At 46.5% G+C, this 144,179-nt stretch overlaps 1 protein-coding gene across 1 annotated transcript; it reads right to left on the reverse strand.

The window, feature by feature from the left end:
• Positions 1-41,957: 41,957 nt before the first annotated feature.
• On the reverse strand, positions 41,958-95,029 carry LRRC32 (leucine rich repeat containing 32). Its single transcript, XM_073548616.1, has 3 exons — positions 94,879-95,029; positions 53,229-53,322; positions 41,958-44,113 (listed from the first exon to the last, which is right to left on the reverse strand). The coding sequence occupies exons 2-3, from the start codon at positions 53,316-53,318 to the stop codon at positions 42,221-42,223; spliced, it is 1,983 nt and encodes a 660-aa protein (XP_073404717.1). The 5' UTR covers positions 53,319-53,322; positions 94,879-95,029; the 3' UTR covers positions 41,958-42,220.
• Between the last annotated feature and the right edge of the window lie 49,150 nt (positions 95,030-144,179).

Here is a 144,179-nt window from a genome sequence, read left to right on the forward strand (position 1 = left end):
CGTGGATCCAGGATGCTGGCCAACCAGTAGTCGTCATCGTTCATCATTTTGGCAATGCGGGGGTCCCTTTTTAGGATCTGCAAGGCATAATCAGACATGTGGGCCAATGTTCCAGGTGTCAACGATGCACTGCAAGTGCTGGGTGGAGGAGCACTTTCTGGCAAATCAACATCCCTCCAGTCACGCACAAACACTGTACCTGACCTTGCCACGCCAACATTTTTTCTTCCCCCCGAGAAGCATCCTCCTCCCCAAAATAATCATCCCCATCATCCTCCTCCTCTTCCTCTTCTTACTCCACCTCGTCCACAAGACTTCCCTGAGCAGACAATGGCTGACTGTCATCAAGGCCTCCCCCCTCCTCTTCCTCCTCGGCTGCAGACGCCTGCTCCTTAATGTGCGTCAAAGTTTGCATGAGCAGACGCATAAGTGGGATGCTCATGCTTATGATGGCGTCGTCTGCACTTACCAGCCATGTGCATTCCTCAAAACACTGAAGGACTTTACAGAGGTCTTTCAGCTTCGACCACTGCACAACAGACAACTCCATGTCTGCCTGCAAACTGCCTGCCCGTGTATCCTCCCACAAATGAATTACAGCCTGCCTCTGTTCGCACAGCCGCTCAACCATGTGCAGGGTGGAGTTCCACCTTGTTGCAACGTCGATAATTAGGTGGTGCTTGGGAAGGTGGAGCAATCGCTGCAGCTTCTGCATACGACTGGAGTGTACGGGCCAACGGCGGATGTGCGCGCACAGTCTTCGCACCTTATGGAGCAGGGGTGTTAACTCCGGATAATTATTGAGGAAGCACTGCACCACCAGGTTTGGTAATGTGGGCGTTCAAAGCCAGTGTACGCGGATGAGAGGATTAGTACTTTCTTGTCCTACTCAGAGTCTCTGGTAGGGTGAGCTGGACTTGAGAGCTGCATATGGTGGAACTAGCAGTGGACATGGCGGACTGAGAGAGGGTTGATGATGGTGATGGTGATGGTGGTCTTCCTGATGGCCTAAATTCAGTCTTTCGTAGCAATATCATTGTGATTCCTTGACTGATTTGCCCTTGCGACGACACCTCGACATTTGCTGGTGGTGGTGTGCTAACCGGAGGGCTTACAGTGGGGGAAGCAATGTAGCATTGCTGAATACCTTCATTTGGAGCAGGTGCACATGTGGTACATGAGGTTTGGTAGTCCGTCCACGCTTGCAAGTGCATGGTGGTTAAATGTCTAAGCATGAAACTGGTATTCAAATTTCTCAGATTTTTCCCTCGGCTAAAGGTCTTTGCGCACTTCTTACAGATAACTTTTGCCTGATCATTAGGATTTTGTTCAAAAAAGTGCCACACTGCACTCTTCCTACTATGGAAGACATTTTGAGGCCTTGCACGCTGTGCTAATTTGACCGTCTGGCCAAGCTGTCCTGCAACTCTTTTGGTTTTTTGTAACACGTTTTTGGACTGGTATGGTCATGCCAGATAACAGCTGTTGCAATGTCGTTGCCTGCTGCGGATCCTCCTCCTCTTCTGAGCTATTGGCAGCTGCACCCTCTTCCCCCAATGGATGCCAATCTGGGTCAACAACTGGGTCATCCATCACCTCCTCTTCAATTTCATATGCACCTTCCTCTGTGTCACCGTGTAAGATGGTATAGTATGCGGGAAGGGGCACCTGAGTTTCATCAGGCACACTGTAGCGCCATAACATGCAAATATGAAAAATGAATGCAGTAATGCAATTCATTTTTCATTTTTCATATTTGCATGTTATGGCGCTACAGTGTGCTTCCTTTTTTGCTTGCATGTATATGAGTTGGTGACTCTAGGTTAAGCACCTGTTTACACAATGTTTATGCTTGGATGTGACGGTCAGTTTTTGATATTTGAGATTCATCAGGGTCAGATTCTGGCTCAGTACACTGCGAGGACAATGTAGTGCTCTGAGTGAATGTACCAGCAGAAAAATCTAGCAGTGGCTGTGCATCAGTGCACTCCATGTCAGATTCATCTTGGACTGGGGAATTCACGATTTGACTTGATAACCCAGGCATGGTATGTGAAAAGAGCTCCATGGAGTAATCGGTAGTGTGGCCTGCCACATCCTTCACTTTTGGTGTGGGTGAAGGACTCAAGGAAAGGTGTTGATCCTGACGAGGAGCCTACACTGATGACTCAGTGCTTTTATTTTTTGAAACTTCAGAAGAGGAGGCGATAGAGCTGGAGGCTGAGTCAGCAATGTAAGTCAAAACTTGTTCCTGAAGCTCCGGCTTTAAAAGTGGTATATCTACTCCCAGAAAAGAGAGCCTTCGAGGCCTTGTGGAGCCAGACGTTGACGCAGGCTCAACACCTCCTGCCTTAGGTGCTATTGTGCTTTTGCCACTACCAACAGATGCACCACCACCACCACCATCGGGATGAGCTGGCAACCCCTGCCGACTTCCATGGCGTCTTCCACCATACTTCCTCAATTTTGTGAAAATGTGACCAAAATACCACCAGCTATATGGTGCTGTAAAACAAGGTAGAAGGTGTATCTACTATTCGTGAGAATTTGAATCTCACTATAGATTTGAGGATGCTGAACTATTGTCTCAGGCCCAGTAGAAATTACACCTCAATGTAACAGGCTGAAATTGGATGGTGTATGACAAGGTGGAGGGTGTCTATAGGATTGGTGAGAATTTGAATCTCACTATAGATTTGAGGACACTGAACTATTGTCTTTGGCCCAGGAGAGATTACACCTCAATGTAACAGGCTGAAATTGGATGGTGTATGACAAGGTATAGAGTGTCTATAGGATTGGTGAGATTTTGAATCTCACTATAGATTTGAGGACACTGAACTATTGTCTCACGGCCAGGAGAGATTACACCTCAATGTAACAGGCTGAAATTGGATGGTGTATGACAAGGAGTAGGGTGTCTATAGGATTTGTGAGATTTTGAATCTCACTATAGATTTGAGGACGCTGAACTATTGTCTCAGGGCCAGCAGAGATTACACCTCAATGTAACAGGCTGAAATTGGATGGTGTATGACAAGGTGGAGGGTGTCTATAGGATTGGTGAGATTTTGAATCTCACTATAGATTTGAGGATGCTGAACTATTGTCTCAGGCCCAGGAGAGATTACACCTCAATGTAACAGGCTGAAATTGGATGGTGTATGACAAGGTGGAGGCTGTCTATAGGATTGGTGAGATTTTGCATCTCACTATAGATTTGAGGACGCTGAACTATTGTCTCAGGCCCAGGAGAGATTACACCTCAATGTAACAGGCTGAAATTGGATGGTGTATGACAAGATGGAGGGTGTCTATAGGATTGGTGAGAATTTAGATCTCACTAGAGATTTGAGGACGCTGACAATGATGCTCTCAGTCCAAGTATGGCAGCAGGCAGCCTAATAAGCAGGACTGCTGCACACAAAAGGGTGGAAAAATGAACACTTGGTAACTGTGCAGAAAAGAAGAAGAAAAGTATTTTTGCTTTTGAAAAAGCAGTTTGTACAGCAGTGTGCAAACAGCAATGCATCTATCAGGGAGCCTTATAAGGCAGCCTAATAACCAACAGAGCTGATGCACAAAAATAGAGTCTCCCCTGTCACTGCACGCAAAGTGTTGTGTGTTGTAAGTGGAAATCGCTATTAGCAGAAGCAGTATTTTGGTTCTTCTTCCCTGCCTAACGCTCTCCCTTCTTCTGAATCAGCAGCAGCAACCTCTCCCTAATGCTAAGATCGGCAGAAGTAAGATGGCGGTTGGCGTTCGCTCTTTTATAGCCCCTGTGATGCCACACAAAGCCAGCCAATCACTTGCATGCCCTTCTCAAAGATGGTGGTGACTGATGGCCATGTCATCACGTTGCCCACAGCGTGCGTCCTCCATCATTGGCTGAAAAAGGGCGCTGGAAGCATCTTTTGAAACGCGACTTTGGCGCTCTGGTCGCCGACCTCGTGGCCGACCTCACTCTATAGTTGGGTTTCGTTTCATGAAACCCGACTTCAGCGAAAGTCGCCGACTTTTGAATATGACCGACCCGTTTCGCTCAACTCTAGCAGTGTAGTGAGTTTGCTGAAACTCCATGCATTCTGGGTGAGCCAGAAGGCGAGGTTGGAGGTGTCACCATAGCAGAGACACTGTCGAAGGCCCAAAAACAGCAGTGCCGGGAGGTGCTCCAGAAGAACAGGGACCTGTTCTCAGAATTTCTGGGGTGCACAAAAGTCGTAGAACACGCAGTTCTGACCAATAGTCCAGGTCCAAAAGCTGGGTGGGGTATGGAGGTTCTGCAATGACTATTGGAAGCTAAATGAGGTCTCAAAGTTCGACGCATATCACATGCCACGCATCGATGAGCTGATTGAGAGACTTGGGCCCGCACGGTACATAACCACCTTGGATTTAACAAAGGGATATTGACAGATACCCATGGCACAGGGAGCCAAGGAGAAGACTGCATTTTCTATGTCGGATGGATGCTTCCAGTATGTACGGATACCATTTGGACTGCAGAGGGCCCCGACGACCTTCCAGAGAGCTATTGATAGAATCCTGGAACCCCTTAAGCAATATGCCATGGCATATCTGGATGATATTGTTATCTTAATTCCGGACTGGGAGAGTCATCTGGAAAAGGTCCAGGCGGTGTTTGGTGCTCTAAGAAAGGGGGAGTTTCAATAAACCCGAAGAAATGTGCCTTGAGGAAAGAAGAAGCCAAATACCTGGGATATGTAGTGGGTAGAGCCGAGATCCAACCCTAAATTAGTAAAGTGGAGGCTATCCAAACATGGTCGAGACTGCTGCCAAAAATCAAATTAGAGCCTTCCTGGGGATCGTGGGATTCTACAAGAGGTTCATCCTGAACTTCGCCATTATGGCCGCACCCTGACTGACCACCTTAAGGGTGCGAAATTGGTAATGGTCAAATGATCTGAAGAGGCAGAGACGGCCTTTCAAAAAATGAAAGGGGCTCTTTGTAAGCAACCGGTTGTAGTGGCATATGACTTTAAGTAAGAGTTTGTACTCCAAACGGACGCCTCAAATGTCGATTTAAGAACAGTCCTTTCCCAGGAGATACACAGGGAACAGCACCCTGTTCTCTACCTAAGTAGAAAGCTATCCTCATGTGAGAGGAATTATTCAGTCGTGGAGAAGGAGTGCTTGGCTATAAAGTGCGCGGTGGACACATTACGGTTCTATCTGGTAGGACATAAGTTTAGATTGGTATCCTACCATGCCTCACTCAGATGGATGAGGGAAACAAAGGGTAAAGATGCTAGGGTCACCCACTGGTTCTTAGCCCTTCAAGATTTCAACTACTATGTAGTAGCGCATAGAGCAGGGAAGTTACATGCTGATGCCCTCTCGAGAATACCTTGTCAGGTAGTAGAAAGTGCCAAGGCCCACAGCTTTAGGTGGGGGGAAAGTATGTAGTGTGGCTAATGGTCACATAGTGGATGGGAGGTATGTGTCGCAGAGATGGCTTGTCTCTAAGATGTAACCCGGAGAATTTTCTCTAGTGCATGAAAGCACTAAGAAGTTTGTTTTTTGCACCTTTGACCAGGTTATGGGTAGCTGTGAGAGATGGGTGGGTCTGGTTACCCACATACCTCACATCTAGGTGTGGTTAACAGCCTATATAACGAAGGCTGTTGTTTGGCACATGGTCTGTATGTTGGGAGGGAGAAGGCCTCCTGTGTGTGTTTGGCTCCAGACCCCAGCCTGAATACTGGACGCTACCCCAGCCTGTGTGCCCACAGGCCTGGCAGAGCAGAGCTCTGCTATGGACATTTGTATTTTGTTTTCCTGATATGAAGGCTGTTTGTTTTCTGTTTGGCTTCTGAGTTTATGAAGCAATAAACCCATATGAACTTTTAAAGGAACAAGCCTACTGTCTTCCTCCTGATGCACCCATGTTGGTACAACCCCTACAATGTGTATTATCCTTGTACTTTGACATCTTTTAATTTATTATACTTGTGCTGTGACATCACAGTATGTATTATCCCATCACTGTGGCATCACTGTGTGTATTATCCCTGCACTGTGATATCACTTTGCGTATTATTCCTGTACTGTAACATCAATATGTGTATTATTCATGTTCTGCGACATCACTGTGTGTATTTTCCATGTACTGTGACATTACTGTGTATATTATCCCTGTGTGATTTTTTATTGAAACAAATTGTTTCAATAAAAAAATTTTTTGCAAGTCCAAATTAATACTTTGAGCCTCAGGTTTATATATTGCTACTTTATTTGGTTTCCTGACGGCTAGGTTTGCTTTCCCCATTTTTGTCATTATCACTGTGTATTATCCCTGTACTGTGACATTACTGTGTGTGTAGCGCGCCAACCGGCGGGTCCTGTCTCCAAGGTACAAGGAGATGTCTCCTCCGCTCCCTCACTTCCTGGTTGCAGGGGCGTGAGCATAGGCTGCGCTCGCGCTACTGTCAAATCATTTAAAGGGCCAGCGCACCCTTTTTCCTGAATCTCCTCTCAGTCAATCGCTGAGAGACCTGTGTGTATTTAAGGTCCTCACTTCCTTTCGGAGGTGCCTGGGCAATTTTGTGCTTTGTTCTCAGTGGCCGTCCTCAGGTCTCAGACCAGCGCCTGCTCGTGCTGACCTTATTTTTCCGTGCAATAACAGTGTTTTCTCCTAGTGCCGTGTCCTGTCCATCCACTATCCATCTTCGGACTCTGGCAGTATCCTCTGGACCATCTGATACTTCTCCAGTTACCAGGACCTCTCGCTCCTTTTCCCGGTGTGTCACTATACCTCTCGGGTCTGACCCTCTGGTCTTGGAACTGATTCACTTGAGCTTCCTAGGTTGTGTCAGGACAATCCCTGTTAAGGGGTTCGCTTATTGGTGCTCCCTCAGAGGAATTTGGTGTCCAGGGATTTTTTCCTGTGGGTTCTCCTGTTTCAAATCTCAAATAAAGTCTTGCAATTTATCTTACGTCCTTGTCCGGTTGGTTCCTAGGGTTCAACTTCCACAGAGTCCTCTGTGGTCCAGTGGGTTCACTAATCTCATTTTGCCTGCCTTGGCGTGACGTTTTTTGCCCAGTCCATGGACCCCGCTGATACCCGATTCTTCACCCAAAGGGAACTAACCGGTCTTCGACAAAGTCAGGACCAACTGGTGACATTCATGCAGACGCTGGATGCCCGTCTTAGTTCTCTTCAGGCTGCTGAACCCACCAATGCTACCCAACTTGTGGATTTACACCAGGAACTTTACTGGCAATGCGAAATGCAGACCCGGATGCTGAATTTCATGTCTTCGGTGGAAGAACGTCTCACCAGCCTGCAAATAGCTGCTGCTCCTCCTTCTGTTTCGGTTCCAGTGCTCGATCCTGCGGTTGCCGCTGTATCTGCATCTGCCTCTGCAAATCCACTCGGTATTCTGTCGATCCCTTTGCAAGCAGCTGGATGTCTCACTGGATTTCTCCTCGGCCTATCAACCGCAATCCAATGGTCAGGTGGAACAGGTGAATCAGATACTCACCAACTACCTGCGACACTTTGTCAGCGCACACCACAGTGACTGGGTTGCCTTGTTGCCTTGGGAGGAGTTTTCCTACAGTAACAGTCTTCTTCCAATTCCCCATTTTTGTTGTTTATGAGTGCCACCCTAGGACTCCGACTCCCTTGAACACCATTTCAGTAATCCAGCAGCCGAGGATCTGACTAGAGATTTCTCCAGGATCTGGTCAGATACCAAGGCTTCCTTGGAACAGACATCCGTGCAGATGAAAGACCATGCAGATAAGAGAAGTCTGGATTCCCATCCATTCCAACTTGGGGACAAGGTATGGCTCTCTTCTAGGCACATTCGCCTCAATGTTCCTTCCTACAAGTTTGCTCCTCTGTGTATTGGTCCATTTGAAGTGCTTCAGATAATCAATGAGGTATGCTACCGACTGAAGTTGCCTCCCTCTTTGCGAATCCACAACTCTTTTCATGTCTCTCTCCTTAAGCCTGTCATCCTCGGATGCTACTTCCAGGATCCTGGTACCCTTCCTTCTCCTGTCTCTGCTAGCGATGTCTTCGAGGCCAAGGCCATACTTGACATGAAACAGAGAGGGAACAAGACACTGTTTTTGGTAGACTGGAAGGGTTTTGGTCCAGACGAGAGGTCTTGGTAACCGAGAGAGTATATTAATGCTCCCAGTCCCATGCAAAGGTTTCTGACTGGCTTGAAAAGGATGGACGGGGTCCTGTCTCCAAGATACAAGGAGATTGGGTCCCGTCTGCCCGCAGGTATTCCCCTGGTCCCCGCAATCCTTCTCACCCAGTCCATGCTCCTGCGGACGCTCCTTCAGGCGACAGCATCTGCCCATCGTGTCTCCTTCACTCTCCCACTTCCTGGTTGCAGGGGAGCGAGCATAGGGCATGCGCACACCGCTGTCAAATCATTTACAAGGCCAGTGCACCCTTTTTCCTGCATCTCTTCTCAGCCAATTGCTGAGATACCTGTGTGTATTTAAGGTCCTCACTTCCTTTAGGAGGTGCCTGGGTAATTTTGTGCTTTGTTATCAGTTGTTGTCCTCAGGTCTCAGACCAGCGCCTGCTCGTGCTGATCTTGTTTTTCCTTTATTAACACTCAGTGTTTTCTACTAGTGCCGTGTCCTGTCCATCCACCATTCGTCTTTGGACTCTGGCGGTATCCTCTGAACCATCTGATACTCCTCCTCCGGTTCCCAGGACCTCTCGCGCTCTTCCCCGGTGTGTCACTATTCCTCTCGGGTCTAACCCTCTGGTCTTGGAACTGATTCACTCGAGCTTCCTAGGTTGTGTCAGGACAATCCCTGTTAAGGGGTTTGCTCGCCGGTGCTCCCTCAGAGGAATTCGTTTTTTCAGTCCAGGGGATTTTTCCTGTGGATTCTCCTGTTTGAAATCCCAAATAAAGTCTTGCAATTTATCTTAAGTCCTTGTCCAGTTGGTTCCTAGGGTTCAGCTTCCACAGAGTTCTCTGTGGTCCAGTGGGTTCATTAACCTCATTTCGCCTGCCTTGGCGTGACACTGTGTATATTATCCCTGTACTGTGACATCACTGTGCGTATTATCCCTGTACTGTAACATCACTGTGTGTATTATTCCTGTACTGTGACATCACTGTGCGTATTATCCCTGTACTGTAACATCACTGTGTGTATTATCCCTGTACTGTGACATCACTGTGTGTATTATTCCTGTACTGTGACATCACTGTGCGTATTATCCCTGTACTGTAACATCACTGTGTGTATTATCCCTGTACTGTGACATCACTGTGTGTTTTATCCCTGTACTGTGACATCACTGTGTGTATTATCCCTGTACTGTGACATCACTGTGTGTTTTATCCCTGTACTGTGACATCACTGTGTGTATTATCCCTGTACTGTGACATCACTGTGTGTATTATCCCTGTACTGTGACATCACTATGTATTATCTCTGTACGCTGACATCACTGTGTGTATTATCTCTGTAATCTGACATCACTGTGTGTATTATCCCTGTACTGTGACATCACTATGTATTATCTCTGTACTGTGACATCACTGTGTGTATTATCCCTGTACTGTGATATCACTGTATATTATCCCTGTACTCTGACATCACTGTGTGTATTATTCCTGTACTGTGACATCACTGTGTGTATTATCCCTGTACTGTGACATCAATGTGTGTATTATCCCTGTACTGTGACATCACTGTGTATTATCTCTGTAATCTGACATCACTGTGTGTGTATTATCCCTGTACTGTGACATTACTGTGCATATTATCCCTGTACTGTGACATCACTGTGTATTATCTCTGTAATCTGACATCACTGTGTGTGTATTATCCCTGTACTGTGACATTACTGTGCGTATTATCCCTGGACTGTGCATTATCCCTGTACTATGACATCACTGTGTGTATTATTCCTGTAGTGTGACATGACTGTGTGTATTACCCCTGTATATAATGGAGCTGAAATAATCCTACGCTTTTCATATTCTCATCGTGTTGCTGAAGATGGTCTTAGTGGAATGAAGATCCTATTGCATTTTTGGAAATGGGGCCCTGCATTCCCCCCGATACCCTGCAGAGTAATAAGTATAGATGACATTCCCCTTTAAATATATTTGAATACTATTGTATGAGTAATCATCCTTGACAGAAGCCCAATTTGCAAGTTCCCATGCACACCCCTGGCGCAGCTCTGCAGCGCTCAGTAACAGCTGTCAGCTGGTCTGCGTTCCCTGCTGGCCGGACATGTGTCTCGGAGACGTTCCTTGTCATTCCACAAGTTTTACTCAAGTTCTAAACTTTTAGTGCACATGACAGATGTAAGATTTACACATCTCCATTAAGACCCTTGACCTCCTACAACAGCCATTCACCCACTACAGAGACCATTCACCCACTTTTCCTGTAGAGACAGTTCAGTCGTCACCCCCAGAAATGGAAGAAACAGAAAAAGTGAGAAGTTGGGAGAAAGGAAGGAGAAGTCGGCCATATCCAGAAGGAGGGATTGTGTCCACCAGATCATCCCGGTCATTATAGATGTGGGTCATATTACTTCATGGATGGTTATTATTAAATTCTTCCCAAAATACCTTATTCTTGGTGCTGAAATTGGAGACCAATATTTTTTGGGGCAAGATGTTTACAAATTGCTTCTGGACTGGATGGGTCTTTATTATTGGTGGGGCAGACGAGCACAGGCATATAACAGAAGGGTCCAACTGTAAGGGTCGGGCCAGGACCATAGTCATGGCCGAGGATACCTGGGCATTAGTGTCCTGGCCCCCCCTCACAGGAAAATAATGTCCACTAGTCAGCATACCTGTGTCTCCAGGTCCAGCTCCTTTAGGATCTTCCCTATGTCATGGGAGACCCTTTCCAGGTGGATTTACATTAACTGAGACACAGTCCATTTCAACTTTAACAAGAACATCTTTACTGGGTTCGTTACACAGCACATCCAAAGTCTTCTCAGCCTTTACAACAGTCTTCACAAAAGTGTTCCTTCACTACTCTTGTGATCACAAAGTGTGAGCCCCGGTTGGACCGTCCCTGACGATTCCTCAGCATCCTCTTTGCACAGCTTTGCTACGGATATGCATCCCCTGGCCTTTTTCGCCCCAGACGCAAGATCATTATTTCCCGGAGTCAGAAGCCATTGGGAGAGCGGCCTGCCCTTCTGTGCTGTTCCCTGCACTTGCACCACATCCTTTCTGTCCAAACTCACTGCATTTGTAGGTTCTTCCAGCCGTTTCACCCCGGCCCTAAGGGTGTCTGCCCATGTGATGAGTTGCCACATACTGGAACCACTATTGGCTCCCCAACTGTATCTGCCCGCTGCTGTGGTGTCCTGTTGTGTTGGATGACTGGGCTTTACTACTTCATCGTTGCGTGGCTGCTGTGGTGTCCGGGGCCTATAGCCCCTGTGGACTGTTCGGGCATCGCTCACCCTCTGGCCCTAACTCTTCTGTGTCTAGCCTTACCACACAGCAGCCCCTCCTATCTTAACTATTTCCTATCCCTATTCCTATACTGCACACTTTACACTAGCTGAGAGCATTGAACACTAAAATGTTCCCCATCTAGTGGCCACTATTAGGAACTATGCTTACCCTATTGTAAGACAAATAGTAACTTGGCACTCAACTTGAATGATCCTTTTTGAAAGAAAATTTTATTATGTGCAGTCTCAGAAACGTTTCGGCCCACAACAGGCCTTCATCGGTCTGCCGACTGATGTCACAGTGTGGTGACTAAATGCAGGTCCAAAATTTCGTATATATTGATTCCTGCTATCAAGGTTGGTGCAGGTGTACACTGTGCACTCACTTGATACTGTTTGCGTATGGGCTGTTAAACTAGCCAGACTCAATATATATTGATTTTGGTGCGGTATCTAACTCCTTGGATTCAAATTAGGATGATGCACATTGTGAGATGCGTGGCCATGTAAGACAGGCGTTTGATATGAAAAACTAAGTGCTCTTGAACTATAGGTCCATCCAGGACTGTAGCTTGTGGAGGTCAGTTGGGGTATGTAGATCAAAACGCGGTATCCACCGCTTGTATGACAGCCTGCCATACAAGCGGTGGATACCGCGTTTTGATCTACATAATTTGAATCCAAGGAGTTAGATACCGCACCAAAATCAATATATATTGAGTCTGGCTAGTTTACCAGCCCATACGCAAACAGTATCAAGTGAGTGCACAGTGCACACCTGCACCAACCTTGATAGCATGAATCAATATATACGAAATTTTGGACCTGCATTTAGTCACCACACTGTGACATCAGTCGGCAGACCGATGAAGGCCTGTTGTGGGCCGAAACGTTTCTGAGACTGCACATAATAAAATTTTCTTTCAAAAAGGATCATTCAAGTTGAGTGCCAAGTTACTATTTGTTATTCATTTGGGTCTGGGTAACCTACTTGTGCACCCTGCGGTAGTGCCACGCTATACTTACCCTATTGTAAGAACACAATAGCACAACTGTTGTGAGCTCATTTTCGGGTTTGCCTCTGGCTTCTGGTGAGGGTTATGGAGCTGGCTGTGCTGACAGAGGAGTAGTGAGTTCTCTATCTGGACTCCCTCTGTTGGTGAAGGGAGGTAATGGAGCTGATCTAAAAGGCCACCTGAGGAAGAGGACTGCGATTGGACATCAGGAGTTTCTGATTGGATTTAAGGCAGCCGACTCCCTAGTTTCTTGCTGGTGATTTTTCCTGACTGTGGCTCCTGGTTTCCAGTTTTCTCTGCTATTGTTCATATGAGTTTTTGTCTGGTTTACTTAGTTTCTGTGTTCAACCAGCCCTGGCTGGGACTGGGCTGAATCCCCATTTTGTCTCTGATCAGTTGATCTCTTTTGCTCTGTCTTCAGAATATACCTGAGTGCTGATATAGTGATTTGAAGTCTAGCGACTTCAGGGCCTTTTTCTATCAGACGTGCTGGACTTTCTTTTTGGCAGGGTTTTTTGCGTGATTTCAGACAGCAGCTTTTCTTTCCTGTCCTTTCTAGTTAGCGAGGGCCTCATCGTTTGCTCAGCCTATCTTTCTACCTGTGTCTGTGTTTTCATCTTGTTTCACCGACAATACATGTTGGGGGCTGTCTTTTTGCTTTGGGGTCTGCTCTGGGGCAGTTTAGATTTTCCCTTTCTTTCTTTAGGCTTATTTAGTTCTCCGGCCGTGACGAGGCATCTAGAACCACTGTAGGCATGCTCCACGGCTACTGCTAGTTGTTGTGGATAGGATCAGGGGTCTGCAATCCGCTAGTTACCAACCTCTCCGGTTTTCTGGGCTTAGCTTGCTTTTTGTATTTTCCTCCTCGGTGACTCATTTATAACACACATCATTGTACATTATACACAGTTCACATCATGGTAATACACATTAAAGTGTAGCAATACCAATAAAGCATAATGGTAATACACACTTAAGTGTAGTAGTACCAATCAATAGAATAATTAACTTAACAGTAGAAAGAATAAAATAATATACTTATTACACAACAGTACTGGGACGACTGGTGCGTCATGTATAGCACATCCCTACATTCTCCCTTCCCTTAAACTTGGTCGTCCTCGACCAAGTACTGCTATAACTTTAATTATTTTACAAACAATACTCCACACAGGGAGGCAACATGAGGTAGTCCAATTATTACTATAATTTTGGCTCAACGCGAGCAGAGTCTATAAAATGACGCACCACAGTCTGTGCAATAAGAGCATGATCCTGGCAAACAGTCCTCCAGGTGAAGTCCACTAAGTATAGTCCATAGAGTTGAGCGAAACGGGTCGAAAAAATTCAAAAGTCGCCGACTTTTGGCAAAGTCGGGTTTCATGAAACGAAACCCGACCCTAGGATGAGGTCGGCCACGAGGTCGGCGACTTACGCGCCAAAGTCGCGTTTCAAAAGTTTGTTTTGCGCTCTTTTTCAGCCAATCAGGATCCACGGACACTGTGGGCAACGTGATGACATAGGCACGGGTCACCACCATCTTTCAGAAGGGCATGCAAGTGATTGGCTTGCTTTGGTGGGCGTCACAGGGGGTATAAAAGGGCGTGCACGCCGACCGCCATCTTACTTCTGCCGATCTTAGTATAGGGAGAGGTTGCTGCTGATTCTGTAGGGAGAGCGTTAGGCAGGGAAGAAGACAAAAAAACTGCTTCTGCTGCTAGCGATTTGGCCTGCACAACACACAAGTCACTGTGTGTGCAGTGCAAGGGGAGGCTATATTGTGGTGTATCAGTGGTGTTGGTTGTTGAGCTGCCTTCTAAGGCTTCCTGACACGCTGGCATTGCTGTTTACCCACTGCTCCGCAAACTGCTTTTTTAAAAGCAATCCAATCTCCCTTATCCTCTCGTCACTTTGGTCACAGGCAGCTGTGCCATCGAGCGTGTCACATAGCGCTCAGATATCAGTGGGCCGTACACAATCCACAAGTGTCCACTGTCCACAAGTGTATGCAGAGATTCAAAATCTCCATTATCCTCTCGTCACTTTGGTCACAGGCAGCTGTGCCATCGAGCGTGTCACATAGCGCTCAGATATCAGTGGGCCGCACACAATCCACAAGTGTCCAGTGTCCAAAAGTGTACGCAGAGATTCAAAATCTCCATTATCCTCTCGTCACTTTGGTCACAGGCAGCTGTGCCATCGAGCGTGTCACATAGCGCTCAGATATCAGTGGGCCGCACACAATCCACAAGTGTCCAGTGTCCAAAAGTGTACGCAGAGATTCAAAATCTCCATTATCCTCTCGTCACTTTGGTCACAGGCAGCTGTGCCATCGAGCGTGTCACATAGCGCTCAGATATCAGTGGGCCGCACACAATCCACAAGTGTCCACTGTCCACAAGTGTACGCAGAGATTCAAAATCTCCATTATCCTCTCGTCACTTTGGTCACAGGCAGCTGTGCCATCGAGCGTGTCACATAGCGCTCAGATATCAGTGGGCCGCACACAATCCACAAGTGTCCAGTGTCCAAAAGTGTACGCAGAGATTCAAAATCTCCATTATCCTCTCGTCACTTTGGTCACAGGCAGCTGTGCCATCGAGCGTGTCACATAGCGCTCAGATATCAGTGGGCCGCACACAATCCACAAGTGTCCGCTGTCCACAAGTGTACGCAGAGATTCAAAATCTCCATTATCCTCTCGTCACTTTGGTCACAGGCAGCTGTGCCATCGAGCGTGTCACATAGCGCTCAGATATCAGTGGGACGCACACAATCCACAAGTGTCCACTGTTCACAAGTGTGTGCAGAAATTCTAAATCTCCCCTGTCCTATAGACACCTTGTACCTTGTTTTACATTACTATATAGTTTGTTGGATTTTGTCTACATTTCTACCAAAAATGAGGAAGGCTGGTGGAAGAGGCCGTGGAATTGGGCGGGGGTTGGCAGCTGGTAATGATGGTGTTGGTGGTGGATCTGATGGTAGTGGCAAGAGCAAAATAGGACCAAATGCAGGAGGTGCTGACCCTGCGTCATCGTCTGTCTACATAAGGCCTCGAACGCTTAGTTTTCTAGGAGTTGGCAAACCGCTTTTAAAGGCAGAGCATCAGGAAAAAGTTTTGTCTTACATTGCTGACTCAGCCTCCAGCTCTATCGCCTCCTCTTCTTCAGTTGTAAAAAGTAAAAGCACTGAGTCATCATTGGAGGCTCATGTTCATGAACCACACCTTTCCTTGTGTCCTTCACCCCAACCAAGATTGAAGGATGACGCAGGCCATCCTACTGATTACTCCATGGAGCTGTTTTCACATACCATGCCTGGATTATCAAGTCAAATGGTGAATTACCCAGGCCAAGATGAATCTGACATGGAGTGCACTGATGCACAGCCGCTGATGGATGATTCTGCTGGTACATTCACTCAGAGCACTACATTGTCCTCGCAGTGTACAGAGCCAGATTTTGACCCTGATGAGACTCAGGTGCCCCTTCCCGCACACTATACCACCATACACGGTGACACAAAGAAAGGTGCACATGACATAGAAGAGGAGGTGATGGATGACCCAGTTGTTGACCCAGATTGGCATCCATTGGGGGAAGAGGGTGCTGCTTCCAATAGCTCAGATGAGGAGCATCCACAGCAGACATCGACATCGCAACAGCTGTTATCTGGCAGGCCCGGAGCACTCCAAAGACAGGTTCCAAACATCAAAAGAGTTGCTGGACAGCTTGTCCAGAGGGTCAAAAGATCACAGCGTGCTAGGCCGCAAAATGTCTGCCAAAGTAGGAAGAGTGCAGTGTGGCACTTTTTTGAACAAAATCCTCATGATCAGGCCAAGGTTATCTGTAAGAAGTGCGCAAAGACCTTTAGCCGAGGGAAAAATCTGAAAAATTTGAATACCAGTTGCATGCTTAGACATTAAACCAGCATGCACTTGCAAGCGTGGACACAACACCAAACCTCAAGTGCCACATGTGCAACTGATCACAACGAAGGTAGTCAGCAACGCTACATTGTTTCCCCCACTGTAAGCACACCGGTTAGCACAGCAGCAAATGTTGAGGTGTCGTTGCAAGGCCACAGCAGTCAGGGAATCCCACTGTTATATCAACGAAAGACTGATTCTAGGCCATCAGAAAGAACACCAACTCCATCACCATCATCAACCCTCTCTCAGTCCGCCCTGTCCACCGCTACTTCCACCATATGCAGCTCTCAAGTCCAGCTCACCCTCCCAGACACTATGAGTAGGTCAAGAAAGTACTCAGTCTCTCATCCGCGTACACTGGGTTTGAACGCCCACATTGCCAAACTAATCTCGTTTGAGATGATGCCCTTTCGGTTGGTGGAAAGCACAGCTTTCCGCGAACTCATGGCCTATGCAGTACCACGCTATGACCTACCCAGTCGCCACTTCTTCTCTCGCAAAGCCATCCCAGCCCTCCACCATCATGTGAAAGACCGCATTGTCCATGCACTCAAGCAGTCAGTGAGCGGAAAGGTGCACCTCACAACTGATGCATGGTCCAGTCGGCATGGCCAGGGCCGTTACGTGTCCATCACTGCGCACTGGGTTAATGTGGTGGATGCAGGGTCCACAGGGGACAGCGGTGGTGGGACAGTGCTGCCTAGCCCACGGTCTAGGAAACAGTTGGCTGTAGGCGTTCGACCCTCCTCCTCCTCCTCCTCCAGAAGCGACAGCTCGTCCACAGAGCGCAGTCGTACGAGCACTCCATCTGCAGCTGCCACTGTTGCACACGATGTGTCCCCCTATCGAGCAGCTAGTGGAAAGCATCAGCAGGCTGTGTTGCAGATGATGTGTTTGGGCGACAGACACACCGCCGAGGTGCTGGCCGAGTACTTGAAGCGACAAACTGAGTCATGGCTGGGCAGTGTACATCTTGAGGCAGGCAAGGTAGTTAGTGATAACGGCCGTAATTTTATGGCAGCCATAGCCCTTTCAAAACTCAGCCACATACCTTGCTTGGCTCACACCTTGAACCTGGTGGTGCATTGCTTCCTCAAAAATTATCCGGAGTTAACAGCCCTGCTCCAGAAGGTGCGAAGACTGTGCGCGCACATCCGCCGGTCGCCTGTACACTCCGTTCGTATGCAGAAGCTGCAGCGATTGCTCCACCTTCCCAACCACCGCCTCATTATCGACATTGCAACAAGGTGGAACTCCACCCTGCACATGGTGGAGCGGCTGTGCGAGCAGAGGCAGGCCATAATGCATTTGTGGGAGGATACACGGCCAGGCACTTTGAGAGCAGACATGGAGTTGACAGGCGTGCAGTGGTCGAAGCTGAAAGACCTTTGTAAAGTCCTTCAGTGTTTTGAGGAATGCACACGGCTGGTAAGCACAGACGACGCCATCCTAAGCATGAGCATCCCACTTATGCGTCTGCTCATGCAAACTTTGACGCACCTTAAGGAGCAGGCGTCTGCAGCCAATGTTTATGAGGAGGAAGAGGAGGAGGGAATCCTTGATGACATTCAGCCATTGTCTGCTCAGGGACCTCTCCTGGACGAGGTGGAGGAAGAAGAGGAGGAGGAGGATGATGGGGATGATTACTTAGGGGAGGAGGATGCATCTCGTGGGGCAAGTGAAAATGTTGGCGTGGCAAGGTCTGGTACAGGGTTTGTGCGTGACTGGAGGGATGTGGATTTGCCAGAAAGTGCTCCTCCACCCAGCACTCGCAGTGCATCATTGACACCGGGAACATTGGCCCACATGTCAGATTATGCCTTGCGGATCCTAAAAAGGGACCCCCGCATTGCCAAAATGATGAACGATGACGACTACTGGTTGGACAGCATCCTGGATCCACGCTATAAAAGCAAATTACAAAACATCATGCCACAGGAGAACCTTGACCTAATATTGGCTAATAAACAAGCAACTCTGGTAAATCGGTTGCTTGAGGCATTCCCAGCACACAGCAGCGGTGATGGTTCTCACACGAGCCTTACGGGCCGGGGGCAGCTTGGCAGAGGTGTTCGTGGTGCACATAGCAGAAGTGGCGTTGGAGACAGGGGTTTCATGACAATGTTGTGGACTGATTTTTCAAATACCGCTCACACAACTGGTAATACAGCATCGATGGAAAGTGACAGGAGACAGCAGTTGTCAACTATGGTAACAAACTACTTTTCCTCCCATATCGATGTTCTCCCGCACAGGTCATTCCCCTTTGACTATTGGGCCGCTAAACTGGACACCTGGCCTGAATTGGCCCAATATGCCTTACAGGAGCTCGCTTGCCCAGCTGCAAGTGTGCTATCGGAAAGAGTCTTCAGTGCAGCTGGATCAATCCTGACAGAAAAAAGGACCCGTCTGTCAACCCAAAATGTGGATGATCTAACCTTCATTAAAATGAACCACGCATGGGTTTCCAAGGATTTTGTCCCACCTTCCCCTGATGACACATAGGGTGACAGAAAAATGGCTTGCTTTGGTCCACCTCTTCCTGGTACTTCACCTATTTCGCCTTTTGCATCAGTTGAATGTACAACATCAACATATGCCACTTTCTAAAACTCCCTAACTGTGCTGCCTCCCCCCCATGGCCGGGGTCTCCACCTAGCGCACGACACCGTGCGAGTGCCGTTGCCCTGGACAGGTGGGTAGGCCGACTCTTGGGCGCGGGCACTGGCACAGGGTCCCTCATAGTGCAATCAAGTGTCTCTGACGGTGGTGGTGCACACCCGCCGTCAGACACACCGCTGTACTATGAGGGGCCCAGTGCCAGTACCGACGCCCATGAGTGTGCCCCCCTTGCTTGGCCAGGGCCCCAGCATTTGCAATCTTTACCTCTCCCTGCTCCTCCGCTGTGTAATCTGGGCCGTCAAATCCATACTGTGCCTGACACCGTCTGAGCCTGCCTCCTGATGTATAGACATATATTTTGAATGTGTACGCTATCCATACATGTTTTCCAGGGATACGGTACCCTTTCTAACCTTTGTGCAATGACGTGCAATCCATACTGGGCCTAACACCGTCTGAGCCTGCCTCATGCTGTATAGACATATATTTTGAATGTGTACGCTATCCATACATGTTATCCAGGGATACGGTACCCTTTCTAACCTTTGTGCAATGATGTGCAATCCATACTGGGCCTAACACCGTCTGAGCCTGCCTCATGCTGTATAGACATATATTTTGAATGTGTACGCTATCCATACATGTTATCCGGGGATACGGTACCCCTTCTAACCTTTGTGCAATGACGTGCAATCCATACTGGGCCTAACACCGTCTGAGCCTGCCTCATGCTGTATAGACATATATTTTGAATGTGTACGCTATCCATACATATTATCCGGGGATACGGTACCCTTTCTAACCTTTGTGCAATGATGTGCAATCCATACTGGGCCTAACACCGTCTGAGCCTGCCTCATGCTGTATAGACATATATTTTGAATGTGTACGCTATCCATACATGTTATCCAGGGATACGGTACCCTTTCTAACCTTTGTGCAATGACGTGCAATCCATACTGGGCCTAACACCGTCTGAGCCTGCCTCATGCTGTATAGACATATATTTTGAATGTGTACGCTATCCATACATGTTATCCGGGGATACGGTACCCCTTCTAACCTTTGTGCAATGACGTGCAATCCATACTGGGCCTAACACCGTCTGAGCCTGCCTCATGCTGTATAGACATATATTTTGAATGTGTACGCTATCCATACATGTTATCCGGGGATACGGTACCCCTTCTAACCTTTGTGCAATGACGTGCAATCCATACTGGGCCTAACACCGTCTGAGCCTGCCTCATGCTGTATAGACATATATTTTGAATGTGTACGCTATCCATACATGTTATCCGGGGATACGGTACCCTTTCTAACCTTTGTGCAATGACATGCAATCCATACTGGGCCTAACACCGTCTGAGCCTGCCTCATGCTGTATAGACATATATTTTGAATGTGTATGCTATCCATACATGTTATCCGGGGATACGGTACCCCTTCTAACCTTTGTGCAATGACGTGCAATCCATACTGGGCCTAACACCGTCTGAGCCTGCCTCATGCTGTATAGACATATATTTTGAATGTGTACGCTATCCATACATGTTATCCGGGGATACGGTACCCCTTCTAACCTTTGTGCAATGACGTGCAATCCATACTGGGCCTAACACCGTCTGAGCCTGCCTCATGCTGTATAGACATATATTTTGAATGTGTACGCTATCCATGCATGTTATCCAGGGATACGGTACCCTTTCTAACCTTTGTGCAATGACGTGCAATCCATACTGGGCCTAACACCGTCTGAGCCTGCCTCATGCTGTATAGACATATATTTTGAATGTGTACGCTATCCATACATGTTATCCGGGGATACGGTACCCCTTCTAACCTTTGTGCAATGACGTGCAATCCATACTGGGCCTAACACCGTCTGAGCCTGCCTCATGCTGAATAGACATATATTTTGAATGTGTACGCTATCCATACATGTTATCCGGGGATACGGTACCCTTTCTAACCTTTGTGCAATGACGTGCAATCCATACTGGGCCTAACACCGTCTGAGCCTGCCTCATGCTGTATAGACATATATTTTGAATGTGTACGCTATCCATACATGTTATCCGGGGATACGGTACCCCTTCTAACCTTTGTGCAATGACGTGCAATCCATACTGGGCCTAACACCGTCTGAGCCTGCCTCATGCTGTATAGACATATATTTTGAATGTGTACGCTATCCATACATGTTATCCGGGGATACGGTACCCCTTCTAACCTTTGTGCAATGACGTGCAATCCATACTGGGCCTAACACCGTCTGAGCCTGCCTCATGCTGTATAGACATATATTTTGAATGTGTACGCTATCCATACATGTTATCCAGGGATACGGTACCCTTTCTAACCTTTGTGCAATCACGTGCAATCCATACTGGGCGTGAGAACGGCTGGCGAGCTGTTAAGCAAGCTACAGCACCTGTCCAGACAAGTACAGGGATTCCCTAGCGAGGAGACTTATTTGATTGTTTTCTATGTTGGGACAGCAATTTTTGGGGAGCACTATACTCTGGAGAATGATAGATGGGGCCCACCATACACTGGAACATTCCAAAGGTGGACATCAGACACTGGAGCAGCATTTACAGGGCCCATTATACACTAGAGCATTAGAAATGGGGCCCATTATGTTTGGAGCATTATTTGGGCCCATAAGACAGTGGAGCTTCATCCATGGGGACCAACATATACTGTAGCATTATGTGGAGCTCATCATATACTGTTTCAAACATTATATGGGACCAATGATTTTGTATGGAGAAATAGATGGGCCTCGTCATGAGATGTAAAAAGTGAAGTATTTTTCATTGTACTATACCGCTATTTCTCTGCCGTATCGGAGCATCATGAGTTGTGGTATGTGTTAAAGGGGCGCTCTTTCGCCCAGGGCACATGAAAACCTGCAGCCAGCCCTCCCCCCCCACAAATTTAGCCAAATAACCCCCATTTTTCAGTGCGTAACTTGTATTATGAAGTTAATTAAGGTTGACAAGCTTAAGTAAGAAGAATTGATGCTTTTGGCATTCAAATGGGCACTGTAGGTGTGTTTCCTGTCCTCCTCTCACTGCCGACTTTTATTCCCCATTGACTTACATTGGGTTTCGTGTTTCGGGACGACCCCGACTTTTCCCTATAATCGGACGATCTTGCTCGACCCGACTTTTGGAAAAGTCGGGTTTCACGAAACGAAACGCGACCCTAAAAAAGCAAAAGTCGCTCAACTCTAATAGTCCAATTTAGTGCAAAATATTATATATATATAAAAAAGCATATTTTTACAACATGACCCATTAGTGGGGTCCGTAGTCCTCGGGAATAGGCTCCCCATCCCTTGATGAGAGCACGGTACCTCTCTGCTAAGATCAAGACTCTCCTCCATCCAGATAAAGTCCACAGTTGAGAGGTAGCTCCTGCTTTCTAGAAGAAGGGGCACAACAGGTGCAATAAAAAGAAAAATAATAAAATAAAAAAAAGAAGTGATCATTCACTTTGGCCGTCCGGCCATATTACACCCACCTCTTGGGGTTCCATTGCCTGCAGGGATGCAGAACAGTCCCCTTTTTTTAAAGGTGCAAAAAGCACTACTTCAATTTAGCAGCAGAGTTCAAACAAAATCAACAACATGTATCTGATGCCGCTGCAAAATTGTCTGAGTCCCATGCCCGATCCTGGGCTGAAGATGACCTGCGGCTGCAGGGGTCACGGGTGGCCACGAAGCAATGGAAGGTTGATCAGGTCTTACAGCAGACTGGGTTTCAGGTGCTGGTTGAGCCAGCTCCAGGCCCGAACAGTTTTCGGTGTCATCCACCTCCTCAAGGGTAACCGCAATAGCGTAATACACCCGAGGGCAGACCTCTTTGAAGAATGTGACTCGATCACGCTCCCGCAAAGGAATCTCGAATTTCACCGACGCGGCATTGATGTAGATCTTGCCGTCTGTCACATCTTCACGGATAAATCCGTATCCCCTTTCTATATCTGTATAGTCCAATCACCCGCAGGTGCGACGGCCGGCCATAGCGCCCCCTCCAGGCTGGCACAATTCGGCCCACACCTCCTGCTCCCGCTGTTTCTTTCGCTTTATGACGTCCTCTATCCAGGCTGCCTGTCTGGGAATAGGGAAAGGGCCCTCTGCTAATCGGGAAAAATGAGGGGCGCCCAAAGCCATGGCAGCGTTGGAGACGGGTTACGCCTCCGCGGGACAGGATCGGTAAGCAGAGCCCCCTTCCTGAATGCGGGGACGGACTACAATGGGGATAGGGGAAAATATGTGTAGGTGGGTTAAGAGCTGGCTCAGGGATAGGAAACAAAGGGTGGTTATTAATGGAGCACACTCGGACTGGGTCACGGTTAGCAGTGGGGTACCACAGGGGTCAGTTTTGGGCCCGCTTCTTTTTAACATATTTATTAATGACCTTGTAGGGGGCATAGAGAGTAGAATTTCAATATTTGCAGATGACACTAAACTCTGCAGGGTAATTAATACAGAGGAGGACAATTTTATATTACAGGAGGATTTATGTAAACTAGAAGCTTGGGCTGATAAATGGCAAATGAGCTTTAATGGGGATAAATGTAAGGTCATGCACTTGGGTAGAACGAACAAGTTGTATAATTATGTGCTTAATTGTAAAACACTGGGCAAAACAGTCACTGAAAAAGACCTGGGTGTATGGGTGGACGACAAACTCACATTTAGTGGCCAGAGTCAAGCAGCTGCTGCAAAGGCAAATAAAATAATGGGATGCATTAAAAGAGGCATAGATGCTCATGAGGAGAACATAATTTTACCTCTATATAAGTCACTAGTGCGACCACACTTAGAATACTGTGTACAGTTCTGGTCTCCGGTGTATAAGAAAGACATAGCTGAACTGGAGCGGGTGCAGAGAAGAGCGACCAAGGTTATTAGGGAACTAGGGGGTCTGCAATACCAAGACAGGTTATTACACTTGGGGTTATTTAGTTTGGAGAATCGAAGGCTTAGGGGTGATCTTATTACAATGTATAAATATATGTGGGGACAATACAAAGACCTTTCTAATGATCTTTTTACTCTTAGACCTGTGACGGGGACAAGGGGGCATCCTCTACGTCTGGAGGAAAGAAGGTTTAAGCATACTCACAGACGCGGATTCTTTACTGTAAGAGCAGTGAGACTATGGAACTCTCTGCCATATGATGTTGTAATGAGTGATTCACTACTAAAATTTAAGAAGGGACTGGATGCCTTTCTTGAAAAGTATAATATTACAGGGTATATACACTAGTCTCCTTAATATTGTGTTGATCCAGGGAGCTAGTCTGATTGCCGTATGTGGAGTCGGGAAGGAATTTTTTTCCCCAATGTGAAGCTTACTGTTTGCCACATGGGGTTTTTTTGCCTTCCTCTGGATCAACATGTTAGGGCAAGTTAGGACAGGATATGGGTTGAACTAGATGGACTTAAAGTCTCCTTTCAACCTTAATTACTATGTTACTATGTTACTATGTTACTATGTTACTGCCTCTGATACGGGGCCCGTGCCAAGGACCATCCCTCTAGGGTCAAGGGTTGAGGTGCACTCACCCTTTCAGGAGCTGCGCTAGTCCCAGGAACACTGGATTAATCCGCAGGTGCAGCGGAGTACTCTGTGGCTGGAAGATATAGATCCGGCCTGTCCTCGACGTCAGGCAGTGATTCCTCCAGGGTGGTCGCCCCCTTCGGTTCCTGCTGAGTCAAGAAAAAAGGTTCCGGATGACGAGGTTCCTTCTCCTGTGGCCATGAAATGGACTCCACCCGCTGCTTAAGCTCCGCTGGTTCCACATGCTGCTCTGGCTCCGTACGCTGGTGAGTAGGGACCTCCGCGAAGTCCTCCCACGGTATGCTGAGTTGGGTTCTTTCAACCTCCTGCCACCACCTCCCTCCACGTGGCCTATAACTTGGCAGCAACGGGTGCAGGAGTGCTCCATCGCGGCCGGTCCAAGATTATTTACCAATAAAGCATAATGGTAGTACAAATTTAAGTGTAGCAGTACCAATCAATAGAAAAATCAACTTACCAGTAGAAGGAATAACATAATATACTTATTACACAACATTACCGGGACGACGGGTACGTCATGTACAGCTCATCCCTACACAACTCCCAGCACTTTCCTCCAATCCGCGAACTGAAGGGAACGCTTCTTTGTGTGCCAGGCATAGCGCTATATATTCAGTTGTGGCTGCACAATGTACTGCACCTCGATCAGATTTATTTTAATGAGATTCTTTCTCCAAGCTCTAAACACACTTCCAGGCCTTGTAAGCTGGCCCGCATTCAGGCAGATGTGCTAGCTGCTATTGACATGTTTATACAACGGTTTATTCTACTGAACATCCTCACTGTGAACCTCCTGACATGCCCAGGTCTGCTATGCAGCTGGGTTCCGCTACATCTACAGTGAACCACCTAGCACGCTCAACTCTGTTATATCACTTCTGTGAGTCTGCTGGCCTAGTCTACTCTGCTACATTGCCAGGCTCTGCTACATCTACAGTGAGTTACCTGACCAACTCAACTCTGCAATATCACTACAGTGAGACTCCTGACCTACTCCGCACTGCTACATTGCTAGTCTCTCCTACATCTATAGTGAGTTATTTGACCAACTCAACTTTGTAACATCACTGCATTGTCTCCTGACCTACTTTACTCTGCTATATCACTGGGCTCTGCTACATCTATAGTGAGTTATCTAACCAGCTCACTTCTCCTACCTTACTACAGTGAGTTTAAAGACCTACTTTACTCTGCTACATCGCTGGGCTCTGTTAAATCTATAGTGAATCACCTAACCAGCTAGTTTCTGCTACCTCACTGTTTTACTCTGCTTCATCACTCTGTTAACTCTACAGTGAGGTGGCTGATCAACTCAACCTTGAAACATCACTGCAGTGAGTCTCCTGACTTACTCTAGTTTCCGACATTGCTGGGCTTGGTCAGATCTATAGTGAGTCACCTAATCAGCTAATTTCTGCTACCTCATTACTTTACTCTGCTACATGGCTGGGCTCTGTTAAATCTATCGTAAGTTATCTAGCCAGCTCATTTCTGCTACCTCATTGAGTTTAAAGACCTACTTTACTCTGCTACATCGCTGGGCTCTGTTAAATCTATAGTGACTCACCTAATCAGCTAATTTCTGCTACCTCTCTACTTTAGTCTGCTACATCACTGGGCTCTGTTAACTCTACAGAGAGGTGCCTGATCAACTCTACTCTGCTACATCACTGCAATGAGTGTCCTGACCTACTCTAGTGCTACTTCATTACTTGACTCTGCTACATCACTGAGCTCTGTTAAATCTACAGTGAGGTACCTGACCATCTCAACTCTGCTCTATCACTGCAGTGAGTCTCGTGACCTACTCTACTCTGCTACATCTACAGTGAGTCACAGAACCAGCTCAACTTTACTACAACCCTCAGCTCTACTAGATTGAGTCTTCTGACCTACTCAACACTGCTACATCACTGGACTCTGCTACATCGCTACAAAGGGACTATGCTACATTATTCTACATTCATTCATACTCAGGCTTCACTGTGGCCTACTAATCTACTCCCTGATGTTCGTCCGGCCATTACAGTGTCTATAACCTTTCTGTCCATCCTACTGGAACAATGTCTTCTGTTTTTCTGGATCGAGGACTTCAACCATCCACCTCACCTGGTGGGACATGACAGCGGCCAGTCTGAACCCGTGTTTTGCCCAAACGTTGCATGTTATCTTGTTGTCCACATCAGTTCATTCACAGGTCAGCATGATCCAAAAAGAAAGGACGGTGCAGGAGACTCCCACCCATCCTGTTGCCATTACTTACCATTGTTTTCATGGGCACAGAGCGGAGGGCGCCAGACATGATTCCTTTAATGACAAAAATGCAGATTTTGTACAGGAAAAAACTGTTTCCTCATTGCAGCATTTCCTACTTTTCACTGCAGCATTCGCCTGATGTCGAGGTTCGAAGACTCTGTTCCCGAGATGAAAGGTTCATCTAATAGTCAGAGTCTACCCAAGAACAAGGCAAGTTCCCTAATGCACTGCTGTGTGTACCTCCTGCTGATTCGGATTTATTATACTTTATCCACATCCAAAATGATGGCTCTGAGCTCCAGACACTCCTTACTTGTTCAGTGTCTGCAGATGACGCATGGCTCTGAGCTCCAGGCAACCCTTACTTGTTCAGTGTCTGCAGATAACGCATGGCTCTGAGCTCCAGGCACCCCTTACTTGTTCAGTGTCTGCAGATAATGCATTGGCTCTGAGCTCCAGACACCCCTTACTTGTTCAGTGTCTGCAGATAATGCATTGGCTCTGAGCTCCAGACACCCCTTACTTGTTCAGTGTCTGCAGATAACGCATGGCTCTGAGCTCCAGGTAATCCTTACTTGTTCAGTGTCTGCAGATAACGCATGGCTCTGAGCTCCAGGCACCCGTTACTTGTTCAGTGTCTGCAGATAACGCATGGCTCTGAGCTCCAGACACCCCTTACTTGTTCAGTGTCTGCAGATAATGCATGGCTCTGAGCTCCAGGCAACCCTTACTTGTTCAGTGTCTGCAGATAACGTATGGCTCTGAGCTCCAGGCAATCCTTACTTGTTCAGTGTCTGCAGGTAACGCATGGCTCTGAGCTCCAGGCACCCCTTACTTGTTCAGTGTCTGCAGATAACACATGGCTCTGAGCTCCAGACACCCCTTACTTGTTCAGTGTCTGCAGATAACGTATGGCTCTGAGCTCCAGACACCCCTTACTTGTTCAGTGTCTGCAGATAATGCATGGCTCTGAGCTCCAGGCAACCCTTACTTGTTCAGTGTCTGCAGATAACGTATGGCTCTGAGCTCCAGACACCCCTTACTTGTTCAGTGTCTGCAGAGGACGCATGGCTCTGAGCTCCAGACACCCCTTACTTGTTCAGTGTCTGCAGATAACGTATGGCTCTGAGCTCCAGATACCCCTTACTTGTTCAGTGTCTACAGATAACGCATGGCTCTGAGCTCCAGGCAACCCTTTCTTGTTCAGTGTCTGCAGATAACGCATGGCTCTGAGCTCCAGGTAATCCTTACTTGTTCAGTGTCTGCAGATAACGCATGGCTCTGAGCTCCAGGCACCCCTTACTTGTTCAGTGTCTGCAGATAACGCATGGATCTGAGCTCCAGACACCCCTTACTTGTTCAGTGTCTGCAGATAACGTATGGCTCTGAGCTCCAGACACCCCTTACTTGTTCAGTGTCTGCAGATAATGCATGGCTCTGAGCTCCAGGCAACCCTTACTTGTTCAGTGTCTGCAGATAACGTATGGCTCTGAGCTCCAGACACCCCTTACTTGTTCAGTGTCTGCAGAGGATGCATGGCTCTGAGCTCCAGACACCCCTTACTTGTTCAGTGTCTGCAGATAACGCATGGCTCTGAGCTCCAGACACCCCTTACTTGTTCAGTGTCTGCAGATAACGCATGGCTCTGAGCTCCAGGTAATCCTTACTTGTTCAGTGTCTGCAGATAACGCATGGCTCTGAGCTCCAGGCACCCGTTACTTGTTCAGTGTCTGCAGATAACGCATGGCTCTGAGCTCCAGACACCCCTTACTTGTTCAGTGTCTGCAGATAATGCATGGCTCTGAGCTCCAGGCAACCCTTACTTGTTCAGTGTCTGCAGATAACGTATGGCTCTGAGCTCCAGGCAATCCTTACTTGTTCAGTGTCTGCAGGTAACGCATGGCTCTGAGCTCCAGGCACCCCTTACTTGTTCAGTGTCTGCAGATAACACATGGCTCTGAGCTCCAGACACCCCTTACTTGTTCAGTGTCTGCAGATAACGTATGGCTCTGAGCTCCAGACACCCCTTACTTGTTCAGTGTCTGCAGATAATGCATGGCTCTGAGCTCCAGGCAACCCTTACTTGTTCAGTGTCTGCAGATAACGTATGGCTCTGAGCTCCAGACACCCCTTACTTGTTCAGTGTCTGCAGAGGACGCATGGCTCTGAGCTCCAGACACCCCTTACTTGTTCAGTGTCTGCAGATAACGTATGGCTCTGAGCTCCAGACACCCCTTACTTGTTCAGTGTCTACAGATAACGCATGGCTCTGAGCTCCAGGCAACCCTTTCTTGTTCAGTGTCTGCAGATAACGCATGGCTCTGAGCTCCAGGTAATCCTTACTTGTTCAGTGTCTGCAGATAACGCATGGCTCTGAGCTCCAGGCACCCCTTACTTGTTCAGTGTCTGCAGATAACGCATGGATCTGAGCTCCAGACACCCCTTACTTGTTCAGTGTCTGCAGATAACGTATGGCTCTGAGCTCCAGACACCCCTTACTTGTTCAGTGTCTGCAGATAATGCATGGCTCTGAGCTCCAGGCAACCCTTACTTGTTCAGTGTCTGCAGATAACGTATGGCTCTGAGCTCAAGACACCCCTTACTTGTTCAGTGTCTGCAGAGGATGCATGGCTCTGAGCTCCAGACACCCCTTACTTGTTCAGTGTCTGCAGATAACGCATGGCTCTGAGCTCCAGACACCCCTTACTTGTTCAGTGTCTGCAGATAACGCATGGCTCTGAGCTCCAGTAAACCCTTACTTGTTCAGTGTCTGCAGATAACGCATGGCTCTGAGCTCCAGGCACCCCTTACTTGTTCAGTGTCTGCAGATTACGTATGGCTCTGAGCTCCAGACACCCCTTACTTGTTCAGTGTCTGCAGATAACGCATGGCTCTGAGCTCCAGGCACCCCTTATTTGTTCAGTGTCTGCAGATAACGCATAGCTCTGAGCTCCAGGCAACTCTTACTTGTTCAGTGTCAGCAGATAACACATGGCTCTGAGCTCCAGACACCCCTTACTTGTTCAGTGTCTGCAGATAACGTATGGCTCTGAGCTCCAGACACCCCTTACTTGTTCAGTGTCTGCAGATAACGTATAGCTCTGAGCTCCAGGCAACCCTTACTTGTTCAGTGTCTGCAGATAACGTATGGCTCTGAGCTCCAGACACCCCTTATTTGTTCCGTGTCTGCAGATAATGTATGGATCTGAGCTCCAGGCACCCCTTACTTGTTCAGTGTCTGCAGGAAACGCATGGCTCTGAGCTCCAGGCACCCCCTACTTGTTCAGTGTCTGCAGATAACGCATGGCTCTGAGCTCCAGGCACCCCTTACTTGTTCAGTGTCTGCAGATAACGTATGGCTCTGAGCTCCAGGCACCCCTTACTTGTTCAGTGTCTGCAGATAACGTATGGCTCTGAGCTCCAGGCAACCCTTACTTGTTCAGTGTCTGCAGATAACGCATGGCTCTGAGCTCCAGGCACCCCTTACTTGTTCAGTGTCTGCAGATAACGCATGGCTCTGAGCTCCAGGTACCCCTTACTTGTTCAGTGTCTGCAGATAACGCATGGCTCTGAGCTCCAGATACCCCTTACTTGTTCAGTGTCTGCAGATAACGTATGGCTCTGAGCTCCAGGCAACCCTTACTTGTTCAGTGTCTGCAGATAACGCGTGGCTCTGAGCTCCAGGCAACCCTTACTTGTTCAGTGTCTGCAGATAACGCATGGCTCTGAGCTCCAGGTACCCCTTACTTGTTCAGTGTCTGCAGATAACGCATGGCTCTGAGCTCCAGGCAACCCTTACTTGTTCAGTGTCTGCAGATAACGCATGGCTCTGAGCTCCAGGCACCCCTTACTTGTTCAGTGTCTGCAGGAAACGCAAGGCTCTGAGCTCCAGGCGCCCTTACTTGTTCAGTGTCTGCAGATAATGCATGGCTCTGAGCTCCAGGCACCCCCTACTTGTTCAGTGTCTGTAGGAAACGCATGGCTCTGAGCTCCAGGCACCCCTTACTTGTTCAGTGTCTGCAGATAACATATGGCTCTGAGCTCCAGGCACCCCCTACTTGTTCAGTGTCTGCAGATAACGCATGGCTCTGAGCTCCAGACACCCCTTAATTGTTCAGTGTCTGCAGATAACGCATGGCTCTGAGCTCCAGGCACCCCTTACATGTTCAGTGTCTGCAGATAACGCATGGCTCTGAGCTCCAGACACCCCTTACTTGTTCAGTGTCTGCAGATAACGTATGGCTCTGAGCTCCAGGCAATCCTTACTTGTTCAGTGTCTGCAGATAACGCATGGCTCTGAGCTCCAGATACCCCTTACTTGTTCAGTGTCTGCAGATAACGTATGGCTCTGAGCTCCAGACACCCTTTACTTGTTCAATGTCTGCAGATAACGTATACCTCTGAGCTCCAGGCAACCCTTACTTGTTCAGTGTCTGCAGATAACGTATGGCTCTGAGCTCCAGACACCCCTTATTTGTTCCGTGTCTGCAGATAATGTATGGCTCTGAGCTCCAGGCACACCTTACTTGTTCAGTGTCTGCAGATAACGTATGGCTCTGAGCTCCAGACACCCCTTACTTGTTCAGTGTCTGCAGATAACGCATGGCTCTAAGCTCCAGACACCCCTTATTTGTTCAGTGTCTGCAGATAACGTATGGCTCTGAGCTCCAAGCACCCCTTACTTGTTCAGTGTCTGCAGGAAACGCAGGGCTCTGAGCTCCAGGCAACCCTTACTTGTTCAGTGTCTGCAGGAAACGCATGGCTCTGAACTCCAGGCACCCCTTACTTGTTCAGTGTCTGCAGATAACGCATGGCTCTGAGCTCCAGGCACCCCTTACTTGTTCAGTGTCAGCAGGAAACGCATGGCTCTGAGCTCCAGGCACCCCTTACTTGTTCAGTGTCTGCAGATAATGCATGGCTCTGAGCTCCAGGCACCCCTTACTTGTTCAGTGTCTGCAGGAAACGCATGGCTCTGAGCTCCAGGCACCCCTTACTTGTTCAGTGTCTGCAGATAACGCATGGCTCTGAGCTCCAGGCACCCCTTACTTGTTCAGTGTCTGCAGATAACGTATGGCTCTGAGCTCCAGGCAACCCTTACTTGTTCAGTGTCTGCAGATAACGCATGGCTCTGAGCTCCAGGCACCCCTTACTTGTTCAGCGTCTGCAGATAACGCATGGCTCTGAGCTCCAGGTACCCCTTACTTGTTCAGTGTCTGCAGATAACGCATGGCTCTGAGCTCCAGACACCCCTTACTTGTTCAGTGTCTGCAGATAACGTATGGCTCTGAGCTCCAGGTACCCCTTACTTGTTCAGTGTCTGCAGATAACGCATGGCTCTGAGCTCCAGACACCCCTTACTTGTTCAGTGTCTGCAGATAACGCATGGCTCTGAGCTCCAGGCAACCCTTACTTGTTCAGTGTCTGCAGATAACGCGTGGCTCTGAGCTCGAGGCAACCCTTACTTGTTCAGTGTCTGCAGATAACGCATGGCTCTGAGCTCCAGGTACCCCTTACTTGTTCAGTGTCTGCAGATAACGCATGGCTCTGAGCTCCAGGCACCCCTTACTTGTTCAGTGTCTGCAGATAACGCATGGCTCTGAGCTCCAGGCAACCCTTACTTGTTCAGTGTCTGCAGATAACGCATGGCTCTGAGCTCCAGGCACCCCTTACTTGTTCAGTGTCTGCAGATAACGCATGGCTCTGAGCTCCAGACACCCCTTACTTGTTCAGTGTCTGCAGATAACGTATGGCTCTGAGCTCCAGGTACCCCTTACTTGTTCAGTGTCTGCAGATAACGCATCGCTCTGAGCTCCAGACACCCCTTACTTGTTCAGTGTCTGCAGATAACGCATGGCTCTGAGCTCCAGGCAACCCTTACTTGTTCAGTGTCTGCAGATAACGCGTGGCTCTGAGCTCCAGGCAACCCTTACTTGTTCAGTGTCTGCAGATAACGCATGGCTCTGAGCTCCAGGTACCCCTTACTTGTTCAGTGTCTGCAGATAACGCATGGCTCTGAGCTCCAGGCAACCCTTACTTGTTCAGTGTCTGCAGATAACGCATGGCTCTGAGCTCCAGGCACCCCTTACTTGTTCAGTGTCTGCAGGAAACGCAAGGCTCTGAGCTCCAGGCGCCCTTACTTGTTCAGTGTCTGCAGATAATGCATGGCTCTGAGCTCCAGGCACCCCCTACTTGTTCAGTGTCTGTAGGAAACGCATGGCTCTGAGCTCCAGGCACCCCTTACTTGTTCAGTGTCTGCAGATAACATATGGCTCTGAGCTCCAGGCACCCCCTACTTGTTCAGTGTCTGCAGATAACGCATGGCTCTGAGCTCCAAGCACCCCTTAATTGTTCAGTGTCTGCAGATAACGCATGGCTCTGAGCTCCAGGCACCCCTTACATGTTCAGTGTCTGCAGATAACGCATGGCTCTGAGCTCCAGACACCCCTTACTTGTTCAGTGTCTGCAGATAACGTATGGCTCTGAGCTCCAGGCAATCCTTACTTGTTCAGTGTCTGCAGATAACGCATGGCTCTGAGCTCCAGATACCCCTTACTTTTTCAGTGTCTGCAGATAACGTATGGCTCTGAGCTCCAGACACCCTTTACTTGTTCAATGTCTGCATATAACGTATACCTCTGAGCTCCAGGCAACCCTTACTTGTTCAGTGTCTGCAGTTAACGTATGGCTCTGAGCTCCAGACACCCCTTATTTGTTCCGTGTCTGCAGATAATGTATGGCTCTGAGCTCCAGGCACACCTTACTTGTTCAGTGTCTGCAGATAACGTATGGCTCTGAGCTCCAGACACCCCTTACTTGTTCAGTGTCTGCAGATAACGCATGGCTCTAAGCTCCAGACACCCCTTATTTGTTCAGTATCTGCAGATAACGTATGGCTCTGAGCTCCAAGCACCCCTTACTTGTTCAGTGTCTGCAGGAAACGCAGGGCTCTGAGCTCCAGGCAACCCTTACTTGTTCAGTGTCTGCAGGAAACGCATGGCTCTGAACTCCAGGCACCCCTTACTTGTTCAGTGTCTGCAGATAACGCATGGCTCTGAGCTCCAGGCACCCCTTACTTGTTCAGTGTCTGCAGGAAACGCATGGCTCTGAGCTCCAGGCACCCCTTACTTGTTCAGTGTCTGCAGATAATGCATGGCTCTGAGCTCCAGGCACCCCTTACTTGTTCAGTGTCTGCAGGAAACGCATGGCTCTGAGCTCCAGGCACCCCCTACTTGTTCAGTGTCTGCAGATAACGCATGGCTCTGAGCTCCAGGCACCCCTTACTTGTTCAGTGTCTGCAGATAACGCATGGCTCTGAGCTCCAGGCACCCCTTACTTGTTCAGTGTCTGCAGATAACGTATGGCTCTGAGCTCCAGGCAACCCTTACTTGTTCAGTGTCTGCAGATAACTCATGGCTCTGAGCTCCAGGCACCCCTTACTTGTTCAGTGTCTGCAGATAACGCATGGCTCTGAGCTCCAGGTACCCCTTACTTGTTCAGTGTCTGCAGATAATGCATGGCTCTGAGCTCCAGACACCCCTTACTTGTTCAGTGTCTGCAGATAACGTATGGCTCTGAGCTCCAGGTACCCCTTACTTGTTCAGTGTCTGCAGATAACGCATGGCTCTGAGCTCCAGACACCCCTTACTTGTTCAGTGTCTGCAGATAACGCATGGCTCTGAGCTCCAGGCAACCCTTACTTGTTCAGTGTCTGCAGATAACGCGTGGCTCTGAGCTCCAGGCAACCCTTACTTGTTCAGTGTCTGCAGATAACGCATGGCTCTGAGCTCCAGGTACCCCTTACTTGTTCAGTGTCTGCAGATAACGCATGGCTCTGAGCTCCAGGCAACTCTTACTTGTTCAGTGTCTGCAGATAACGTATGGCTCTGAGCTCCAGGTACCCCTTACTTGTTCAGTGTCTGCAGATAACGCATGGCTCTGAGCTCCAGACACCCCTTACATGTTCAGTGTCTACAGATAACGCATGGCTCTGAGCTCCAGGCAACCCTTACTTGTTCAGTGTCTGCAGATAACGCATGGCTCTGAGCTCCAGGCAACCCTTACTTGTTCAGTGTCTGCAGATAACGCATGGCTCTGAGCTCCAGGTACCCCTTACTTGTTCAGTGTCTGCAGATAACGCATGGCTCTGAGCTCCAGATACCCCTTACTTGTTCAGTGTCTACAGATAACGCATGGCTCTGAGCTCCAGGCAACCCTTACTTGTTCAGTGTCTGCAGATAACGTATGGCTCTGAGCTCCAGGTACCCCTTACTTGTTCAGTGTCTGCAGATAACGCATGGCTCTGAGCTCCAGACACCCCTTACTTGTTCAGTGTCTACAGATAACGCATGGCTCTGAGCTCCAGGCAACCCTTACTTGTTCAGTGTCTGCAGATAACGCATGGCTCTGAGCTCCAGGCAACCCTTACTTGTTCAGTGTCTGCAGATAACGCATGGCTCTGAGCTCCAGGTACCCCTTACTTGTTCAGTGTCTGCAGATAACGCATGGCTCTGAGCTCCAGGCAACCCTTACTTGTTCAGTGTCTGCAGATAACGTATGGCTCTGAGCTCCAGGTACCCCTTACTTGTTCAGTGTCTGCAGATAACGCATGGCTCTGAGCTCCAGACACCCCTTACTTGTTCAGTGTCTGCAGATAACGTATGGCTCTGAGCTCCAGGCACCCCTTACTTGTTCAGTGTCTGCAGATAACGCATGGCTCTGAGCTCCAGGCACCCCTTACTTGTTCAGTGTCTGCAGATAACGCATGGCTCTGAGCTCCAGGCACCCCTTACTTGTTCAGTGTCTGCAGATAACGCATGGCTCTGAGCTCCAGGTACCCCTTACTTGTTCAGTGTCTGCAGATAACGCATGGCTCTGAGCTCCAGACACCCCTTACTTGTTCAGTGTCTGCAGATAACGTATTGCTCTGAGCTCCAGGCAACCCTTACTTGTTCAGTGTCTGCAGATAACGCATGGCTCTGAGCTCCAGGCAACCCTTACTTGTTCAGTGTCTGCAGATAACACATGGCTCTGAGCTCCAGGTACCCCTTACTTGTTCAGTGTCTGCAGATAACGCATGGCTCTGAGCTCCAGGCAATCCTTACTTGTTCAGTGTCTGCAGATAACGTATGGCTCTGAGCTCCAGGTACCCCTTACTTGTTCAGTGTCTGCAGATAACGCATGGCTCTGAGCTCCAGACACCCCTTACTTGTTCAGTGTCTGCAGATAACGTATGGCTCTGAGCTCCAGGCACCCCTTACTTGTTCAATGTCTGCAGATAACGCATGGCTCTGAGCTCCAGGCACCTCTTACTTGTTCAGTGTCTGCAGATAACGCATGGCTCTGAGCTCCAGGCAACCCTTACTTGTTCAGTGTCTGCAGGTAACTTATTGAGCCGTTGTTGTGCCCTACCATGAGTCCTGTGTTTGCCAACAATAAGGCATCCTGAGATCATCACCCATCTGTGGGGGCGACTCATCCATGGAGGGATCACTCACAATTTTACCTAATAACACGGCCATGAAATAAAGAATGAGATCTAATCATCCTCCAAGAACAATTTCTCCCATCATCTAGGAGAATGTGATGATGATGCTTTTCCCAGCAGGATGGAAATCACAAGGCAAAAGTGATCACTAAGTGGCTCAGTAAGCAAAACATTGACATTTAGGTCCATGTCCAAAAAACTCCCCAGATCCCAAGCCCAATGAGACCCTCAAAAACGACAAAGAAAAACACAGAAATTGTGATAAATTCGGAGCCCTAATGAGACAAGACTAGGCGACCATTAATGATGAGCGGATAACGTCTTATTCGCGCACTCTCGGGTGTTATCTGAGCAGCTGGGAGTGCTCATATTTTATGTTCGAGTCCCTGCGGCTGCATGATTCGCTGCTGTTAGACAGCATGAACACATGCAGGGATGGCCTGTTTGTTAGAGAATCCCCATATGTGTCCAGGGTGGCTAACAGCCGCAAACCATGCAGCAGCGGGGACTCGGGCATAATGTACGAGCACGCCCAAGATACTCAGATAACACCCGAGGGTGCTCGAGTAAGACGTCTGAGCACGTTCACCCATCACTAGCGGCCATCAGTCAGGATCTGCCCAGAAGCCGATATCCAGCTGCCGGGGCGAAGTGCAGAAGTCTGGAGAAATAAGGGGCAGTGCTGGGAATATTGAGGCGTCACAGAAACTGCATGGAGTTGTTAATAAAAGTGTGAAAACTTATAAAAGGTTTATAACTGGACTTCACTAAGATAGAAAAATGCCACTGAAAGAAGAGAAAACACTGAAGCAGCAAAATATGTCAAACAAAACTCCATCAGCCTCAAAAGTTTTTGCCAGAGCTGTAGATAAAGCAGAATCCACCTTTACAGTAGATTATGTCACAGCTCACCTCCTCCTCCTCCTGTACAATGACTGATATCACCTCTATATACAGTAGATAAAGCAGAATCCACCTTTACAATAGGTGATGTCACAGCTCACCTCTTCTGTACAATGACTGATAACACCTCTATATACAGTAGATAAAGCAGGATCCACCATTCATAATAGGTGATGTCACAGCTCACCTCCTCCTCCTGTACAATGACTGATAACACCATAGAAAGCTGAATAAAATGCTATCTTGATATGTGTGATCTGGTGTCTTATCCCTGAGAAATTCAAGTTTTTATTAAGCTGTTAAGATCTGTGGGCCGGACATAGATCTTCCCAAGAATCTGCCTCCAGAGATTATTGTAAATGAAAGTTACCAGTGTGAGACACGTAGATCAGGAGAGCAGACTGTCAGTCTGTATATGTCTCGCACTGAAAGCCTGCCTAAGCTCTTCAGGAAGATTCTCAGAGATCCATGCCCCGCCCATAGATCTTTACATCCGATCGCAGATATCAAGGTATCATTTTATTCAGCTTCCTATGACCTACATGATCATATAGACGGCTTAGGAGGGTTTATTTTACCGACGGATTCCCTTAAAATAAAGTAAAAGTTTAGTCTCAAAATGAAAAAAAATTGTCCTAATTTATCTCTACTCAGACGGGTGTCAAAATATATGGGAAGAACGATCTATGTTATAGAACTCATTCCGCCACATTTGACAACCGGTCATTCGGAATTAGTACTAGAGATCGGCAGTGACCCCTTCATCGTCCGCAGATCTCCTGGGAAGAATGTTGTATAAAAACATGTCTTTCCCTTCGTGTCTTGGCTCCATGTGGAGGATTCGGGACATCTGTTGTCCATTTTTTTTTTTTTTGCACAATGAAACTGTCCTACTTTATTACGAATCCGCAGATGTATCTTCTGCAATTTTATTTCCACTTCGTTATATTTAGCCGGAGTCGTTTCCCATGAATCACAGATCGTTTGTTGTGACTTTTTCTTTTCTCGTTGCGGCGTCACCGTCGTTGGAGATTTCATGTTTGTCTGTGGGTCGCCACCAAAACAAACACATTTTTAAATCAAAAGTCCTGGAGCTCCTCACAAAGTCTACAACTCATTCATTCCTCTACTCATTTTTTTCCCTGCAGCTCAAAGTTACAAAAAGTTTTACAAAAAGTTACAGGTCAGCAAGGTACTTTAAGCTGCAGGCAGACAGGAAGCGGGGAAGCAGGTAGCAGAAGTACTGACAGCCACAGGCAAACAGGAGACGTCTTGGAGACCGCAGACAGGTAGCAGAGGCACTGGAAGCTGCAGGCAGAAAGTAGACGCCTTGGAGACCACAGACAGCTAGCAGAACTATTGGAAGCTGTAGGCAGACAAAAAATGGGTAAGCAAAAAGCAGAGGTATTGGAAGCCGCACACAGAAAGTAGACATCCTGGAGACTGCAGACAGGTGGCAGAGGTACTGGAACCCATATGCAGACAGTAGACGGAGAAGCAGGTAGCAGAGGTACTGGAAGTTGCGCACATACAGGATATGTACTGGAGACCGCAGACAGGTAGCAGAGGTACGGGAAGCAGCAGGCAGACTTCCTGGAGACTGCAGACAGTTAGTGGTGCTATTGGAAGCTTTAGGCAGGCAGGAAATGGGAAACAGGTAACAGTTACTGGAAGCCGCAGACATACAGGAGACGTCCTCGAGACCGCAGATAGGTAGCAGAGGTACTGGAAGCAGCAGGCAGACTTCCTGGAGACTGAAGACAGCTAGCAGTGCTATTGGAAGCTTTAGGCAGGCAGGAAATGGGGAAGCAGGTAACAGTTACTGGAAGCCGCAGACATACAGGAGACGTCCTGGAGACAGTAGACAGGTAGCAGAGATACCGAAAGCTGTAGTTGAAGCATCCAGAATTTGCAAAGGGTCTACGAAAAGAAAATAAGACAACTTTTTTTATGCAGTGAGATTACCGTAATTTGGAATCTGAGAGCATGGTTGTATATATACTTAGAGAAGCGAACTGGCCTGAATCCAGAAATCCCACATCTCCGCATGTTGCTGTCAGCCATGTATACATTAGGAGGAGGCCACCGCTCTAGTTTATTGCAGAGAACTTTTGTCTTGTGCTTAGAACTTCTCTGAAACCTCAGACATTTCCTTGGATTTTGCCTTTATTGCTCATATACATCTGGATAGTGAAATACACAAGGGATGCCACATTGGAGTTATCGGAGATAAGGTCTGTGATCGGCGTCATGGAAAGTTTTTGGAATATGTAATTACTGTAAAAACTGGATCTCTGTTATTCATTAAAGTGAAGCTCTCATCAGAAAATGACGCTATTTAGTTCTTTCCTTTGTGTTACAGGCATTTTTAAAAACATTTTGGCACGGTTTTGCTTTTCATATCACAATTTGTACTAAAAAAAAATAAAATTAGTAATCTTGTAATTTTCACATTGGCCAATGCTTTTTTAAACTCCTTAGTGTCTTTTTAGGAATTTTCGGCAGGCTCCTTATCATCAGAGGCAGGATTACAATGATTGATGACACCTCTATACAGTACACAACTGATAACACAGGATCCGCCATTCACAATTGGTGATGTCACAGCTCACCTCCTCCTCCTGTACAGTGACTGATAACACCTCCCTCTATATACAATAGCTAACACAGGATCCACCATTCACAATAGGTAATGTCACAGCTCACTTCCTCCTCCTGTACAGTGACTGATAGCACCTCTATATACAGTAGCTAACACAGGATCCACCATTCATAATAGGTAATGTCACAGCTCACCTGCGCTTCTTTCCTTCACAATGATCTTTGCACATGCTCATTAGAAACTTCAATACATAAGATCGGGGGCCGGGTCTTTCATTGTTGCTAATATACATGTGCATTTCCTAAAACAACAGCAATTTGCAGTCCTAGTGGCCAGAGTGAGAATTGCAAGATTTCTATTTTTTATTTTTAATGTGATTTGAAAAAAAAAATTGCAATTTTTTTTCAAAATGTATTTAACAAAAAACCTGGTAAAAATAATAAATCTTTTTTTAGTTCTCGCTTCCCTTGAAAAAGGTCATCCTAAATCAGCGCCATGCCTGTCCACTGGGTGTTTGTGATTAGATTTCTCAGATCTGATCCTGGGCAGCTCCTTTAAAGGGCTAATCTGGCTCTTCTCACTTTAATATTGGGAGGTGACTTCTCGTCCACAGATATCTGTCTTCTCACGGGTACGAGCGGCAGGTAATGTGCACCAGTTCTACTCATTAGGAGAGGACAGGTGTATGATACCTGCCGACAGATACCGGCAGCTCCAGCACACCACCCAATGCCGATGTGAGGGGAACCAGAGAATCCCTTTAAGTGTCTGTGGGATTCTTTTCATAAGTTGAGATTTACCCAAGAATCTGGTTTGGTAGTAGTTGATGATTCATGGTAAGACAGACTGGGGTAAAGGACGAGCAGCAGATGAGTAGACCACCCTACTGTAGGACACGTATATGTGGACCTCTTGAAGGACCAGTAGGGTCGAATTGCCTGCTCTTGCCATCCAACATCAAGTGTTACTCTGGGTTCTGTGAAAGACCCTCACCCTTGATTTGAGCCTTTAGCTACAAAACAAGGGTGAGGGACTTTCATAGAACCCAGAGTAACACTTGATGTTGGATGGCAAGAGCAGGCAATTCGACCCTACTGGTCCTTCAAGAGGTCCACATATACGTGTCCTACAGTAGGGTGGTGCAATGCCAAGAAGCAGCGGCGAAATGGTGGCACCAAGGAAAAGGAAGCAGTTGTAGGAAAGACTGAGTTTACTATGCTGGTTTGGCTACCATCCCGGCTACCATCTAGGCATATATCATGACCAGCCCACTTGGCTTGGGCACAAAGCCCTTCTGATGCGGAACCCCTGAACAATCGTGAGAAAGGAAAGAACATACCTAACCTGGTCACTAGCTCTCTATTCTACAGCCGACCATAGCAGCCATAGTGGTAAATGTGCTCTTACCACGTAGAGAAACTCAATGGACGCCATTACAGTGGGGCAAAAAAGTATTTAGTCAGTCAGCAATAGTGCAAGTTCCACCACTTAAAAAGATGAGAGGCGTCTGTAATTTACATCATAGGTAGACCTCAACTATGGGAGACAAACTGAGAAAAAAAAATCCAGAAAATCACATTGTCTGTTTTTTTTTTCATTTTATTTGCATATTATGGTGGAAAATAAGTATTTGGTCAGAAACAAAATTTCATCTCAATACTTTGTGATATATCCTTTGTTGGCAATGACAGAGGTCAAACGTTTTCTGTAAGTCTTCACAAGGTTGCCACACACTGTTGTTGGTATGTTGGCCCATTCCTCCATGCAGATCTCCTCTAGAGCAGTGATGTTTTTGGCTTTTCGCTTGGCAACACGGACTTTCAACTCCCTCCAAAGGTTTTCTATAGGGTTGAGATTTGGAGACTGGCTAGGCCACTCCAGGACGCCTCTCATCTTTTTAAGTGGTGGAATTTGCACTATTGCTGACTGACTAAATACTTTTTTGCCCCACTGTATTTATTACCACGATTAGCTTATTATTCTGTTTGTGCCCCATGGTCTCCATCCAGTGGAGGTCTCCTAACCAAATCTAACTTTATTATATGTCCTTTTTTTAACTCTATATAATGTATGAAAAAACCAGAACCACCACCTGTATTTTATAAATGTTTTCCTTTATATTGAAACCTGCCATAGGAAGTACAAAATAAAGGATTTTCTCCAAAAATATGTTCTTCTGCAGAAATGCAAAATAGTTCATAGTCCAAGAGACCATCACCTACCGTGGTGACAAATAAAAACATTCAAGGTTCCTTAGCGTTTAGATCAAATCAAGTCTTTTGGTATCTAATTATGTCGTATTTCAAGGTCAAGCGGTGGTCGTAAAGAGCTTTCGATAAGTCCTCAACAGGTCCTTCATATTAAGCTTTAAATTGTTGGGTGACTTTTTGTTTGCAGTAAAACCCCAAAAATCCTGCACCTATGGCAGTGACCAGTAAGACCAGAGCTATAGTTATAATAATGACTATATTGGTATCTTTCATCTCCTCTTCTTCACAGTTGTCGGAATCGTTCTGACCTAGAAGTATCTCTACTCTTTCCCCATCAGAGTTCTGACACATGGTGGCATCTAGACCTATGATGTCCGCCATGTTCCTTCTCGCCATATGAGTGATCCAAGAATTGGCACAGCAGCTAAGAGGGTTTCCATATAAAGAAAGAGTTTTTAAAGTATTTTCCAAAACTGGGATATTACTTTCCTTCAGATTGCTGAAGCTGTTATTACTCAAGTCTAGAGTCTCCAAATGACAATTCTTGTTCCAAGATGGAAGCCATGTCAATTGGTTCCCGGAGAGGTTTAGATACCTAAGTTGGACTAAAAGAGGTAAATCAACATTCAACTGAACGAGAGAATTATCTTCGACGTGTAGAACCTCAAGAGAACTTTCCAATCCTTCTAAGGCATTTGGTTTGATGGTAAGTCCAAGGTTCATTGAGATGTCAAGAAAAGTCAACGGTGTGCCAAAAAACGCATATTGTGGTAGAGTTTTCAGCATATTCTGCTGGAGGTTTAAATATTGTAAAGTCGGAATGTTATAAAAGTATAAACAAGAGTAGATCCATGGTTTTTGTCTTCCAGCTTCCAAGTTCATACCACACAAGTCAATGTTATTGTTTTGAAGGTCAATAGTGGCAATGCTGGGAAGATGTTGGAAGGTTCTAGACTCCACCACGTGAAGTTGGTTGTTTTGTAAGTAAAGGACTTGCAAAGATGGTAACGAGCCTGAACCCAGGGACATGTTCTGTATCGAATTTTCACTGAGGTCCAGTTCTTCCAAAGAATTCAGTCTAACTAGGTCTCCAAATTGAAAAGACTGAAGGCAATTTCTGCTCAGGTTGACAAATTTCAGCATTGGCATGGTGGTAAAGATGTCTTCGGTGATGGACTGGATGCTATTGTAACTCAAGTCTAGATGAGTAAGTTTTAGTAAATGAACCATACTTGCATTCCTTCCACCATCCTCATCCAACCAGCTGTATTCCTTCTGAGACGTCTCTTCTCGGAACCGGATGAAGTTCATGGATAGGTTTAGGAAAATGATATGGTTGACATTTGGGAAAACCGGAAAACGTACTAGTTTGTTGTCGCTGAGGTCAACGTGTCTCAACTGATATTCTTCGTCGGACTCGAAGGTGTAAAATGATTGTAGGCTGTTTTTGCTGAGGTTTAGACTTTCGAGCTGTCGGAGGTTAAATTGGGAGATGCAGGTGATGGAGTTCATGGCAAGGTTAATTTTTTTGAGATGAACAAGGTGCTCGAAAGAACCTTCTTCGATGTCCATGATGATATTGTTATGAAGGTTGAGTTCTTCTAGAGATGGAGTGCCCGAAAACATTTCTGGAGAAATCATTGTGATGCTGTTTTCTGAAAGAGAAAGGTAACGAAGGAGGGGAGCATATTCTAAAAAGTATCCGATCATATCTGTGTACAAGCTATTCCTTGACAAGTCCAACATTTGGACATTGGGTAAGTGACCTACGCTTGGTAACCCATAGCTCGCAAATCTGTCCAGATAGTTATCAGAAAGATTGATTTCCTTCAAATTGACCATGTCTTCAAAAGTACCGGGCTGGATATATTGTATCTTGTTGCTGCTTAGATCAAGGGTCTCTATAAGGGAATACAAAGCCAGTGGGATCTTGGAGAGGTTGCGGAGGTCATTCTTAGACATATAGAGAATATTAATGTTCCTGGGAAGTCCTAGTGGAATCTCTTGAAAAGATTTGTTCTGACAGTGCGCCACCGTGTTTATCTGTCGGAGAAGAGGAAACAAAAAAACATTAATAGGAGCAACGTGCTATGGAAGAGTTTTGTTGAACTCATTTCTACAGAATTTAGGCTTGAAGGTCAAAGATCCGAGACCCAAAAGGATTTTTTGACACGTTTGAAGAGCAACTATTTTTATTAATTAAATCCAGGTATTTTGGACTATAAATTTCTTTTTGCATTTGGGTTTCATTTAAAAAATGTTTCTCCTATTGGCTATTACAGTCTCTTTGTTTTCCTGCATATTGCAAGTTGAGAATCAGTTAGTGAGGTTGCTCTAAGAGAGAGTTTGGAGTTCTTTTTTTTTTCTGAGCTCTCTTTTGCTGTTTTATGACCACATCACATTTCAGCTCAGCTTTGATGTGGTCTGTGGTCATAAATCAGTACAGGGGAGTTCAGAAAAAAGACAGAACTCCCCATCAGAAGGAGCTCACTGATGGTATCTCAGTTAACTCAACTTAACATTCTGCATCCAACATTGTGCAGGAGAATCAAAGATCCTGTGAAAATGAAATGGTGCAAAATTTTTAATGAAACCTGTTTGCAAAAAAAGTTAAATAAATAAAATTGTCCTCAGAGTGTCTATATCTTTTAGTATTTTAATACTTGTTCATGGAAAAAAGGAGGAGTTACAAGCAAAAAAAAATTTGACATTTGTTGATGTACATTTTCCCTGTCTGGTTAGTAAAGTTCATGGATAGCCTGGTTCTACCAGAGCGGAAGCTGCTGTTACTTAGAGGCTAAGCTGGGACCTCACAAATGTGACATCCACAGGGTGTGTGTACAGGGGGTCCATAGATGACACAATCTCTGTAAAGGGGTTACTCCACTAACAACATATCCTCAGGATAGAAGCTAAATGTATCATCAGAGGGCACTTGCTCATGGGGTCCCGTGTTCTCTGTTAACTGAGCGATAAGACCACCATTCACTGCTTATGGACACACATGCGCTTTATCACTCACATAAACCCATAGAAGTGAACATAGTGCTGGTCGCGCACGACCATATTGAGAAGAACCTCATGGTTGATCCCCACCGATCACATATTTATCCTGTAGATTTATAGGACAATTCCTTTAAGTCCATGGCCAAATGAAGCTCTTCCACTATCTTTTCCAAAATTGCGATTAAGGTTGGTCAGACTGACTCGTAGGTGGGTTCCCTCAACCCTAGTATGTAAGTATTGGGGTGCCAAAGCTGGAACCTCCATCAATGGAGTGGGGGCCTCTCTCTAAGGACCTCATAGTAAACGCAATGGAGCCTTTATAGTTAATTGGCTTTTACCTAATCTTTTGCACCTTTAAAGGGTCCTGAGCGATGGAATAGACGGCGCAGCCAAAACCTTCACCCTCCCCCGCAGTTTACAGGAGTTTAGTGTAACGAGCGCTGCTCTTCATTATACTTCTGTTTCATGTTTTTCCTAAATGTGGTTATTAACAAGTTGCCCCCCGAAGCGGCTCATTCTCCAGATACTGAGCGCGGCTCGGTTAATCTATCACAGCCCCCCATCTTCAATACATCGTCCATTTGGCAAATCCAGCAAATGATGGAAGAAATATCCCCGTGACCGTAGCCGTGGGAGTCTGTGCTAATTGCTGTAGCTGTGGAGAGACATCTGCTTCACATGAGTCCTACAAACATCGTGCCGCGGAGCCAGATGGGGCTGTACAATACATTGGTGTGTCTCTGGCTGGATGATGTTCTCATCGTAACGCATGTGTACATGCTGGTGGCTGCCGTGACTATGGCAAGGATGGCTATGAGATTTAAAGGGGAAGTCACAACATGCTGGGGGTGGTCCCTTTACCAACCTGAAGTTGGAATTTGACATTTGGGCACAAACCCCGAATACTGACTTCTCCAGTGTCACTGATTGGGTTCGGCCCTCCCGAAAGTTAGGTGTTTCCCACCCTGTCATCTGCATGACAGCACGAGAAATACCAGCATCTGTGATCTGATGTATGATGTCACAGCCTATTTTTTCAATAATCTGCAGAAAATAAAGTGATCATACAGTAGTTTATTCGCTGCTGGAAACCCTGTGATCCACTGTGATTTGTGAGAAGTTTTCCTGCAGCACCTCCGCAGGACATAAGAGGCATTGCAATGCATGGTCCTCCCAGGGAACAGTCTGTATTGGAACATAATGGACGCATTCATGGGGTAGGTAGATTTATGGCTCATGGGATATATTAATTGCTATTTTCTGGATTTCACCAGCTCCACAAGATTCCAGCAGGACATGAAGCGCATTCTTGCAGCTGATGTTTGTATAGAGGACACTTTGATGTTCTCCGATGGAGGTTATAGTCACAGAACAGATGCTGGGAGTAATCTGCCGCAGTTAAAGAATGGTAAATATTTCGATTGAAGATGGAGTTTACTTTCCAAGAGCAACACTGCCTAAGTACTCTCCGGAGACCACCGCTGCCTCATGTCACTGGGAATGTAAGAGTTCTTGGCCAAGATGGAGCAGTTATGTCATATTGGACCTAATGGACAGATGATCCTTCCTCTAGTTTTGCTGTACATGACTGTGCACACATCTAAAGGGGCATTTGGCAGTTAAAGTAGCATAACCTGGCTGCTCTCTTCCAAAAACAGCGCCATACCGATGCACAGGCCGTATGTGGTATTGCATCATTTATATGAAAGTAATGGGTGCTAAGTTCCAATATGAAAAATAACCCGGGGTGACGTGTGGGCACAGTTTTTGAAAGAAAGTAACAATATTTTTCTAACCCAGGGCAACCCCGGTAATGCGGTGCCCAATAGTCTGGAAATTCCCCAAATTCTGCAAGGACTGGCATGATAATTTGTATTAGGTGGGGTCAGGTGGGTAGTCCAGTTCTCTGTCCCACTACTAAATAAGATGTCACCATTATTATAAAATGCAGATAGTGCCAGGGAGCTTGTTACACATTTTGCTGTAACCCAGTACGCCTATGGTGAGCGCGCTAAATACCGCCATGTAGTGCCAAGTGTAATGCCGAAATATAGGAATATTCTCCCGTGTGAATCTGGAAGCGATTGGAGGGGCAGGTTACCCCATATAGCTCCCTGGTGCTACATTGCACATAGTACCGCACAGAGGGCGACCACATCACCGCACACGATGGCAACAATGCAACAACTTGCTTCTTTTCACGTGACATTGTATCTGCAGAGATTTCCTAGAACTCAGGATGTCGGCTCCATTCTGCACAATTTCAGGAGGTGGAAACATGACAGATTCTTGGAGTTTATTTCATTTTCTGAAAATCTGGTTGAATTGCACCTCAGATCCCGCTGGACATTTCCTCACTCGAACGGCCCAGAAATCTGCAGAAGCAAAAAGCAGACGAAAGCTTCCCAGAGAAAATACTCCCATCTCTTCTACACAGATTCCTCTTCTTACAGGAATTTGGCTCACATCTGTGTATTGTTATATATCCAGGAGAGGAGAGCAGAGAAAATGACACAAGTGCTCAAGTATATACTGTATATACAGTGCCAACATAAGAGCAGATAGGAGTGCACAAGTAGAATTGTATAAAGAATTTCCAATTCCATTACCACATGCAAGTGCAAGAATGTTAGTAGTTATATTTATATACTGTACATAGAAGCAGTATTATAGTAGTTATATTCTTGTACATAGAAGCAGTATTATAGTAGTTATATTCTTGTACATAGGGGGCAGTATTATAGTAGTTATATTCTTGTACATAGGGGCAGTATTATAGTAGTTATATTCTTGAACATAGGAGGCAGTATTATAGTAGTTATATTCTTGTACATAGGAGCAGTATTATAGTAGTTACATTCTTGAACATAGGAGGCAGTATTATAGTAGTTATATTCTTGTACATAGGAGGCAGTATTATAGTAGTTATATTCTTGTACATAGAAGCAGTATTATAGTAGTTATATTCTTGTACATAGGAGCAGTATTATAGTAGTTATATTCTTGTACATAGGAGCAGTATTATAGTAGTTATATTCTTGTACATAGGGGCAGTATTATGGTAGTTATATTCTTGTACATAGGGGGCAGTATTATAGTAGTTATATTCTTGTACATAGGAGCAGTATTATAGTAGTTATATTCTTGTACATAGAGGCAGTATTATAGTAGTTATATTCTTGTACATAGGGTGCAGTATTATAGTAGTTATATTCTTGTACATAGGGGCAGTGTTATATTAGTTATAATAATATAATAATCTTTATTTATATAGCGCCAACATATTCCGCAGCGCTTTACAGTTAAACAGTTTCAAACACAACAGTCATAAGTAACAACGTTAACAATACAATAATTAAAGCGAAATAAGACGACCCTGCTCGTGGGAGCTTACAATCTACAAATATTCTTGTACATAGGAGCAGTATTATAGTAGTTATATTCATGTATATAGGGAGCAGTATTATAGTAGTTATATTCTGGTACATAGGGGGCAGTATTATATTCTTGTACATAGGGGCAGTATTATAGTAGTTATATTCTTGTATATAGGGAGCAGTATTATAGTAGTTATATTCTGGTACATAGGGGGCAGTATTATATTCTTGTACATAGGGGCAGTATTATAGTAGTTATATTCTTGTACATAGGGGGCAGTATTACAGTAGTTATATTCTTGTACATAGGGATCAGTATTATAGTAGTTATATTCTTGTACATAGGGGGCAGCATTATATTAGTTATATTCTTGAACATAGGGGCAGTATTATAGTAGTTATATTCTTGTACATAGGGGGCAGTATTATAGCAGTTATATTCTTGTACATAGGAGCAGTATTATAGTAGTTATATTCTTGTACATAGGGGCAGTATTACAGTAGTTATATTCTTGTACATAGGGATCAGTATTATAGTAGTTATATTCTTGTACATAGGGGCAGTATTATAGTAGTTATATTCTTGTACATAGGGGCGGTATTATAGTAGTTATATTCTTGTACATAGGAGCAGTATCATAATAGTTATATTCTTGTATATAGGAGCAGTATTATAGTAGTTATATTCTTGTACATAGGGGCAGTATTATAGTAGTTATATTCTTGTATATAGGGGCAGTATTATAGTAGTTATATTCTTGTATATAGGGGCAGTATTATAGTAGTTATATTCTTGTATATAGGGGCAGTATTATAGTAGTTATATTCTTGTATATAGGGGCAGTATTATAGTAGTTATATTCTTGTATATAGGGGCAGTATTATAGTAGATATATTCTTGTATATAGGGGCAGTATTATAGTAGTTATATTCTTGTACATAGGGGGCAGTATTATAGTAGTTATATTCTTGTACATAGGGGCAGTATTATAGTAGTTATATTCTTGTACATAGGGGCAGTATTATAGTAGTTATATTCTTGTACATAGGGGCAGTATTATAGTAGTTATATTCCTGTATATAGGGGGCAGTATTATAGTAGTTATATTCTTGTACATAGGGGCAGTATTATAGTAGTTATATTCTTGTACATAGGGGCAGTATTATAGTAGTTATATTCTTGTACATAGGGGGCAGTATTATAGTAGTTATATTCTTGTACATAGGGGCAGTATTATAGTAGCTTTATTCTTGTATATAGGGGGCAGTATTATAGTAGTTATATTCTTATACATAGGGGCAGTATTATAGTAGTTATATTCTTGTACATATGGGCAGTATTATAGTAGTTATATTCTTGTACATAGGAGGCAGTATTATAGTAGTTATATTCTTGTACATAGGGGCAGTATTATAGTAGTTATATTCCTGTATATAGGGGCAGTATTTTTGTAGTTAAATTTCTGTATATAGACTGCTTTTTGTACACCTTTCTCCATATTGGCAGTTTTTTTAGTGAAGGTTAATGCTTTTGCAGTAAGAATTTTCAGCTGAGTTTATAGAGAGAGCACTGACTATAGAAGGTGATAATGATGTTTACGATTCATGATTACTCCCGGGCATTTCATAGCTGTGATTGCCATGTGAGAGGTGAGAATGTAACTTGGGGTCAGTACAGGATTAATTTTCGATGTTGATTTACACAGTAAACTATTGAGCAATGTTTGGTAATGGACGGCCCATGTCTCCCAGCAGTGAATAAAATCAGCAACAGATGTTGTTTTATGTAGAATTTTTCATAGTAATTTATGAATCTGCATCGTTCTTTTTCTTATAGGACGTTTGGTGTTTGGTATTAATTCATTTTTACGGTTTGCATAATCCTGTTGTCATGGATCACTTACTAATCAGTTTCTACTGAAAAATATTTCCTCCAGTGATATAGAAAATACAGTGTAACACTGTGGAGAGGAACCGAAGCGCACAATGCCCGGTGTGCATGGAGGGTTCACTTCTTCCCTTGTGGGCTTAAAAAAATGTGTTGTTGTAAATGTAGTTAATAATGTATTCAATATGCTGGGAAATATTTACTTCCATGAGATAAGACTCAAGTATTCAGACATTATCTGTAAATTCTGTTTCTATTAATATTTTTACGCTAGGTGGCATTGTTTTGTGTTTCATTTCCTGCTATAGCATTCTTTTATGGAACACACCCTAAAACCTTTCCAAAAGATCAATCCGACCCCCACCTATCTTAGAAGACCATCATCCACAGTCATTTTGGGTGAACGTCTAAATAGTTTCAATATGTTTGTATACTAATTTTTTTTCTGCCTTTTAAAAAAAAAAAAAAATATATATACTGTATATATATATATATATTGCTGTTCTGAGAGTGAACATTAGAGGGCGCCATCAGAGGCGATGATCAGCAGATTGAATACTATTAGAAAGTCGTTCCATCTGAATGACCTTTGTGTCTGCTGGAGACTAGAGGCAGGCAGGAGTCCATCACTGGCGACAGCACAGGGCAGGGGGTATAGGCAGAAGCAGGGAAGAACCACTGAAATGCAAAAGAGTTTTGCAGCAACTTGGAAAGCTAGTTTTTGACTTCTATGAAAAAGTCAAGTGAGCAGGATCCATGTGCTGTGAGAGGGAGGAGAGGAGCTGTGCTTGTCACCTAGTGTAAAGGACGCCAGCTCCACAATGCAGGTATATCCTTTCATTGTGATCTTCGGCTTTGTTTATACTGAGATCTGAAAATTGATAGATAATAGATAGATAGATAGATACATAGATAATAGATGATAGATAAATAGATAATAGATGATAGATAGATAGATAATAGATAGATAATAGATAGATAGATAATAGATGATAGATAGATAGATAATAGATGATAGATAATAGATAGATAGATAATAGATAGATAATAGATGATAGATAGATAATAGATACATAGATGATAGATAGATAGATAATAGATAGATAATAGATGATAGATAGATAATAGATGATAGATAGATAGATAGATAATAGATAGATAATAGATAGATACATAGATGATAGATAGATAGATAATAGATAGATAATAGATAGATAGATTGATAGTAGATAGATGATAGATAAATAAATCAAGAAAAAAGGGCAGCACTACCAAAATAATATAGTAGGTGCAAAACCTATTCAGCAGTGTCCAAACAGCCAAATTAACAAAAGGAAAAAAAAAAAAGAATAGGCAGCACTCAAATAAAATGTGAAAACAGTGGATACTTTACTGATCCTCAGGTGGCAACGTTTCAACGGTGACCCGTCTTTGTCAAGCTTGACAAAAACAAGTCACCGTTGAAACGTTGCCACCTGAGGATCAGTAAAGTATCCACTGTTTTCACATTTTATTTGAGTGCTGCCTATTTTTTTCCTTTTGTTTAGATAGATAGATAGTAGATAGAAGATAGATAGATAGATAAATAATAGATAGATGATAGATAGATAGATGATAGATAAATAGATAGATGATAGACAGATAGATAGATAGATGATAGATAGATAGATAGATAATAAATAGATGGAAGATAGATAGATAGATAGATAGATAATAGATAGATAGATAATAGATAGATAATAGATAGACAGATGCTAGATAATAGATAGATAATAGATAGACAGATGATAGATAATAGATAGATGATAGATAGATGATAGATAGATAGATAGACAGACAGACAGACAGACAGACAGACAGACAGATATATAGATAGATAGATAGATAGATAGCAGATAGGTAAAAAGAAAGCAAAGCAGCACTTTGTAAGAGCCAAGATACATTAAAACACTGGAAGCATTAAATCTAAGCCGTGTTATTACTCAGTAAGATGTACTTTCAAAAAATTAAGGTTCTTAGCACATAAATTTTCCAATACATGTTTGCCCATCAACCATGGCAAGGCGAAATTTATCCGATGTGTCCTATCCTACTATCCTATCCTATTGTAGCATGAGAGAGGCATGTTCAGCAGTATATGAAAGTGACATGTACAGTAGGATAGGACCCATCGGAGAAGTGTCGCCTTGTGGTGGTTGATGGGCACATATGTATTGGCCAATTTATGTGCTAAGTACATTCATTTTTTTAAGTACACCTAGGTACAGGAAAGAAAGAAAAGATAGTGTGGATGGAAAGTAATGAGGGAGATAAATATTCTCTGGACCCAGGCATTACATGATCGTGGAGGAAATCCTAATGTCACAATTTTCTTCCCCATGGTCAGAAGGGCATCATCTCTCCCAGGGGCGGTCACAGACAGCACAGTACATCATGGGCCTATTTTTTGACAGGACCGGCTTGCTGACTTGAAAATGAAAATGGGCCCCTTTACGTCTGCACACTGGGGGCCAATGATATGTGCACCCCTGATCTCTCCACTATATTAACCAGTGACTTTCTGCTTGTTGCGCATCCGGAATCACCGCGCGTATAGAAGGGGCGGGGCTTTGGGCGGAGCGAGGTTTCAAGGAATGTGCTAAGTGGAAACATACCCTTACAGATAAGATTTCATTCAATATTATTCTGTGATATTAAGATGTCTGCTTATAGTCAGTGAATGGAAACTTCCCGAGGATGCACACCTGTCCTTGTCATGATCGCAGTGCACCTGTGCGAGCATCACGTCAGGAACAAAGCAATTCCGATTCAGTGACTACAAGCAGAGACCTGAATAAACTAATGATTTTATACCCAAAGTTTATGTCCCGACAATCTCAGCTCATACCGATATCACACAAGGCGGCTTCTCATCGGCGCGGTAGGTGGAACTCCCTTCTTTCAGCATCATCAGTAGTAGTGGAAGATATGGGAGCATGGCTCTGTTAAAAAGAGAGAAAACATTAAGGTTGGAGATTCTGGGAGTTATAGTTCCTCAGCCAAAAATCACTGACATAGAAGACGTGTGCCATCCCTAGGAGTAAGTCAGGAAGCGTTTATCCTCCAGAATCTTTTATACAGACGTCCTGTGAGAAGGAAGTTACATTGTTTGTTTTTGCTTAGAATGCGGCAGTAAATTCCACAGTGAAACATGGAGAGAACATACAGCAACCATCTGTATACACTACTGAGACTATTATCTATTTATCTACAGTATATATTATCTAACGATCTATTATCTATTATTTATCTATAATCAATCTATTATCTAACTATTATCTATTTATCTATTACCTATCATCTATCTATTATGTATCTATTATGTATCTATTATCTATCTATCTATCTATCTATCTATCTATCTATCATCTATCTATATACTGTGTCTTGTGGTCTTTATTATTATATGTCCTATGAACATGCCCGCCCTCCGATCTTCCAGGGAGCAGAGTCAAGAAACCCCTGGACTGGTAGGGAGATATCTTCCAAGTGAAATGTGTTTATGGACGATTCACACCAACTAAGCCAAAAAGGACAGTCATTTCCTCAAACATTCCAACAAAAGACATTCTGGATGTTTGCTTTCTCATTCGGCTAAACCAAGGAAGTTTCCTGTTTTGAAATTGTTCTTAGTTTCTTTTGCTCAGTCAAAAAGAAAAAAAAAATAAGGAAATGACTAGTCAAGTTAATCACTCTCCAAATCTTGAAAATCTTTAATATAGCAACATCTTGAATCCACTTTTCATAACAGGGAAGCTCCTATCGTTTCTTTATGCACTGGATACAGGGTACCACAATGGGGTCTCTGCTGACCCCTTTGATGAAATGAGTTAATTTACAGGATGTAACATCTTAATAGAACTGGAAATTGCACCTAGTCAACAGGATCCGCCATATATGTTCTCATATGTCCTCAATTTCCCCTAAAACAGACATTTTTATATCTATCCTGTATACTTTATGACATGTAGTCATGGTGCTAACGTTTTGGAGGGATGCTTCATGGTGCTTTCTTTAGCTACAGCTTTCAATAACAATTGTCAGGTTTTGTCATGTAAAAAAATTATACCAATATGAATCATTTCAGATTTTTTCCACCTTCATTAATGTCATGCATAGTCTGTACATATGCATTAAGAAAGAAACTGAAATCATTTTCAGGTGCAAATAAACCTAAAATAATGTGATTGCATGAGTCTGAATATTCTTTTATAACTGGGGATGTGGTTCTGTTCAGAACTCTCCAATCACATTTATCCTCATGTTACATAGTAGTCAGTACGTGGCCACCATCATTTACAGATTTCCCTAGTTGCATTTTAAGTAAAAGCCATGGTTTGTAAACAGCTGACAACACAACAAAGGGAACTCGTTGAACGTTATCAATCAAGAGACAGGCAGAAAAAATTCAAAGGCATTAGATTTGCCATGGAGTAGTGGCTTAAATTTGGCATAACCTTGATATTACCTAGAACTGGTCGTCCCTCAAAAGATAACAAAAAGAAAATTGGTAAGAGGAGCTGCCAAAAGGCCTACAGAAACATCAAAGGAGTTGCAAGAATTTCTGGCAAGAACTGGTTTTATACTGCATGTGAAAACAATCTACGATATTGTTCATATGTCTGGCCTTTGGGGTAAGCTGGCAAGATGAAAGACTTTTCTTACAAAGAAAAATACTCTTTATGGCCATAATTCCAAAAGATCTGTTTGGCGTAAAGCCAACGCTGTGCATCGCCAAAAGAACACCATACCGACAGTGAAGCTTGGTGGAGACAATTTTGTGTTTTAGGGCTGTTTTTTGGCAGCTGGAACCTGGGCTTTAGTTAAGGTGGAGGGAATGATAAACAGATCCAAATATTAGTTAATTCTGCAATAAAACCTTCAGACCTCTGCTAAATAGCTGAAGAAGAAGAAAAAGTTCACCTTTCAGTATGGAACCAACCCCAAACATAATTCCAAGTTAACAAGAGAACGACTGCCTCAGAATAAGATCAAAGTTTTAGAATGTCCTAGCAGTGTAGCTATCGGAGGGTCATAGAGGGCGATCATCCTGGGGCTCTCACTCATAGGGGCCCAGCTGCAGAGACCACCATTCTTATCAGTCAAACTCTGCCGTACAGGAGGAAGAAATGGCCTCTCTGTACTACCACTCTCCGTTCTATAGAGTGCACATCGCTTTAAGCCTGTGGTTACCAAAATGGTGTGAGTCCTGGGCAGTGGAGGAGTGATGTGATAATGCCACTGTACCGTGACTCTGAAGCCTTGTGTGTACCACAGTGCGATGACCCCACCTTGTTTTTTTGTTTGTGACTTGCTGCTGTCTGACGGTGGACTATCCAGAAACCAGGATTAGGTGAGTATATGAAGTTGTTTTTAAAATTTTAATGGTATTTGTAGGGGGGACTGTGAGGGCATCATGCAGTGCGGGGACTAATGTCGGGGCCATAATGCAATGTGGGAACTACTGTGGGGATCATCACACCATTGGTGACTACTGTGGGGGCCATAATCTAGACTGGGTACTATTGTGGGGGGCCATAATACAGTGTGGGGACTAAAATTCTGTAAAAGGATGACTGTGGGGATATCATACATAGTGAAGACTACTGTGGAGACCATAAGACATGGTAAGAGTGACTGTGGGGACATCATACAGTGTGGGGAATACTGTGGGGGTTATAATGTGGGGGGACTCAAGGGACATTATTACTGTATGTGGGGGGACTCAGGGGACATTATTACTGTATGTGGGGGACTCAGGGGACATTATTACTGTATGTGGGGGGAATCAGGGATGTTATTACTGTATGTGGGGGGACTCAGGGGACTTTATTACTGTATATGGGTACTCAGGGGACATTATTCCTGTATATGGGGGACTCAGGGGACACTATTTCTGTAAGTGGGGGGACACAGGGAACATTATTACTGTATGTGGGGGAATCAGGGGATTACTGTAGGTGGTGGACACAGGGAACATTATTATTGTATGTGGGGGGAATCGGGACACTATTACTGTATGAGGGGGGACTCAGGGGACATTATTACTGTATATGGGGGACTCAGGGGACACTATTTCTGTAAGTGGGGGGACACAGGGAACATTATTACTGTATGTGGGGAGAATCAGGGGACATTATTACTATATGAGGGGGGACTCAGGGGACATAATTACTGTATGTGGGGGGACTCAAGGGACATCATTACTGTATGTGGGGGACTCAGGGGACATTATTACTGTATGTAGGGGACTCAGGGGACATTATTACTGTATGTGGGGGAATCAGGGGACATTATTACTGTATGTAGGGGACTCAGGGGACACTATTACTGTATGAGGGGGGACTCAGGGGACATTATTACTGTATGTGGGGGGAATCAGGGGACACTATTACTGTATGTGGGGGGACTCAGGGGACATTATTACTGTATGAGGGGGAATCAGGGGACACTATTATTGTATGTGGGGGACACAGGGGACATTATTACTGTATGTGGGGGGACTCAGGGGACATTATTACTGTATGTGGGGGGACTCAGGGAACATTATTACTGTATATAGGGGAATCAGGGGACATTATTACTGTATGTGGGGGGACTCAAGGGACATTATTACTGTATGTGGGGGGGAATCAGGGGACATTATTACTGTATGTGGGGGGGAATCAGGGGACATTATTACTGTATGTGGGGGGGAATCAGGGGACACTATTACTGTATGAGGGGGGACTCGGGACATTATTACTGTATGAGGGGGGACTCAGGGAACATTATTACTGTATGTGGAGGGAATCAGGGGACATTATTAGTGTCTGTGGGGGGACTCAGGGGACTTCATTACTGTATGTGGGGGGACTCAGGGGACTTCATTACTGTATGTGGGGGACTCAGGACATTATTACTATATGTGGGGGGACTTAAGGGACATTATTACTGTATGTGGGGTGAATCCGGGACGTTATTACTGTATGTGGGGGGAATCGGGGACGTTATTACTGTATATGGGAGGGAATCAGGGGACATTATTACTGTATGTGGGGGGAATCAGGGGACACTATTACTGTATGTGGGGGACTCAGGGGACATTATTTCTGTATGTGGGGGACTCAGGGGACATTATTACTGTATGTGGGGGAATCAGGGGACACTATTACTGTATGAGGGGAGACTCAGGGGACATTATTACTGTATGAGGGGGGAATCAGGGGACATTATTACTGCATGTGGGGGCAATCAAGGGACATTATTACTGTATGTGGGGGGACTCAAGGGACATTATTACTGTATGTGGGGGGACTCAGGGAACATTATTACTGTATGTAGGGGGAATCAGGGGACATTATTACTGTATGTGGGGGGACTCAAGGGACATTATTACTGTATGTGGGGGGAATCAGGGGACATTATTACTGTATGTGGGGGGGAATCAGGGGACATTATTACTGTATGTGGGGGGAATCAGGGGACACTATTACTGTATGAGGGGGGACTCGGGACATTATTACTGTATGAGGGGGGACTCAGGGGACATTATTACTGTATGTGGGGGGGAATCAGGGGACATTATTACTGTATGTGGGGGGAATCAGGGGACACTATTACTGTATGAGGGGGGACTCGGGACATTATTACTGTATGAGGGGGGACTCAGGGGACATTATTACTGTATGTGGGGGGAATCAGGGGACATTATTACTGTATGTGGGGGGAATCAGGGGACACTATTACTGTATGAGGGGGGACTCGGGACATTATTACTGTCTGAGGGGGGACTCAGGGGACATTATTATTGTATGTGGGGGGAATCAGGGGACATTATTACTGTATGTGGGGGGAATCAGGGGACACTATTACTGTATGAGGGGGGACTCAGGACATTATTACTGTATGAGGGGGGAAACAGGGAACATTATTACTGTATGTGTGGGGACTCAGTGGACATTATTACTGTATGAGGGGGACTTAAGGGACATTATTACTGTATGTGGGGGGAATCAGGGACGTTATTACTGTATGTGGGGAGGACATTATTACTGTATGTGGGGGAATCAGGGGACACTATTACTGTATGTGGGGGACTCAGGGGACATCATTACTGTATGTGGGGGGACTCAGTGGACATTATTACTGTATGTTGGGGGAATCAGGGACGTTATTACTGTATGTGGGGGGGACACTATTACTGTATGAGGGGAGACTCAGGGGACATATTACTGTATGTGGGGGGACTCAGGGGACATTATTACTGTATGTGGGGAGAATCAGGGGACACTTACTGTATGACGGGGGAATCAGGGGACATTATTACTGTATGTGGGGGGAATCTGGGGACACTCTTACTGTATGTGGGGGGACTCAGGGGACATCATTACTGTATGTGGGGGGAGTCAGGGTACACTATTGCTATATGTGAGGAGACTTAGGGGACATTATTGTATGGTAAGTGGGCACATAAGCATGGCATTATTGTTCTAGGGGCACACAGGGTATTGTTACAGTCAAAGGTGCAGACAGAATAAAATGTGGACACCGTTTTCTAAGACATTTGCACTGGTCATTAATATTTCCTAGGGGGCAGTTTTACCGTCTAGAGGTCACAAAGGAGGCATTTTACTTTGTATGGGATGGGGATAGACTCCGACCCAAAAACGCTGAATTCTTCCATGAACTCAAAGGTGACTTGAACGAAAGTTAGTTTGAAGGTGTGCAGAGTTATGCAACCACATTATATTAGTTCTGTACTTTTCTTTTTCAGCTTAAAAATAATTCAGTTTATTTCTCAACGTACAGATTATAGGCGACATTAAAGATGGAAAAAATTCTGAAATGAATCTTCTTGGGATAATTTTTGGACATTTTAACAGGAGTGTGCAGACGTTTTCATTCCACTGCATAACAAGTGTAATCTTATAAAGAGGGTTTTCTCTGCCCCCTGTCGAATAATCCGCAGGGATATTTCTGATCATCTCTAAATTATAATATAAGTCATTTTCCAAGACCAGAACCAGACAGATACAATGAAAACATTCAACCTTACATTCTTTGCTTTGATCATCTAATAATCCAGAATATGTGAAAATTGGATTCTATTTCCAGGTAAAAGAATTTTTCTCCCTCCATAAATATGTGTGAATTTACTAAAATGACTGTAACTTGAAGCCTCGGGAACAGTAATAATAAGTCATTGTTTCTTTGATGCTGTTGTTTTATTTGGCATCGGACCAGTGCGCCCCCAGGATATAGGGGCCCGGGAACAGGTGCATCTTCTGCACCCCTAGTGCACTCTCCGCTGCTCACGAGGCACGCTATTGTTCCTTTTGTTTCCTTTTATGATACCCATGTGCCCTCTCTCCCGTTCCCGTGTGACATGATCATATTTCGCAGCTGACTTCCCGAACATTTCAGGTGATTTCCAGGTGACATTAAATATCAGGTTAATTATAAAGTCAAGGTATTTGTTACCAAGTCACCAGGAAAGTCACGAGTGACTCATGTCCTGTATTCATAGCTCAGAAGATTACATACATTTTATTAGAGTGTCATTATATTATTTTTTTCTTTATATGGCGACTGCACGTTGTGCAGAAAACAGCAGGGACAGTTCACATCTCCTGTGGGACTTACAGCTACTTCTGCAGAATTTATAGCACCAGGAGTCATAGTCGTATCATCGGGGGAAAAAAGTTTGGTGGGCATCCTCGTACCACTTCTGAAACCCAATCTGACCCCTCCATAGGGGCTCAGGATGAGGGGCATTATTACAGGAAGGGGCCACGATGGGGAACATTGCACCAGGAAAGACCCCATGATGGAGGACGTTATTACAGGATAGGTAACATTATTACAGGATGGGGATATTTTTACAGGAGGGAGAACATTATTACAGCATGGGGCCAAGATGGGGAACATTACATCAGAAAGGAGCCAATGATGGGGGACATTATTACAGGATGTGTAGCATTATTACAAGTTGGGGTCAATTTTACAGGATGGGGACATTATTACAGGATGGGGGACATTATTACAGGAAGGGGCCATGATTGGGAACATTACATCAGAAAATAGCCCATTATGGGAAACATTATTACAGGAAGGGGCCATGATGGGGAACTTTACATCAAGAAAGAGCCAATGATGGGGGACATTATTACAGGATGGGGCTAAGATAGGGAACATTACATCAGGAAAGAGCCCATCATGGGAAACATTATTACAGGATGGGACCATCATGGGGAACATTACATCAGGAAAGAGCCCATCATGGGAAACATTATTAAAGGATGGGGCCATGATGGGGAACATTACATCAGGAAGGAGCCAATGATGGGGGACATTATTACAGGATGTGTAACATTATTACAGGATTGGGGACATTATTACATTATGGGGCCAGGAAGGTGACATTTTTATAAGACAGGGGAGATTATTATAGGATTGGGCCAGTATGGGGCACATTACACCAGGAAGCGGCCCAGAATGGGGGACATTAATACAAGATGGGAGACATTATTACAGGATGAGGACATTTTTACAGGATAGGGCCAGGATGGGGAACATTACATCAGGAAGGAGCCCATGATGGAGGACATTCTTACAGGATGTGTAACATTATTACAAGATGGGGACATTTTTACAGGATGGGGACATTATTACAGGATGGGGACAAGATGGGGAACATTACATCAGGAAGGAACTAATGATGGAGAACATTATTACAGGATGGGGTCATGATGGCGAACATTATATCAGGAAAGAGCCCATGATGGAGAACATTATTACAGGATGGGATCATGATGGGGAACATTAAATCGGGAAGGAGCCAATGATGGGGGACATTATTACAGGATGTGTAACATTATTACAAGACAGGGCCATTTTTACAGGATGGGGGACATTATTACAGTATGGGGCCAGGATGAGGAACATTACATCAGGAAGGAGCCAATGATAGGAGACATTATTACAGGATGAGTAACATTATTACAGGATTGGGGACATTATTACAGTATGGGGCCAGGATGGTGACATTTTTACAGGACAGGGGAGATTATTATAGGATTGGGCCAGGATGGGGCACATTACACCAGGAAGGGGCCCAGAATGGGGGACATTAATACAAGATGGGAGACATTATTACAGGATGAGGACATTTTTACAGGATAGGGCCAGGATGGGGAACATTACATAACGAAGGAGCCCATGATGGGAGACATTATTACAGGATGGGGTCAAACATGTATGACTTTATAGGATCTAGAATTATACAAAGTTGTATACATCTGTCCCACATACAGTTGGGAGCCCAGGTTCAAATTTTTGCATTGGGGTGCCACTGTCTGCACTAAAATCTTTGGTACATTTGGAATTCCCAAAGCCATGACTTCTATAGACGGAAAAAATCAGCCACAAATATGCATCTCCGCTTCCTCGCCAAGAAGGGATCCCCATGGAGGAGGTCCCAGATGTGAGAAGTGTAGAAAATACTTACAGGGCTAAAGAGAATTGGGCCACATACTAAGCAGTAGGACTTCTCGTGGCCAGTTTGCCAGTGGAGACTGAGCTTTGCATCTGCAGGATTTTGCTTGCTGGAGGACAGCACTGGGAGTATTTGAAGCAGAGTGATTGACGTGTTTTAGGGTCCAGAGACAATTTTGACAATTAAGTCGTACAAAACTGCCAATTTCCATGCAATTGGTTGACTATTGTAAGTGTGTATTGATCTTGTGCTTTTATGATAACCTCTTTTTTTGATCAGACTTCTTTAAAATGAGCTAATCATAGAGTGTTCTTCTGGGATCCCCAGTGATCAACTGTGACCTGCAGGTGATTTTCTTCTCCTGCAGTGCCCCCACAGGAGAAATGAAGCATTACATGACATCCACTGAAATCAAGGATTGATTAGTCCTCCAGAGAGAGACACTTTTTGTTCTCTGTCTGCTCTAGATCATAGTTGGAGGACGTGTTCCTCCCTCTTAAGGCAATATAGTGACAGAGGCGTCTGAGAAAATATCGCCGAATCCTTTCCCAAGGTAAATACCCCACTTATATGCACTGTACATGTTTTGTGCGGGGAAACATGACCAGACACCTGTAACCGATTTACAACAGTTGACATCCATGAGGAACGCACGACACCACAGTCACTCCTTAAAAAAAAATAAACATCTTAATGAAAACGAGAAATTTCCAACAGTCGGGAAATAAAGAAACTTGTTTTTCCGGAAATATGAAGATGGGAATAGTCTCCATATTACAGAATTTCTCTATTGATGATGATCAATGACAATGGGTTAGGGTTTGTACTTGGGCAGCTGTCAAGGTACAGAAGGACAGGTATTGTTCTCAGATGGAGGAGCCCCTCTAATAGCTGTAGGTGGCGGTTGCCCCTGGCACTGGAGGACGGAAAGGTTTCCCTTAGGATATAATGAGCGTGATTTACACTTATCAGAAGGAACAAGGCAGAGACAATAGCTGAAATCAGATGCAGACCAGCCGGAATGAAGCAGGTGGTCCAAAGACCATTAATCCTGACCAAATCCCCATCTCCATTTGCTGAATTGAAAACCCCAAATCTAGAGGACCCTGCACCCTGCGTCAGTGCTCCTGCAGACCCCCATTACTGTGCCTCTATCTAGCCTTGATTAAAAACTGCCACCTGCTGTGATTGTTTTTACACCCCATTTTCTATATTTTTGAGCATAGCTGAGTCTTCCGGCCTTGTTTCCATGTTGAAGATAAGGGCTTTTGACCTCAATTTTACCACTTTTGGCCAGACTTCTGAGCGGTAGATGGGTATAACTGGGTCCCAGAAATTGCTGCCAGTTCTGAGCTGATGGCACTGCTGGACATCTTCCGACTTCGAAGTGAAGTAAGAATGATGTGATTTTAATCTGCTGCACTGTTTCCTTGGCTAACCTCTAACATCCTCAATGTTGCCCGATTCTTGGTGCTTCTTCAGAAGACCTTGATCATCTTGAAACCTCGGTCTGCTTTGAAATCTTTGCCTGTGAGATACCTTGCTGATTCAGCATAACTACCTTGTGTCTTGTTTCTGTGCTCAATTTTACCATGGTGTATAACTTGTGACATGAAACTGTTTTCCACAACCTCACCTTTGTAGCAGAGTTAGGCTGTTCCTCACCCAGTTCTAAGCCTACTAGATGGCTGATTCTGTTTCAGTTAGTTTTTCAACTTATATATGAAAATGATGATCATTATCAGTCGAATGAAAAAATTTGTTGCTGACCATAATCTTACAAAATCCCTGACTTTGTGCAAGTGTAACAAGAAGAATTGATGAAGGCAAAGGGCGGTTACAACAAATACTGATGGGATTTAGATTTCTCTTTTATTCCCTTTGCATTTTATTAATTGATAAAAATCAACTATTAAGAGGCTTATTTTTTTTTTAAAGCATTCTTACGGCTTATTCATACCTGCCTAAAACGTTTGCTCACTACTCCATCTTTGACCTCTGGTCTTTATCTCGCTGATCCCTGGCTTTCATCTCTCTGAGTTCTGGTCCCTATAATATTCCACAACAGAACCAGACACAATCTGACACTTCGACACTTTGCCTTTAAATCCTGGCTGGACGGAGAGTCATAAAGTATAAATGAATTAGGTGTTTTCTGTTTCCCATGTGAAGCTGTAATCTCATTTAACTAGCACCAAGTAATATCAGGCTGAAGCTGTCATGTTATCTGCAGCCTCCTATGGTGTAATTATAGTATTACAGACCGGCGCGCGTCGTGGCCTCCTGCTACATTTACGGGAAATATCTCAGCACAGTTCTGCTGAACCTGCAGCTTCGTTATCGGTTTCCATTCACTCTTTCCCTTCTCTGAAGCCCTTTTTTCAAGGTGTTTTCCATCCTCAGCTTCTCAGTATGTTACATCTTTTTTTCCCCTAAGATACGACACAGACAAAAGTATCCAATGAGTTTTAGATGGTCCCTACGTTGCGTTCTACAGGACATCTCTCCAGAATTACTAATTACAGGAAGGATACTGGGACAACAAGTAGATCACTAAGTGTCCACTTACTGGGATCCACATTAATCATCCGTGAGGAAGCCTATCAGTAATTGCTCAATTTCCCTGCAGTGCCCCCAGAGGAACAATGAGGTATTACATATCGTCCATTCATGACAATTTGATGTCCTGGTTCTGGTCCTCCAACATGATAGATGCTTTCTGTAACCACTCTCATCTCCAAGAGGTGAGGATCAACACAGGAAGGCACTCTATTAGCACAAGATTCAGAAAAATCCCATGCCTATGGGAAGAGAGGAGAGGATGCTAAACTGTGTCCCAACATTTCCCAATAGTTTATATTCAGGTTTTCATCAAACACTAAAAGGCGGCTTACAAAGAGTTCACATCACTATAGAGAGGATGGATTGGTAAAGAAGACGTGATGGATTTTAGTCCCTTTCCCCACACATGAAAAGATCAATAATTTCAAAGTAAAATCCTCAAGTGCTATAGACAGGGAACAGAGCTGAATCCCCAACTATCCCTACTGTAACATTGTGTGAAGAAGGGTGCTTTTTATTGAAACCATCATCGATAAAAAAATGTTTGATTTCAGCCATAGTGGTCTGCAGGTAGGGATCTCTGTTTTGCACAAACCCTGTTCAGTGGCAACAAATAGATGATGGAGATATGGCATTTGTACACAGATTTTCACAAACTGGTAAGAGTAGAAAGTATCTACAGTATCAGAGAGGGCAGAAAAATCAAGATGTAGATAAGGAGGAAGCACAAAGGAAATATGTAGAGTATTAGAGCTGTGCTGATATTTGAGCAGTAAAAATAACCGTACTCTAGATAAAAACTGACCTGACATCCAGACTATACTACTGATAGAGACACATAGAGTTCACATCCAGCCTATGTTACTGGGTGAGACAAATATTCCTCCAATACACCCTGTATTACTGGGAGATACACACAGACCTCACATCCAGCCTATATTACTGGGAGATACATGCAGATGTCACATCCAGCCTATATTACTGGGAGAGACACACAGACCTCACATCCAGCCTATATTACTGGGAGACACACAAACGCCTTATATCCTGCCTATATTGCTGGAGGGACACACAAGGATCACATCCATCTAGTCTATGTTACTGGGAGGGACACACAGAGCTCACATCCAGCCTATATTACTGGGAGGGACACATAAAGTGAAAATCCAGCCTATATTACTGGTAGGAACACACATACCTCACATCCAGTCTATATTACTTGAAGAGATACACAGACCTCACATCCAGCCTATATTACTGGGAGAAACACAGACCTCACATCCAACCTACATTACTGGGAGAGACACACAGATGTCACATCCAATCAAAAGTATTGGAAGAAATGCACAGATCTCACATCCTGCTTATAGTACTGGCATAAACACACAGACCTCACATCCATTCTATATTGCTGAAATACACAGAGAGCACATCCATCCTATATGACTGGGAGAAACACACAGAGATCATATCCAACCTATATTATAAGAAGAAACAAACACCTCAAATCCAGCATGTATTACTGAGAGAGTCACAGACCGCTCACATCCAGCCTATATTACTGGTAGAGACACACAGACCTCACATCCTATAATAATAATAATAATAATAATAAATTTTATTTCTATAGCGCCGACATATTCCGCAGCACTTTACATTTCAGAGGGGATTTGTACAGACAATAGACATTACAGCATAACAATAATCACATAGATTATAACAGATACCAAGAGGAGTGAGGGCCCTGCTCGCAAGCTTACAGTCTATGAGGAAAGAGGTAGACACGAAAGGTGGGTGGTAACAGTTGCCCTGATTGTATGGACCAGCCATAATGTTAAGTGTGTAACAGTACAGACGCAGAGGGCTAATGGATGCATAAAGCATGTGGGAAAAAGATGCGGGAAATCTGGTTATGGTAAAACTTTTGGCTGTGCCACACAGGGATAGATTAGGTTAATATATATTAGGTTATATATAGTCATGGCCAAAAGTTTAGAGAATGACACAAATATTATATTTTCACATGATCTGCTGGCCTCTGGTTTTTATGTGTGTTTGTCAGATGTTTTTATCACATACAGAAACATAATTGCAATCATATTATGAGTAGCAAAAGGTTATATTGACAGTTAGAATGAGTTAATGCAGCAAGTCAATATTTGCAGTGTTGACCCTTCTTCTTCAGGACCTCAGCAATTCTCCCTGGAATGCTCTCAATCAACTTCTTGATCAAATCCTGACTGATAGCAGTCCATTCTTGCAAAATCAATGCTTTTATTTTGTCTGAATTTGAAGGTTTTTGTTTGTCCACCCGTCTCTTGATGATTGACCACAAGTTCTCAATGGGATTAAGATCTGGGGAGTTTCCAGGCCATGGTCCCAAAATCTCTATGTTTTGTTCCCTGAGCCATTTAGTTATCACTAGAGTTGAGCGAAACGGGTCGAAAAATTTCAAAAGTCGCCGACTTTTGGCAAAGCCGGGTTTCATGAAACGAAACCCGACCCTAGGATGAGGTCGGCCACGAGGTCGGCGACTTACGCGCCAAAGTCGCGTTTCAAAAGTTTGTTTTGCGCTCTTTTTCAGCCAATCAGGATCCACGGACACTGTGGGCAACGTGATGACATAGGCAGGGGTCACCACCATCTTTCAGAAGGGCATGCAAGTGATTGGCTTGCTTTGGTGGGCGTCACAGGGGGTATAAAAGGGCGTGCACGCCGACCGCCATCTTATTTCTGCCGATCTCAGTATAGGGAGAGGTTGCTGCTGATTCTGTAGGGAGAGCGTTAGGCAGGGAAGAAGACAAAAAAACTGCTTCTGCTGCTAGCGATTTGGCCTGCACAACACACCAGTCACTGTGTGTGCAGTGCAAGGGGAGGCTATATAGTGGTGTATCAGTGGTGTTGGTTGTTGGGCTGCCTTCTAAGGCTTCCTGACATTCCTGCATTGCTGTTTACCCACTGCTCCGCAAACTGCTTTTTTAAAAGCAATCCCAATTTTTTTTTTTTGTCCTGCTGAGAAGAAAAAAAAACTGCTTCTGCTGCTAGCAATTTGGCCTGCACAACACACCAGTCACTGTGTGTGCACTGCAAGGGGAGGCTATATTGTGGTGTATCAGTGGTGTTGGTTGTTGGGCTGCCTTTTAAGGCTTCCTGACAGGCTGGCATTGCTGTTTACCCACTGCTCCGCAAACTGCTTTTTTAAAAGCAATCCAATCTCCCTTATCCTCTAGTCACTTTTGTCACAGCTGTGCCATCGAGCCTGTCACATAGCGCTCAGATATTCATTGGGCCTCACACAATCCAAAAGTGTCCAGTGTCCAAAAGTGTGTGCAGAGATTCAAAATCTCCCTTATCCTCTAGTCACTTTGGTCACAGCTGTGCCATCGAGCCTGTCACATAGCGCTCAGATATTCATTGGGCCTCACACAATCCAAAAGTGTCCAGTGTCCAAAAGTGTGTGCAGAGATTCAAAATCTCCCTTATCCTCTAGTCAGTTTGGTCACAGCTGTGCCATCGAGCCTGTGACATAGCGCTCAGATATCAGTGGGCCTCACACAATCCAAAAGTGTCCAGTGTCCAAAAGTGTGTGCAGAGATTCAAAATCTCCCTTATCCTCTAGTCACTTTGGTCACAGCAGCTGTGCCATCGAGCCTGTCACATAGCGCTCAGATATTCATTGGGCCTCACACAATCCAAAAGTGTCCAGTGTCCAAAAGTGTGTGCAGAGATTCAAAATCTTCCTTATCCTCTAGTCACTTTGGTCACAGCTGTGCCATCGAGCCTGTCACATAGCGCTCAGATATTCATTGGGCCTCACACAATCCAAAAGTGTGCAGTGTCTAAAAGTGTGTGCAGAGATTCAAAATCTCCCTTATCCTCTAGTCACTTTGGTCACAGCTGTGCCATCGAGCCTGTCACATAGCGCTCAGATATTCATTGGGCCTCACACAATCCAAAAGTGTCCAGTGTCCAAAAGTGTGTGCAGAGATTCAAAATCTCCCTTATCCTCTAGTCACTTTGGTCACAGCTGTGCCATCGAGCCTGTGACATAGCGCTCAGATATCAGTGGGCCTCACACAATCCAAAAGTGTCCAGTGTCCAAAAGTGTGTGCAGAGATTCAAAATCTCCCTTATCCTCTAGTCACTTTGGTCACAGCAGCTGTGCCATCGAGCCTGTCACATAGCGCTCAGATATTCATTGGGCCTCACACAATCCAAAAGTGTCCAGTGTCCAAAAGTGTGTGCAGAGATTCAAAATCTCCCTTATCCTCTAGTCACTTTGGTCACAGCTGTGCCATCGAGCCTGTCACATAGTGCTCAGATATTCATTGGGCCTCACACAATCCAAAAGTGTCCAGTGTCTAAAAGTGTGTGCAGAGATTCAAAATCTCCCTTATCCTCTAGTCACTTTGGTCACAGCTGTGCCATCGAGCCTGTGACATAGCGCTCAGATATCAGTGGGCCTCACACAATCCAAAAGTGTCCAGTGTCCAAAAGTGTGTGCAGAGATTCAAAATCTCCCTTATCCTCTAGTCACTTTGGTCACAGCTGTGCCATCGAGCCTGTCACATAGCGCTGAGATATTCATTGGGCCTCACACAATCCAAAAGTGTCCAGTGTCCAAAAGTGTGTGCAGAGATTCAAAATCTCCCTTATCCTCTAGTCACTTTGGTCACAGCAGCTGTGCCATCGAGCCTGTCACATAGCGCTCAGATATCAGTGGGCCTCACACAATCCAAAAGTGTCCAGTGTCCAAAAGTGTGTGCAGAGATTCAAAATCTCCCTTATCCTCTAGTCACTTTGGTCACAGCTGTGCCATCGAGCCTGTCACATAGCGCTCAGATATTCATTGGGCCTCACACAATCCAAAAGTGTCCAGTGTCCAAAAGTGTGTGCAGAGATTCAAAATCTCCCTTATCCTCTAGTCACTTTGGTCACAGCTGTGCCATCGAGCCTGTGACATAGCGCTCAGATATCAGTGGCCCTCACACAATCCAAAAGTGTCCAGTGTCCAAAAGTGTGTGCATCGATTCAAAATCTCCCTTATCCTCTAGTCACTTTTGTCACAGCAGCTGTGCCATCGAGCCTGTCACATAGCGCTCAGATATTCATTGGGCCTCACACAATCCAAAAGTGTCCAGTGTCCAAAAGTGTGTGCAGAGATTCAAAATCTCCCTTATCCTCTAGTCACTTTGGTCACAGCTGTGCCATCGAGCCTGTCACATAGCGCTCAGATATTCATTGGGCCTCACACAATCCAAAAGTGTCCAGTGTCTAAAAGTGTGTGCAGAGATTCAAAATCTCCCTTATCCTCTAGTCACTTTGGTCACAGCTGTGCCATCGAGCCTGTCACATAGCGCTCAGATATTCATTGGGCCTCACACAATCCAAAAGTGTCCAGTGTCTAAAAGCGTGTGCAGAAATTCAAAATCTCCCTTATCCTCTAGTCACTTTGGTCACAGCTGTGCCATCGAGCCTGTGACATAGCGCTCAGATATCAGTGGGCCTCACACAATCCAAAAGTGTCCAGTGTCCAAAAGTGCGTGCAGAGATTCAAAATCTCCCTTATCCTCTAGTCACTTTGGTCACAGCAGCTGTGCCATCGAGCCTGTCACATAGCGCTCAGATATTCATTGGGCCTCACACAATCCAAAAGTGTCCAGTGTCCAAAAGTGTGTGCAGAGATTCAAAATCTCCCTTATCCTCTAGTCACTTTGGTCACAGCTGTGCCATCGAGCCTGTGACATAGCGCTCAGATATCAGTGGGCCTCACACAATCCAAAAGTGTCCAGTGTCCAAAAGTGTGTGCAGAGATTCAAAATCTCCCTTATCCTCTAGTCACTTTGGTCACAGCAGCTGTGCCATCGAGCCTGTCACATAGCGCTCAGATATTCATTGGGCCTCACACAATCCAAAAGTGTCCAGTGTCCAAAAGTGTGTGCAGAGATTCAAAATCTCCCTTATCCTCTAGTCACTTTGGTCACAGCTGTGCCATCGAGCCTGTGACATAGCGCTCAGATATCAGTGGGCCTCACACAATCCAAAAGTGTCCAGTGTCCAAAAGTGTGTGCAAAGATTCAAAATCTCCCTTATCCTCTAGTCACTTTGGTCACAGCTGTGCCATCGAGCCTGTCACATAGCGCTCAGATATTCATTGGGCCTCACACAATCCAAAAGTGTCCAGTGTCTAAAAGTGTGTGCAGAGATTCAAAATCTCCCTTATCCTCTAGTCACTTTGGTCACAGCTGTGCCATCGAGCCTGTCACATAGCGCTCAGATATTCATTGGGCCTCACACAATCCAAAAGTGTCCAGTGTCCAAAAGTGTGTGCAGAGATTCAAAATCTCCCTTATCCTCTAGTCACTTTGGTCACAGCAGCTGTGCCATCGAGCCTGTGACATAGCGCTCAGATATCAGTGGGCCTCACACAATCCAAAAGTGTCCAGTGTCCAAAAGTGTGTGCAGAGATTCAAAATCTCCCTTATCCTCTAGTCACTTTGGTCACAGCAGCTGTGCCATCGAGCCTGTCACATAGCGCTCAGATATTCATTGGGCCTCACACAATCCAAAAGTGTCCAGTGTCCAAAAGTGTGTGCAGAGATTCAAAATCTCCCTTATCCTCTAGTCACTTTGGTCACAGCTGTGCCATCGAGCCTGTCACATAGCGCTCAGATATTCATTGGGCCTCACACAATCCAAAAGTGTCCAGTGTCCAAAAGTGTGTGCAGAGATTCAAAATCTCCCTTATCCTCTAGTCACTTTGGTCACAGCAGCTGTGCCATCGAGCCTGTCACATAGCGCTCAGATATCAGTGGGCCTCACACAATCCAAAAGTGTCCAGTGTCCAAAAGTGTGTGCAGAGATTCAAAATCTCCCTTATCCTCTAGTCACTTTGGTCACAGCTGTGCCATCGAGCCTGTCACATAGCGCTCAGATATTCATTGGGCCTCACACAATCCAAAAGTGTCCAGTGTCCAAAAGTGTGTGCAGAGATTCAAAATCTCCCTTATCCTCTAGTCACTTTGCTCACAGCTGTGCCATCGAGCCTGTGACATAGCGCTCAGATATCAGTGGGCCTCACACAATCCAAAAGTGTCCAGTGTCCAAAAGTGTGTGCAGAGATTCAAAATCCCCCTTATCCTCTAGTCACTTTGGTCACAGCAGCTGTGCCATCGAGCCTGTCACATAGCGCTCAGATATTCATTGGGCCTCACACAATCCAAAAGTGTCCAGTGTCCAAAAGTGTGTGCAGAGATTCAAAATCTCCCTTATCCTCTAGTCACTTTGGTCACAGCTGTGCCATCGAGCCTGTCACATAGCGCTCAGATATTCATTGGGCCTCACACAATCCAAAAGTGTCCAGTGTCTAAAAGTGTGTGCAGAGATTCAAAATCTCCCTTATCCTCTAGTCACTTTGGTCACAGCTGTGCCATCGAGCCTGTCACATAGCGCTCAGATATTCATTGGGCCTCACACAATCCAAAAGTGTCCAGTGTCTAAAAGTGTGTGCAGAGATTCAAAATCTCCCTTATCCTCTAGTCACTTTCGTCACAGCTGTGCCATCGAGCCTGTGACATAGCGCTCAGATATCAGTGGGCCTCACACAATCCAAAAGTGTCCAGTGTCCAAAAGTGCGTGCAGAGATTCAAAATCTCCCTTATCCTCTAGTCACTTTGGTCACAGCAGCTGTGCCATCGAGCCTGTCACATAGCGCTCAGATATTCATTGGGCCTCACACAATCCAAAAGTGTCCAGTGTCCAAAAGTGTGTGCAGAGATTCAAAATCTCCCTTATCCTCTAGTCACTTTGGTCACAGCTGTGCCATCGAGCCTGTGACATAGCGCTCAGATATCAGTGGGCCTCATACAATCCAAAAGTGTCCAGTGTCCAAAAGTGTGTGCAGAGATTCAAAATCTCCCTTATCCTCTAGTCACTTTGGTCACAGCAGCTGTGCCATCGAGCCTGTCACATAGCGCTCAGATATTCATTGGGCCTCACACAATCCAAAAGTGTCCAGTGTCCAAAAGTGTGTGCAGAGATTCAAAATCTCCCTTATCCTCTAGTCACTTTGGTCACAGCTGTGCCATCGAGCCTGTACCATAGCGCTCAGATATCAGTGGGCCTCACACAATCCAAAAGTGTCCAGTGTCCAAAAGTGTGTGCAGAGATTCAAAATCTCCCTTATCCTCTAGTCACTTTGGTCACAGCTGTGCCATCGAGCCTGTCACATAGCGCTCAGATATTCATTGGGCCTCACACAATCCAAAAGTGTCCAGTGTCTAAAAGTGTGTGCAGAGATTCAAAATCTCCCTTATCCTCTAGTCACTTTGGTCACAGCTGTGCCATCGAGCCTGTCACATAGCGCTCAGATATTCATTGGGCCTCACACAATCCAAAAGTGTCCAGTGTCCAAAAGTGTGTGCAGAGATTCAAAATCTCCCTTATCCTCTAGTCACTTTGGTCACAGCTGTGCCATCGAGCCTGTCACATAGCGCTCAGATATTCATTGGGCCTCACACAATCCAAAAGTGTCCAGTGTCCAAAAGTGTGTGCAGAGATTCAAAATCTCCCTTATCCTCTAGTCACTTTGGTCACAGCTGTGCCATCGAGCCTGTGACATAGCGCTCAGATATCAGTGGACCTCACACAATCCAAAAGTGTCCAGTGTCCAAAAGTGTGTGCAGAGATTCAAAATCTCCCTTATCCTCTAGTCACTTTGGTCACAGCAGCTGTGCCATCGAGCCTGTCACATAGCGCTCAGATATTCATTGGGCCTCACACAATCCAAAAGTGTCCAGTGTCCAAAAGTGTGTGCAGAGATTCAAAATCTCCCTTATCCTCTAGTCACTTTGGTCACAGCAGCTGTGCCATCGAGCCTGTGACATAGCGCTCAGATATCAGTGGGCCTCACACAATCCAAAAGTGTCCAGTGTCCAAAAGTGTGTGCAGAGATTCAAAATCTCCCTTATCCTCTAGTCACTTTGGTCACAGCAGCTGTGCCATCGAGCCTGTCACATAGCGCTCAGATATTCATTAGGCCTCACACAATCCAAAAGTGTCCAGTGTCCAAAAGTGTGTGCAGAGATTCAAAATCTCCCTTATCCTCTAGTCACTTTGGTCACAGCTGTGCCATCGAGCCTGTGACATAGCGCTCAGATATCACTGGGCCTCACACAATCCAAAAGTGTCCAGTGTTCAAAAGTGTGTGCAGAGATTCAAAATCTCCCTTATCCTCTAGTCACTTTGGTCTCAGCTGTGCCATCGAGCCTGTGACATAGCACTCAGATATCAGTGGGCCTCACACAATCCAAAAGTGTCCAGTGTCCAAAAGTGTGTGCAGAGATTCAAAATCTCCCTTATCCTCTAGTCACTTTGGTCACAGCTGTGCCATCGAGCCTGTCACATAGCGCTCAGATATTCATTGGGCCTCACACAATCCAAAAGTGTCCAGTGTCTAAAAGTGTGTGCAGAGATTCAAAATCTCCCTTATCCTCTAGTCACTTTGGTCACAGCTGTGCCATCGAGCCTGTCACATAGCGCTCAGATATTCATTGGGCCTCACACAATCCAAAAGTGTCCAGTGTCCAAAAGTGTGTGCAGAGATTCAAAATCTCCCTTATCCTCTAGTCACTTTGGTCACAGCTGTGCCATCGAGCCTGTCACATAGCGCTCAGATATTCATTGGGCCTCACACAATCCAAAAGTGTCCAGTGTCCAAAAGTGTGTGCAGAGATTCAAAATCTCCCTTATCCTCTAGTCACTTTGGTCACAGCAGCTGTGCCATCGAGCCTGTGACATAGCGCTCAGATATCAGTGGGCCTCACACAATCCAAAAGTGTCCAGTGTCCAAAAGTGTGTGCAGAGATTCAAAATCTCCCTTATCCTCTAGTCACTTTGGTCACAGCAGCTGTGCCATCGAGCCTGTCACATAGCGCTCAGATATTCATTGGGCCTCACACAATCCAAAAGTGTCCAGTGTCCAAAAGTGTGTGCAGAGATTCAAAATCTCCCTTATCCTCTAGTCACTTTGGTCACAGCTGTGCCATCGAGCCTGTGACATAGCGCTCAGATATCAGTGGGCCTCATACAATCCACAAGTGTCCAGTGTCCACAAGTGTCTGCAGAAATTCTAAAACTCCCCTGTCCTATAGACACCTTGTACCTTGTTTTACATTACTATATAGTTTGTTGGATTTTGTCTACATTTCTACCAAAAATGAGGAAGGCTGGTGGAAGAGGCCGTGGAATTGGGCGGGGGTTGGCAGCTGGTAATGATGGTGTTGGTGGTGGATCTGATGGTAGTGGCAAGAGCAAAATAGGACCGAATGCAGGAGGTGTTGAGCCTGCGTCATCGTCTGGCTACATAAGGCCTCGAACGCTTAGTTTTCTTGGAGTTGGCAAACCGCTTTTAAAGGCAGAGCATCAGGAAAAAGTTTTGTCTTACATTGCTGACTCAGCCTCCAGCTCTATCGCCTCCTCTTCTTCAGTTGTAAAAAGTAAAAGCACTGAGTCGTCATTGGAGGCTCATGTTCATGAACCACACCTTTCCTTGTGTCCTTCACCCCAACCAAGATTGAAGGATGACGCAGGCCATACTACTGATTACTCCATTGAGCTGTTTTCACATACCATGCCTGGATTATCAAGTGAAATGGTGAATTACCCAGGCCAGGATGAATCTGACATGGAGTGCACTGATGCACAGCCGCTGATGGATGATTCTGCTGGTACATCCACTCAGAGCACTACATTGTCCTCGCAGTGTACAGAGCCAGATTCTGACCCTGATGAGACTCAGGTGCCCCTTCCCGCACACTATACCACCATACACGGTGACACAGAGGAAGGTGCACATGACATAGAAGAGGAGGTGATGGATGACCCAGTTGTTGACCCAGATTGGCATCCATTGGGGGAAGAGGGTGCTGCTTCCAATAGCTCAGATGAGGAGCATCCACAGCAGACATCGACATCGCAACAGCTGTTATCTGGCAGGCCCGGAGCACTCCAAAGACAGGTTCCAAACATCAAAAGAGTTGCTGGACAGCTTGTCCAGAGGGTCAAAAGATCACAGCGTGCTAGGCCGCAAAATGTCTGCCAAAGTAGGAAGAGTGCAGTGTTGCACTTTTTTGAACAAAATCCTCATGATCAGGCCAAGGTTATCTGTAAGAAGTGCGCAAAGACCTTTAGCCGAGGGAAAAATCTGAAAAATTTGAATACCAGTTGCATGCTTAGACATTTAACCAGCATGCACTTGCAAGTGTGGACACAACACCAAACCTCAAGTGCCACATGTGCAACTGATCACAACGAAGGTAGTCAGCAACGCTACATTGTTTCCCCCACTGTAAGCCCACCGGTTAGCACAGCAGCAAATGTTGAGGTGTCGTTGCAAGGCCACAGCAGTCAGGGAATCCCACTGTTATATCAACGAAAGATTGATTCTAGGCCATCAGAAAGAACACCAACTCCATCACCATCATCAACCCTCTCTCAGTCCGCCCTGTCCACCGCTACTTCCACCATATGCAGCTCTCAAGTCCAGCTCACCCTCCCAGACACTATGAGTAGGTCAAGAAAGTACTCAGTCTCTCATCCGCGTACACTGGGTTTGAACGCCCACATTGCCAAAGTAATCTCGTTTGAGATGATGCCCTTTCGGTTGGTGGAAAGCACAGCTTTCCGCGAACTCATGGCCTATGCAGTACCACGCTATGACCTACCCAGTCGCCACTTCTTCTCTCGCAAAGCCATCCCAGCCCTCCACCATCATGTGAAAGACCGCATTGTCCATGCACTCAAGCAGTCAGTGAGCGGAAAGGTGCACCTCACAACTGATGCATGGTCCAGTCGGCATGGCCAGGGCCATTACGTGTCCATCACTGCGCACTGGGTTAATGTGGTGGATGCAGGGTCCACAGGGGACAGCGGTGGTGGGACAGTGCTGCCTAGCCCACGGTATAGGAAACATTTGGCTGTAGGCGTTCGACCCTCCTCCTCCTCCTCCAGAAGCGAAAGCTCGTCCACAGAGCGCAGTCGTACGAGCACTCCATCTGCAGCTGCCACTGTTGCACACGAGGTGTCCCCCTATCGAGCAGCTAGTGGAAAGCGTCAGCAGGCTGTGTTGCAGATGATGTGTTTGGGCGACAGACACACCGCCGAGGTGCTGGCCGAGTACTTGAAGCGACAAACTGAGTCATGGCTGGGCAGTGTACATCTTGAGGCAGGCAAGGTAGTTAGTGATAACGGCCGTAATTTTGTGGCAGCCATAGCCCTTTCAAACTCAGCCACATACCTTGCTTGGCTCACACCTTGAACCTGGTGGTGCAGTGCTTCCTCAAAAATTATCCGGAGTTAACAGCCCTGCTCCAGAAGGTGCGAAGACTGTGCGCGCACATCCGCCGGTCGCCTGTACACTCCGTTCGTATGCAGAAGCTGCAGCGATTGCTCCACCTTCCCAACCACCGCCTCATTATCGACATTGCAACAAGGTGGAACTCCACCCTGCACATGGTGGAGCGGCTGTGCGAGCAGAGGCAGGCCATAATGCATTTGTGGGAGGATACACGGCCAGGCACTTTGAGAGCAGACATGGAGTTGACAGGCGTGCAGTGGTCGAAGCTGAAAGACCTTTGTAAAGTCCTTCAGTGTTTTGAGGAATGCACACGGCTGGTAAGCGCAGACGACGCCATCCTAAGCATGAGCATCCCACTTATGCGTCTGCTCATGCAAACTTTGACGCACCTTAAGGAGCAGGCGTCTGCAGCCAATGTTGATGAGGAGGAAGAGGAGGAGGGAATCCTTGATGACATTCAGCCATTGTCTGCTCAGGGACCTCTCCTGGACGAGGTGGAGGAAGAAGAGGAGGAGGAGGACGATGATGGGGATGATTACTTAGGGGAGGAGGATGCATCTCGTGGGGCAAGTGAAAATGTTGGCGTGGCAAGGTCTGGTACAGGGTTTGTGCGTGACTGGAGGGATGTGGATTTGCCAGAAAGTGCTCCTCCACCCAGCACTCGCAGTGCATCATTGACACCGGGAACTTTGGCCCACATGTCAGATTATGCCTTGCAGATCCTAAAAAGGGACCCCCGCATTGCCAAAATGATGAACGATGACGACTACTGGTTGGCCAGCATCCTGGATCCTCGCTATAAAGGCAAATTACAAAACATCATGCCACAGGAGAACCTTGACCTAATATTGGCTAATAAACAAGCAACTCTGGTAAATCGGTTGCTTGAGGCATTCCCAGCACACAGCAGCGGTGATGGTTCTCACACGAGCCGTATGGGCCGGGGGCAGCTTGGCAGAGGTGTTCGTGGTGCACACAGCAGAAGTGGCGTTGGAGACAGGGGTTTCATGACAATGTTGTGGACTGATTTTTCAAATACCGCTCACACAACTGGTAATACTGCATCGATGGAAAGTGACAGGAGACAGCAGTTGTCAACTATGGTAACAAACTACTTTTCCTCCCATATCGATGTTCTCCCACACAGGTCATTCCCCTTTGACTATTGGGCCGCTAAACTGGACACCTGGCCTGAATTGGCCCAATATGCCTTACAGGAGCTCACTTGCCCAGCTGCAAGTGTGCTATCGGAAAGAGTCTTCAGTGCAGCTGGATCAATCCTGACAGAAAAAAGGACCCGTCTGTCAACCCAAAATGTGGATGATCTAACCTTCATTAAAATGAACCATGCATGGGTTTCCAAGGATTTTGTCCCACCTTCTCCTGATGACACATAGGGTGACAGAAAAATGGCTTGCTTTGGTCCACCTCTTCCTGGGCCTTCACCTATTTCGCCTTTTGCATCAGCTGAATGTCCAACATCAACATATGCCACTTTCTAAAACTCCCTAACTGTGCTGCCTCCCCCCCCATGGCCGGGGTCACCACCTAGCGCACGACACCATGCGAGTACCGTTGCCCTGGACAGGTGGGTAGGCCGACTCTTGGGCGCGGGCACTGGCACAGGGTCCCTCATAGTGCAATCAAGTGTCTCTGACGGTGGTGGTGCACACCCGCCGTCAGACACACTGCTGTACTATGAGGGGCCCAGTGCCAGTACCGACGCCCACGAGTGGGCCCCCCTTGCTTGGGCAGGGCGCCAGCATTTGCAATCTTTACCTCTCCCTGCTCCTCCGCTGTGTAATCTGGGCCGTCAAATCCATACTGTGCCTGACACCGTCTGAGCTTGCCTCCTGATGTATAGACATATATTTTGAATGTGTACGCTATCCATACATGATATCCAGGGAAACGGTACCCTTTCTAACCTTTGTGCAATCACGTGCAATCCATACTGGGCCTAACACCGTCTGAGCCTGCCTCCTGATGTATAGACATATATTTTGAATGTGTACGCTATCCATACATGTTATCTGGGGAAACGGTACCCTTTCTAACCTTTGTGCAAGCACGTGCAATCCATACTGGGCCTAACACCCTCTGAGCCTGCCTCCTGAGACATATATTTTGAATGTGTACTCTATCCATACATGTTATCCGGGGATACGGTACCCTTTCTATCCTTTGTGCAATCACGTGCAATCCATACTGGGCCTAACACCGTCTGAGCCTGCCTCCTGAGACATATATTTTGAATGTGTACGCTATCCATACATGTTATCTGGGGATACGGTACCCTTTCTAACCTTTGTGCAATCACGTGCAATCCATACTGGGCCTAACACCGTCTAAGCCTGCCTCCTGAGACATATATTTTCAATGTGTACGCTATCCATACATGTTATCCGGGGAAACGGTACCCTTTCTAACCTTTGTGCAATCACGTGCAATCCATACTGGGCCTAACACCGTCTGAGCCTGCCTCCTGAGACATATATTTTGAATGTGTACGCTATCCATACATGTTATCCGGGGAAACGGTACCCTTTCTAACCTTTGTGCAATCACGTGCAATCCATACTGGGCCTAACACCGTCTGAGCCTGCCTCCTGAGACATATATTTTGAATGTGTACGCTATCCATACATGTTATCTGGGGATACGGTACCCTTTCTAACCTTTGTGCAATCACGTGCAATCCATACTGGGCCTAACACCGTCTGAGCCTGCCTCCTGAGACATATATTTTGAATGTGTACGCTATCCATACATGTTATCTGGGGATACGGTACCCTTTCTAATCTTTGTGCAATCACGTGCAATCCATACTGGGCCTAACACCATCTGAGCCTGCCTCCTGATGTATAGACATATATTTTGAATGTGTACGCTATCCATACATGTTATCTGGGGATACGGTACCCTTTCTAACCTTTGTGCAATCACGTGCAATCCATACTGGGCCTAACACCGTCTGAGCCTGCCTCCTGAGACATATATTTTGAATGTGTACGCTATCCATACATGTTATCCGGGGAAACGGTACCCTTTCTAACCTTTGTGCAATCACGTGCAATCCATACTGGGCCTAACACCGTCTGAGCCTGCCTCCTGAGACATATATTTTGAATGTGTACGCTATCCATACATGTTATCTGGGGATACGGTACCCTTTCTAATCTTTGTGCAATCACGTGCAATCCATACTGGGCCTAACACCGTCTGAGCCTGCCTCCTGATGTATAGACATATATTTTGAATGTGTACGCTATCCATACATGTTATCTGGGGATACGGTACCCTTTCTAACCTTTGTGCAATCACGTGCAATCCATACTGGGCCTAACACCGTCTGAGCCTGCCTCCTGAGACATATATTTTGAATGTGTACGCTATCCATACATGTTATCCGGGGAAACGGTACCCTTTCTAACCTTTGTGCAATCACGTGCAATCCACACTGGGCCTAACACCGTCTGAGCCTGCCTCCTGAGACATATATTTTGAATGTGTACGCTATCCATACATGTTATCCGGGGAAACGGTACCCTTTCTAACCTTTGTGCAATCACGTGCAATCCATACTGGGCCTAACACCGTCTGAGCCTGCCTCCTGAAACATATATTTTGAATGTGTACGCTATCCATACATGTTATCCGGGGAAACGGTACCCTTTCTAACCTTTGTGCAATCACGTGCAATCCATACTGGGCCTAACACCGTCTGAGCCTGCCTCCTGAGACATATATTTTGAATGTGTACGCTATCCATACATGTTATCCGGGGATACGGTACCCTTTCTAACCTTTGTGCAATCACGTGCAATCCATACTGGGCCTAACACCGTCTGAGCCTGCCTCCTGAGACATATATTTTGAATGTGTACGCTATCCATACATGTTATCTGGGGATACGGTACCCTTTCTAACCTTTGTGCAATCACGTGCAATCCATACTGGGCCTAACACCGTCTGAGCCTGCCTCCTGAGACATATATTTTGAATGTGTACGCTATCCATACATGTTATCTGGGGATACGGTACCCTTTCTAATCTTTGTGCAATCACGTGCAATCCATACTGGGCCTAACACCGTCTGAGCCTGCCTCCTGATGTATAGACATATATTTTGAATGTGTACGCTATCCATACATGTTATCTGGGGATACGGTACCCTTTCTAACCTTTGTGCAATCACGTGCAATCCATACTGGGCCTAACACCGTCTGAGCCTGCCTCCTGAGACATATATTTTGAATGTGTACGCTATCCATACATGTTATCCGGGGAAACGGTACCCTTTCTAACCTTTGTGCAATCACGTGCAATCCACACTGGGCCTAACACCGTCTGAGCCTGCCTCCTGAGACATATATTTTGAATGTGTACGCTATCCATACATGTTATCCGGGGAAACGGTACCCTTTCTAACCTTTGTGCAATCACGTGCAATCCACACTGGGCCTAACACCGTCTGAGCCTGCCTCCTGAGACATATATTTTGAATGTGTACGCTATCCATACATGTTATCCGGGGAAACGGTACCCTTTCTAACCTTTGTGCAATCACGTGCAATCCATACTGGGCCTAACACCGTCTGAGCCTGCCTCCTGAGACATATATTTTGAATGTGTACGCTATCCATACATGTTATCCGGGGATACGGTACCCTTTTTAACCTTTGTGCAATCACGTGCAATCCATACTGGGCCTAACACCGTCTGAGCCTGCCTCCTGAGACATATATTTTGAATGTGTACGCTATCCATACATGTTATCTGGGGATACGGTACCCTTTCTAACCTTTGTGCAATCACGTGCAATCCATACTGGGCCTAACACCGTCTGAGCCTGCCTCCTGAGACATATATTTTGAATGTGTACGCTATCCATACATGTTATCTGGGGATACGGTACCCTTTCTAATCTTTGTGCAATCACGTGCAATCCATACTGGGCCTAACACCGTCTGAGCCTGCCTCCTGATGTATAGACATATATTTTGAATGTGTACGCTATCCATACATGTTATCTGGGGATACAGTACCCTTTCTAACCTTTGTGCAATCACGTGCAATCCATACTGGGCCTAACACCGTCTGAGCCTGCCTCCTGAGACATATATTTTGAATGTGTACGCTATCCATACATGTTATCCGGGGAAACGGTACCCTTTCTAACCTTTGTGCAATCACGTGCAATCCACACTGGGCCTAACACCGTCTGAGCCTGCCTCCTGAGACATATATTTTGAATGTGTACGCTATCCATACATGTTATCCGGGGAAACGGTACCCTTTCTAACCTTTGTGCAATCACGTGCAATCCATACTGGGCCTAACACCGTCTGAGCCTGCCTCCTGAGACATATATTTTGAATGTGTACGCTATCCATACATGTTATCCGGGGATACGGTACCCTTTCTAACCTTTTTGCAATCACGTGCAATCCATACTGGGCCTAACACCGTCTGAGCCTGCCTCCTGAGACATATATTTTGAATGTGTACGCTATCCATACATGTTATCTGGGGATACGGTACCCTTTCTAACCTTTGTGCAATCACGTGCAATCCATACTGGGCCTAACACCGTCTGAGCCTGCCTCCTGAGACATATATTTTGAATGTGTACGCTATCCATACATGTTATCTGGTGATACGGTACCCTTTCTAATCTTTGTGCAATCACGTGCAATCCATACTGGGCCTAACACCGTCTGAGCCTGCCTCCTGATGTATAGACATATATTTTGAATGTGTACGCTATCCATACATGTTATCTGGGGATACGGTACCCTTTCTAACCTTTGTGCAATCACGTGCAATCCATACTGGGCCTAACACCGTCTGAGCCTGCCTCCTGATGTATAGACATATATTTTGAATGTGTACGCTATCCATACATGTTATCCGGGGAAACGGTACCCTTTCTAACCTTTGTGCAATCACGTGCAATCCATACTGGGCCTAACACCGTCTGAGCCTGCCTCCTGATGTATAGACATATATTTTGAATGTGTACGCTATCCATACATGTTATCTGGGGATACGGTACCCTTTCTCACCTTTGTGCAATCACGTGTAATCCATACTGGGCGTGAGAACGGCTGGCGAGCTGTTAAGCAAGCTACAGCACCTGTGGTTTGCACACGTAAGTTTTTCATTTTTTCAGGAATGACGGTTAGGCCTAATTCTGGAACTGCGGTTGACCTGCACTTACTGGGAAATCATTGTTCTCGGGTAATAATTGTAATCAGTGATCCCCATCACTAACGTTGTTCAGCGGGTTATCTGCACCTGTAAGCGACAAACGCTGGCCTTTTCAGTGTAGCGCACATGCAGCCACGGACATGTAAGGGCATGACACACCAGTTATTGGCCAATCTCATGTGCCAGAGCCTCACGTGTCCCTCTAGTAAGCCGGACTCGGACCGCGGGGCATGACGGAGTCTCGTTCGTCGACGGAATTAAGCTTGCAATGTGTGCATCTGTTCTGTAGCTGGCATGGTTGAGGTTTCCCAGGTGGAGTCGAATTTAACCGTAGGCTCCACTCCTGGTGGTGCCCTTCTGGACATTCCTTTAAGGTTCAGCTTTGCAACCATACTGCCCACGTAAAACAAACACTTTGCCTTCATGAACGCTGTTTGGAGGGTCATGACTCGTGGGAATAACGCCGGCCAATCAGTTAACCTGCTAGAGAGATCCTTCGTTGCTCCCAAGCATGACATCACACTCCCTAGGAAGAAGGTAATGCCACTGTGGCGACCGTACTCCTGGGGGCGACACAAGTGCACTGATGCCCAGCCACTGCTCGATGAATCTGCTGGTACATTGACCCAGACCACTACATAACCCCTCGCACGCTACACGACCTGAATCTGACCCTGATGAAACTCAGGTTACCCTTCCCATATACAGTTCCATCTTACACGGTGACAAAGAGGAAGCTGCAGATGAAAGTGCAGGTTCGGCCCACCCACCATCAGACACACCACCGTACTATCAGGGGCCCAGTGCCAGTGCCATCGCCAACGAGTGGGCCCCCCCTGCTTGCCCAGGATCACAGCACTTGCAAAGTTGAAATACTGTGCAGTGAGATGGAAGATGGGGACGACGAGGAGTCCAGACAAGTACAGGGATTCCCTAGCGAGGAGACTTATTTGATTGTTTTCAATGTTGGGACAGCAATTTTTGGGGAGCACTATACTCTGGAGAATGATAGATGGGGCCCACCATACACTGGAACATTCCAAAGGTGGACATCAGACACTGGAGCAGCATTTACAGGGCCCATTATACACTAGAGCATTAGAAATGGGGCCCATTATGTTTGGAGCATTATTTGGGCCCATAAGACAGTGGAGCTTCATCCATGGGGACCAACATATACTGTAGCATTATGTGGAGCTCATCATATACTGTTTCAAACATTATATGGGACCAATGATTCTGTATGGAGAAATAGATGGGCCTCGTCATGAGATGTAAAAAGTGAGGTATTTTTCATTGTACTATACCGCTATTTCTCTGCCGTATCGGAGCATGATGAGTTGTGGTATGTGTTAAAGGGGCGCTCTTTCGCTCAGGGCACATGAAAACCTGCAGCCAGCCCTCCCCCCCTCAACTTTAGCCAAATAACCCCCATTTTTCAGTGCGTAACTTGTATTATGAAGTTAATTAAGGTTGACAAGCTTAAGTAAGAAGAATTTATGCTTTTGGCATTCAAATGGGCACTGTAGGTGTGTTTCCTGTCCTCCTCTCACTGCCGACTTTTATTCCCCATTGACTTACATTGGGTTTCGTGTTTCGGGACGACCCCGACTTTTCCCTATAATCGGACGATCTTGCTCGACCCGACTTTTGGAAAAGTTGGGTTTCACGAAACGAAACGCGACCCTAAAAAACCAAAAGTCGCTCAACTCTAGTTATCACCTTTGCTTTATGGCAAGGTGCTCCATCATGTTGAAAAAGGCATTGTTGATCGCCAAACTGCTCTTGGACGGTTGGGAGAAGTTGCTCTCGGAGGACATTCTGGTACCATTCTTTATTCATGGCTGTGTTTTTAGGCAAGACTGAGATAGAGCCCGTTCCCTTGGCTGAGAAGCAACCCCACACATGAATGGTTTCAGGATGCTTGACAGTTGGCATGAGACAAGACTGGTGGTAGCGCTCACCTGGTCTTCTCTGAATAAGCCGTTTTCCAGATGTCCCAAACAATCGAAAAGGGGATTCATCAGAGAAAATGACTTTACCCCAGTCCTCAGCAGTCCACTCCCTGTACCTCTTGCAGAATATCAGTCTGTCCATGATGTTTTTTCTGGAGAGAAGTGGCTTCTTTGCTGCCCTCCTTGAGACCAGGCCTTGCTCCAAGAGTCCCTGCCTCACAGTGCGTGCAGATGCACTCACACCTGCCTGCTGCCATTCCTGAGCAAGCTCTGCACTGCTGGTAGCCCGATCACACAGCTGAAACACTTTTAAGAGACGGTCCTGGCGCTTGCTGGTCTTTCTTGGGCGCCCTGGAGCCTTTTTGTCAACAAGGGAACCTCTCTCCTTGAAGTTCTTGATGATGCGATAGATTGTTGACTGAGGTGCAATCTTTCTAGCTGCGATACTCTTCCCTGTTAGGCCATTTTTGTGCAGTGCAATGATGACTGCACGTGTTTCTTTAGAGATAACCATGGTTAACAGAAGAGAAACAATGATGCCAAGTACCAGCCTCCTTTTAAAGTGTCCAGTGGTGTCATTCTTACTTAATCATGACAGATTGATCTCCAGCCCTGTCCTCATCAACACCCACACCTGTGTTAATGGAGCAATCACTGAAACGATGTTAGCTGGTCCTTTTAAGGCAGGGCTGCAATGATGTTGAAATGTGTTTTGGGGGATAAAGTTCATTTTCTAGGCAAATATTGACTTTGCAAGTAATTGCTGTTAAGCTGATCACTCTTTATAACATTCTGGAGTATATGCAAATTGCCATTAGAAAAAATGAAGCAGTAGACTTTGTAAAAATTAATATTTGTGTCATTCTCTAAACTTTTGGCCATGACTGTATATAGGTTAATATATTTGTATATAAATATATATATATATTAGGTTAATCTATATTACTGAATGAAACACACAGTATCCAGCCCATATTACTGGGAGATACACATGGACCTCATATCCAGCCTATATTACTGGGAAGAATACTCAAACCTCACACCCTCCCTATATTATTGGGAGAAACACAGACCTCACATCCAGCCTATATTACTGGGAGAGACACACTTTACCTTGTAACCAGCCTATATTACTGGGATACAGGAAAGATGTATATCTTTTTACCGTGTTAGCCAGTAGATAGAAAAATATTCAGAACTGAGAGTCCTCAGTGGTTGATACCTTTTAATGGCTAACTGAAAAGATGATAACAAATTACAAGCTTTCGAGACTACACATACAAAATGCCTGATGAAGAGACCTGAGTAGTCTCGAAATCTGGCAATTTGTTACCATATTTTCAGTTAGCCATTAAAAGGTATCAACCACTGAGGACTCTCAATTCTGAATATTTTTCTATATTACTGGGAGAGACACAAGAACCTCATAGCCAGCCTATATTACTGGGAGACACACAGAGTTCACATCCTGCCTATATTACTGGGAGAGACACACAGACCTCATATCCAGCCTATATTACTGGGAGAGACACACAGACCTCACATCCAGCCTATATTACTGGGAGAGACACACAGACCTCATATCCAGCCTATATTACTGGGAGAGACACACAGACCTCATATCCAGCCTATATTACTGAATCAAACACACAGATCTCACATCTAACCTATATTACTGGGAGAGACATGCCTACCTCAAATCCAGCCTATATTACTGGGAAAACACTCAGACCTCACACTCTGCCTATATTACCGGGAGAGACACACAGAGCTCACATTATTATTATTATTATTAATATTATTTATTTCTATAGCGCCATTGATTCCATGGTGCTGTACATTAGAAGGGGGTTACATACAAATTACAGATATCACTTACAGTAAACAAGCTAACAATGACAGACTGATACAGAGGGGAGAGAGGACCCTGCCCTTTCGGGCTTACCTGCTCACATCCATCCTATATTACTGGGAGAAACACACAGACCTCACATCCAGCCTATATTACTGGGAGAGACACACAGACCTCACATCCAGCCTATATTACTGGGAGAGACACACAGACCTCACATCCAGCCTATATTACTGGGAGAGACACACAGACCTCATATCCAGCCTATATTACTGAATCAAACACACAGATCTCACATCTAACCTATATTACTGGGAGAGACATGCCTACCTCAAATCCAGCCTATATTACTGGGAAAACACTCAGACCTCACACTCTGCCTATATTACCGGGAGAGACACACAGAGCTCACATTATTATTATTATTATTAATATTATTTATTTCTATAGTGCCATTGATTCCATGGTGCTGTACATTAGAAGGGGGTTACATACAAATTACAGATATCACTTACAGTAAACAAGCTAACAATGACAGACTGATACAGAGGGGAGAGAGGACCCTGCCCTTTCGGGCTTACCTGCTCACATCCATCCTATATTACTGGGAGAGACACACAGACCTCACATCCAGCCTATATTACTGGGAGAGACACACAGACCTCATATCCAGCCTATATTACTGGGAGAGACACACAGACCTCACATCCAGCCTATATTACTGGGAGAGACACACAGACCTCATATCCAGCCTATATTACTGAATCAAACACACAGATCTCACATCTAACCTATATTACTGGGAGAGACATGCCTACCTTACACACTTAACATTATGGCTGGTCCATACAATCAGAGCAACTGTTACCACCCACCTTTCGTGTCTACCTCTTTCCTCATAGACTGTAAGCTTGCGAGCAGGGCCCTCACTCCTCTTGTTATTTGTTATAATCTACTGTATGTGATTTTTGTTATGCTGTAATGTCTATTGTCTGTACAAATCCCCTCTGAAATGTAAAGTGCTGCGGAATATGTCGGCGCTATAAAAATAAAATTTATTATTATTATTATTATTACCTCAAATCCAGCCTATATTACTGGGAAAACACTCAGACCTCACACTCTGCCTATATTACCGGGAGAGACACACAGAGCTCACATTATTATTATTTATTTCTATAGCGCCATTGATTCCATGGTGCTGTACATGAGAAGGGGGATACATACAAATTACAGACTGATACAGAGGGGAGAGAGGACCCTGCCCTTTCGGGCTTACATGCTCACATCCATCCTATATTACTGGGAGAGACACACAGACCCCATTTCCAGCAGCCAATATTACTGGGAGAAACTTAATGTAATTTTATTACCTAAAGGTAAGTATTAACATATGTAAAAATATTTTTTCTATGTGGAAGTCTTAAAAGGAGTCAACTAACCTTTTTATATTGATGACCTATCCTAAGGATAAGACATTAATATAAGATCAGCGGTGGTCAGACACCAGGCAACCCCCCTAATTAGCTTTTCCCGCTGCTGGGTGTGATCATTTGTGCAGTGAAACAGCACAGCGCCATCACCTGTACAGTGACCACAGTCCGGTACTACATTAGTTTTAAAATATAACTCATAAAAATTTTCAATATCTCTAATTACCGTTAGTGAATTCTAACACTTTTTTCCATTCCGAGGCAGTAAACATGTCTGTTCTGCTGTCAGCTAAGAATGGGACACAGTTGTATCCAGCGTAGACAATACCGACTGATATATTGTAGCAAACCATCAGAGATGTGTGTAAATACAGCTGAGAAATGGATACAATTGTATCCAGTGTAGACAATGCTCTGTGAGCTCAACACATAAACTGCACAGATCTCAGTGGTGGTTTGTTAGTATGTATCAGTCAGGCGTCTTATCTCACAGAGCAGAGGAAGAGTGTCCCTCTCAGCTTAGAAGTAGGACTAGGTACAGTAGCGTAGCTACCAGGTGGGTAGAGGGTGTGGTCGCCCCGGGCCCCTTGCTCTGAGGGGGCCCACCCAGAGCTATTGCCACTTGAGTTGTAATCAGGGTTACTGGTTTGGGGCACACTCAGATTTTTCGCCCCCCCCCTGAGCTGAACCCCTAGCTACGCCTCTGACTAGGTATGTATCATTTACAGCCTCTGAATGGAAGCAAGGGAATTCACATTAACAGAAAGCAAAGATTGAGATTTGTATTTTAATTTGCAACTTTTTATTTGTTTACTAATATTACAAAAAAAAACAAAAAACTAGTGCAAATCTGGTGATATTATCCTCCCATCTATTAGAAAGTCCCTTAGGAGGAATTCTTCCTAAATAGGAAAGGGAGATTGGATCTTTTTGGGGCCAATGGCAAAGAAAAGGGTCCCGTCCCGCCCTAGCTCTGCCCACTTTATACCCCCAAATCGCAACATGTTTGCAAACCCTAACATCGCACAGTTATTTTGGAAAAAATGTTAATGTTTTCACTCCGGAATTCTGGAGTAAAAACTTTGATGAATGTTTGCCTAAGAGTAGAGAGATATTGGCGCACACCAGCATATCACCGGCTATTATCACCTTATATTTGGCGCCCCCTGCTCCTGGACCAATTCTGGATAAGAAAATATCAGAATAAAGACATTTGATCTCCAGAAAAAACCTCCAGAAACATCAAAAGTTCGACCTTGGGAAAATTTCAAACCACAGAATTGCTGATAACTCTGCACTTCTCCCAATCAGACCCATGTAAAGATAATCATGGGCCGTTGTTCTGAGCTTGTCAGTTACATGTAGAAATGTTTTACTTGGAGATGAACTGGAACAATTGCTCATATTTCTCCAAAACTAACACCAGCTCTACCCCACCGAGGGGGTCACCTTATTAGACATCAGGTTACTGCCACTGCACAGCAGGAATCCAGAGCCTTGCACCCAGCGGTCTCCCATTCTTCTTCGGCCGCAGTGGAGCCTGCTCAGCAGATTCGTTGGTCCCGGCGCTCTGCCCAGGCCAACTCCGTGGGTTTGCTTGCTGCTGCCACCTCTGGCACAGCTATGACAATGCATGCTGCTCAGCAGCGAGATTCTCCAGGGACTAAGTCCCCATGTCGGGCCACTGAGCATGCCCATGGAGTGATCTCCCATTGGAGATCGAGGGTCACGTGCTCAGGTCCTGCTCGTGTTCGGATTGGCCCATCCGAGAAGCCAGGAAGGTCCCGGACGCCCGTGGCTATAAAAGGTTTGCATGGCTGCTCGCCCATGCGCTAGTATAGACTGTATTTACAGACTATGTGGAGTGAGTGATGTATGCACGTATGAATGTCTCTGGTAAATGGCTCATTAAGAAACCCCTACCCTTGGTACGCATGTGTTGTGCAGCCTAGCCTGCTAGCGCCCAGGCTTAGGCGTAGGTAGGTCTGAGGCTGAGTCAGGCATCAGGCCTCACCAGGGACTCGGCACGCCTCAGTGCACGTGCTCCATAGCCAGCGTCTATAGCGGCATTTGCGGCAGCAACGCTACGTGTTCAGTAGGCCTAGAAGGACTCTAACCCCGTGTCCTTGGGGTAGAGTTATGTGGCCGTACACTGTGCGCTCTTTTGGCCGGGCTCTGTGAGTTAACAGGCTCCGGCATCTACGTTCAGCGGTGGTGCGGCTCTGTGCAGTAACAGAGTTCGCCCTGTTCACATTGGGTGACGTAACCCACGTGAGACTGGTTTCACACCGCTTAGTTCTTCCGCCATTACTTAGCAGCAGTGTACCACCTCTGCACGGTGGACCCCGGGCTGCGGACGCACCTACTATTATTTTATAATTTGGTGCGTTCCGCCAGCCCTAACACACCTTGTACCGTACATTATTGTAACACGAGAAATATCACTGATTGGACTGGAGATAGATTGATAGATAATACATAGTGCGAGGCAGTGACCGGTGTTCTATGCGAGGATCGATATGCATCCCCTAGAATGCACATAGAAGTGTATTGAGGCCGCTGGAGTGCATTGCAGGCACAGATATAGCTGTGGTTGCAGTGCAAAATAAAAGCAAGTGTGGACCTGGTCAGGCTATTTGGCCAAGGGAATGTTCAGGAAAATCCGTTTTTGGAGAGAACTACAGGATGTTAGTGGGACAGTTGACTCCCTCCAAGCTGGGTCTTACAAGTGGCTCATGGCCACAGATTCCAGTTAAAACGAACCTGCAATAAAGGGTTTGGGTGTGTTAGTGTTTTGTTTGCAAGTAGCAGAGTAGGTGGCTCTGCAACATCCAGCCTGTGTGCGGTAACCAAAGCCAAGAGCAGCGAACGCCTGGCAACCCCCAGCGTGATACATTGGTGCAGTTGCCCACGGCAACCCACGGCAACAAGTCTCAGATACAGACTGTCTTGATTCCCGGCTAAGATCCGGAGGATACAATTTGTTTTCCATTTGTGGGTATGTTGTTGGACATAAAAGTCACTTTGTTTTGAACTTTCCTGTGGTCACTGCCTATCTGTCACACTGCACCAACCCCGTTGCACTACATATGGTTGGAGAATGTAGGCAGTGTGAATTGAGGCATACCCAAAGCCCGCTGCATGTCAGAAATTAAGCCTGCAACACTACAGCTCAAGCCTGCTGACAAGGTGGAGGAAATACTCAAGCAGTTGGCTCTAACAGAGCAGCAGCAGGAGCAGCTTTAGCGGCAACAACAAGAGCATCGGCAGCAGAAGTAGCTCCAGTTGCAGCAGCACAATCACCAGCAGCAGAAAACTAATGCGCTGATCCTGCAACAGATTGCAGCACTGCAAGAGGCGTCCTCACCAGCGACCCCCGATCTGTTCGGAGGCCCAGTACAAAGTCCGGTCAGCACTGAGGCAGATGAGTCCTGACGTCGATTTGGAGGCTTTCCTCACCATGTTTGAGCACACAGCAGAGTGGAGAGAGCCTGCTGATGGCCCACTGGGCTGAAGTGGTGGCCCCTTTCCTGACAGTAGATGCCCAGAAGGCCTACTGCGACCTCAGCCTGGAGGATGCCCTGGACTACAAGAAACTGAGAGGTGATATCCTCACCCGACTGGGGGTCAATAAATATATACAGGCCTAACAGGTATACCAGTGGTACTTTGCAGAGTCTCGCCCTGCCAGGTCTCAAGCATATGACTTGTTACAGCTTGAAAGAAAATGTCTTCAGCCTGAGACCTTATACCCCTAATGAGATAGTGGAGAGAGTGGTGGTCAACCAGCTGGTGACGGTCCTGCCAGTAGCCTTACAGCGTTGGGTGGGCCAAGGGGACCCCGGCACCATAGACCAAGTGGTCAGCCTGATTGAGTGATATACGGCCACTCAGGACATTACACCAGACCCAACAATGCAGATAAGCTGAAGGCTGCTATCAAAGCAACCTGGGCTTCCATAACCCCTGAGCAGCGCCACAGGCTGATCGCCTCCATGCCACGCCGCATTGATGCAGTAATTGATGCCAAAGGAGCCCGACCAAGTATTGAGTGCATTTACTGAACATACTTTTCAGTAGGACAACATTGAAGCAACACATTGTGGTACACGACGTGCACAGCTGTTTTATTTTGAGAAGCTTGCACAGTTCCTTTGTCACCTTTGACATAAATGGAGTCTCCTGATCAGTGAGGATTTCCTTCAGTAGCTCAATGCAACAGAACATGGCAAACAACTCCCGGGGGATAAGTTTAGGTGTGCTGAAGCAGAATGGCCTCTGAATAGCAGGATAGCAGCTGAAGGCTGCTATCAAAGCAACCTGGGCTTCCATAACCCCTCAGCAGTGCCACAGGCTGATCACCTCCATGCCACGCCGCATTGATGCAGTAATTGATGCCCAAAGGAGCCCTGACCAAGTACTGAGTGCATTTACTGAACATACATTTCAGTAGGACAACATTTCATATTTTACAATCATTTTTTCAAGCTGGTGTTATAAAGTATTCTAATTTACTGAGATAATGACTTTTGGGTTTTCATTGGCTGTAAGCCATAATCATCAACATTACCAGAAATAAACACGTGGAATAGATCACTCTGTGTGTAATGACTCTATAGAATAGAGGAGAGTCACTTTCTGTATTGAAGAATGGAAATAAATTCACTTTTTGATGATATTCTAATTTTGGGAGATGCACCTGTAGATGATAGGCTTGGGAAAGGCTCACAGCTTTTGAGCTGAAACGCTGCCAATATGGGCTGTTAAATAAGCCCTTTTTTCACCTTATACTGGTGTACTGCCTCCATTTTCCTAGATAGAGGTTTGGTTGCTGCCTTGGAAGCATGGCACCCAGACACACTGTTGCCTGCTGGTGCTTTTCTCTTTCTACTTTTGTTTAGATGATAGATAATAGATGGATAGATAGATAGATAGATAGATAGATAGATAGATAGATAGATAGATAGATAGATAGATAGAAGAAAATTATTTATCAGGGGCTTTTTCAAGACATTTTCTTGTAATAGTTAAGCTGCATTTCCACTGAACGATGGCTGTGATGAGTATTCTTACACCGCTCATTTGTTGGGTGATATGATGTTTTGACAGTGAACATGGGACAAGTTCAGTCATGGGGTTTTGCTCCAAATTTCCAAATGTTACATAATGCTTTGTAAATGTGATGCATTGAGTGTCAGAGGAGGAGGAGGGCTGCTGCTGCGGCTGCGGCTGCTGCTGCGGCTGCTGCTGCGGCTGCTGCTGCTGTTCTGCGCCACATGACATCAGGCATTTCTCTTTCCCTCACCTGTGTTGGGATCTAATATTTCTACTGATGTTACGTTTACAGACGATCAACTAAATTGGAGAAATCTACCAATAAATGGCCCAATGTGTAAGGGGCTGCTCACACCAGGGTCACAGGCAGCAGCTGGAGAGAAGCTACAAGATGTCCTGTCCTGCTGGACCCCAGACTGACAGTATACAGTATATACCCTGTGTGATATGGGGGCAGTGGTGACTGGTGTGTGATCCACCGCCGCCTGCTGTAACGTGATATCTATCTGATCCTTATCATCTCTGCCCTGCTACAATGTATCCTGCTGGGGATTGTTATCTCAGCTGACACTGACACATTGTTACTGCTACATGAAAACAACTACCAGAGCCACCAGCCAGGCCACTGCTGCAGAAGAACTACAAGTATCAGCATGATACACTCTGTGATGCAATGGAAGATATTACAGAACTTGTAGTACTAGATTAATTCATATCTATCTATATCTATTATCTGTCTATCTATCATCTATCTATTATCTAGCATCTATTATCTATCTCTATATTATCTATTATCTATCTATTACCTATCTATCTATCTATCTATCTATCTATCTATATATTATCTATCTATCATCTATGTTATCTATCTATTATCTATCTATTACCTATCTATCTATCTATCTATATATTATCTATCTATCATCTATGTTATCTATCTATTATCTATCTATTATCTGTTATCTAGCATCTATTATCTATATGTTTTATTATCTATCTATCATCTATGTTATCTATCTATTATCTATCTATTTAGTATCTATTATCTATCTATTATCTATCATCTATTATCTATCTATCTATTATCCATTTATTACCTATCTACGATCTACAGTATCTATCTATAGATCTATCTATTATCATATTATCTCAGAGTTGTGAACATGCACAGGAAATGCAGCAGAGCGGAGTTTTTTGCATTTTTCTATCACTTATCCTCTTGTATAGAACATACAGGACACATTCGGCTCTGCTACATCTTTATCTGTAGCCACTAGCAGAAACATTAGAAACATTGTAAAGTCACAGGACATCTCAGTATTTGTGTGAAGGTGATAATGAATAATCATGGTACATACTAATGGTAAAATAATAATCAACCCAAATCACTAGGAGGAGCTGTGATAATATATTACACTACAAGCCCTAAGTCAGATCAACCCAATGAAGACACAAATGCAGCAGAGCTGATCTGGTCGAGTTGCTGCGTCTTTTTTGCAGTTTACTTGTGCTGCAACAAAACTGTCAGAACATTGTGACAAATTCAGCTCTGCTACATCTCTCTTTTTTTTTTCTTCTCCCAAGTTGCTTCTGTTACCTTATATAAAGTAGGAAATGGTTGGATTCCTTGGCTTTCTAAGAAAAAAGGCTTTTGCCAGTTCCTTGAAGTCATTCATCACTGTGCCTTGCTGTTCCTAAGTGGAAAGCGTCTCTGGAAACTTTGCAAAACTGAACAGGAACTAAAGACATTTTCAGGGAAATATCCTGCGATCCTTATATGGGACGGCGCTGTGAACGGCGGGGCGGACTCAGGTCTTAGTGCTAGTAGTGTTAATGGGTTTTATCATGAAAGCGACAGCAAGAGCGACTGTCTCAACCTTTATATATCAGGTTTAGATTTTATATCCTGTCCGAAGAAACGAATGCAGGAACACATAGAAGTATTATGTATGTGTTACTGTATTATTGCTGGGTTTGCCAACAAGGGTTTTGCCACCAAGTATTAAGTCTTGTTTGCCAGAGGGATCAAATACTTATTTCTCACTGCAAAATGCAAATAAATTTATATCATTTATACAATGTGATTTTCTGGATTTTATTTTTGATATTCCATCTCTCAATGTTAAGATTAACCTTCCCTTAAAATTATAGACTGTTCATGTCTTTCTCAGAGGGCAAACTTACAAAATCAGAAAGGGATCAAATACTTATTTCCTTCACTGTATATACAGAATAATAATTTACTTACACCTTCTGGTTACCGAAGAAAATAACCACAAACAAATAAAATAAACAAAAGTTTACAAAATATATAAACTTTTTCTTTCTTTTTCTTTAATATAAAATAACCACAAACTATACAAATATATACAAGACTAAACTAAACACCCCACACACAACCCCACCATTCCCAACCCCCGCACTGACCTGAGAGCTGGTCCTGCGTCTCATGCCTCAGTCCATGTCCAACGTCCATAGGCCAGATCAGGTAGTGCCAGTGTTTCCCAAAACACCCCAGTGTCCCATAAGATAAATCCACCTCCCCCCTTTTCTCACCACCCAACCTAACACCTACACCCAAATCTATATCCCTATATATAATATATTCAGAAATAAACACTACAACACCCACAAATCACAAAGCCCAAGTTCGGCGCCTGCAGCCCTACATCACTGTATACCGATCACAAAACAAAACTCTACAGTGTCGGCAGCAGCCCACCACTAGGAAAGGAGATGACCAGACTAGGGCACACTAAAAGAAAAGCCCCTTCAGAGGAGAGCGGCCCTACGTGTGCCAAGTCTCCCATACTCCACAAAGCGCACCTTCACCAGGTCACTGAGTATGGTCCTAAACACATCGTCCACTGTGAGGATTTTCCGTTGCATCGATACTAAGCACCGTGCATTCCACGTGTGATACCTAACCACTGCGCTGACTAGAAATAATGTGCAGCGGTCCCGGCCACCAAGGTCTCCGAATGCTCCATAGGCCCATTCCGCATAGGAGAGACCGGCCAGGCGAGACCAGCCAATGGATGCGCCCACCCTGTTGTACACCTCTGTGTTGAAGGGACAATCAAGCAGGAAATGGTCCATGCTTTCCAGCACGGTACCACAATGCTCCCGAGGACAGTTCCTGTCCTCAGAGCTCCTACACTTCAGATTGTCTCTCACACACAGTTTCCCATGGAAGCAGCGCCAACTCCCAAAACTTCGAGGGGATCCTGATAGAATTCAGAAGATGCAAACTCACCCCAAGACCCCGACTTGGGCAATCCCTGAGCACCAGGGGCCACTGGAAATGGGTCAACAGAACCCTATTGTCAAGGAGTTTCCTTGGCAGAGTCCTGATCTCCCACATTCCCAGACCCCCACAGTGAATTACCTTCAGAACCAAGGTAGCGTAAGCCGGAACATATCCATGTGGTGTGCGAAGATCCTTCACTTGCCCTCCTGTCTCCCATTCCAGGAAGAAAGACTGAAACCATCCCCTACAGGAGAATACTCATGGAGGAGCCCTCTCTTTCCAAAGGTTTGCAATATTGATCTTAATGAAGGTAGCCACAAGGAATATCACAGGGTTAACCATACCCAACCCTTCTACTCGTATGATAAGTATCCTCCCTCTTGACCAGATTCAGTCTATTACCCCATAACAGTTGGAAGAACAAACTGCAGACCCAAGTCCAGAGAGGCTCCGGCAAGATGCACACACTGCCCAGATAAATCAGTAAAGGGAGCAGGAAATTTTGATCAGGTTTACCCTTTCCCTTAGGGTCAAAGACCAACCCTTCCATTGGTTCACTGTCAGAGACACCGCACTACACTTGCTTATAGAGCCAGTGCGCGTGTCCTGAGTACAGAAGCAGTGCTAAACGAGGTACAGGAGGGATAAACAGACGGGAGGTCAGACAAAGCCAAAGGTCATACACAGGATCACAGTACAGTACCAGGGAGGAGACAGAGCGGGTAATCAGGGCCAAGCAGAGATCAAAACCAAACAGACATAGGAGGTACCAGGCAGAATCCAAAGCGATATCCAGGAAACAGACCGAGTCATACACAGAGAATCAAGTAACCAGAAACACAGCACTAACACACTCAGGGGTCACCACACAATACCAAGGGCGAGAGTATAACTGACAGGGATGGGAGCGTCCTGAGGCTATAAGAAGCCTCCCCCAGAACCAGGGAGAGGCCACAATCATAGCCCCAGGTGTGCAGGTAAGCCTGCACCGGGATCACAACCTTTAACCCCAGAAATGCCAGTCATCAGTACTGGTTCCATACATTAACCCCACGTGTGCGAGTCAAACCCGCACTGAGATCATGACAGTACCCCCCTCTCAACGGGGGGCCTCTGGACCCCCAGGCTTGCCCGGGTACTTAGCATGGAAAGCCCGCACCAGGCGATCAGCATGCATTAACCGGGCCGGTACCCAGGACCTGTCCTCCGGTCCATACCCCTTCCAATGAACCAGGTACTGTACCGACTGCCGTACCAACCTGGAATCTAAGATATGACCAACCTCGTACTCCACCTGCCCCTCGACCAAAACAGGAAGAGCAGCAGGCTCGGAGTCTCCCCGGACTGCTTCAAAAGGTTTCAGTAGAGATTTGTGGAAGACGTTAGGGATCTTGAAAGAGGGTGGAAGGCACAGCCTATACGCCACTGGATTGATTTTTTCCACAATCTTGTACGGGCCAATGAATTTGGGTCCCAACTTGGCTGACGGAATCTTTAACTTAATGTTTCGCGTGGAGAGCCAAACTTTCTCTCCCACCCGAAACATGGGACCAGGTGTTCGTTTCCTGTCCGCAAAAAACTTATACCTGCCTTGAGACCTGGATATACGCCGCTGGACTTCTGCCCATGTATCTTTTAACCGCTGAACAGAGTCCTCAGCCCTGGGACACCCCGAATCCAGACGAGAAAACTCACCAAAATGAGGACTGAACCCATAATTGATCAAAAAAGGAGTCATACCCGTGGATTGACTCACCCGACTATTGAAGGCAAATTCAGCCAATGGCAGTGCATCGCACCAGTCATTCTGTCTAGCAGAGGTTAGACACCTGAGGATCTGTTCCAGGGACTGGTTAGTGCGCTCCGTCTGCCCATTGCTCTCAGGATGGTATGCAGACGAAAAGGACAGAGACATACCTAATTTTTTGCAGAAAGCACGCCAAAACTTAGCCACAAACTGCACACCACGATCAGACACCACATTCAGGGGTACCCCATGCAACCGGATCACATGCTGCACAAACAACCTGGACAACGTCTCAGCTGATGGTAGTGCGGACAGGGGTACGAAATGAGCCTGCTTAGAAAACCTGTCCACCACTACCCATACCACTGTATTACCCTTAGATGGAGGGAGATTGGTAATAAAATCCATGGATAAGTGAGTCCATGGCCTTTCGGGCACTGCCAAGGGTATCAGCTCCCCTGCCGGCCGGCTATGAGAGCTTTTAGAACGAGCGCAGACCCCACAACCAGCAATGAATTTTTTTATGTCCGAACCAAGGATAGGCCACCAAAAGATCCTAGCCACCGCCAGACGTGTGGCCGAAATACCAGGGTGAGCACTCAGCTTGGATTCATGGAACTCCTGCAAGAGTTTCAGGCGAAGTTGCTCTGGGACAAACAACTTCCCCTCCGGCTTGGCCGCCGGGGCCAGCGACTGGGTTCCCTGAATCTCCCGTTCCAATTCAGATGAGACCTCTGCTATCACAACCCCAGGGTGAAGAATGGAGGACGGTGGCTCAGGGGGCGACACCGGCTGAAAACTGCGTGATAAGGCGTCAGCCTTGACATTCTTAGACCCTGGACGAAACGTTATCGTAAACTGAAAATGGGAAAAAAAAAGTGACCAACGGGCCTGTCTGGGCTTTAGACTTTTAGCAGACTCAACATATGACAAATTTTTGTGATCCGTGATCACCGTAACCAGGTGACTGGCCCCCTCCAAAAAGTGCCTCCATTCTTCAAACGCCAATTTGACCGCAAGAAGCTCTCTATTGCCTACGTCGTAATTTCTTTCCGCAGCAGAGAACTTCTTGGAAAAGAAAGCACATGGCCTGAGGTCGGTTAGAGTGGCAGGCCCTTGGGAAAACACCACCCCCACCCCCACCTCAGAGGCGTCCACTTCCACGATGAATGGTTTGGACGGATCTGGCTGCACTAACACAGGAGCAGACATAAAACATTTTTTCAGCGTTGCAAAGGCCTCTTTTGCGAGCGAGGACCAATTTCTCACATCCGCACCTTTGCATGTAAGATCCGTGAGAGGTTTGACCACTTGAAAAACCCCGGATAAATTTGCGGTAATAATTGGCGAACCCCAAGAAGTGCTGAAGACCCTTAAGATCTCGGGGTTGCACCCAATCCGCAATGGCCTGCACCTTCTTGGGGTCCATGCGAAAACCCTCACCGGATACAATTAACCCCAAAAAGGACAACTCTTGTACACAGAATACACATTTCTCCAATTTGGCATACAAATGATTTTCTCTAAGCCTTTGGAGCACAGTTCGTACATGTTCCAAATGAGAATACTTGTCGGGGGAATATATAAAAATATCATCTAAGTAGATAACGACAAAACGACCAATGAGATCTGAGAATACCACGTTGATGAAATTCTGAAATATGGCAGGGGCGTTGGTAAGACCAAATGGCATGACTAAATTTTCAAATAGTCCCTCGGTCATGAGGAACGCGGTTTTCCATTCATCCCCCTCTCGGACCCTTATCAAATTATATGCCCCCCGAAGGTCCAGTTTAGAAAACCACTTTGCCCCTGATAGTTGGTTACATAAATCGGGAATCAACGGAAGGGGGTACGTATTCCGTACAGTAATTTGATTAAGCTCCCGGAAGTCGAGACAGGGACGTAACCCGCCATCTTTTTTCTTTACAAAAAAGAAACCTGCCACCACCGGTGAGACTGAAGGACGTATGTGTCCTTTGCGCAGACTTTCAGTAATGTACTCCTTCATAGCCAAGCGCTCAGGATCGGACAAATTAAACAGACGGGCTTTGGGTAATTTAGCCCCCGGGACCAGCTCAATAGCGCAGTCAAAGGGTCTATGTGGCGGTAACGTCTCGGCCTCGCTTTTGGAGAATACATCTTCGAAGTCCTTCAGGCATTCCGGAATACCTTCCAGCTCGACAGATGATACAGACACAGATTTAACAGGTTCAACCAGCAGTGCGGATTTATCACATAACTCAAAATCATTAAACACCCATTGAACAATCTCCCCCGTTTTCCAGTTAATAACTGGGTTATGGCATTGTAACCAGGGCATGCCCAACACCAACCCTGCAGGTAGATTGTCCAGCACAAAACAACTTATGTTTTCCACATGAGTAGCGCCCACTCTGAGCGAAAACACATCAGACATAAAGCGAATTCCCTCCTTAATGAGGGGAGATGAGTCAATGGCCATCACCTTGATCGGAACCTTGAGCCTAACTGGCCCTATCTTGCAGTGTGTGACCAATTGGGAGTCAATAAGATTAATAGATGATCCGCAGTCCACGAAGGCTGTAGAGGAAAAAGAACTACCATCCACAAACAGTTCCACAGGCAGTACTACTTTAGAAAACGAGGAAAATGGTACCTGAGGGTCTGAGCAGCCTCCCCGTTGACTACCCAGACCTAGTCGTTTCCCGATGACCGGGTTTGAAGACGGGCAATTCGGGCACTCCCTTTTCCAATGTCCCGTTTTACCGCAGTAAAAGCATAACTGCTTGTCCTTCCGGCGTTTCCTCTCCGTATCCTTCAGGGAGAGGGCGCCTACATCCATGGGCTCAGGGGCAGTCTCTTTTCCACTGGGGAATAATGGAGTATCCACCTGCATCACCCCTCTGGCCCGCAGCCTGCGGTCCATCCGGACGGCCTGGGTCATGGCGTGCTCGAGAGAGTTAGGTGGGGGATGTAACGCCAAGGCATCCTGCAGCCGCTCGGACAAGCCTCTGCGAAAGAGTCCTCGGAGTGCGGCGTCTCTCCAGGAGACCTCTGCCGCCCAGCAGCGGAACTCAGAACAAAACCACTCAGCTGAGTGTTTCCCCTGACAGACACTCATCAACATGTCCTCTGCCAATCGCACTCGGTCAGGTTCATCATAAATGTGCCCGAGGGCCTCAAAGAATGCGTTCACTGACATACGTTCAGGAGCAGAGGAAGACAGAGAGAAAGCCCATGCTTGCGGAGCCCCCTGAAGTAGGGAAATAATGACCCCCACCCTCTGGAACTCATCCCCGGAGGAGCGGGGCCTTAGAGGAAAAAAAAAGCTTGCATCCTTCTCTGAAAGACCTGAACTCCTTTTTATCCCCTGAGAAAAGGTCTGGCAATTTGACCGGAGATTTGGGGGACGCTAATGACACATCCCTACCCCCAGAACTAGAAGCCCCTGCATCGACAGCCCCCTGCACAGTAACCACCAACTGTTGCTGGGTCTGGGCCATCGTGCGTTGTTCCACATTGAGCTTATGGAACATTTGGGTCAGGTGCTTGACCTGATCAGCCAAGGCTTGTATTGGATCCATGAGGATAACACACACTTTTTTTTTTTTTTTCCTTTCAGAGAACACCAGATCCAACCTTAAAAGAGCTGCCAATCCAACCGTTCACAAGCGGGAAACTCTCTGCCCCTCCATATAAGCTCTTAAGCCAATCAACATGTATTCAGGATGGCTAGCAGCCGCAAATCATGCAGCTACGGTGACAGAAACTAAATTTCTGAGCACATCCAATTACTCGGAGATCACCCGAGCATGATCGGGAAATCTCGAGTAACGAGTATACTCACTCATCACTGGTTACAAGTCATCACGGTCACTTTCTGGACTTGTTTTGGCAAGACACAACCTGAATGGCAAAGTCTCACCAGTCCGGCTTATTTTGTGCCTTCTCATAATTCGATCAGAATAGCTCATGCCCCTCTGGCCGAACAAAGCTGACATCAAACTCAAGCGTGGAATAGGGATGCATCAAGGCGTAGATGTCAATCGCCATGAAGCCCATCCTCAGCAGGAGCTCCACAACCCTAGACCTTGGAGGACACGCATCATTGCCCCTCCACCGAAGATGGACCACATTCCTATTCACACTGCCTGGCCCAACTTTGGGAGGGACCATACTGGGCCTCCCTTTTTGCTCCCGGAAGGCCCCAAGCCATGCTTCTCTATCCAGAATGTTAGATCAATCTCTCAACCCTCTACTATTAGTGATCTCACCCCTTCTTTAGAGCCTCCAGGAGACGCCGCTGCAACACACCGTCCCCAGAGCCCGGAGATGAGGAGGACGCCCTATTTCCCCCGGAGGGACAGTGGCTTAACTCCTAATGGGCACTGCCACCACCGGCGGAGGGGGGGTAACCAGACCAGTGAACATATCAACTCCAACAGTATCACTATTACCCACCTCCATAACCCCTTCACCCTCCACCAAACCCGCAACCACACCACTAGACAAATAATTTTCCTCATTCACACCCACCACTTTCAATCTGCTGGACCAGTAACAACAGGGGGTGACATTTTGACATCCACATCATCAGGCACAAGGGGCTCAGTCTCCTCCACAGAACTGGAGGTGACCTCACCCCTGGTCTTATGTGTGCCCTCCGCATCATCAGTTGATAATTTTTGTTGCTTCATAGTTGCCACCAGGCGCCGCTGATCTTTCGCTGCTATGAGGTGCCACTGATGCTTAGTATCAGGATCTTGCGGAAGAGGGGCACCAACACAGAATATGATTTTGGGAGGAACGGAACTCCCAGTTCTGGCAACCCCCTCACACTGCCGCTGCTTCTCAACTAAGTGATCAGTGGCAACAGCATTCGCGCCATGGCTACTGGAGCTGCCCCCTACACTGGGCCGCTTCCACCTCCCACTGAGAAGTGCGCCACAGTATTGTGGCCTGACCATAAGCCCTCACTGTCTAGCCTCTTGGTTGATGCATCTGCTGCTTTGTCCCAGGTACTACAAGCAGAGACGGAGCTCTGCACCTCACTACCTTGCTTTGTAATCTCCCCGCGCCTTTGCACTGGATCCACAGGGAAACCCGGGCTGGGCTGAGCAATGGGCCTTATACAGCTAGCTGAACCTGCAGCTGACTCAGGGGGTACAGGGAGGGGGACATACATGTAGCTTACCGCTTCCTGCAGCTTTGGCTTGATCTTCTGTGCCAATTTCTTCTCGCCCCCACATGCTTCCTCTGGTAAATCATCACCAAGATGGAAGTTCTGAAGGCACACTGGGGACTCCAGGAGCTTGATCTCCGCCATTAGAGCCCCTCCCTGGCCGCTGTTGTCACTGTCCTCCCCAGAGCCAGCAAAACTGCGACCGGTTGTCAATGTCGCCTGTCCTGCAGGGAGCTCGCTGCATGTGGCCTGCGGGTGACTTTGCAGGCTGCCAGGTGGGGCTTTCTGCTGGTCATTATCACTCCCATCATCCAACTGGTTCTCAGGCTGCAGCCCCATCTGCCTTTGTTCTCTGTTATCAGCCATTTCTCTAAATCTGTCCTCATTCATTAGTTTTTCTTTAAATGGTCCACTACTCTTTCTCATAAATGCTTTCTTCACTTCCAGCTCATTGATTTCAATTTTCAGTTTCTTTACCTCTGCCAGGAGTTGGGTCTTCCTTGGTTTGGAGGCACCTGCAGCTTTGGAGCATGTGAAGAGCCTCCAGATGGTCTTACTTGAAACTTCATGCTCATGGAGGTGGCTCATGACCTGGGAGCCATAGGTGGATAAAGACTCCCGGGGTCTCTGCAGCCCACAATCTTCCTCCATGAGGTTGGCCTCTCCACCATGAGCACTCAGCTTTCCTCCTGAAGAATCACTATTACTCACGCTGGCAGGCTATTCCACCATATTGGAAGCCTTGCAGCTTCTCTGGGTCTCCAAAGACCAGTAGAGAGTTGGAGCCATATTGCTGTGACTACTAGTGGAACATCTCACCCCCCGAGTCCTCTGATATACAGGCCAGTTGCTGGTTTCTCCTGACCCCCCCGGCCTGGTCCGGGGAACAGAAGCCTGGGACTTGGCTCCATTGCTCATGCCAGGAAACCCACTCCGTCCCTGGGTAGGAGAGAGAGCAGGTCCCTGGGTGGAGAAATGCTGGTTCTCTGAGCTCTGGAGCACACAGCAGGATCAGCAGCGAACACACCCACAGTCATCACAATGAGCAGCAGCTGAACAGAGCTGCACTCACTAATCTGCTGGTGGAATCACTGTGTACATACATTACCGATCCTGTACTGATCCTAGGTTATACTCAACAGCTGCACTATTCTGCTGGTGGAGTCACTGTGTACATACATTACATTACTGATCCTGAGTTACATCCTGTATTATACTCCAGAGCTGCACTCACTATTCTGCTGGTGCAGTCACTGTGTACATACATTACATCACTGATCCTGAGTTACATCCTGTATTATACTCCAGAGCTGCACTCACTATTCTGCTGGTGGAGTCACTGTGTACATACATTACATTACTGATCCTGAGTTACATCCAGTATTATACCCCAGAGCTGCGCTCACTATTCTGCTGGTGCAGTCACTGTGTAAATGTGGCGCCCCCAGGAGTATGGCCACCATAGTGACTTTGCCTTCCTCCAGGGAGGGTGATGTCATGCTTGGAAGCAGTGAAGGGTCTCTCTCGCAGTTAACCTATACATGCAACACAGTTCCACTCCAGGACAGCAGGGGGGACTCTGAACCGGAATTGAAGGGATGAGTGCTCTCTGAGGGCCAAGAGAAAGGAGGGGTCAGTTAGTGTGAGGAGGTCCATGTGTGCAGACGTGTGGAGAGAGACTGGAGGTTGAGCTGAGGAAAGAGAGCTCCCTCCCAGTGACAGTGCATGAGCTGGAGCCTGGTCTCCACGGGTGTATGGATACTGACGGTCCTGCACCAGAAACCAGAGGAGTAGGAGGCTGTAAATGCCCTACTCTCATCTAAGACTCAGAGGCACAACAGCACAGAGTGAGCCAAGAGAGGAATACGGCTACAGCTGTCTGTCACACGAGGAGTGCTAGTAGAAGAGAATCAGGAGGAACTTCAGTGTAACTCAGTACTAGGAGTACTTCATTCAAATAAGCGCTAGGAAGGAGACTGCACAGCCCATCTGCTGAGAGAGAATCCTGAGCTGCTTCCAGGCTAGCCTGCTCCGGTACCATCTGTAATCAGGACCCTGGACTGCATTTATCAAGTAAAGGTACAGAAACTGCACCCCGCTGTGTTCTTGTCTGCTTCCTACCCTTCCGCCACTGTTACATCCCCGTGCCAACCACATCTACACCGACCTGGGACTACAGCTTCACCTGTGGGGAGCTTTTACATCTTTGCTGCACCATACCATACCATCAGTCCCAGTGGATCTGCATGCAGCGCCGGCTTAACATCTCACTTGCCGAACACCACAGGTGGCGTCACAAACTATTCCATTCACTACATTCTACCATTCAATTTCCCCCATTAATTGGGCGCCCAGGGCCACGGACCGGGTCACCGCTGCTATGACACATCCCGCCGACACCGGCCCGGTACCGAGTACCCCACAGCCCTGGGAGGTCGACCCAACTTGGCGTCACGAACAGGATTACGGAGCCCGGTACCCCCCTGGGTCCTGTGTGCCATAGACTGTGTTTGTGTAAAAGACTGTGTGTGAAATTGGCGCCGATTGCCGCCATTGGCGCGCGCAGGAAGAAAAGGGGCAGGTCTTCGTGGGCGGAGCCTGCCACAGAGCGCGAAGAAGTGAAGTGATGCGCGGGAAGAGAGGACAGCGAGCGAGAAGTGGGAAGAGCTAAGGCCTACAGTCCGGAGCGTCGGGTCTGCGAAGCGGCCACCGGTGAGCTCACACAACCCCCGGCCCTGGCTAACGTTAACTAGGGGGGAAGAGAATGTCTGCACCGAGCAACAATGCAGCGGCGGACGCCGTTGCCAACCCTGCAGCACCGCAGGGAGGAGCGCCCGCCGCAGCGGTCTCCATAATGCCTCTGTCTATGCCCTATATACCGGGAGCAGCCTGGCTACCGCAGTACTCGGGTGAGTCACATACCCTGAGTGAATTTTAAGAGAGACTGTGCAGTTTGTTTAAAGTATACCCTCTGTCTGAAAGCCAGAAAGTGAACATCCTTATTGGACAGCTAACAGGTGCAGCACAGAGAGAGGTGAAAGCCTGGCAGGACACTGGCAAAGAGACTGTTAAAAAGATTCTAGCCAAGCTGAGAAGCACCTTTGACACCCGCCCTGCAGCTGAAGTCAAGATGCGATTCTTTGGATGTAAGCAGAGAGTGCAGGACAGTATCAGGGACTATGCTCTTAACCTGCAGGAGGCGCTGCGGGCAGTTAAGCAAGTTGATCCTGACAGTGTGAAGGTGGAAGATAAACTGTTAAAGGAGCAGTTCATTGAAGGACTCCTATCCAGTACCCACAGGGGACAGTTGCGCATTATAACCCTGCAAAACCCTGATCAAGACTTTGCTGATTTTAAGGACAGGGCTATTCGGATCCTGCAGGAACCCACTGACAGCCGTCCAGCGCCACCTAGGCGTCCAGCGATCACCTACCATCAGGAAGCAACATCTTTCCCTTCCATCCCTGTGGAGGCTGATGCACTGATTCTGGATAAAGATCTGACAGAAGAGCTGCGTCTTCAGGTCCAGGAGTTGACCAGGGGAATGGCTGCACTTACTAAAACTGTGCAGTCCCTGCAGGTGTCCTCCAAGGAGAAGATCCAGCTTGCTTCCAGTCCAGAGGATGTCCCGTGGCTCCGTAGGAGGAGTGCCCCGCCACTTCGAGGGAGGAACAACGACCGCTATGACCAGGACGGACGTCCCATCTGTCATCGCTGCTACAAGGCGGGTCATCCTGCAAGATTTTGTCCTTTAAACGAGCAACCCCCCAGGAGTAGGACCACAAGGCCCAAGGAACTGGCGAGTCAAGTATGTGGGAGGGAGACCGATCCTTCCTGTGGTGATTGAGGGCATCCCCATGAACGCTTTGCTGGACACTGGCTCCCAGGTGACCACCATGCCCTATATCCTCTACAAGCGAAATTGGGCTGATTCTGAACTCACCCGTGGCCCAACTGATGAGCTGACAGTAGTTGCCAGTAATGGTCAGTCTTTGCTGCAGATAGGATGTGAGGAAATTACTGTTAAAGTGGGGAGGGTGGAGTTGAAATCTCAAGGTCTGATAGTTGTGGATATTGATCGACGTGAATGTAATCCCATGATGACTCTTGGTACAAATGTAATTGAAAATTGTCTTTCCGAGGTAATTGTCTTGTTGCAACAGGTGGCTGAGACTGCTGGTTCCAGTGAACAACGAGTCCTGCAGAAGGAGATTAAGGCCCTGATGCAAAGACAACAGGTAGAACTCTCTGGCGGAGAAATTGGCAGCGTCAGAGTGAGTGATCCCTTCCCCATTGCAATACCCCCCAGATGTGAAATGTTGATTTGGTGTCGGGCAGCCATAGGCCTCAGAGGGAGAGATTACCAAGCATTGGTAGAACCAGTATATTCTGATAGCAGACCCACTGTCCTGACAGCCAGAGGGGTAGTTGATGTACGTAAAGGGAGAGTACCTGTACGCCTTTTGAATTGTGGGGAGGAGGAGGCCACAATACCTCGGTACGCCACAGTTGCTAAGCTGCTCACTGTTAATAACAACTCTTTGCAGACAGCAGTGCCCTTGGTCTCATCCGATCAGGTGGAGGACAATGGCTCTGTGAAGCAGATGGAGGAGTGGTGCCAGCAACTGCAGGTTGGGACTGACTCTACACCTTCATACCAAAAAAATGGGGTTTACAGAGTGACACAAAGAATATGAGCAAAAGGGGTTCAACATCATATCCCCACTGGAGATCATCCACCCATTAAAGAAAGGTACCGGCCTATACCCACAACACAATACCAATGTGCTAAGGGTATGTTGAGAGAGATGAAGGAAGCTGGGGTTATCAGACACAGTTGTAGCCCCTGGGCAGCTCCAATAGTTTTTGTAAAGAAAAAGGATGGTACCATGAGAATGTGTGTTGATTACAGAAAAATTAACAGTATTACACATAAAGATGCCTACCCATTACCCAGAATTGAAGAGTCATTAGCTGCACTTAAAACTGCTAACTACTTTTCCACCTTGGATCTCACTAGTAGGTATTGGCAGGTTCCCGTGGCAGAGGCAAACAAGGAGAAAACAGCATTTACCACTCCAATGGGTCTCTGTGAGTTCAACTATATGCCATTCGGGCTCTGCACCACCCCAGGAACATTTCAGCAGCCAAACAGAAAAGTTCCACCTTTGAATGGACTGAGGAGTTGGAGAGGTCCTTCACCCGGCTGAAGATGGCTCTCACGGGAGATTAAGTTCTGGCCTACGCAGATTATGACAAACCATTTGTGTTGTATACGGATGCCAGCAACGTGGGACTGGGAGCAGTACTGTCGCAAGTACAGAATGGCAAAGAAAGAGTGATCTCCTACGCCAGCAGGAAGCTACGTCCCACTGAAAGGAACCCTGACAACTACAGTTCCTTCAAGCTGGAGTTCCTCGCCATAGTCTGGGCTGTGACTGAAAGATTCAAGCATTACCTAGCTTCAGCCAAGTTTACAATCTTCACAGACAACAATCCCTTGACTCACTTGGACACTGCAAAACTAGGTGCACTGGAGCAACGATGGATGGCTCGGCTGTCTAACTATGAGTTTACCATCAAGTACCGGGCAGGGCACAAGAATGCCAATGCTGATGCGCTGTCCAGGATGCCTAGTCTGCCAGATGCAGGAGAAGACCCTGAGGCTCTTGAAGAATTAGAGTTGCCTCCGTTCCACCGGCCACTTGCGGCCCAGCGTGCTCAAGGAGTGAGAAACAGACGGTCTGGCTTGAAAGAAGTCACCCTAAATCCATTGCCCCATCATGACTGGGCAGAAACTCAGGATAGTGACCCCGCAGTCCGCCTGGTGAAGGAGCTACTGCCACAAGCTGACTCACGCCCAGAGTCGAATGCTCCTGAAGAAACTCAGCAGTTGTGGAAGGAAAAAGGTCGGCTGTTCATTTATGAAGGAAAGCTGTGTCGGAGGAGTATCAATGCCCGCACTCATGAGCTGGTTTGGCAGGTGATAGTCCCAAAGAGAGAGGCATCAATGGTCCTGGAAGCATACCACAATGGAGCTGGACACTTCGGATGGAAGAAGTTGGAAGCATTGCTCCGGGAGAGGTTCTACTGGGCTGGTATGAGGACAGCCATTGAGAGGTGGTGCCGGGAGTGTGGACAAAGTAACCTGCGCAGAAAGGATCGAAACAGCCAGAGAGCTCCTCTACAGCCAATCATCACCAAACAGACACTGGAGTTGGTAGCCCTGGACCATGTGAAGCTGGTTCCAAGCCGGTCAGGCTACATCTATGCTCTTACCATTGTGGATCACTACTCAAGATTCCTGGTAGTTGTGCCTGTCAAAGATCAAACAGCCAGGACAGCAGCCAGAGCATTCCAACAGCACTTCTGTAGACCACATGGATATCCTGAGCAAGTGCTTACAGATCAAGGACCTGCCTTTGAGGCAGAAGTGTTCCAGGAATTCTGTAACTTGTATGGTTGTAAGAAGATCCGGACAACACCGTATCACCCACAGACCAATGGCATGTGTGAGAAGATGAACCAGGTAGTGATTGACCTACTGAAGACCTTGCCTTTGGAGGAGAGGAATCTGTTGCCAGAAAAGTTGTCAGATCTGGTAGACCTCTACAACCACATCCCTGTGAATTCCACCAACTGCTCTCCAGCCTACCTAATGAGAGCAAGGCCTGGTAAACTGCCTATTGATTTGGACATGGGAGTCCTGACACCTGAAGTAACATCACCAGATGCTGACTGGGATACAGAGAGGCAGCAACAGTACAGAAGAGTACAAGAATGCGTGGAAAAGAGTCTAGCTCAGGCAAGACAGAAGCAAGAAAGGCACTACAATCAGAATGCACCTGCAGTTCCCTTGTCACCAGGAGAACAAGTTCTCAAGAGGAAAAGAAGATTGCATAAGCTGGATGATCAATGAGAAGCTGAACCCTACACCATTCTTCCCTCAAACTTTGACAATACCAAGGTGTGCCTTATTAGTAAAGATGGAGGAGAAACCTCAGCAGCAGTATCCAGGGATCATTTGAAATTATGCCCTGACCAGAAGAGAAAGTATGGAAGAACAAGATAACGTCCAACCCATAGAAGAAGAAAAGGTCAGCACCATACTTGGCGAATTCCCTGCAAATTGGACTAAAGTAAATGATGCAATAGTGGTGCCAGTGTTGACATTTCCCCAATTGGTAGCACAGGAAGAAGTGACTCAAGAAAATCCTGAAGATCAGGAAAATCAGGCAGCAGATGCCACACCAGCAGTGGAGCCAGAGAACCTTCGCCCTGCCAGTGATGAACCTGTTGTGCCCATGTTGAGTCAAAGAGTTCCTAGACAATCTAGTATCCCTGTGCCATGCAGAACCACCAGTAGTGTATCCAGTACATTACACACTACACCAGTGTTACGCAGGTCTACCCGTACTACACAAGGTATACCACCCATCAGATATCGTATCTAGCTAAGTTAATGTAAATGTTTAAATTGTATGTATATATGTAACTGTTCTCAAGTTTTGTGCCTACAGGTAACCTGTAAGAGTTTTGTTTGAATTTGCCAGTTTTGTTTTATGGACATTGTACCACAGGACTTGTGTGGTCACCAACCTGTATATAGTTCACCATTTGCCCAGGAATGGACCATGGACATTGATGCTTGGACTTGTCATCATATTTTTGAGCTCTTAGGTTTTTGTACATTTTTCCCTTTTTCAAATCTTGTACAACTGCATTTGTTATATGTTTATATGTTTTTCATATGTTTTGTTCAGCCCAGGAGCGCTGACTTGCACTAGGGGGGAATGTGGCGCACCCCAGGAGTATGGCCGCCACAGTGACTTTGCCTTCCTCCAGGGAGGGTGATGTCATGCTTGGAAGCAGTGAAGGGTCTCTCTCACAGTTAACCTATACATGCAACACAGTTCCACTCCAGGCCAGCAAGGGGGACTCTGAACCGGAATTAAAGGGAGGAGTGCTCTCTGAGGGCCAAGAGGAAGGAGAGGTCAGTTAGAGTGAGGAGGTCCACGTGTGCAGACGTGTGGAGAGAGACTGGAGGTTGAGCTGAGGAAAGAGAGCTCCCTCCCAATGAGAGCGCATGAACTGGAGCCTGGTCTCCACGGGTATATGGATATTGACGGTCCTGCACCAGAAACCAGAGGAGTAGGAGGCTGTAAATGCCCTACTCTCATCTAAGACTCGGAGGCACAACAGCACGGAGTGAGCCAAGAGAGGAATACGGCTACAGCTGTATGTCATACGAGGAGTGCTAGTAGAAGAGAATTAGGAGGAACTTCAGTGTAGCTCAGTACTAGGAGTACTTCATTCAAATAAGCGCTAGGAAGGAGACTGCACAGCCCATCTGCTGAGAGAGAATCCTGAGCTGCTTCCAGGCTAGCCTGCTCCAGTACCATCTATAATCAGGACCCTGGACTGCATTTATCAAGTAAAGGTACAGAAACTGCACCCCGCTGTGTTCTTGTCTGCTTCCTACCCTTCCGCCACTGTTACATCCCCGTGCCAACCACATCTACACCGCCCTGGGACTACAGCTTCACCTGTGGGGAGCTTTTACATCTTTGCTGCACCATACCATCAGTCCCAGTGGATCTGCATGCAGCGTCGGCTTAACACCTCACTTGCCGAACTCCACAGGTGGCGTCACAAACTATTCCATTCACTACATTCTACCATTTAATTTCCCCCATTAATTGGGCGCCCAGGGCCACGGACCGGGTCACCGCTGCTGTGACACATCCCGCCAACACCGGCCCGGTATCGAGTAGCCCACAGCCCTGGGAGGGTGACCAATACATACATTACATCACTGATCCTGAGTTACATCCTGCATTATACTCCAGAGCTGCACTCACTATTCTGCTGGTGCAGTCACTGTGTACATACATTACATTACTGATCCTGAGTTACATCGTGTATTATACGCCAGAGCTGCACTCATTATTCTGCTGGTGCAGTCACTGTGTACATACATTACATGACTGATCCTGAGTTACATCCTGTATTATACCCCAGAGCTGCTTTCACTATTCTGCTACAATGTGGCCAAACTGAATGAGTTACTGACATTTAGTCTAACCATAACTATGACATGTCCTGGATGCAGCATTATGGTGTGATCCTATTAACACTTTGGCTATAGGACTGCATATCTCACTGCTGCCCTCTGCTGTTTAAGGATCTCTACATTTATAGCAATGCTAAATAATACATACATAATAATAATAATAATAATAATCTTTATTTATATAGCGCCAACATATTCCGCAGCGCTTTACAGTTGAACAGTTTCAAACACAACAGTCATAAGTAACAACGTTAACAATACAATAATTAAAGCGAAATAAGACGACCCTGCTTGTGGAGCTTACAATCTACAATGAGGTGGGGGAGATACAAAGCACAGGTTTGTATTTACAATGATGTATTTACAATGACGGTCCAGCCATCTTCAGGGGGTGGGGGTTAGATGGAGATAGTGAATGGGCTACACACACACAAACATAACATGACTTTGATTACTGAATGTGATAGGCCGCTCTGAACAAATGTGTTTTGAGCGAGCGCCTAAAACTATGCAAATTGTGGATGGTCCTAATATCTTGGGGTAGAGCATTCCAGAGAATTGGCGCAGCACGGGAGAAGTCTTGGAGTCGGGAGTGGGAGGTACGGATTAGGGCAGAGGTTAGTCGAAAGTCATTTGCAGAGCGCAGCGGTCAGTTAGGCCGATAGACAGAAATGAGGGAGGAGATGTAAAGGGGTGCCGCACTGTGGAGAGCTTTGTGGGTGAGAACAAGTACTTTGAATTGTACCCTGTAATGAATTGGCAGCCAGTGTAACGACTGGCGAAGAGCGGACGCGTCTGAGTAACATTTTATATCTACAGCAGCAGTCTTATTTATCAATAGCATATCAGGATGCTGCACATTGAATTTTATCTATTAAATCTAGGCTTTCAAAATTATTCATCCCTTTGACCTTTCACCTATTTTGTTACCTGTGTTTAAATATTTTTGATATCAGGTTTGTTTGTGATGCATCAACATTAAATAGTCTAAGGCCTGTTTCACATTTCTGTAGGTGGTCAGCTGACATCCGCCAAAAAGGAAAATTAATGGATCCGCCTGCGTTATGTGACATACGGATGTTAGCGGCTGCTATTTTGGTCGGATCCGCCGAAGATGCAAAGCGCTGGAAATTTAAAGCGATCGCGGTCTGGAAGGAGAGAGAGAGAGATTTTTTTTTCCGGCGCTTCCAGAACGGTATTTAGGGTTAATATGCTCGGCAGGGGAAAGCTTCAAAATAGCGGACCGTCGCTGCAAAAAAACATTGCATCATCCGTCCCATCCGCCCGGGAGATGCTAGCATTTTGACGTATCCGTCAAAAAACGGGTGGGACGGACGACTGTCGGTCAAGATCCGCCGCTAATGTAAGTCTATGGGGGAAAAAACGGATCTGCCCCTTTTTTGGCGAATCCGTTTTTTTCGAAAATTGGCGGATTTTGACTGACGTCAAAAAACTGAAGTATGAAACAGGCCTTAGTTGGTGAAGTGAGAGAAATATAGGCAAAAATTACATTTATGAGATAAAATAAAGATTGTCATGTGCATATGTATTCACCGCTTTTGCTATGAAGCCCTAAAAGTTTCTGGCGCAAGCAATTCCCTTCATACGTCCCATGCTTAGTGACAGAATGTCCCCCTGTGTGCAATCTAAGTGTCACATGTTTGTCAGTATATATACTTTACCTTTTCTGAAAGGTCACAGAGGCTGCAACACCATTAACAAGAGGCAACAATAACCAAACACCATGAAGACCATGGAGATCTCCAAATCACACCATGAAGACCAAGGAGATCGTCAAACAACACCATGAAGACCAAGGGGATCTCCGAACAACACCATGCAGACCAAGGAGATCTCCAAACAACATCATGCAGACCAAGGGGATCTCCGAACAACACCAAGAAGACCAAGGAGATTTCCAAACAACACCATGCAGAGCAATGAGCTCTCCAAACAGCACCAAGAAGACCAAGGAGATATCATCCAAACAACACCATAAAGACCCTTGAGATCACTAAACAACACCAGGAAGACCAAGGAGATATGCAAACAAAAGCAAGAAAACCAAGGAGATCTCCAAACAACACCATGAAGACCAAATAGCACTCCAAACAACACCATGAAGACCAAGTAGATCTCCAAACAACACCAAGAAGACCAAGGCGATCTTCAAACATGTCAGGGACCAAGTTTTTGAGAAGTACAAGTCAGGGTTGAGTTACAAAAAATATCCCAATATCTGTGATTCCCCAGAGCACCATCAAATCCATTATCACCGAATGGAAAGAGCATGATACCACATCAAACCTTCAAGCAATTCCCTTCATAAGTCCCATGCTTAGTGACAGAATTTCCATCTGCTTGCAATCTTAGTGTAACATGTCTGTCAGTATATACACTTTACCTTTTCTGAAAGGAAACAGAGGCTGCAACACCATTAACAAGAGGCACCAATAACCAAACTACACCATAAAGGAGATCTCCAAACAACACCATGAAGACCAAGGAGATCTCCAAACACTGTGAAGACCAAGGAGATTTCCAAACAACACCATGAAAACCAAGGAGATCTCCAAACAACACTGTGAAGACCAAGGAGATTTCCAAACAACACCATGAAGACCAAGGAGATCTCCAAACAACACCATGAAGATCAAGGAGATCCTCAAACAAGTCAGGGACCAAGTTGGTGAGAAGTGCAAGTCAGGGTTGAGTTATAAAAAAAAATCCTAATCTTCGATGATTCCCCGGAGCACCATCAAATCCATTATCATCAAATAGAAACAAATCTGCCAAGAGAGGGCACCCACCAAAACTCTCAACCAAAGCAAGGAGTGCATTAGTCAGAGAGGCATCACAGAGACCAGAGGTAATACTGAAGGAACTGCAGAGTTCCCAAGAAAAGACTGGAGTATCTGTCCATATGACCACAATAATCCGTACACTCCGTAGAGTGGCATTTATTGAACAGTGGGCAGAAAAAAAGCTGTTAGTTAAAGGGAACCTGTTACCAGGTTTGGCCGATATGAGTTACGGCCACCACCTTTCAGGGTTTAGCTACAGCATTCTCTCATTTCTGGGGCAGCTGAGAGCTGATGTTTTTAGTCTAGGAAGGGGACATTACACATGCGCCCTCAACAGGGCAGATAAGTACGCCTGCGCAGGAGCGCGATGCCGAGGAGCCTGTGAAGCAAGAAGGAGGGAGGCATCGCAAGAAGACAGAAGGAGCCGAACCAGGACCTGCAACACCCATCGGACCGGACCGCCCTGCAGGTGAGTAAAATAAAAGCTATTTTTCTTCTCTTGCAGGTCGGATCGTGGTTGAAACTCTATATAATACGTGGGTTTCACTTTTTCTATTGAAGAATTAAAATTCATTAACTTTTTGATGATATTCGGGCAGCACGGTGGCTCAGCCTTGCAGCGCTGGAGTCCTGGGTTCAAATCCCACCAAGGACAACTTCTGCAAGGAGTTTGTATGTTCTCCCCGTGTTTGCGTGGGTTTCCTCCGGGTACTCCAGTTTTCTCCCACATTCCAAAGACATACTGATAGGGAATTTATATTGTGAGCCCCATCGGGGACAGTGATGATAATGTGTGCAAACTGTAAAGCGCTGCGGAATATGTTAGCGCTATGTAAAAATAGAGATTATTATTATATTCTAATTTTGTGAGATGCACCTTGTAAATATTTAGTAAAAATCGGAAGTAGAACACCGTCTCAAATGAAAAAAGTGTTGTTTAATAGCCCATAATGAAATGTTTCTTCTCTCTATATATATACAGTATATCTTGAAGAATATTTCCTTGGAAAACTATGCATAAATTGCATAAAAAATTGCTCTATATAAAAGCTCATGTTAAAATCACACTGCTATCAGATGTATATCGGCTGCAAGGTGTTAAAAATCATTTTGTACTCCAATGAAAATCGCATACCACTTGTCCCACTTTTCTGGATGGAAATCTGACCTTTTTTCTTTTTTTACGGTTATGGGTATGAGCCCTAGATTCTGCGTCAGCTGTAATGGGACATACACACGTCGTCAAAATTGTTGGTGCCCCTCGTTTAATGACAGAAAAACCCACAATGGTGACAGAAATAACTTGAATCTGACAAAAGTAATAATAAATCAAAAATCTATGAAAATGAACAAATGACAGTCAGACATTGCTTTTCAGCCATGCTTCCACAGAATTTAAAAAAAAAATAAAACTCATGCAATCGGCCTGGACAGAAATGATGGTTCCCTTAAGTTAATATTTTGTTGCACAACCTTTTGAGGCAATCACTGCAGTCAAATGATTCCTATAACTGTCAATGAGATTTCTGCGCCTCTCGACAGGTATTTTGGCCACTCCTCAAGAGCAAACTGCTCCAGTTGTCTCGTGTGTGAAGGTCACCTTTTCCAGACAGCATGTTTCAGCTCTTTCCAAAGATGCTCAATAGGATTTAGGTCAACGCTCATAGAAGGCCACTTCAGAATAGTCCAACGTTTTCCTCTTAGCCATTCTTGGGTGTTTTAGCTGTGTATTTTGGGTCATTATCCTGTTGCAAGACCCATGACCTGCGACTGTGACCAAGCTTTCTGACACTGGGCAGCACAATTCTCTCTAGAATCCCTTGATAGTCTTGAGATTTCATTGTACCATGCACAGATTCTTGACACCCTGTGCCAGATGCAGCAAAGCAGCCCCAGAACATAACCGAGCCTCCTCCATGTTTCACAGTAGGGACAGTGTTCTTTTCTTGCTATGCTTCATTTTTCCGTCTGTGAACATAGAGCTGATGTGCCTTGCGAAAAAGTTCCATTTTTGTCTCATATGTCGATAGGACATTCTCCCGGAAGCTTTGTGGCTTGTAAACATGTAGTTTGGCAAATTCCAGTCTGGCTTTTTTATGATTTTTTTTTCAACAATGGTGTTCTCCTTGGACGTCTCCCATGAAGTCCACTTTGGCTCATACAATGACGGATGGTGCGATCTGACACTGATGTTCCTTGAGCTTGAAGTTCACCTTTAATCTGTTTAGAAGTTTTTCTGGGCTCTTTTGTTACCATTCATATTATCCATCTCTTTGATTTGTCATCAATGTTTCTCCTGCGGCCATGTCCAGGGAGGTGGGCTACAGTCCCATGGAGCTTACATTTCTGAATAATATGTGCAGATGTAGTCACAGGAACATCGAGCTGCTTGGAGATGGTCTTATAACTTTTACCTGTAACATGTTTGTCTATAATTTTCTGTCTAATCTCCAGAGTCAACTCTTTCCTTCGCTCCCTCTGGTCCATGTTGAGTGTGATACACACCGTGTCACCACACAGCACAGTGAGTATCTGTAGCCTATATACAGGCCACTCACTGATTCCAGGATTGTAGACATCTGTGATGATATGTAGTGGACACAACGCAATGTAACATGTCCCTTTTGTCACATTATTTTCAGGGGAACCATCAATTCTGTCCGGGCCAATTTCATAAGCTTTATTTTTTTTTAAATTCTGTGGAAGCATGGTTGAAAAGCAATGTCTGATTTTCATTTGTTCATTTTCATAGATTTTTTTATTTATTATTACTTTTGTCAGATTCAAATTATTTCTGTGACCATTGTGGGTTTTTCTGTCATTAAACGAGGGGTACCAACAATTTTGACCACTTGTGTAGTGTGATGAACAAAGCAGGATTTTGGGCTCCAATGTTGAATAGAAAGGCCTTTTAGTAAGATAATGAGATAAGGCCCAAAACAGAACTTCAAAGCTTGAGTAGGAGCCACGCCAGCAAGGGGCAGGAAGGCGCCTGGGGGCTTCAATTAAAATATACCTCTCAGCTAGACACAGAAATACACATCCATTGTCTCTTCCAGTCACCCCGACTCCATCCTAGGATCATGGATTCTGAGCACATCTTTCAAGTTATGGACTCATGAAAAATATCCGAGTGACCCTGAGGAAATCCTGCATCTGGCAGTGCGACTCCTGAGGCGGTGAGGGTTCTGGGACCTGAGATACATAGATTGGCCCTCCACAGTGACCCAATGGGGACATGTTTGCTCTCCACATGACAGGCAAAACAAACTCATTCACTAGTACCTCTCATGTCCTGATCCGATCATGCTGTTGAAAGTTACCCCCTTTCTTAGATATTGGGAATAAGTTCTGCAGGGAGCTAAAGGGTGGAGATTATTAGCCCACCCTCTGACACAGGGGGAGGGACCTAGCATGCTTAAGAACTAGCAGCCCATGGCAGAGAGTGTCACTCTCACAGAAGAACCAGACGATGATGATCTAAGAAGGAACTGGGGACAGATCTGCCAAGGGGAGCAGCGGCCCATGCTTTGGGGTCTGTCTGGCAACTAAGATTCTTGTACCTGTGGACTGCAGAGCTCCCAGCACCCACATGCAACCTACAATCTGGTAAATTGACCTCCAGCTTAATATCTCTAAATCTTGTACCCGTATTGTTATATTTTACTCTGACTGCAAATCCATTGTAATTCCATTGTATAGCTTACTGTATGTTTCTGTAATTATCTAGTGCGCCCTTAAGGCACTTAAACCATAAAATTAATCTTGGGCTGATGCTTTTACTCTGATTACGAATCTTAGAATACCCAGCGGGTAACCGGACATCCTCCCCGGCGGCCATTTGCTCTAGGTGTAGTTCCCTTACTGACCTGAGAGACAAAGGGTGCGCCGGAGAGCTGTGCCTGTGTAGTTACGTCACATTGGTGATGTGGGAGGAACAGGTCCTGTTCCTCCACATTGGTGGCAGCGGTGGGATCAGAGTAATAGTGTGCGTGGGACCCCTACTCCCAGACACTAGATACTACCAGCGGTAACTTTCACTGCTGGGGTCTTAAGGTCAGCCCAGCACTAGACGGTCAGAGTGCAAATATAATAAGTTGTGTGCGAGATCAGGGTTGCAGCTGTGTCAGTAACCAGAGGTTCCCAAGATGGCGGAAGGCACCAGGAGTAAGGCAAAGGGGAGGCCAACGCTATGGTCTATGAGGAGATGGTGGAGGACAATACCAATGAAGGCGAGGGGGAGCTCAGCCAGGGCTCCCCAAGGAGCCAGACCCCCGTGCTCAGTCCCGCAGTGGACTGCCCACCACCTGCCCGCCCCAGCCTGTCCAGATCAGAGGCCCTTTTCCAAGCGGCTATGGCACAGCTTGAGGCTGGTAATGACGCCGCCCATGACAGACTCCTGGTGGCGGCAGAGAAAGCCGCCGAGCGTGAGCAAGCGGCGGCAGAGAAAGCAGCAGAGCGTGAGCATACAGAACGTGTGCTGCAGGCTGCAGAACGCTGTGAAGCTGCGGAGCGCCGGCACCGACTGGAGATGGCTCAGCACGGGCTCCTGCTGGACGCTCCAGCCCCACCGGGGAACAAGGCTTCCAAGGTCCGGGCGGAGGACTTTCCCCTGCTTGAAAAGGATGGAGACCTGGATTGCTTTCTGCTGGCCTTTGAGAGAACCTGCCTCCAACACCATCTGGCCCTGGATCAGTGGGCAAGGTACCTTACCCCCTGTTTGAGGGGTAAGTCCCTGGAAGTTTTGGGGGACTTACCTGCCGGGGGGAGCAGGACTACAACAGCATCAAGAGGGCCCTGATCCAGCACTACAACCTCACCCCGGAGTCGTACTGCAGGAAGTTCCGGAGCCTGCAGCGGGGCTCAAAGGACACCTGGACTGACCACATGCGGGCACTGCTGAGAGATGTGGAGCATTGGACCTCGGGTCTAGAGCTCACCACCCGCCAGGAGGTCCAGGATCTGTTCGTCACTTAGCAGTTCTTGTGGAACTGCCCAGAGGACATCCAGCAGTTCCTCCGTGACCGGAAACCAAAGGAGGCTTCTGCTACAGCCGCCCTGGCAGACGAGTATGCCAACAACAGGGCGTCTGAGCCAAAGAAGCCTGCCAGCAGCACCTGGAGAGGGGGTAAGCCCAATCCTGCCCCTGTCCCCCCAGCCTACAGAGTGCAAGGGGTGTACCCCCCTGCTGCCCTCTCCAGGCCAGGAGCAGAACCCAGACATTGTCATCATTGCAACCAGCCGGGACACTTTAAGGCTGCATGTCCCCAGCGCCAGAAGGCCCCATCCCTGTCCCAGAAACCATCCACTGTTTTGTATGTGGGAGGGGGTGGTGGGAGGTCCCTGGACAATTACCAACCCGTCACCATCGGCCGCTCAGCGGTCATGGGACTGCGGGACACAGGCGCTGAATGAACCCTGGTGCCTGGGAAAACGCTTTCCATCTCTGGAATTGGAGGTGTTGAACCGGCGCTGCCCGTCGTCAAGGTGTTTTTGGACTGGGGCGCCAGGAGGGGAATGCGGGAGGTGGGAGTAACGCCAAATATGCTGCTTGGGACCGATTTGGGGTGGCTAGTGTCTCAGTATGTGGCCACTGAACCCCCAAGTCCGGCTCCCCAAGAATGTCATGACTCTACTGTGATTGCTAATATTAATGTGTTGAATGTGCCTCCAACAGTGCAGGTGGGAGTAATGCCTAATATTCCTGCCAATGTGTTGTTTTGGACCGATTTGGGGCAGCTAGTGTCTCAGTATGTGGCCACTGAACCCCCAAGTCCGGCTCTCCAAGAATGTCATGACTCTACTGTGAATGCTAATGTTAATGTGTTGAATGTGCCTCCAACAGTGGAGGAGGGAATGAAACCTGATGGTAAGCCATGCACTGACATTACACACACAGGGCTCACAGTGAGGACAGGTGAGAAGATTGCAGGGGAGAGCTCAGAGGTGGAGGGAGGGGCTGCTATGGGCAGTGTAGGGCCCCTAAGTGAATCCAGCCTGCTGAGTCTAGGGCCTCTGCAGAAAGAGGAACAGGCCATGGGGAGGGGGCGTCCTGGGAGAGGGGCCACCAGGTAAGACCCCAGGACAGGAGTTCCCCGCATCCGGGATATCAGGAGGCCAGGGAAGTCTGCCTGACCCGGCAACTTGGTCAGGGGCCGAGGGGAAGCAGGCGCTACTTGTGGTCTCAGCGGTCGTGGCCGCTGTTACCAGGAGTAGGAGCGCCGGAGCCCAAGGAGTCTCGCGGAGGTCCGACGGTTTCCCCCTCTCCGACCAAGTGGCTGCCGAGTCAGACAACGGCCAGGAGACAGATCCCAGGGAGCTGACAGAGGATGTGTCAGTTTTGTCAATTCTTCCCACATCAAGTCAGGGATTTCAGGCAGCGTTGGAAGCTGACGCTAGCCTGAAAGCTCTCAGGGACCAGGGACGGCTGTACCAGGTAACGGTCAAGCAGGGTTCACCGGAGGCGTGGCCCAGGGACTGACAGTTAGTGGTACCCTATCCGTTCAGGGCAGAATTGCTGCGGATCGCACATGAGATTCCCATGGCCGGACACCTAGGGATCACTAAAACCAGGGCCAGGCTAACTCTGCATTTCTACTGGCCGGGAATGAGGACCGAGGTGATTGCCTACTGCCGTTCGTGTGACACCTGTCAGAGGGTGGGGAAGGCGGGGAGGCGCCCCAAAGCCCCACTGGTAACTCTGCCCATCATCGAAGAGCCTTTCTCGAGGGTGGCTGTGGATCTCATTGGACCTCTGTCCACTCCCAGCTGCTCCAGAAAATCCTTCACACTAACGGTAGTGGACTATGCCACCCGGTACCTGGAGGCGGTAGCTTTGCATCTATTTGGGCTGACAAAGTGGCCACTGCCTTACTGGAGATTTTCTCCAGAGTGGGGTTCCCCAGGAAATGCTCACCTACCGAGGGACCCAGTTCATGTCGCAGCTGATGGAGTCTCTCTGTAAGCAGGTACAGGTGCAACATCTGGTAGCCAGCCCGTACCACCCACAGACCAATGGCCTGTGTGAGCGGTTCAATGGCACCTTAAAGCAGATGCTGAAGATGTTGGTCGACTCCCACGGAAGAGACTGGGAGCGGTATCTCCCACACCTGCTGTTTGCCTACCGGGAGGTCCCACAGGCCTCAACGGGGTTCTCCCCCCTTTGAGCTCCTGTACGGGCGACGTGTACGGGGGCCCCTTGCTCTGGAGAAGGAAGCATGGGAAGGGGATTTGGCCACCCCTGGAGTGTTGGTCATTGAGTATGTCGTGCGCTTCCGGGACAGAATGATGGCTTTGACACGGCTGGTGCATGACAATATGGCCCAAGCCCAGGCTGACCAGAAGCGGTGGTACGACCAGAATGCTTGTGAGTGGACCTACCAGGTTGGTCAAAAGGTGGGGGTACTGGTCCCCATACCTCAAAACAAGCTTCAGGCGGCCTGGGAGGGTCCATACCTCGTGCACCAGCGGCTCAACGCTGTCACCTATCTGGTCACCCTGGACCACGCCCGTGGAAGGAGGAAGGCCTAACAAAAGGAACATGATGAAGGCCCATCATGAGCGGGAGGCTTGTGCCAACCCAGTGTGCAACCTTCCCGAGGAAGGAGAGGTAGAAACCCTCCTGGATCTGCTCACACAAGCCAAGGCGGGAGGATCCATCGAGGATGTGGGGGTTGGCCACCAGCTCTCGGAGGACCAACGTTCCCAGCTGGGGGTCACCCTACACCATTTTCGGGAGCTGTTCAGAGGCCTGCCCGGAAGGACTAAGACAGCCGTCCATGACGTGGACACCGGCAATCATCCCCCGATCTGGCGTACAGCATATCGGGTGTCTCTTGAGGTGCAGCAGCACATGCGCCAAGAGATAGATGAGATGCTCAAGCTGGGGGTGATCCAAGTGTCCAACAGCTCGTGGGCTTCGCCTGTAGTCCTTGTCCCTAAAAAGGACCAAACTACGCGGTTCTGCGTGGACTACCGGGGGCTCAGCGCTGTGACGGTCACCGATGCGCACCCAATGCTGCGCATCGATGATCTGCTCGATCAGCTGGCCGGGGCCAAGTACCTGACCATCATGGATATGAGCAGGGGGTATTGGCAGATTCCCCTGACCCCTGGGGCACAGGAACGCTCTGCCTTTATCACCCCATTCGGACTGTACGAGTCCACGGTGATGCCATTTGGCATGAAGAATGCCTCTGCCACTTTTCACAGAGGATGGTCAACATGCTGCTCGAGGGACTGGAAGGGTATGCGACCGCATACCTAGATGACATCGCCATCTTCAGTCCCACCTGGGAGGATCACCTAGAGCACCTGGCGCAGGTGCTCGGGCAGATCCAGTGAGCAGGCTTGACCATTAAGCCGGAAAAATGCCAGCTGGGTATGAGTGAGGTCCACTATCTGGGACACCGGGTAGGTGGGGGAGCTCTGAAGCCAGAGCCCGGGAAGATGGATGCCATCGCATCCTGGCCCACCCCCAGGACCAAGAAGCAGGTGATGTCCTTCTTGGGGACTGCCGGGTACTATAGGAGGTTTGTTCCACAATAGTGCCCTGGCCAAGCCCCTGACGGACCTCACCAAGAAGAGGCTGCCCGTCACAGTCGACTGGACAGTCGCCTGTGAGACAGCTTTCCAGTCACTCAAGACCGCCCTTTCTAGCTCTCCTGTACTACAGGCGGCCGACTTCACGCTGCCGTTCGTAGTGCAGACCGACGCCAGTGACTTCGGCCTCGGTGCTGTGCTCAGCCAGGTCAACACTATGGGCTATGAACACCCCGTTCTGTACCTGAGCCAGAAGCTCCTGCCGAGGGAAGTGGCCTATTCCACGATGGAGAAGGAATGTCTGGCAATTGTGTGGGCCCTGCAGCATCTGCAGCCATACTTGTACGGATGCCAATTCCCCGTGGAAACAGACCACAACCCCCTCAGCTGGTTACACACGGTCTCTGGGACAAAAGGGAAGTTGCTATACTGGAGCCTCGCTCTCCAGCAGTTTCACTTAACCATTCACCACAAAAGAGGCAGGGACCATGGTAACGCTGATGGGTTGTCCCGGCAAGGAGAGGGTGCGGAAGGGTGCATGGGGGAACACAGGAATGTGATACCCCCTAGCACCCTCTAAAGCAGGGAGGTGTGATGAACAAAGCAGGATTTAGGGCTCCAATGTTGAATAGCAAGGCCTTTTAGTATGATAATGAGATAAGGCCCAAAACAGAACTTCAAAGCTTGAGTAGGAGCCACGCCAGCAAGGGGCAGGAAGGCGCCTGGTGTCTTCAATTAGAATATACCTGTCAGCTAGACACAGAAATACACATCCATTGTCTCTCCCAGCCGCCCCGACTCCATCCTAGGATCATAGATTATGAGCACATCTTTCGAGTTATGGACTCATGAAAAATATCCGAGTGACCCTGAGGAAATCGCGCATCTGGCAGTGCGACTCCTGAGGCGGTGAGGGTTCTGGGACCTGAGAAACATAGATTGGCACTCCAAAGTGACCCAATGGGGCCATGTTTGCTCTCCACACGACAGGCAAAACAAACCGCATTCACTGGTACCTCTCTTGTCCTGATCCGATCATGCTGTTGAAAGTTACCCCCTTTCTTAGATATTGGGAATAAGTTCTGCAGGGAGCTAAAGGGTGGAGATTATTAGCCCACCCTCTGACACAGGGGGAGGGACCTAGCGTGCTTAAGAACTAGCAGCCCATGGCAGAGAGTGTCACTCTCACAGAAGAACCAGACGATGATGATCTAAGAAGGAACTGGGGACAGATCTGCCAAGGGGAGCAGCGGCCCATGCTTTGGGGTCTGTCCGGCAACTAAGACTCTTGTACCTGTGGACTGCAGAGCTCCCAGCACCCACATGCAACCTACAAACTGGTAAATTGACCTCCAGCTTTATATCTCTAGGTCTTGTACCCGTATTGTTATATTTTACTCTGACTGCAAATCCATTGTAATTCCATTGTATAGCTTACTGTATATTTCTGTAATTATCTAGAGCGCCCTTAAGGCAATTAAACTGTAAAATTAGTCTTGGACTGAGGCTTTTACTTTGATTACGAATCTTAGAATACCCAGCAGGTAACAGGACATCCTCCCCGGCGGCCATTTACTCTAGCTGCAGTTTCCTTACTGACCTGAGAGACATAGGGGGCGCTGGAGAGCTGTGCCTGTGTAGTTACGTCACATTGGTGACGTGGGAGGAACGGGTCCTGTTCCTCCACATGTACACCTTCCAAAAAGTTCAACTTTTGTACAGAGTATTCTCCCAAAAATCTTGAGGATCATCAAGATGTTTTCTGGCAAAACTGAGACAAGCCTTTATGTTCTTACTAGATGGAGGCACGATGCTATTGCATCGGGAGGACGGTAATGTCACGATGGGGGCAGGCTTTGCAGCATTGAGAATCTCTCCCCCCAATGTGCTCACCCACCTATGCCCTCTCTCTTTCCCCATGTGCTGACTTCTCCCATCTGTGCTCTCTTCTTTGACCTGTCTACCTCATGTGCTATCCCCCTTGTCTGTTGTCTCTCCTTCCTGTGCTGTGTTCTCCCCTCATGTGCTGTCCCGTGTGAGCTGTCTCCCCCCTGTGCTCTGTCTCTCCACCCCTGTGTCTGACCGTGTACAGAACATATCACAGCTCCTGTGCAGGGGAGGAAGCAAAAGACAATACTGACATTGACATTACAGCAGGAGATCGCAGAGCATACATTTTGTGAGGTAAAATATTGTTTAAAAACAGTCAGCGAATTATTTTACCTCACAAAATGAATCCTCTGTGATCCCCTGTTGTAATGTCAGCATTGTCTTTTGCTTCCTCCCCTGCCCAGGAGCTGTGGTCTGCTCCGTACATGGTCAGACACAGGCAGTTTTTAAAATGAACTTTCGTTCATGGGAAAACCCTTTTAATGTGACCGGCTTCCTCTGCCTGTAGACACATCACACATCTGCCTCCGGGATCAGCTGAATGATTCACTGAGCCTGCGTGGAATTCACGCAGGCTCAGTGTGATGGTGTTCCGCTGGTGGTACCATGCAAGAGGCTGTGTGAGTGTGTGAGTGTGTAAGCGTGAGAGTGTGATTGAGTGTGTGAGTGTGAGTGTGTGAGTGTAAGCGTGAGAATGTGTGAGTGTGAGTGTATGAGTGTGTGAGTGTGAGAGTTTGAGTGTGAATGTGGGAGTGTATGTGTGAGTGTATGAGTGAGTGTGTGAGTGTATGAGTGAGTGTGAATGTGTGAATGTATGAGTGAGTGTGAGAGTGAGTGCGTGAGTGCATGAGTGAGTGTGTGTGTGTGTGTGTGGTGTGTACGGCATACAGAGTGTGTATGTGTGTGTGTGTGTGTGGTGCGTACGGCTTTTAGAGTGTGTGTGTGTGTGTGGTGCGATGGTGTTTCACTGGTAGTACTGCACAATAGGTTGGTACGAGTAGCAGTTTCCATATTGAGACTCCCATCACTTTGGTGTCCCAATATGGCGGTCGGTGAACTTCCTCCGCTTGGAATTCTGGGATACGGTGACATTTGGACTGAACAGGAAATGAAAACATTACAAGGCAATTATATAAATAGACTAGCTTAAGAGCACGGTGCTGCCCGGGCCATAGTAACTAACTACGGTTAGTTATAACAAATTATAATGATTATCTCTCTCTCTCTATATATATATATATATATATATATATATATATAAAGCTTAGTGTATAGCCCCACCCACTCCGCATAGCCACATTCACTATAATATCCCACATCATCCCGTCAGCCAGAGCCACCGGACAACTACCCCTAATATCCCACATCATCCCATCAGCCAGAGCCACCGGACTACTACCCCTAATATCCCACATCATCCCGTCAGCCAGAGCACCCGGACTACTACCCCTAATATCCCACATCATCCCGTCAGCCAGAGCACCCGGACTACTACCCCTAATATCCCACATCATCCCGTCAGCCAGAGCCACCGGACTACTACCCCTAATATCCCACATCGTCCCGTCAGCCAGGGCCACCGGACTACTACCACTAATATCCCACATCATCCCGTCAGCCAGAGCCACCGGACTACTACCCCTAATATCCCACATCATCCCATCAGCCAGAGCCACTGGACTACTACCCCTAATATCCCACATCGTCCCGTCAGCCAGGGCCACCGGACTACTACCACTAATATCCCACATCATCCCGTCAGCCAGAGCCACCGGACTACTACCCCTAATATCCCACATCGTCCCGTCAGCCAGGGCCACCGGACAACTACCCCTAATACCCCACATCATCCCGTCAGCCAGAGCCACCGGACTACTACCACTAATATCCCACATCATCCCGTCAGCAAGAGCTACCGGACTACTACCCCTAATACCCCACATCATCCCGTCAGCCAGAGCCACCGGACTACTACCACTAATATCCCACATCATCCCGTCAGCAAGAGCTACCGGACTACTACCCCTAATATCCCACATCATCCCGTCAGCCAGAGCACCCGGACTACTACCTCTAATATCCCACATCATCCCGTCAGCCAGAGCACCCGGACTACTACCCCTAATATCCCACATCATCCCGTCAGCCAGAGCCACCGGACTACTACCCCTAATATCCCACATCGTCCCGTCAGCCAGGGCCACCGGACTACTACCACTAATATCCCACATCATCCCGTCAGCCAGAGCCACCGGACTACTACCCCTAATATCCCACATCATCCCATCAGCCAGAGCCACTGGACTACTACCCCTAATATCCCACATCGTCCCGTCAGCCAGGGCCACCGGACTACTACCACTAATATCCCACATCATCCCGTCAGCCAGAGCCACCGGACTACTACCCCTAATATCCCACATCGTCCCGTCAGCCAGGGCCACCGGACAACTACCCCTAATACCCCACATCATCCCGTCAGCCAGAGCCACCGGACTACTACCACTAATATCCCACATCATCCCGTCAGCAAGAGCTACCGGACTACTACCCCTAATATCCCACATCATACCGTCAGCCAGAGCCACCGGACTACTACCCCTAATATCCCACATCATCCCGTCAGCCAGAGCTACCGGACTACTACCCCTAATATCCCACATCATACCGTCAGCCAGAGCCACCGGACTACTACCCCTAATATCCCACATCATCCCGTCAGCCAGAGCCACCGGACTACTACCCCTAATATCCCACATCGTCCCGTCAGCCAGACCCACCGGACAACTACCCCTAATACCCCACATCATCCCGTCAGCCAGAGCCACCGGACTACTACCACTAATATCCCACATCATCCCGTCAGCCAGAGCCACCGGACTACTACCCCTAATATCCCACATCATCCCGTCAGCCAGAGCCACCGGACTACTACCCCTAATATCCCACATCATCCCGTCAGCCAGAGCCACCGGACTACTACCCCTAATATCCCACATCGTCCCGTCAGCCAGGGCCACCGGACTACTACCACTAATATCCCACATCATCCCGTCAGCCAGAGCCCCTGGACTACTACCCCTAATATCCCACATCGTCCCATCAGCCAGGGCCACCAGACAGCTACCCCTAATACCCCACATCATCCCGTCAGCCAGAGCCACCGGACTACTACCACTAATATCCCACATCATCCCGTCAGCAAGAGCTACCGGACTACTACCCCTAATATCCCACATCATACCGTCAGCCAGAGCCACCGGACTACTACCCCTAATATCCCACATCATCCCATCAGCCAGAGCCACCGGACAACTACACCTAATATTCCACATCATCCCGTCAGCCAGAGCCACCGGACTACTACCCCTAATATCCCACATCATCCCGTCAGCCAGAGCCACCGGACTACTACCCCTAATATCCCACATCGTCCCGTCAGCCAGACCCACCGGACAACTACCCCTAATACCCCACATCATCCCGTCAGCCAGAGCCACCGGACTACTACCACTAATATACCACATCATCCAGTCAGCCAGAGCCACCGGACTACTACCCCTAATATCCCACATCATCCCGTCAGCCAGAGCCACCGGACTACTACCACTAATATCCCACATCATCCCGTCAGCAAGAGCCACCGGACTACTACCCCTAATATCCCACATCATCCCGTCAGCCAGAGCCACCGGACTACTACCACTAATATCCCACATCGTCCCGTCAGCCAGGGCCACCGGACAACTACCACTAATACCCCACATCATCCCGTCAGCCAGAGCCACCGGACAACTACCCCTAATACCCCACATCATCCCGTCAGCCGGAGCCACCGTACTACTACCACTAATATCCCACATCATCCCGTCAGCCAGAGCCACCGGACTACTACCCCTAATATCCCACATCATCCCGTCAGCCAGAGCCACCGGACTACTACCCCTAATATCCCACATCATCCCGTCAGCCAGAGCCACCGGACTACTACCCCTAATATCCCACATCATCCCGTCAGCCAGAGCCACCGGACAACTACCCCTAATACCCCACATCATCCCGTCAGCCAGAGCCACCGGACTACTACCACTAATATCCCACATCATCCCGTCAGCAAGAGCCACCGGACTACTACCACTAATATTCCACATCGTCCCGTCAGCCAGGGCCACCGGACAACTACCCCTAATACCCCACATCATCCCGTCAGCCAGAGCCACCGGACTACTACCCCTAATATCCCACATCATCCCGTCAGCCAGAGCCACCGGACTACTACCACTAATATCCCACATCGTCCCGTCAGCCAGGGCCACCGGACAACTACCCCTAATACCCCACATCATCCCGTCAGCCAGAGCCACCGGACTACTACCACTAATATCCCACATCATCCCGTCAGCAAGAGCTACCGGACTACTACCCCTAATATCCCACATCATCCCGTCAGCCAGAGCCACTGGACTACTACCCCTAATATCCCACATCATCCAGTCAGCCAGAGCCACCAGACTACTACCACTAATATCCCACATCATCCCGTCAGCAAGAGCTACCGGACTACTACCACTAATATCCCACATCATCCCATCAGCCAGAGCCACCGGACTACTACCCCTAATATCCCACATCATCCCATCAGCCAGAGCCACCGGACTACTACCCCTAATATCCCACATCATCCCGTCAGCCAGAGCTACCGCACTACTACCCCTAATATCCCACATCATCCCATCAGCAAGAGCCACTGGACTACTACCCCTAATATCCCACATCCTAACTTCCATATCGGGGATCCCTTTAAGAGGGAAGATGTGCCTATGGAAAGGATGTGTGATGGGTATATGGAAAGGAGGGGGGATTAATTTCTGTCATGTGCTCTCTGCTCCTTTCTGGAGGCAGACAATGGCTGGGAGCTTATGTTCCTGGGAATGCTAGATTTCTCCCACCATGGCAGTGTCTGCTGAGGTGTTGTCATGGAGTGAGAAAACTATTGCTCATAGCAACCAATCACAGCTCAGCTTCTTTGCTTAGTGATTGGTTGTAAGGAAAGCTGTTGCTTATAGTAACCATTCACAGCTCAGCTTCTTTTAAACAGCTCTGGTGAAATGAAAGATGCTTCATGATTGGTGATACACAAAAACATACATACATTCACTTTTATATACAGTTGTGGCCAAAAGTATTGACACCCCTGCAAATTTGTCAGATAATACTCAGTTTCTTCCTGAAAATGATTGCAAACACAAATTCTTTGGTATTATGTTCATTTAATTTGTCTTAAATGAAAAAACACAAAAAGAATTGTCCTAAAGACAAATTGGATATAATTCCACACCAAACATAAAAAAGAGGGTGGACAAAAGTATTGGCACTGTTCAAAAAATCATGTGATGCTTCTCTAATTTGTGTAATTAACAGCACCTGTAACTTACCTGTGGCACCTAACAGATGTTGGCAATAACTAAATCACACTTGCAGCCAGTTGACATGGATTAAAGTTGACTCAACCTCTGTCCTGTGTCCTTGTGTGTACCACATTGAGCATGGAGAAAAGAAAGAAGACCAAAGAACTGTCTGAGGGCTTGAGAAACCAAATTGTGAGGAAGCATGAGCAATCTCGAGGCTACAAGTCCATCTCCAAAGACCTGAATGTTCCTGTGTCTACCGTGCGCAGTGTCATCAAGAAGTTTAAAGCCCATGGCACTGTGGCTAACCTCCCTAGATGTGGAAGGAAAAGAAAAATTGACAAGAGATTTCAACGCAAGATTGTGCGGATGTTGGATAAAGAACCTCGACTAACATCCAAACAAGTTCAAGCTGCCCTGCAGTCCGAGGGTACAACAGTGTCAACCCGTACTATCCGTCGGCGTCTGAATGAAAAGGGACTGTATGGTAGGAGACCCAGGAAGACCCCACTTCTTACCCCGAGACATAAAAAAGCCAGGCTGGAGTTTGCCAAAACTTACCTGAAAAAGCCTAAAACGTTTTGGAAGAATGTTCTCTGGTCAGATGAGACAAAAGTAGAACTTTTTGGGCAAAGGCATCAACATAGAGTTTACAGGAGAAAAAAAGAGGCATTCAAAGAAAAAAACACAGTCCCTACAGTCAAACATGGCGGAGGTTCCCTGATGTTTTGGGTTGCTTTGCTGCCTCTGGCACTGGAGTGCTTGACCGTGTGCATGGCATTATGAAGTCTGAAGACTACCAACAAATTTTGCAGCAAAATGTAGGGCCCAGTGTGAGAAAGCTGCGTCTCCCTCAGAGGTCATGGGTCTTCCAGCAGGACAATGACCCAAAACACGCTTCAAAAAGCACTAGAAAATGGCTTGAGAGAAAGCACTGGAGACTTCTAAGGTGGCCAGCAATGAGTCCAGACCTGAATCCCATAGAACACCTGTGGAGAGATCTAAAAATGGCAGTTTGGAGAAGGCACCATTCAAATATCAGGGACCTGGAGCAGTTTGCCGAAGAAGAATGGTCTAAAATTCCAGCAGAGCATTGTAGGAAACTCATTGATGGTTACCGGAAGCAATTGGTCGCAGTTATTTTGGCTAAAGGTTGTGCAACCAAGTATTAGGCTGAGGGTGCCAATACTTTTGTCTGGCCCATTTTTGGAGTTTTGTGTGAAATGATCAATGTTTTGCTTTTTGCTTCATTCTCTTTTGTGTTTTTTCATTTAAGACAAATTAAATGAAGATAATAATACCAAAGAATTTGTGTTTGCAATCATTTTAAGGAAGAAACTGAGTATTATCTGACAAAATTGCAGGGGTGTCAATACTTTTGGCCACAACTGTATATAGATCGCTCAGCAGTGGTTTCGTCTTGGAACTCTGCCATGCAGGCCATTTTTGCCCAGTCTCTTTCTTAAGGTGAAGTCATGAACACTGACCTTAACTGAGCCAAGTGAAGCCTGCAGTTCTTTGGATGTTGTTGTAGCCTTTTGGATAAGGTTCACCACTGTACAATATTTTCGCCATTTGTGGATAGTGGCTCTCACTGTGATCCACTGGAGTGACACAGCTTTAGAAATGGTTTTATAAGCTTTTCCAGACTGATAAATCTCAATGACTTTGTTTCTCATTTGTTCCAGGATTTCTTTGGATCGTGGCATGATGTCTAGCTTATGAGGAACTTTTGGTCTACATCACTTTGTCAGGCTGATCCTATTTAAGTAATTTCTTGACTGAGGACAGGTGTGGCAGTAATCACGCCTGCATGTAGCAGGGAATATGAACTCAGCTCCCCAAAGATGTGATAAACGACAGTTAATTCATGGTTTAAGGGGGAGGGACAATCAGGGCCCTGTAGGTTTGGATTTCTTGTTCCCTTAATAATAAAAATCTTCATTAAAAAGTGAATTTTGTGATAACTTGTGTTATCTTTATCTAATATTTACATTTGTTTGGTGATCTGAAACATTTAAGTGTGACAAACATACAAAAGAATAGGAAGTCAGGAGGGGGCAAACACTTGTTACACAAGTGAATCTATCTATCTATCTATCTATCTATCTATCTATCTATCTATCTATCTATCTACCTATTATATGTCTATGTCACTAAACATTGCACTGCTGCTCCTTTCTTTTTTTCTTTCTGGTATCACTACTATAATACTTCCCCCATGTACAAGAATATAACTAATATAATTCTGCTCCTATATACAAGAATATAACTACTATAATACTGCCCCTATGTTCAAGAATATAACTAATATAATACTGCCCCTAAGCACAAGAATATAACTACTATAATACTGCCCCTATGTACAAGAATATAACTACTATAATACTGCCCCTATGTACAAGAATATAACTACTATAATACTGCCCCTATGTACAAGAATATAACTACAATAATACTGCCCCTATGTACAAGAATATAACCACAATAATACTGCTCCTATGTACAAGAATATAACTACTATAATACTGCCCCTATGTACAAGAATATAACTACTATAATACTGCCTCTATGTACAAGAATATAACTACAATAATACTGCTCCTATGTACAAGATTCTAACTACTCCATACAGCCCGTTATGTACAAGAATATAACTACAATAATACAGCCCCTATGTACAAGAATATAACCACTATAATACTGCTCCTATGTACAAGAATATAACTACTATAATACTGCTCCTATATACAAGAATATAACTACTATAATACTGCTCCTATGTACAAGAATATAACTGCTATATTTCTGCCCCCTATGTACAAGACTATAACTACTATAATACAGCCCCCTATGTACAAGAATATAACTACTATAACACTGCCCCTATGTACAAGAATATAACCACTATAATACTGCCCCCTATGTACAAGAATATAACTACTATAATACTGCCCCCTATGTGCAAAAATATAACTACTATAATACTGCCCCTATGTACAAGAATATAACTACTATAACACTGCCCCCTATGTACAAGAATATAACTACTATAACACTGCCCCCTATGTACAAGAATATAATTACTATAATACTGCCCCTACATACAAGAATATAACTACTATAATACTGCCCCTATGTTCAAGATTATAACTACTATACTGTAATACTGCCCACGATGTACAAGAATATAACTGTTATAAAACTGCTCCTATGCACAAGAATATAACTACTATAATACTGCTCCTATGTGCAAGAATATAACTCCTATAATACTGCCCCTATGTACAAGAATATAGCTACAATAATACTGCCCCTATGTTCAAGATTATAACTACTATACAGTAATACTGCCCACGATGTACAAGAATATAACTGCTATAAAACTGCTCCTATGCACAAGAATATAACTACTATAATACTGCTCCTATGTACAAGAATATAACTCCTATAATACTGCCCCTATGCACAAGCATATAGCTACAAAAATACTGCCCACTATGTACAAGAATATAACTACTATAATACTGCTCCATGTTCAAGAATATAACTACTATAATACTGCCCCCTATGTACAAGAATATAACTACTATAATACTGCTCCTATGTACAAGAATATAACTACTATAATACTGCTCCTATATACAAGAATATAACTACTATAATACTGCTCCTATGTACAAGAATATAACTGCTATAATACTGCTCCTATATGCAAGAATATAACTGCTATAATACTGCTCCTATATACAAGAATATAACTGCTATATTTCGGCCCCTATGTACAAGATTATAACTACTATAATACTGCCCCCTATGTACAAGACTTTAACTACTATAATACTGCCCCCTATGTACAAGAATATAACTACTATACTACTGCCCCCTATGTACAAGAATATAACTACTATAACACTGCCCCTATGTACAAGAATATAACTACTATAATACTGCCCCTACATACAAGAATATAACTACTATAATACTGCCCCTATGTTCAAGATTAGAACTACTATACAGTAATACTGCCCACTATGTACAAGAATATAACTGCTATAAAACTGCTCCTATGCACAAGAATATAACTACTATAATACTGCTCCTATGTAAGGAATATAACTCCTATAATACTGCCCCTATGTACAAGAATATAGCTATAATAATACTGCCCCTATGTTCAAGATTATAACTACTATACAGTAATACTGCCCACTATGTACAAGAATATAACTACTATAATACTGCCCCATGTACAAGAATATAACTACTATAGTACTGCCCCTATGTACAAGAATATAACCACAATAATACTGCTCCTATGTACAAGAATATAACTACTATAATACTGCTCCTATATACAAGAATATAACTACTATAATACTGCTCCTATATACAAGAATATAACTACTATAATACTGCTCCTATGTACAAGAATATAACTGCTATAATGCTGCTCCTATGTACAAGAATATAACTGCTATATTTCTGCCCCCTATGTACAAGGTTATAACTACTATAATACTGCCCCCATGTACAAGACTATAACTACTATAATACTGCCCCCTATGTACAAGAATATAACTACTATAACACTGCCCCTATGTACAAGAATATAACCACTATAATACTGCCCCCTATGTACAAGAATATAACTACTATACTACTGCCCCCTATGTACAATAATAACTACTATAATACTGTCCCTATGTTCAAGAATATAACTACTATAACACTGCCCCCTATGTACAAGAATATAACAACTATAATACTGCCCCTACATACAAGAATATAACTACTATAATACTGCCCCTATGTTCAAGATTATAACTACTATACAGTAATACTGCCCACTATGTACAAGAATATAACTGCTATAAAACTGCTCCTATGCACAAGAATATAACTACTATAATACTGCTCCTATGTAAAGAATATAACTCCTATAATATTGCCCCTATGTACAAGAATATAGCTACAATAATACTGCCCCTATGTTCAAGATTATAACTACTATACAGTAATACTGCCCACTATGTACAAGAATATAACTACTATAATACTGCCCCATGATCAAGAATATAACTACTACAATACTGCCCCCTATGTACAAGAATTTAACTACTATAATACTGTCCCTATGTACAAGATTATTACTACTCTATACAGCCTCCTATGTACAAGAATATAACTACTATAATACTGCTCCTATGTACAAGAATATAACTACTATAATACTGCCCCTATATACAAGAATATAACTACTATAATGCTGTACCCTATGTACAAGAATATAACTACTATAATACTGCTCCTATGTACAAGAATATAACTACTATAATACTGCCCCCTGGGTACAAGCGTCAGAATTTCTCCGGGGTCTCGGCTGCCGGGGGTAGTCAAGACCCCAAAGTACATTATATGGGTCGGTTTTTACCGACCCTGGTATTGAGATCGCCGTTATTATTGGTATGTTGGCAACCGCAAAAAGGAAAGTCCGATTTTTCATTTAATTTCTCTCTCCTCTGATGTGATCTCACATCAGAAGAGCGAGAAATAGGGTCCCCCGATCACCCCCTTCGGTACTTCTGTTGTCCCTGCAGGTCCCCCTAAAGTCCCCCAGGCCGCCAGCTTCTTTTTCTGGAGAAATTGGTGGGCACCTGCACAGTGCACCCACCAAGATCTGCCGGCCATCACTCGGCAACAATAGGACATTTTTTCCTATTGGTCCATTTTGATCACTGTGATAGACCCTATCACAGTGATCAAAATAAAAAAAAAAAATCAAACACCCCTTTATCACCCCCTTAGTTATGGAAAAATAATAAAGTAAAAAAAATATTTATTTCCATTTTCCCACTAGGGTTAGAGTTGGGCTAAAGTGAGTTGGGCTAAAGTTAGGGTTAGGGTTGGGGCTAAAGTTAGGTTTAGGGTTAGGGCTAAAGTTAGGGTTAGGGTTGGGGCTAAAATTAGGGTTAAGGTTGGGGCTAAAGCTAGGGTTAGGATTGGGGCTAAAGTTAGGGTTAGGGTTTGGGCTAGAGTTGGAGTTAGGGTTTGGATTAGGATTACGGTTGGGATTAGGGATAGGGTTGGGATTGGAGTTAGGGGTGTGTTAGGCCTCTTTCACCTTCCGTTTTTGACAATCAGTCAAGATCCGCCAAGTTTGAAAAAAAACGGATCCGCCATTTTTCTTGGCGGATCCGTTTTTTTCCCCATTGACTTTCATTATTGGCGGATCCTGACTGATTGGCATCAGTTGCATCGGTTTTTTTGAGGATCCGCCATGATGTTAGTGTCCGTCAACATCCTCAAAGATTTCCAAACGGAGCTTGCAACGTTTTTTTCTCCGGCGGATCCTCCAGACACTGAATTAACCCCAAAATCTGTCTGGGTGCCGGACAAAAAAACTCTCTCTCTCTCTCTCTCTCCTTCCCGACCAGCGATTCCTTTAAATTTCCTCATTTTCAGGATCCGTCCAAAAACGGATCCTGTGCCATCCGTTCACATCACTTGAGAACGGATCCGCTTGTCTGCCTTTTTGATGGATTATAACTGATGCAAAAAAACTGAAGTGTGAAAGAGGCCTTAGGGTTAGGTTTGTGGTTAGGGTTATGGTTAGGGTTGGGATTAGTGCTAGGGTGTGTTGGGGTTAGGGTTGGAATTGGAATTGGGGGGTTTCCACTGTTTAGGCACATCAGGAGCTCTCCAAACGCCACATGGCGTCCGATCTCGATTCCAGACAATTCTGCGTTGAGAATGTGAAATGGTGCTTCTTCCCTTTCGAGCTCTGCTGTGTGGCCAAACAGTGATTTACCCCACATATAGGGTATCGGTGTACTAAGGACAAATTCCACAACAGCTTTGGTGGTCCAATTTCTCCTGTTACCCTTGGGAAAAAAACATTGGGGGGGAGATCATTTTTGTGAAAAAAAATATTATTTTTTTATTTTTACGGCTCTACATTATAAACTTCTGTGAAGCACTTGGGGATTCAAAGTGCTCACCACACATCTAGATAAGTTCATTAGGGGGTCTAGTTTCCAAAATGGGGTCACTTGTGGGGGTTTCCACTGTTTAGGCACATAAGGGGCTCCCCAAACGTGACATGGCGTCCGATCTCAATTCCAGCCAATTTTGTATTCAAAAGTCAAACGGCGCACCTTCCCTTCCGAGCTCTGCCATATGCCCAAAAAGCCAACCCTTGGTAAAATAAAAAAAATGGTACTGAAGTAAATTTTTTGTGAAAAAAGTTAAATGTACATTATGTTTTTAAACATTCCAAAAATTCCTGTGAAACACCTGAAGGTTTATTAAACTACTTGAATGTGGTTTTGAGCACCTTCAGGGGTGCAGTTTTTAGAATGGTGTCACTTTTGCGTATTTTCTATCATATAGACCCCTCAAAGTAACTTCAAATGTGAGTTCCTAAAAAAATGGTTTTGTAAATTTTGTTGTAAAAATGAGAAATCGCTGTTTAATTTTTAACCCTTGTAACTTCCTAACAAAAAAATTTTGGTTCCAAAATTGTCCTGATGTAAAGTAAACATGTAGGAAATGTTACTTATTAATGTAACAACCCTGCTGGCATCGCTGCATGCCCTCCCATTCCCCACTCACCAACTTTATCACTGCTCCAGGCCATGCTGTGATTTCTGTCTGCTGCCAGCTCCATGCTCTATCTCCTGTCTGCTCTGTGCATGTTTCCTGGCTGTCTGCATAGGGGGGCGGCGCCAGAACTCTCTGGTTCTTATGGAGTCAGGGTGTACCTGTCTAATGTGTCCCTGACCAATTACCAAGAGCCCTCTAGAATTTAGGATAACTCCACCCACTGAAACCTTGCCTGTGCAATTTGTTAACTCAGTTAGTGTCTTGCTACTGAGCTGCCAGGTCTAGCTCTGCGTTTCTCCTTCTCTGGAGGTCTTACTCCTAACCTTGCTTGGTTCTCTCTGTCTGCCCTCCAGGAGGCAGAATATCCTGGTCTCTGTGCTGTTGCTCCTAGCCTTGCTTTGTATCTGTGTATACTCTGGTCCCTGTGTCCTTGGCCCTGTACCTTGTCTCGTACTGTTACCCTGTCTGAACTCTGTCCAACCTATTTTTGTCAGTCTCCTTGTCTTTGGCTTCTTTCTTTGCTGTGTTTTTCCTTGTGTTCCCTCTCTCTACTTAGTCCTCGTTCTGCTGCTGCAGAACCTCTTGCGGCTCTGCCTGTATTCCACACCCTTGCAGCACTCTGCCTGTACTTCACACTCTTGCAGCGTTCTGCCTGTACTCCGAACTCTTGCAGCACTCTGCCTGTACGCCGCACTTTTGTGGTGCTCTGCCTGTACTCCGCACTCTTGTGGCTCTGCCCGAGCTCTGCTCTCTGGCAACTCTTCCTGCTTTGTACTTGTTTGTGCTCTATACTCTTGCGGTTCTGCTGCTGCAGAATCTCTTGCTGCTCTCCAGCTCTTCCCCGCAGTGTTGCGGTTCTCTACCTGTGTGAACAGGTCCAACCTGTTCCTTCATTCTCCACTCCTTCCAGCCTGTATCTGTACCTGCACCTCCTGTGTGAACAGGTCCAAACCTGTTCCTTCATTTTCCACTCCTTCCTGTATCTGTACCAGCATCCGCTGTGTGAACAGGTCTTTACCTGTTCTCTCATACACAATACCTGCCTGCCCCGTGCCTTAGCCATACCTGCTTGCCCCATGCCTCAGCCGTGCCTGCTTGCCCTGTGCCTCGGCTGTGCCTACCTGCCCCGTGTCTCAGCCGTGCCAGCCTGCCCTGTGTCTCAGCCGTGGCAGCCTGACCTGTGTCTCAGCTGTGCCAGCCAGCCCTGTGTCTCAACCGTGCCAGCCTGCCCTGTGTCTCTGCCATGCCAGCCTGCCCTGTGTATCCGCCGTGCCAGCATGCCCTGTGTCTCAGCAGTGCCAGCCTGCCCTGTGTCTCAACTGTGCCAGCCTGCCCTTTGTCTCCGCCGTGCCAGCCTGCCAAGTGTCTCCACTGTCAACCTGCCCTGTGTCTCTGCTGTGCCAGCCTGCCCAGTGTCTCTGCCATGCCAGCCTGCCCTGTGTCTCCGCCATGCAAGCCTGCCCTGTGTCTCCACCGTGACAGCCTGTCCTGTGTCTCAGCCTTGCCAGCCTGCCCTGTGTCTCAGCCATGCTAGCCTGCCCTGTGTCTCAACCGTGCAAGCCTGCCCTGTGTATCCGCCGTGCCAGCCTGCCCTATGTCTCCACCGTGCCAGCCTGCCATGTGTCTCCACTGTGCCAGCCTGCCCTGTGTCTCTGCCATGCCAGCCTGCCCTGTGTCTCTGCCGTGCTAACCTGCCCTGTGTCTTCGCCGTGCCAGCATGCCCTGTGTCTTAGCAGTGCCAGCCTGCCCTGTGTCTCAACTGTGCCAGCCTGCCCTTTGTCTCCGCCGTGCCAGCCTGCCAAGTGTCTCCACTGTTAACCTGCCCTGTGTCTCTGCTGTGCCAGCCTGCCCAGTGTCTCCGCCATGCCAGCCTGCCCTGTGTCTCCACCGTGACAGCCTGTCCTGTGTCTCTGCCATGCCAGCCTGCCCTGTGTCTCTGCCGTGCTAACCTGCCCTGTGTCTTCGCCGTGCCAGCATGCCCTGTGTCTCAGCAGTGCCAGCCTGCCCTGTGTCTCAACTGTGCCAGCCTGCCCTTTGTCTCCGCCGTGCCAGCCTGCCAAGTGTCTCCACTGTCAACCTGCCCTGTGTCTCTGCTGTGCCAGCCTGCCCAGTGTCTCCGCCATGCCAGCCTGCCCTGTGTCTCCACCGTGACAGCCTGTCCTGTGTCTCAGCCTTGCCAGCCTGCCCTGTGTCTCAGCCATGCTAGCCTGCCCTGTGTCTCAGCCATGCCAGCCTTCCCTGTGTCTCAACCGTGCAAGCCTGCCCTGTGTATCCGCCGTGCCAGCCTGCCCTATGTCTCCACCGTGCCAGCCTGCCATGTGTCTCTGCTGTGCCAGCCTGCCCAGTGTCTCCACTGTGCCAGCCTGCCCTGTGTCTCTGCCATGCCAGCCTGCCCTGTGTCTCTGCCGTGCTAACCTGCCCTGTGTGTTCGCCGTGCCAACCTGCCCTGTGTCTCAGCCGTACCAGCCAGCCCTGTGTCTCAGCCGTGCCAGCCTGCCCTGTGTCTCAGCCGTGCCAGCCTGCCCTGTGTCTCAGCCGTGCCTGCCTGCCAGTGTCTCAGCCGTGCCACCGTCTACCCAAGTGGGATCAGCAGCCACAGCCAGACACCACCCTTGAGTGGCACCTGGCAGCTGCCTGCCGCACAAGCCTGACTTCACCAACAGAGGCTCCAGTGAAAACCAAGGCAGCTGTCCTAGTCACATCCCTTCCAGGGTAGTCTGGTTTGTGACACAGTGGGGCCACAACCCCCTGGCTCTCGCCAACCAGTCAGGGCGTGAGTGTGACAATTAAGTATTTTATGTGACATAGTTCTGTGATTTAAGGGCATGAAAATTCAAAGTTGGAAAATTGCAGAATTTTCAAAATTTTCGCCAAATTTCCATTTTTTTTCACAAATACACGCAAGTCATATCAAATAAATTTTACCACTAGCATGAAGTACAATATGTCTTGAGAAAACAATGTCAGAATCATCAGGATCCATGGAAGCGTTCCAGAGTTATTACCTCATAAATAGAGATGAGCGACTTTGCCTTTTTTCGGGTCGATTTGGGTTTCGTGAAACCCGACTTTCGCAAAAGTCGGGTCGAACGAAATCGGCCGACTATAGGGAAAAGTCGGGGGTCCGACTGAAACACGAAACCCAATGTAAGTCAATGGGGAAGAAAAGTCGGCAGTGAGAGGAGGACAGGAAACACACCTACAGTGCCCATTTGAATGCCAAAAGCATAAATTCTTATTACTGAAGCTTGTCACCCTTTATTTACTTCATAATACTAGTTACGCACTGAAAAATGGGGGTTATTTGGCTAAAGTTGTGGGGGGGTAGGGCTAGCTCCAGGTTTTCATGTGCCCTGGGCGAAAGAGCGCCCCTTTAACACATACCACAACTCATCATGCTCCGATACGGCAGAGAAATAGCGGTATAGTACAATGAAAAATACCTCACTTTTTACATCTCATGACGAGGCCCATCTATTTCTCCATACAGAATCATTGGTCCCACATAATGTTTAAAACAGTATATGATGAGCTCCACATAATGCTTCAGTATATGTTGGTCCCCATGGATGAAGCTCCACTGTCTTATGGGCCCAAATAATGCTCCAAACATAATGGGCCCCATTTCTAATGCTCTAGTGTATAATGGGCCCTGTAAATACTGCTCCAGTGTCTGATGTCCACCTTTGGAATGTTCCAGTGTATGGTGGGCCCCATCTATCATTCTCCAGAGTATAGTGCTCCCCAAAAATTGCTGTCCCAACATTGAAAACAATGAAATAAGTCTCCTCGCTAGGGAATCCCTGTACTAGTCTGGACTCCTCGTCGTCCCCATCTTCCATCTCACTGCACAGTATTTCAACCTTGCAAGCGCTGTGATCCTGAGCAAGCAGGGGGGGCCCACTCGTTGGTGACGGCACTGGCACAGGGCCCCTGATAGTACGGTGGTGTGTCTGACGGCAGGTGGGCCGAACCTGCACTTTCATCTGCAGCGTCCTCTTTGTCACCGTGTAAGATGGAACTGTATATGGGAAGGGTAACCTGAGTTTCATCAGGGTCAGATTCAGGCCGTGTAGCGTGCGAGGGGAATGTAGTGGTCTGGGTCAATGTACCAGCAGATTCATCGAGCAGTGGCTGGGCATCAGTGCACTTGTGTCGCCCCCAGGAGTACGGTCGCCACAGTGGCATTACCTTCCTCCTAGGGAGTGTGATGTCATGCTTGGGAGCAATGAAGGATCTCCTAGCAGGTTAACTGATTGGGCGGCGTTATTCCCACGAGTCACGACCCTCCAAACAGCGTTCATGAAAGCAAAGTGTTTGTTTTACGTGGGCAGTATGGTTGCAAAGCTGAACCTTAAAGGAATGTCCCGAAGGGCACCACCAGGAGTGGAGCCTGTGGCGTAACTTGACTCAACACGGGCAACCTCAACCATCCAGCAACAAAAAAGATGCACGCATTGCAAGCTTAATTCCGTTAACGAACGAGACTCCGTCATGCCCCGCGGTCCGAGTCCGGCTTACTAGAGGGACACGCGAGGCTCTGGCACGTGAGATTGGCCAATAACTGGTGTGTCATGCCCTTACATGTCCGTGGCTGCATGTGCGCTACACTGAAAGGGCCAGCGTTTGTCGCTTACAGGTGCAGATAACCCGCTGAACACCGTTAGTGATGGGGATCTGGGATTACAATTATTACCTGTGAACGATGATTTCCCAGTAAGTGCAGGTCAACCACAGTTTCGGAATTAAGCCTAACCGTCATTCCTGAAAAAATGAAAAACTTACGTGTGCAAACCACAGGTGCTGTAGCTTGCTTAACAGCTCGCCAGCCGTTCTCAGGCCCAGTATGGATTACACGTGATTGCACAAAGGTGAGAAAGGGTACCGTATCCCCGGATAACATAAATGGATAGCATAGTGTACACATTCAAAATATATGTCTATAGATCAGGAGGCAGGCTCAGACGGTGTCAGGCCCAGTATGGATTTGACGGCCCAGACTACACAGCGGAGGAGCAGGGAGAGGTAAAGATTGCAAATGCTGGGGCCCTGCCCAAGCAAGGGGGGCCCACTCGTGGGCGTCGGTACTGGCACTGGGCCCCTCATAGTACGGCGGTGTGTCTGACGGCGGGTGTGCACCACCACCGTCAGAGACACTTGATTGCACTATGAGGGACCCTGTGCCAGTGCCCGCCCCCAAGAGTCGGCCTACCCACCTGTCCAGGGCAACGGCACTCGCACGGTTTCGTGCGCTAGGTGGTGACCCCGGCCATGGGGGGGGGGAGGCAGCACAGTTAGGGAGTTTTGGAAAGTGGCATATGTTGATGTTGGACATTCAGCTGATGCAAAAGGCGAAATTGTTCAAGTCCCAGGAAGAGGAGGACCAAAGCAAGCCATTTTTCTGTCAGCCTATGTG

Source organism: Dendrobates tinctorius, unplaced genomic scaffold (genome assembly GCF_039654945.1).
Source record: "Dendrobates tinctorius isolate UK_male_01 unplaced genomic scaffold, ASM3965494v1 ptg000157l, whole genome shotgun sequence".
NCBI classification, from domain to species: Eukaryota; Metazoa; Chordata; class Amphibia; order Anura; family Dendrobatidae; genus Dendrobates; species Dendrobates tinctorius.

Excerpts from the sequence above, each read along its gene's own strand:
- LRRC32 (XM_073548616.1), bottom strand. The coding sequence starts at position 53,318 with ATGCTCCCATATCTTCCACTACTACTGATGATGCTGAAAGAAGGGAGT. Across the intron at positions 44,114-53,228 it reads AGCCGCCTTGTGTGATATCG|ATAAACACGGTGGCGCACTG; the intron begins GTATGAGCTGAG and ends CTTCTCCGACAG.